At 37.8% G+C, this 144,179-nt stretch overlaps 3 protein-coding genes, 1 long non-coding RNA gene and 1 other non-coding gene across 11 annotated transcripts; 2 read left to right on the top strand and 3 right to left on the bottom strand.

Moving 5' to 3' along the window:
- Positions 1–11,509: 11,509 nt before the first annotated feature.
- Positions 11,510–15,288, bottom strand: LOC145789438 (uncharacterized). Its single transcript, XR_014327353.1, has 3 exons — positions 14,897–15,288; positions 13,933–14,395; positions 11,510–11,628 (listed from the first exon to the last, which is right to left on the bottom strand). It is a non-coding gene; the product is annotated as an uncharacterized LOC145789438 (long non-coding RNA).
- Positions 15,289–47,173: 31,885 nt separating this feature from the next.
- Positions 47,174–47,257, bottom strand: TRNAL-CAA (transfer RNA leucine (anticodon CAA)). Its single transcript has one exon. It is a non-coding gene; the product is annotated as a tRNA-Leu (tRNA).
- Positions 47,258–49,109: 1,852 nt separating this feature from the next.
- LOC114308640 (transcription repressor OFP14-like) lies at positions 49,110–50,350 on the top strand. The gene has a single exon (XM_028254267.2). It carries the CDS (start codon positions 49,348–49,350, stop codon positions 50,182–50,184), a length of 837 nt encoding a protein of 278 aa, XP_028110068.2. The 5' UTR covers positions 49,110–49,347; the 3' UTR covers positions 50,185–50,350.
- LOC114308641 (regulator of telomere elongation helicase 1 homolog) lies at positions 50,202–87,269 on the bottom strand. Of its 7 annotated transcripts, none has more exons than XM_082865962.1 (24): positions 86,883–87,269; positions 83,738–83,997; positions 81,326–81,474; positions 80,643–80,724; positions 80,407–80,554; positions 80,058–80,214; positions 79,641–79,817; positions 79,221–79,348; positions 79,055–79,100; positions 78,427–78,568; positions 78,168–78,322; positions 77,734–77,825; positions 77,547–77,654; positions 77,380–77,448; positions 65,288–65,374; positions 61,298–61,357; positions 61,027–61,142; positions 59,517–59,574; positions 59,338–59,443; positions 58,154–58,224; positions 57,435–58,040; positions 56,814–56,959; positions 55,546–55,628; positions 50,202–50,982 (listed from the first exon to the last, which is right to left on the bottom strand). In XM_082865962.1, exons 1-23 carry the CDS (start codon positions 86,982–86,984, stop codon positions 55,547–55,549), a joined length of 3,147 nt encoding a protein of 1,048 aa, XP_082722088.1. In that variant the 5' UTR covers positions 86,985–87,269; the 3' UTR covers positions 50,202–50,982; position 55,546. The 7 variants fall into 7 exon arrangements, with proteins under 7 accessions (XP_082722088.1, XP_082722089.1, XP_082722087.1 ...); XM_082865963.1 differs by having other exon boundaries at positions 57,435–57,986; positions 61,027–61,148; XM_082865961.1 differs by having other exon boundaries at positions 61,027–61,148.
- LOC145789439 (mediator of RNA polymerase II transcription subunit 21-like) lies at positions 53,867–55,121 on the top strand. Its single transcript, XM_082865969.1, has one exon. It carries the CDS (start codon positions 54,288–54,290, stop codon positions 54,699–54,701), a length of 414 nt encoding a protein of 137 aa, XP_082722095.1. The 5' UTR covers positions 53,867–54,287; the 3' UTR covers positions 54,702–55,121.
- Positions 87,270–144,179: the final 56,910 nt, after the last annotated feature.

Below are 144,179 nucleotides of genomic sequence, written 5' to 3' on the forward strand. Positions count from 1 at the left end.
TCGATGCCTAGGTTTAGCATCACTAGTCATGCAATTGAGAGGATAAGGACGGTGGAAGAAGATCGATGATGGTAAAGGTAGAGCCTTACACAACCACCTCTACCGTCGCTGATTTAAACTTTATCATCTTTGATCTACACTTTATTGTCTTTGATCCACAGACACCGTTACCATTGTTGATCCGTCACCACCGCCCTTATCCTATCATTTGCATGACTAATGATGCTAAACCTAGGCTTCGATGGACAGCTGAACTACATGCACGCTTTGTTGATGATATCAATCAGTTAGGAGGACTATGTCACCCTCTAATATTCTTGATCATTTTTAATATTTTTGATGTTCTTGTTGGCTTTACTACTAGTTCTTTTAGTTATATCATTGTGTGGGTGTGTGTCTTTTAAGGGTATGGTTTAATGTGTGCAAGATCTCATTGTTGTTATATTGGGTATGTAATTCAATGTGAGTATGTAACTATATATAAATGGTAAGAGAGAGAGAGAAACAAAGGAGTGTGACTTAAGTAATTAACTTGATTATCTAGAGTTTTATCAGCATCACTTGTTTTATGCTAGCTAGCATAATTTGCTTTAAAATCTGGAAGCATCTCCTTCTCTCCCAACTTGTATTTCTTTTGCCCAGAATTCCTACAAAAGTTTTGTAATTATCTTCAGCTCATGTACATAAAAAAAATTCTTAATAAACATAAGACAACTAAGAGTTTATGTGATTCACCAAATCAAAATTATAGAAATAAAAATGGATTCTTACCAATATTGAGTTCTTCTTCTTCCCTTTTCTCCATTCTATATGTTTCTCTCTTCTTTCTCTTTTATGTTTTTCTTTTTCTTTCTTCCTTCCTAAATTATACTGAAACACATACACATACATATACCAAAAATGCAAGCGGTGGGGGGTGCAATGTTGGACATCTGGCTGCCAGATGTCTCATTTTTATTAAAGTGGCAATGCTTTTACAAATATATATATATATATATATATATGTGCGCGGGGAGCAAATATTCCGGCAAGCCCGTACTCCTTTCTTCCGAGCTCCGTTTATGTCCGATCACCTGCGCGCAAATAATGGTGAGCTACCCGGCGGTGTGTGGCCGGAAAAACCCTCCGACGATCAAGTTAGCACACACCTTAGGATAGAGAGAAAGAGGGAGAGAGGTATTTGAGTGTAAGAAATTCCTTACAAAGTGTTCATCTGTCGCGTATGGGGGGCGCAGACATGCTTATATACCCTCTGCGCCCCATATCCACTCCCAGTCATCTCCTGACACGTGGCTCCGCTATCCCATCTGTCAGCATAAACCTTGCCGATCATCACCTAATCTCAACTGCCTGCCTACTCAGCAGGAGCTCGGCAGCCGGGCTGCTCTATCCACGGCCGTGCTATGCTTCATACCCAAGCACCTCACTGGATAAACCCAAGGAGGACCGGGCTAGGCGGCATCTCGGCAGAGCCCAGCCCGGGCACCTCCTGTGGTCGGCCTCCCTGCCAATCAAACGGTCTCCTCGATTGACCACGCCTTTCTGGGCGCCGGTCAGCTTGTCTGGCTTCAGCCATCTCCTGATCAAGCAGCTCGGTCCAACCAAGCACTTCCTTGCCGAGCTTCTTTTCGGTCCGGGACGGCTCACACTTGACCCAATTCCTACCCGGGCCAAGTTCTGGCAGCCCATCTCTGGGCGGATAGTCGATCATCTCGGCCCCATGCACGGTTGGGCTCTCTTCCTGCTCGGCCGTTGCCTCGGCCCAATTCCAAATCATAAATCACCCTCTCAATTGCCCCTTAATTCCGTCCGCGAAAGCGTGACTGGGATTACTCACTTCGACCGAGATAACATTTCTTCGGCCTTCAAGATGCCAAAGCTCGACCGGGCTAGTTAACATAACTGTCTGCAAACTTGCCTGGTTATATTCCTCGGCTGACATCCTTTTTCTCGAAAGTAGCTCGGTTGGCTCTTCGACTTTTCAACCCGTCGCTTTAGTCCTGACGTCGCCATAAATGGGGACACGTGGCGGGCTTCCATTGGTCATCGAGCAGCCAACCCACCGTTTTTGCCAGAATTTTGAATTTGGGCGGCCTCTCTCGTCTATACATACAGGACCTCCCAAACTTCACCTCCCCCTACTGCCATTCTGTTATACGACCTCAGAGCTCTTGCATCCTTGCCTTGGCCTCGTCTAGCATTCTTTGTGTTCGAGGGAATATATCCTGCCCTTCACTGGTGAGTTCTTCTACCCCTATTTTGTTGCTATTCTCTTTCATATTACATACATTAGGGCACAAAAATGTAGCTCTTAGGGCATAGGCCATAGAATCCGTCCCAAACCTCCCACTGTTCTTGGTGTTCTTCATCTTCATGAAGAACACTGAAGAACTGGGGCGAACCGGGCTCCTGGTCCTCTTTTGATCCAAAAAACCAGTCTAACCGAGCAAATAACAAGTTCGTCTCAACCCCAGCAAAAATCGAGATAATAAAAGGGCTTGGTCGCTCAACCGGGCTAACATCTGGTCTGCTTGGGCGACCGTGCTCCTTAGTTAGAATAGACAACCGAGGTGGTTTGGCACTCTTAATGACCGAGCTACAGTCCAGCTCCTTTTGCGCGACCGCGCTCACACTTACACTTGCCATCCTTTTCCTGCAGAGTCCAAGGGGACCACTGTTATTCCTGAGGCTCTCAGGACCGAGCAGCAACCAATTACCACAGTGCCAAACCCCTCAGCCGGGCTGTACCAAGCCGGCCACAAATGGGGAAATTCCGCTTCCTAGTGGATACTCCGGCCGCGCTGGCTGCGTTCAGGGAGGAGTACGGCGTCCCGGCCGATGTCCACCTGGAGCTCGCAGAAGAAGAGACCACACCTTGGGGTAGAACAGAACAATGCCCTTTCACCGTCCTGTCGGTCGTCGAAGGAGGGCTCCTCTTTCCTCTGAACCCACTCATCACCGAGTTCCTACGCCGAACCGGGCTAGCACCCACCCAAGTGTCTACCAACACTTACCCGATAATAAACGGCGTGCACGAGCTAAACAACCGGTTAGGCATTAACCTAGGTTTAGCCAAGATCCTACGCCAATACACCCTAGGCCACACCGGCGACGGTCTTGCCTATTATCTCAAGATTAGACTGGGCAGAAAGAAAATCGTGACCGGCACACCAGACAAGGATCTTCACGACGATGATTTCTTCTGGGTGTCTGGCAATTATGAGACAGCCGAGGTACCGGGCTGGATGATTAGCAAAAACTTTGGCAGCACATGTAAGCCGCGCAAATTACCTCGGTTAATACACTTTCTTAATGTTTCTGTACCTTAATCATTCTCTTCCTTGTTTCTTTTGCAGCCATCCAAGCCTTGCAAGCCAACTATAACTTCCCCAACGTAAAGGCAATCAGGACCGCGCTTCGCTACCGCGACCGAGATTGCAACCAATTGCTCGGCTACAATCCCACATACAGATACTCCGCTCCCCGCCGGAGTAAAGTTACTGATTTCCTCCGAGCTCCAACACCTCCACCAGATCCAACTCTGCCAGACGTTCCCCTCATTCGCCTGACAGAGGAACAAGAAATGGCCAAGCGCAGCAGAATCAAGAACCTGCTCACCGCCACATCCGCCGAGCTGCCGAGCGTTGTAACTCGCTCGCCGGCCGCCGGTCAATCCAGTGGCGCTGTGGTCGCCCTTGCCTCTCAAGCGACCGGGCAATCCAGCCGAGAACCCTCTGCACGACGTGTCGGTAAAAGAGCTCGAGCAGACCCATCCGCCGAGCTAGTCGCCGAGCTCACTACCGAGCATCCATTTAACGCCCCCGTCCCAATGCCGGCCTGGCGTCCACAGTTGAAGCACCGGGGTCAAGACATCCCGGCAACGGCTTCGATCAAGGCTGACAAAGAGCATCTGCTCGCCTTCGATCTGTCCAAAGCTCTTCTACTACCGAGCGACGTGGTCGGCAGCGACCACGTCCCTGACACTCGGTTGGTCAAATCATCAGTGAAGTCTATGGCTAGGGTAAGTCAATGTTCCTCTGAAAATTTCGCAAGTGTTTGCCCGGTTCCTTTTCTAATCAACTTTGCTTTTTGCAGGCCATTCAAAAACAACACCTGGTTTTGGAACGCATCCACAAACTTCGGCAAAAGGCCAATGACACAGCCAGCCAGGTCGAGAGCCTCTAAGCCGAGCTCGGCCGGGCTAAGTCTTCGCTTGAGATGGCCAATTCCGATAACAACAGACTGCTCGGTCAGCTGGATGCGGCCGAGAAAAAACGGGATGAGCTCCAGACCGAGGTAAACGAGCTCAAAAAGTCGAAGAAGAAAGCTTGCCGGGCTGCTAATAACGCCGGCTTTAACGAAGCCGAGCAGAGCTACAAGAAGCAAGTCTTTGCAACACAAGACATCTACTTCAAGGCTGGCTGGAAGTCCGCCTGCGAACACCTCGGCCAGGGCTCTGACACCGACGTATTTGCCAACCCTCCTCCAACTTCACTACCGGTCTACCTCATGCCTTATGCAAATGACGTCTTCAGCGCTTTGCAAGCTGAGGCCGAGGAAGGACTTGAAGAGGGAGACGGTGAGACAGATTCTGAGGTAGAGGAGGCCGAGGTGCAAGAGCAGCCCGGCAATGATGAGCCCGGTGCCCAAGACGCAAGTCCAACCATCAACATTGATGCTGGCGAGGACGAGTTTACCAATCTCTCCCCCCTAGTTTAGTTTTGTTTTTTGTATTTTTGCTTTCAACGCTTCTGATGTAACCGGGCTCTGTCCCCACCTTTTGTATTGATTTTCTTGTCAATGAAAAATTCAAATTTTGCAAAGTGTTTGCACGACAGTCATCAATTCCATCTTCGGCAAAATATCTCGGTATAAATCATTGTTTGAACAAAACACCTCGTCAACCGGAATTCATAACTCGGTTGAAGTACTTAAGCAGAACAACACAACAAATTTATAAACCGAAATAACCATCTCGGTTGGTAATAACAAGGTTGAACAAATCATCAACACTTCCAACCGGATTAGATCATCTCGGTTGGGAATCCGGAGTTGGCCGAAACACCAACTCTTCCAACCGGAGTACATCATCTCGGTTGGGAATCCGAAGTTGGACAAAACACCAACTCTTCCAACCGGAGTACATCATCTCGGTTGGGAATCCGAAGTTGGACAAAACACCAACTCTTCCAACCGGAGTACATCATCTCGGTTGGGGATCCGAAGTTGGACAAAACACCAACTCTTCCAACCGGAGTAAATCATCTCAGTTGGGGATCCGAAGTTGGACAAAACACCAACTCTTCCAACCGGAGTACATCATCTCGGTCCTTAACATTAAAACAACAGTCCAAGTGCTAAAGCAAAATTACTTCTATAAATTGACAAAAAGAATTACATGTTGTAGTGCAAGCCAAAAAATTTCTTTGCACAGGAAAAGAAAGCAAAAGCTTAAAAATAATACAGTTTCAAGTTGGCCGCATTCCATGGTCGGGGTATTGCTCTTCCCTCTAAATCCTCCAAGTGGTAAGCCCCCTTGCCCGCCAGACCGGTGATCTTGTAGGGTCCTTCCCAATTTGCCCCTAGTTTGCCTTCTCCTGGCACCAGGGTGTTGCCCATAATCTTCCTCAAAACCCAATCACCAACCTTGAATGGTCTGGGGTGCACCGTCTTGTTGTATTTCTTGGAGAGCTCTTGCTGGTAGGTGGCCACATGGATGAGGGCCTTCTCCCGACGCTCGTCCACTAGGTTCAACTCCAAGGCAATAGCCTCGGCATTCAGTTCGGGCTCGAAACTCTTGCTTCTTAGGGTGGGCATGCCAACTTCCAGGGGTATGACCGCCTCCATGCCATAAGCCAAAGCATATGGAGTTTCCCCGATAGATCGTCGCGGGGTTGTTCGGTATGCCCAAAGGACGCTGGGTAATTCCTCAGCCCATTTTCTCTTTGCCTTCTCCAGCCGTTTCTTCAACCCATCCAGTATAGTCTTGTTTGATGCCTCGGCTTGACCATTGGACTGCGGGTAAGCCGGGGTGGAGTTGTGAAATTCTATCTTCAAATCTTCGCAAAATCCTCTAAATAGGCGACCGTCAAACTGGGTGCCGTTGTCAGAGATCAAGATCTTGGGGACGCCAAACCGCGTGACCACGTTCTGCCAGACAAACCGCTTTACGTCTTTCTCTTTGATGGTTGCCAAGGGCTCAGCTTCAACCCATTTCGTGAAGTAATCTGTGGCTGCGATGAAGAATTTCCGGTTGCCCGGTGCTGTTGGCAGTGGTCCCACTATATCTAGCCCCCACATGGCGAAGGGCCAAGGACTGGTGAGGGGAAGAAGTTCCCTAGCGGGCTGATGGATCTGATGGGCGAATTTCTGGCATTTTTCGCACCTGCGGACGTACTTTTGTGCGTCTGCCTGCATGCATGGCCACCAGTATCCCTGCGAGATAGCTCGGTAGGCCAAGGACCTGCCCCCTATGTGACTGCCACAAATGCCTTCGTGAATTTCGTACAAGAAGGCCTCCACACTATTCGGGTGCACGCACTTAAGATAAGGACCAGTGAAGGACTTCTTATACAACGCGCCAGATGGAGAGAGCCAAAATCGCTCTAACTTCACCCGGATTTTGTGTGCTTCTTTCTTGTCAGTTGGAAGAGTCCGGTCTCTGAGGAACAAGATCAAGGGGTCCATCCAGGAAGGACCGAGCGCGGCGCAGAGTACATCCGTCTGTCCGGCGTCTTCTATGCTTGGCCGCGGAAGAAAGTCAATTAACAGGGGGTTTGGAGACGTACAATCTACCATGGAAGCGAGACCGGCCAGTTCATCAGTGTGGCTGTTTTCTTCCCGGCCAATCTGTTGGACTCTGATCGCCTCAAACTGCTTGATATGTTCCCTGACCAGAGCTTGGTACTTCGCCATCCTGTCGTCCTTTACTTCATAAATCCCAGAGACTTGGTTAACCACAAGCTGGGAATCACTGTACACCAGGAGCTCGGCAGCCTTCATTTGAATTGCGCTCTTGAGCCCGGCGAGAAGTGCCTTGTACTCAGCCTCGTTGTTAGATGCAGGGAAGCCAAGCATGATAGAGTGTTCAATGGTTAGGCCATCCGGGGAGATAAGAACGATACCTAGGCCGGCACCATGACGGTTGGACGCCCCATCAACAAAAAGCTTCCACATTTCCCCCACAAAAAGCTTCCAGCAGTCTGATGGGTCCTGAGAGTTGCGAAGGGCAGTGGGATCACCACTGCTCGGCTGTGCGGTTTCAAGGTCTGTGTTGACCGGTTCCAATTCAGTCCCCCTTGGTGATTCGGCAGTGGACTTAGCAAGTTGTTCTATAATGCTCAAGTCCGTGGGCGAATCATCAGGTGGCGGTGTTAAGCCGGCCGCAGGTTCTGAACTGTGTGGTTCAATTTCTTCCCCCCTTGATGATGCGGGACCGGACAGAGTAGATGGGTCGGTGATACTCAACTCCGTCATCGCATCACCAGGTGGTATAACCATGCAAACTGAAGGTGCTTCACTGGTGCGCGCAAACTCCGCGTTGCTACTCCCACCAACTCGTTGTATCTCGGATGGTCTTGCGTGCACCTCATCATCTGCCACGGTAATATCGACCGGGCACACCGGATGAGTGCCAGGTGAGAACTCGGCGACGAAGTCGGCCAAAGTCTGAGCTTTGATTGCAATGCGCGGCTGGAACTTTACATCAAACTGGCCCAACTCGACCGCCTACTTAAGAATCCGACCGGAGAAGTCTGCCCGTTCGAATAAGGCTTTGAGGGGGAACTCGGTCAAGACGATAACGGTATGGCCGTGAAAATAATGCGCCAACTTCCTTGAAGCCATCATCAATGCCAACGCAAGCTTTTCCAGCAGCAAATATCTCATCTCAGCCGGCAGCAAGGTCTTGCTGACATAAAAAATTGGGAAGTGCTTGATTCCATCAGCGCGGACTAGCACCGCACTGACCGCGTGCTGGGAGACGACAAGGTAAAGGTAAAGTTCCTCTCCCGGCTTTGGTGTAACCAACAGTGGCGGAGTAGACAGATATTCCTTGAGCTCGGCCAAAGCTCGGTCACACTCTGCGTCCCACGAGAACTTTAACTTCAATGCTTGAAAGAAAGGGCGGCAACGATCTGATGACCGGTTTATAAACCGATTAAGCGCGGTGGCCATCCCGGCCAGATGCTGCACGTCCTTAGCCGAGCTGGGCTGCTTCAATTCTTGCACGGCTCTGATCTGAGTAGGGTCTGCTTCGATGCCTCGGTTCGTGACTAAGAATCCCAAAAAATTTTCGGATCCCACGCCAAAGGCACACTTGGACGCATTCAAGCGCAGCTTGTGCTTCTTTAGAATGGCAAACATCTCGGCTAAGTCGGACAAATGGTTTGCTTCATGCCGGCTCTTTACCACCATATCATCGATGTAAGCCTCCATTTTCCAGCCGAGCAGTGGAGCAAACATTTTGGTTACCATCATTTGAAAGGTTGCCCCGGCGTTCTTCAAACCAAAAGGCATGACTCGGTAGCAGAAGAGTCCCCTTGGAGTCGTGAAAGAGGTGATCTCCCGGTCAGGCCCGTGCATGGCAATCTGATGGTAGCCACGGTAGGCATCCAAGAAACTGAGCCTGTTGTGTCCAGCCGTCAAGTCCACTAGCTGGTCAATGCGCGGCAAAGGGAAGCTGTCTTTGGGACAAGCTCGGTTGACTGTTTTATAGTCGACACAAACTCGCCACTTTCCATTCTTCTTCGACACCACTACTCACTACAGGAAATGCCACTTTTGGCGACCAAAATATTGGTCGCCAAAAGCCCCATTTTTGGTCGCCGAAACAATTAGCGACTAAAATATTTTGTCGCCAAACTAGTCGCCTATACGCTGTCGGCGATAGTATTGGCGACTAAACTATTTTTGGTCGCTGAAAGTGAACGTTTTGGCTACTAAACTCTGGTTAGTCGGCAAAGGTTATCTTTTGGCGACTAAAATATTAGTCGCCAAAATTGAACATTCGGCTACCAAACTCTGAGTAGTCGGGAAAGGGTATGTTTTGGCGACTAAATATTTAGTCGCCAAAAGTGTTGAAATAAAATAAATTAAATTTTCAGCGACTAAAATTTTTTGTCGGGAATAAGTTTTAGTGACACCATTACTACATTTAGGGACTAAAGAATTTAGTCGCCAAAAATATTATTTTTCATTTTATTAAACTTTTGGCTACTAACCATTTAGTCACTAAAAGTTCTACCTTAGGCGTGGTGACTTTTGCCGACTAAAACTGTTCGTAGCCAAAAACCTATTAAGATTCATTTCTTTACTTTTTGCCACCAAAAGTTTTAGTCGCCAAATGATACCATTTTTTCCGTGACTAAAAAATTTAGTAGCCAATAGTTTATTTCTCTAATTCTCAAATTTTTTAGCTACTAATTATTTGGTGGCAAAAACGTTTTGGGTTATGTTTTTGCTACTAAATTATTAGTAGCCAAAACTTTTGATTACCTATTTGGCTACCAAAACATTTGGTGGCCAAATAATTTTCTGTTTTTTTTTTTTTAAAAAAAAAAAAATTTGTAAACAACCTGTATTCATTTATATTACATGTACCCTGTATAAACAATATAATCCATCAACACTAAAATATATTATCAACCATTAAAGCATTCAACATAATACATGAATAACCATGATTTAAATCACATACATAATACATGAATAACCAACGTCAATAATTTAAATTACAACCTGTACCCTGTATAAACAATATAATCCATCAATACTAAAATATATTAGGGTCAATAATCCATACATAATCCATACAAATTTCATACACTCCAAGTCTAATCCAACGTCAATAATTTAAATCCATACATAATACATGAATAACCAAATTAATTTGTTCGAACCACTATATATACAAATAGAGGTATAAAAACAATGCCCTCCCGTAATTGTCAAAAGATTATATATCCACATTTGTATGTCCAAAATCATCTGAAAAAAAAAATAAAATTCATTAGTTGGGTGCCTATAAAATGTTAAGAAGGGTTAAAAGCTTTCCCTGTTAATGACATAGATATTCTTACATATAACACTTCTATGTTGAGATATCAGTTCCACAAATTAACTCTACATTTTAGTTAAAATAAGGAGAGAGAAACAATTTATAAAATTAAATGTCTCAGAGAAACAATAGAAAAATAATGATATTCACACAACACTTTTAGAAAAGGGCCACCACATATGTGACCACACTCAAATGTCTACCAACTTCCTTTATTAAATAATCAAATATAGGATATATTATGGCAGAATGATCTATAATCACCGAGAGCTTCAAATTCTTACCATAACACAACACAATAATCTGCTACCCTCTCAATCAAGAAAGCAAAAGGATTTAATTACTTATGACAAATAGATTTTACGTGGAGCCTTCTACTGGAATTGGTAATTCTATATACCCAAAGTGACCTGAAAGGTAAAAAAATGAACAAAACTTTAGCAATACTTCAATGTGTCCAGATTGGGCCAAACCTAGAGTGGCATATATTTCCTTAGTTTCCCTTAATCATCATTAGGTAAATCACACATTTTGATCTTCAAATTCCTTTTAACATGAATCCCAACCCTCCATTTTATGGCTCCCAAAAGAAAAAAATGACCATTAAAACATTATGAATAAAACATTAAAACATGACCATTCTTCTTTTTCTTCTTCTTTCCTGACAAAGTAAAAAATTAATTCTTGTAAGAAAAACGATGACATACTCCAATGCATAAGGACCAACTTGTTTCTCTCCATAATGACATACTCCAATGAGTCTACCCCTCGCACAACAATAGGTAAAACCAACAAAGCTAAAAGTGGACAAAAAATCTAAGCAGCACAAAACTCATTAATGAAGTGGTCCCAAGCAACTGCCAATTCATTATCAACATCTGCTGCATCAATGTTTACTAAGTAACAAGGAATAATATACATATACAAATAGAAAAAGTACAGAGTGGAAAGAATTGATTTTTGATTTACTAATGGACATGTAGGGCAGCTCCACTAAGATCCACACTTGCCACAAATTTTAATTCAGTGACAGTGTTATCGGTAACCCAAATATGCAATCAATCACCAAGTGTAGAGGCCTAATAAAGTATGAAATATATACATGCACAGCTCAAGACTTCATAGTCTCCTTAGAAGCCCAAATTTGCCTCTCTGACATAATTTCACTGTAGGAACTGGATACATGCTTCTAATATTTTTTTTCTTCTACAAATAATATTGATAAAAACTCTCCAACAATAATCAATTTCGTCAAAAAAAATTAATGAGCAACATTTAAATATTCTACATGAAATAACAGTCCTCATCATTAAAAATGTAAAGCCATTGCCATGCCATCAACATAATCATCAAAAAGCACCAACCCAACACCCTACACTAAATTGATGAACTCAAAATGGAAGAACTATACCTGTTATCTCACAAGCAATTATCAATTGTGGAAGGCTGCGTCAAGAGTTCTTCTGCCTGCACAAATTCAGCATTCCAAAGTGCTGCTGGGTACTTTGGAATGCAAGCTTGCACAGTATACACCTGAACTGAGTAATTGCCATTAAATTCTTGTTTGGATTCTGCAAATAACTCAAGACAAGACAAATCCAAATTAACATTTCTTCCCTGCTGTTGGCAACAGGATTATCCATAACTAAGAACTACAGAAACTCATTAAGAAAAACTTCATCTTTCACATTTCTCAGAAGAAAAGAAATACATTTGGATTTCTACCAGGCAGATATTAGAGAATGATAATTGTTAGTTTCAGTACATGGTAGCCTCAATTAAATGACAAAAGACAACCTAGTAAAACAGGAACAATTTATATTACCCAAATTTCATACTAACTAACTAAAGAGCAGCAACATTTTAGTCCATATCTAATATCTTCAAACTGCATGTAACTAAAAATTTTAAAGGCTTATATCTTCAAATGTGTACAATATTTGAATTATTCTAAGGGCATCCACACCGATGGAAGTGATGAGTGATGTAGTGGTTCTAATTGAAAGCACCAGATTAACAATATGAACATTTGCATACATGCATACTATAAAGCATGAACACCTTGACAGGCCAAAACTTCCAAGCATTCAAGATAGCATAGCAGGGGACAAAGCAGACTCTGTGCATGTAAAAAAATGTATGGTGTTTCTCGAACAACTTGATGTTAGAAACTATATTAAAAGAGCTTATTTAACAAATTAAAAAGAAAAAAGAGAGATGGTTCAATAAGTAGTTAGAAATTAGGAATAAGGATTTTTCATAGCATTAACAATGAATATAGCTATCATTATTACAAATAGAATGAGTTTTTTTTTTTTTCATAGCATTAACAATGCATATATATATAGCTATCATTATGCAAATACAAGGGGTTATAAAATTATAAATTGGAAAAGGTCTTCTTTAGAAGAAAAAAAAAAGAATTAAAAATAACGTCATCAAATACTAGTGTATAAGTGAGAGGAGGGAATGGAAGGTTATGTTATTTTGTGTGATATGTGGTGTGTTGAGAGAGAGAGAGATCTTTTTGAGGGGAAGGAGCTTCAGATTTCTAGCCCAAAGGGATGCCCCATGGCTCTTGAAAGTCTATTTGTGTGGCTTAAGGAATCATTCCCTATTAATTAACTAGGTGTAACCTAGTTGGCCACTACGACTTTCCTAAGGGCTTGGTCTCTAGGGGGAGGTCATGGGTTCAACTCTCTCTAGGGGGTGCTTTACAATGGGTGGGGAGACCAACTCCTGTAGGTACTAATCTAACAACTAACAACTAACTTTCACCGATCAAAAAAAAAAAAAAAAGTAATCATTCCCTGTTTATTTTTATTCTTTGAACCTTTTGGGTGTGGTACCTTATTCAAGATATAAAGGGGGAAAAGGGGGATTCACTTTTATACTTTGCACGTGAAGAGTTTGTTCTCTTTTTTTTTTCTTTTTTGCTGCCATAATAATTGAAGTTCATTTATTTATTCCCAAGACGTAAAAAAAATCAATTTAAATATCGTTCTTTTTTAACTTGGTTACATGAACTTCTTACATCAAATTCATTGACATGTAATCATGCACCAGGCCTTGTAATGTCTTTTATCAAGGCAGAAAGCATATCTATTTTTGTAATAAACAATAAAGCATTCATTTAACCTACTACATGAATATTTCCTTTCCTCTGTATGGAAGTATTCAATTTTATTATTTTATTTAAAAACATATATTATAAATAAACAAAACAAAAAAAAAAAATCTTAGAACATACCCTTCAACAACTGTTGCAAGCATATTACTGAATATTGTTTCACATATACCTGTCCCTGTCATGTCCCAATTTCTCTTTTTTAAGATGTGACTTAATATGTGCCTATGTCCTATCAAATTCATGTACAGCATCATGCCCACACCTCGCAGATGACTTTAATGCGATCTAATTTACATCCACTTTGCTCCCCAATAATTTCTAGGACTCAAACAGATCCTACACAACAAATCTTAAAGAAAGTTTGTTTCATAAAATCCGAAGAATAATTTTGGTATGCACAAAAGGGGTAAGAGGTATAGATGAATAACAGTAGACATTGAACATATATGAAATTTAAAGGTCTTATTCATCTCCATGATTAGTAAATGGCTAGCTGATTCTTTGAAGTATCAAGGTGGTTATAGAGTTTTTAGTTTTCTTAAAAAACAGAAAATAAAACTAACATAACAAACAAGGAATCTTCAGATATAATATAACATGTCAAATTAAATAAATATCAAAACTACTTAATTGAAGAATAAGAACACAAATAAAGCATTTCTATGTTTAGAGATATCAAATCAATATTAACTTAAAATCAAGAGACCATGAATCTCTGTAAGAAAGCCAATTAGAATGAACTTACAAAATTTTGAGATCAGACAATTCACCAATGTAATCTGGGATTGGGCCAGTAATTAAGCAATTTCTCAGTATCCTATGTAACAAAAATAAAATAAACAAATCGGTTAGGTAACCACACCACAAAGTAATGACACAAGATTGCACTCTTCCCATGAATTACATCTGGATTCAACTTACAGTGTGTTCACCCTTCTGTTTTAATAATCATATAGCCATGATCAGCTGACTAAAAGCATCACTGAAATTTACAGATTAAATAGGCAGCTGATAGTGCAGCTGAAAATATGACAAGACTACTTTAAATATAACATGGTTTCATTGATCAACAAGTATGCAAGTAATTTAAAACCAAAATACATCTGAAGAATAATGGTGACAAGAGGATGACCTGAATAAGTGAGTATTGTGGCTGACCTTTGCTCTGTCTTGCAGCTTAAACTCAAGCCACTTATTTGGATTGAGGGCTGGGGAAATCAAACCCATGTGATATTGAGATTAGAAAATTACCAAATTCCAATGTCAATTTCCATAATAACTATAGCATTATTCAGAATATCCAAAAGTCTAATTTCCAAATGCAATTACACTCAAATTCCATATTGCCATAAGCCTTTAACTGATGATTATACACATGTTCACATCCAAATGTACCAACATAATTCAAACTACGCACTTCAATCAGGTAAATTCGAACACTTTTAATACCCCTAATACATAATTCTTAAATTCTATATACATACTCAGGTTTGATGACTTATGATGAATATTTTTTCAATATTAACACTACCAAAAAACCCAAGTCCACAATCATCAACATATTTCAATCCACATACTTTGAGCAAAACCCAACATTCAAAGCCCTCAATACAAACATCTAATTGCAAAGAATTCATTTTCAGAAAACGACACACTTCATTTCCATAAAGTTAAAATCAAACCCAAATGAAATTGAGATTAGAAATTACCAAATTCGGTGAAGAAAAGTAGTAGTAATACGAGATTCCACCAGAAATCGCAGTAATTGCTCCGAAGGGAACTCGAAAACTGGGGAAACTCGATTTGGGTTGGTCACGAAATGCGTGACTGAATGCGATCGATATATATTTATTTATTTGGGGCAGATATATAGGAAGGACAATTGGGGACATATAAAACCCTAGCAAGTGTGAGAAATGAAAAAATAGAGAGAGAGAGAGACCGAGAGTGACAGAAAGCGAGAGAAAAATCTGTGAATTTTTCAGATTGGGTATTTTGGTTCAAGAGATGGGGAGGGGGGAAGCCGAGCGGGAATGGAAAAAAGGGGGTGGAAAATCGAGCGGGAAATTTTTTTTGTTTTTTTGGTAATATTTAAACAGCAAAATGATTCTTTTTTAAAAAAAAAAATTTATTTTTTGTTAAAATAATTTTTTTTTTATAGTTAATGAATTTATTTTTTTTGCTTCTTTATTTTTTCCAGTTATAAATGTTGAAAATTTATTTGTTTCATTTTTATTTTAATGAATAAAAAATTATTCTTATTTTTTTACTTTGGTAGAAGTAGGAGTAATATTTTAATGAAAAATAATTTCCATAAATTTTATAAATTGGTTTTTGTTTATTTTTAGAAAAATATAAATTACAAACGCGTTTGGTTTGAACAAAATGTTTAAAAAAATTAAAAACATAAACTAAAAAGCATGTTTGTTTAGGCCTAAAATATTTATATTTATTTTTTGTATTATTTATGACGATGGAATTATACACATTATAATTGAAAAAAAATATTTGAAAAAATATATATTTGAAAAGAGATGAGAGAGATAGAGAAGAGAAATGAGTAAGAGAGATGAGTGAAAGAGAGAGAAGAGAAACGAGTAAGAGACATAGAGAGTAAGAGACAGAGAGAAAGAGAGACCCATTTCATTTTTTGACTTTTTCCTCTTTCAATAATAATGGGCTCAGAGAAAGAGATGAGTGTGATTGAGAGAAATGAACGATTGAGAGAGAAGAGAAATGAGTGAGAGAGAGAGAGAGACAGAGAGAAAGACAAAAAGAGAAAGATAAACAAGATGAGCGAGAGATAGACAAAGAGAGAGAGAGAGAGAAAGACAGCAAAAAGAGATGAACAAGAGATATAGAGAGAGTGAGAGGGAGAATAAAGATAAGCAAGAGAGATAGAGAGAGCCAGCGAGAAGAGTGATAAATGACAGAGAGAGAGAAAAAAAAGAGAGAGAGAAACAAGATGAGCGAGAGATAGACACAGAGAAAGAGAGATAGAGAGAGAAAGACAACAAAAAGAAATGAACAAGAGATAGAGAAAGAGACATAGAGAGAGAGAGAAGAAAGATGAACAAGAGAGATAAAAAGCGGAGAGATATGAGAGAGCCAGAGACAGAGAGAGAGTGTGTGTGAACACAACAACACCCATCTCTTTCTTTCTCTGTACTACAACACATTGACCGAGATCCACCAACGTGAGAGAGAACGTGGAGAGATAGAGTTCTAAGAGACGTGTTTGGCAGACGTGGGCGAGAGAGAGGGTAGAGAGTGTTTGGGCGGGAAAAAATTTAATCTGCACCCTTAGATATTGATTAGGAATCATCCCAACCATTCAAATGAAATGTATCTCTTATACATTTTAACATATTTTCAAAAACCTTCCTCCCTTATTATATAGATATATATATATATATATATATATAATAAGAAAGAAAAGAAAGAAAGAAAATTAAAAAAAAAAGAAGGAAAATTTTTTCTCCAAAAAATTATGAGCCAACTCAACCCTTGTTTTTTTTTTTTTGGGACTCCTGCATGACTAACTAGGCACTAATCAATATTTTATAATTTTAGAACATGCAATATGTATATTTTCTCATAGATAAAGACAGATGAAGAAATCATGTGTCAAGTGGATTTAATTAATTTATTATTCAGTTGTAACTAGCAGTCAAAATCATTTTCTCAAGCATATCTTAGCAGTCAAAATCATTAACGTACAACTAAAAAATATATACACACAGCCCCAGCTTAGGCCTTTAGTTCAATTAGCATTAAATCGTCAATTACTTTTATAAATCCCTCAAATTGAAAAAATATATATATCTAAATTAAGTGAATCTAAAAAATAATTAAGTGAATCTAAAAAATAAACAAATTTGCTTTAAATATTTTAAAAAGTTGAAAAAATTAATTATTAAAAAATTAAGAAAAATTTTAAAATCTGAAATAATATCAATAAGTCTTACAAATATGTATTATTTACTCATAAGCCATGATGAGTGAATTTTTTTTATACACTTAGCCCTCGCAAAAAGTGTGAATTTTTTTTACACACTTAGCCCTCGCGAAAGAGATTAGTGGTGAAGTTGTGGTAGTGGTAGTGTAAATGGAGTGGCAGGGGTGAAAGAGAGGTAATGGTAGTAGTGGTGGTAGTGGAGTGGTGGTGATGATAGTAGTAATAGTAGTCGTAGAGGTGAAGTGGCGATAGTGGAAGTAGTGGTGGGGGTGGAATGGCGTTTGTAGTAGTGGTGAAGGTGGTACTAGAGATGGATGGTGAGAGACAGAAATGAGTGAGAGACAGATAGAGGAGAGAGAAAGAGAGAGAGAGAGAGAGAAAGAAAGAGATAAAGAGTGAGAGTGAGAGACAGAAAAGAGACATAGAGAGAAGAGAGATGGACGAGAGAGACAGAGAGACAGAGAGAAGAGAGATGGACGAGAGAGACAGAGAGACAGAGAGAAGAGAGATGAGCGAGAGAGACATAAAGAGAAGAGAGATGAACGACAAACAGCCAATAACAAGTTTACTGGTAATAATATTGAAAAATTTATTAAAATGATAAATAATTGGGATATTTTGTCTTTTATTTGTGAATTTTGATTTATTCTTAATTTATTAGTGTTATTGAAATATGATGATGTAAAAAGTATAAATAGTTTAATTGTACTTTTTAAAAATAATAAATTTATTATTAAAAATTAAATTCATCAGACTGACCTGTAACTATGCCTTTAAATTTTTGCAATGTAAAACTATCGACAAACAGCCAATAACAAGTTGCCCATTTTAGCATACCTTTCGCGTGAGGGCCCAATTATTACAAGATGTGTTCAACCATCAAATGAAAGCCGACTACTTCTTCCATCTAAAAATAATAATCTATTTTCAGAATTTAATTTCTTTTTATAATACAATTATTACATTTTAAAAATATTAATTTTTCAAAATTACCGTTTGATAGTATATTTTTTTAGACATATCAATTGTCATAATTGTACTTTTTGTATTATTAATGTATTTAAAAAAAGGACAAAATCAGAAATTCATATTATTTTAATAATTAATTTTTAAAAAAATTAATATTTTGAGATAATAAAAAAAAATAAGATATTAATATTTTTGGATGGTGGGTGTACAACCTCTTAATAAAAATAAAAATAAAAATAATTAATTTTCTTATTTTCATTCGGCTACCAAACAATTAGTAGCCAAAAGTAGGTATACAGCGACTAAAAAAAAGTTTGTCGCCGAAACATGGCATTTGGCGACCAAAAGTTTGGTCGGGAAAGATTAAAAATTAATTTTTTTATTTTCATTCGGCTACCAAACAATTTAGTAGCCGAAAGTAGGTATACAGCGACTAAAAAAAATTTTGTCGCCGAAACATGGCATTTGGCGACCAAATGTTTGGTCGGGAAAGATTAAAAATTAATTTTTTTATTTTCATTCGGCTACCAAACAATTTAGTAGCGGAAAGTAGGTATACAGCGACTAAAAAAAATTTTGTCGCCGAAACATGGTATTTGGCGACCAAATGTTTGGTCGGGAAAGATTAAAAATTAATTTTTTTATTTTCATTTGGCTACCAAACAATTTAGTAGCCGAAAGTAGGTATACAGCGACTAAAAAAAATTTTGTCGCCGAAACATGGCATTTGGCGACCAAATGTTTGGTCGGGAAAGATTAAAAATTAATTTTTTTATTTTCATTCGGCTACCAAATAATTTAGTAGCTAAAGGTACCTCTACGGCTACTAAATTTTTATTTAGTCGCCAATTGTCATATGTTTAGCTACTAAAAATTGTTTTAGTCGCCAATTGTAATATCTTTAGCTACTAAATTTTTTTTAGTAGCCAATAATCAACATTCCCCTACTAAAAAAAATTAGTAGCTAAAAAGTTGACTTTTGCCGACTAATATTATTTTTGGTAGCCAATTCCGTGACTTTTGGCGACTAAATTCGTTTTGGTAGCTAAAAGTGGTCGGCAAAAATGCTTTTTCTTGTAGTGACTGTGTTGGAAATCCAGCAAGGGTAGTGCACCTCCTGAATTGCTCGTGCCTCAAGCAAGTTTTTCACCTCCTCTGCAACTACCTCGGCGTGGTGCAGTGCCAATCTCCTTGTTCGCTGGATGACTGGCTTTGCTCCAGGGAAGACATTGAGGTGATGGCACATAAAACTTGGGTCGAGGCCGGGCATGTCGTAAGGCGACCACGCGAAGACCTCGATGTTGGCCATCAGAAACTCAACCATCTCGGTCCTCTCTACGGCCGTGAGACTTGAACTGAGCAAGAAGAACTTGTCTGGTTGTTCTGTATCAATTCGCACCTCAACCAATTCCTCAACTGCCTTGTCTTCGGCCTTGGTACCCACGTCGTCCAAGACACCGTAGCCCTCCGGTCCCTCAATCATTTGAACGAATCCTTTGGCAGCCCGGCTCCCGTTGACCGCCACGAAGCACTGCTTGGACATGACCTGATCGCCCCAAATCTCCTCGATTGCCCCCATAGCTGAGGGGAATCCCATCACCTGGTGGTAGGTCGACGCTATGGCTTGCATAGCGTGAAGCCATCCTCTTCCAAGGATAAGGTTGTACGTCGAAGACACTTGCAGCACCCAAAACTCCACTTGCTTGACCACGGATCCCGCTTTGACCGGCAGGATAATCTTTCCCAAGGGCCACTCTGGTTGTGAGTTAAATCCAACCAGGGGCGAAGTCGCCGGAGCCAAGTCTGTTTCCCGGAGTTTGAGCTGCTTGAACGCATCATAATACATGATTTCGACCGAGCTTCCCTGATCGATCAAGATCCGTCTAACATCGAATTCTTTGACGCGTAGTGTTACTACTGGGGCATCGTTGTGCGGCATCTGGATACGCTCTAGATCCCCTGAGGTGAAACTAATCACGTCTTTTTCTTCAGTCTTGCCCCTTTTGATAGCAGGCTGTACCGACAAAACTTCCCTCATATGCTCTGCCGTTTTTATCATGCCCCAGAGTTCACAAACACGCTCCGGTTCCACGATGTCGTGGATGACATTAATAACTCCCTGTGGTGGTGCGTCTCGGTCATCCTGTCCCCTGGGATCAACCGGAGCCTGATTCGGCTTCACGCCGCCATCAATGTAAAGATCTAGATGCCCGGCCACAACCAGCTCTTCTAAGTGTTGCCTCAAAGGCAGACAATCCTCAGTCCGGTGGCCTCTCTCCCGGTGGAATGTGCAATGATACGGCGGATTGTAGCCCTTTTGTCCATCACCCAACTTAGCAGGAAACCGGACATACTCCTCGTCTCAGATTTCACTAAGTATGCGATAGATTGGAATCTTGAAGACCGTGGTTATGCCAGTCCTGGCCTTCATCCTTCTGTTTGCGTCCGCTACGTCATCTCGGGGGTAGTCATCCCGGTCATTCCGACGTCCTCTTCCCCGGTTTTTACGAGTCGAACCACGGTCCGATTCCTCTGCTCGGTCACTTGTGCGGCTAGACTCTTGCCCAACTGCGTACACTTTGCCTGCTGTCTTCTTGTCTGTTGCTACCGGAGTGGCCTTCACGGTAGAAGCTGACGCGTCATCCTCAACTCGGATGTGCTCATTGATGCGCTGCATGAGCTGGCCCATGGAGGTCGGCTGGTGCATGGTAAGCGAGTCCCGCAGTCTATGTCCGACCAGGAGGCCACGCTTGTATTGCGTGATTGCAAGGTTGACCGGGCAGTCCAAGATCTCGTTGAAGGTTTCCCAGTACCTTGAGTTGTATACCTTCAGTGTGTCGCTCGGTTCCATCTTGACACTTAGCAAATGATCGACTTCCTTTGGTGTCTTTGTGTTGGTTTTAAAGCGCGTAACAAACGCCTCAGCCAACTGATGCCACCTTTGTATGCTCCCTTCCGGCAACCTCTCGAACCACTTTAAGCCCAGCTCACCTAAACTTGACGGGAAGATTAGGCACATAAGTCCGTCATTGTGCCTATGTCCGGCCATAACCTGTCGGAAGTGGTTCACATGCATGTATGGATCGGTCTTTCCGTCGTAAAGCGTGAACTTAGGCTGGTGGAAGCCTGCCGGAAGCGGTGTTGTTTCTATATCCATGGAAAAAGGGGTGGCACTCAGCCTAGCCAAGTCCGTATCTTCAAAGAGTGGCACTGCTTGGCGGGGTGGAGGCATTCCGACCTCCTCGCTGGCGTGAACCTCGTAGGATAGCCGCTGGAAAGCAAGTATTCTCTGGGCTTCGCGTCGATGAGCCCGCTCCTTTAAGACCGCCTGTGAATCCTCTAACTGAGCAGAGTAAGAGTATCTCGACGTCGTCGCCGGACCTGAGGGTTTGTAGGTGCTGTCTTGCGCGCTAGACTTTTCTGCATGCGCATCGGAATCACCAACCTGGTAACTTCTGGTAATAGATATGGACTGAGTACGTCGCTGACTCTGGCCGCTTGAACGACGGGATGGGGTGCGCTCACTGTGGTCTCCCACTCCAGCTACACCCTTCCCTTTGACATGCCGCTTCAGATCCTCCATCTCTGCCGCCATTCGCCGGATGACAGCATCTTGGTCTCTCAACATACTTTCCAGTCGCCTGGCGTGTGAGTCTCTCCTCCGCCGGTGACCGTCTGGACTCCGCGAATGACCATGACTTCTTCCGCGCTTATCCCGCGCGTCTACTGACTGTCCTCCTGTGGGCGTCCCCAAGCCCGCCATTGGATGGATGGCGGGAGGACCTTCTCTCCTTCGGGTGAACTCCGGGGTAGCTCCGTCTATGGCGGACAACGGAAACTCGTCGTTGTTCGCCATGGACGGCGATCAGATGAACCTGGAAGACAAGGTTTTGTCTGTCAAGCTTCCCACAGACGGTGCCAATTGTGCGGGGAGCAAATATTCCGGCAAGCCCGTACTCCTTTCTTCTGAGCTCCGTTTATGTCCGATCACCTGCGCGCAAATAATGGTGAGCTACCCGGCGGTGTGTGGCCGGAAAAACCCTCCGACGATCAAGTTAGCACACACCTTAGGATAGAGGGAAAGAGGGAGAGAGGTATTTGAGTGTAAGAAATTCCTTACAAAGTGTTCATCTGTCGCGTATGGGGGGCGCAGACATGCTTATATACCCTCTGCGCCCCATATCCACTCTCAGTCATCTCCTGACACGTGGCTCCGCTATCCCATCTGTCAGCATAAACCTTGCCGATCATCACCTAATCTCAACTGCCTGCCTACTCAGCAGGAGCTCGGCAGCCGGGCTGCTTTATCCACGGTCGTGCTATGCTTCATACCCAAGCACCTCACTGGATAAACCCAAGGAGGACCGGGCTAGGCGGCATCTTGGCAGAGCCTAGCCCGGGCACCTCCTGTGGTTGGCCTCCCTGCCGATCAAACGGTCTCCTCGGTTGACCATGCCTTTCCGGGCGCCGGTCAGCTTGTCTGGCTTCAGCCATCCCCTGATCAAGCAGCTCGGTCCAACCGAGCACTTCCTTGCCGAGCTTCTTTTCGGTCCGGGGCGGCTCACACTTGGCCCAATTCCTACCCGGGCCAAGTTCTGGCAGCCCATCTCCGGGCGGATAGTCGATCATCTCGGCCCCATGCACGGTTGGGCTCTCTTCCTGCTCGGCCGTTGCCTCGGCCCAATTCCAGATCATAAATCACCCTCTCAATATATATATTTTTACACTTTCACACTTATCCATATATATATACCTTACATGTTGTCCCTTACGTTCTAAAACCTAAAACATTGTTACATTTTACATCAAATTTTACTGTACGGGAAAGAAATAAACCTTCTCGTATAATCCTGTTGATCAAGTCTGCGCTCCTCTGTACGTCATCGCTTTATCACCTGAAAGCACAAATGTGAGCTAGCCGGCGGGTGTGTGCCGGAAACCTCTCCGATGCCTAAGTCAGTAGGCTTGACAAATAGACAAAAGCTCTGTGTATTCAGAAAGTAAAGTTGTGTGTTACCTCTCCAAAGATGATGTTTGTGAGCTTTTATAGGTTTCGTGTGGCACAATCCTAGTAGGACTTCTATTCCTCTATGCAGAGTCCTCCTAGGATTTAACCTCCTGAAGGATAATCCTTATCCTCCAACACCCCCCTCACTGCTTAAACCAAGTGAGATGGTTATTACCATGGCCGAACTCCAAACATGACCGAAGTAATCATAGCTATCCTGAGCCGCAGAGTAGGCCGAACTATCCTTAGTTCGGCTCTTCCTTCTACTCCTCCTTATCCCGGTGCTCTCATGCACAAACCATGGTATGTTTAAACCGAGCTACGGAGTAGCAAGGTTCTGACCGTTCTAAACACAATACGTCATGACCGGACTAACTCTGAGACTGGCCTAACTTCAAGTCGCTTCCGGACCGGAGTAACTTTACATTTCTCTCGGGCCGGAGTAATCTTTTACCTCTCTTGGACCGGAGTAATTTTACGGCCTTTTTACCCAGCCCTTCGTACTTTGGGCCATAATGACCATCTCATAGCTCGACCCAATTTTCACCAAAATTACCCTCTCAATTGCCCCTTAATTCCATCTGCACAGCATGATTGGGATTACCTATCTGTCAGCCAAGCTGAAGTTTTAAAGCCTTTCCAGCCGAGCTAAAGAACCCTTTAGCCTTTCCAGCCGAGCTAAAACTCTTAAGCCTTTCAGCCGAGCTAATTTTACACCGGGCTCTGCTTGTCCGATCAAAACGTCTCCTCAATCACAGCAACTGAATCGTTTCTCCTTCCTGGGACACGTGGCACGCACTGATTGATTAAGGACGGCTGTCACGCCGTCTTCGTACTTCGTAAAATTTGAACAGTCCCGCCTTTTTTCCCTTTACCTAAAACAAGTCTCATCATTTCAACACACTTTACAACTTCTCTCTCACAGCCTCCATTGCCTGTTCATTTTCTGAGCTTGTGTTTTGCTGCTTTTTGCTTTCATCTTCAGTTTCTTGCTTCTTCTTCTGGTTAGTATTGCATCTTTACTTTGTTTTCATATGTTGCTTTCTGTGTTCTGTTTTCTGTGTTTTTGCAAAACATTTTCTTCCATTTTGCTTTGCTCTGTACTCTTATGGAAAAAACTTAACCATAGAACATATGACTATATGAAATATCCTGTAGAAAACTGGTTTTTGATCCAAAATCATGATGCAACCGAACTAGGATACTGTTTTAAGCTAGGTAAAAGTCTAGTCAGCGTACCACCGGACTAACACTTCATGTTTACACCAGTGGCTTTGAATAAGTCAAACCACTTCTTGCTAGACCTTAGCCGAGGTAACTAACCGAACTAGGTTTGCACTTAGCATACCAAGATACCTGAACTCCAACCGATCTAGGCCTTTGGGGCTAAACCAGCTTTCTTAGTTTTTTAGATGGAACTCAGAAAGCAGCCCCTAGGCAATCAACCGGTCAAACAGAACCGTTTCCTCAATTGAGATATCTAGACGCTTGCCGAGTCCGAACTAGCAAAGCCCTGCCCAAACCAAGCTACAAATCACCTTGCAGAAACCGAGTTAGAACCTGTAGCATCCACATAGCCGAAGTAGGGCTCCTATTTTTTGTACTTTTATTTTGTAGCACGGTCCGATGATCTGTGCTTAACCCCTTTGTTTTCTACTTTGCAGACTTAGGTTGCCCAGGCACTCCTCTGCGCGCTCAACCGAGCTACTGAGAACAATTTTTGGACCGAACTTAATTTATTCGTAAATTATACAATAAATGGGGAAGTATAGGTATCTAGTAGACACTTCGGGCGGCCTAGCCGAATTCAGAAAAGACTACAATATACCCGATGACATCCACCTGATTTTAGCCGAAAAAGATGTCATTCCTTGGGGCAATGAAGGCTTTGTCCCCTTCACCCTCTTATCCATAATTGAAACCGGACTACGATTTCCAGTCCAACCTTTAATTTGCGAGTTTCTCAAGCAAACTAGACTATGCCCTACCCAATTATCCACCAATTCATACCGCATAATAATGGGAATAGCCGAACTAAACCGGCAAGCCGGTCTCAACCTTGGTCTGGCCGAAATCTTTCACCAATACTCCATTGGTTCGAAGGAAGACGGCTGGGTATACTATCTCAGAATACGCTGCCGTCGTGAGAAAATAATAAAAAACACACCAGATAAAGACTTAAACGACGACGATTTTTTCTGGGTGTCTGGGAAAAAAGGAGAACCTGATAAATTTACTTCGGTTTTCTTGCGTGTTATTTTACATTTCGGTTTGTCAATCTTTCAGCCGAACTAACAGTTGTCTTCTTTCGCAGATTCTGCCCACCTCCATTCTTTATACAGCTACCCCAATCTAGCGACTTTGTGCGCCACACTACGGTATCCAGAACGTAGTTGGGCTAAGCTACTAAAGTTCGAGCCGACCTACAGATACAGCGGCTGCCGAAAAGCGAGAGTGACCGACTTTCTGCTAGAGGAGGCCCCAGAACCGGACCCAACCTTGCCAGAAATCAGACTAATCCCCCTAACTGCTGAAGAAGAAATGGCTAAGAGGAACAGAGTAAGGGCACTTTTTACCGAAACTAACAGACCCGAGGTACCACAAACCAGTCAAACGACTGAGACCGTAGTAGCCCTTCCATCCCAGCAGCCATCCTCATCACGGGCGAACAAGCGTGCCCGGACTAGCCAAACCGAGCAGCGACTTGTTGACGAAGACGAGTCTACCCTTCCACCAAGTCCTCAACCCATCCTTCAACCGGAGCAATCTGACCAAGCTGACTCCTCCAAATGGGCTCCAATTCTCACATTTCAAGACCGAAATATCCAGGAGATTGACTCGGTCGTTGCTGAGAAGGATCACTTGATGGATTTCAATCTAGCAAAGAGTGTTTGCCTTCCGAAAGATATGGAGCACCACAACAAGCAACTAAACACCGAGCTGAAGGCCATCCGGTCTTCAACAAAATCAATGATCCTGGTAAGTGGCTCTCCCTTTTCTTTGTCTAACTTTTCCCAACTGTCAATCCGGCTAAAGAGAGTTACTACTCTTTTGCAGGCCATTCAGAAGAACAACATTGCACATAAAAAAGTGTTGGAGCTCCGCAAGACAACCAGGCAAGTCATGGCAGATGCCGAGGCAAAGGCAGCCGAGCTTGAGCACGCCAAGAAGCAGATAGACGAGCTACAGTTCGAGAACAGTCGCTTGACTGGACTTCTTAGCTCGACTGAAGCTGAAAAACAAAAAATTGCAGTAACGGTGAAGGATAAATACTTGCGCGAGTTGGCCAAACTCGAAGGCAAAAAAGACGCCGAAATAGCCGATCTGAAGAAGAAGGTCGGTGATGCCAACGCCCAAGGTTTCAAAGAGGCAGAGGGCCTCTATATTTCGCAGTGCGAGGGGGCGAAGGACTTATTCTTTAAGTGTGGCTGGAGGAGTTCTGTGGAACAGCTCGGCTGTGGACCCGAAACCGAGGTCTACAATGCTCCATAGTACTTCATTCCAGCCTCACTAGCGGAACATGCTGCTTCGGTCCAAGAACAATTTTTGCAGGATTCAGATGATGAAGACGATGAGAACGAACAAACTGTTACTCCGGTAGTCAACGATCAAGTCAATGATCAATCAGCTCGGTTGGAGGCAACGGTTGAAGACCTGACTGTTGAGCCATCGATTGATATCGTTCTGCCAGTTGCTACTGAGACTGATCTTCCATCTGCAACCGGTGTTCAAGTTGATATTGACGCTGAAATTGAAGACCTTTTCAGTTGATTTTGTACTTTTCTTCTTTGTTACTTTTTGTTTCATGTAACCGGGCTATGGCCCCTCCTTTGTATTTCCTTTTTGATGAATGAAAATTTTCTTTAACTCTTACTTCGGTTGATCTGTATGTTTGTACTTGTAATGATTTTTCCATGATCTTTTTACTTGCAACTGTTATCTCGGTTTTAGCTGGTCAAACTATGCTTACTAGCCAACCACTCTTTAGCCGACATAATTACTTCGACTGAGGAGTACACAGAGTTGGTTTAATCCAGCCAACCACTCTTCAGCCATACCCTTACTTCGGCTGAAGAGTACAAAGAGTTGGTTTAATCCAGCCAACCATTCTTCAGCCATACCCATACTTCGGCTGAAGAGTACAAAAAGTTGGTTTAATCCAGCCAACCACTCTTCAGCCATACCCTTACTTCGGCTGAGGAGTACAAAGAGTTGGTTTAATCCAGCCAACCACTCTTCAGCCATACCCTTACTTCGGCTGAGGAGTACAAAGAGTTGGTTTAATCCAGCCAACCTCTAAGTTAGTTTTTCCAGCCAACTTAGAATAATGTTTGGTTATTCTGACCAAACGTCCTGCAGCCTGGATCCTTATCCTGGGCTTAGGAAGGGTGTTGGTTTAATCCAGCCAACCTCTAAGTTAGTTTTTTCCAGCTAACTTAGAATAAAATGTTTGCAATATTCCTAACTTTACTAAAGCTAACTTTTATAGAGAACAACTTATGCTGAAAAGAATCGATTTGTTTTATTGAGGAAAGAAAAAATTACACGTGTTTGAAAGAGGAAAGCTAAAAATAAAATAACTTGAGATTGGCTGTGTTCCATGGTCTAGGGATTGCTTTGTCGTCCTTGTCTTCGAGGTGGTATGTCCCTTTGCCTGCTAACCCAACCACTTTGTAAGGACCTTCCCAATTAGGCCCTAGCTTGCCATCTCTTGGTATTAAGGTGTTTCCCATCACTTTGCGCAGTACCTAATCTCCGATCTTGAATTGTCTTGGATGTACCGTTTTGTTGTATTTCCTGGATAACTCTTGTTGGTATGAGGCAATGTGAACCAGTGCTCTTTCTCTTCTTTCTTCCGCAAGGTCGAGCTCTAATGTTATGGCTTCTTCATTCAAGTCGAGATCAAAATTTTCGCTTCGAATTGTGGGGAGGCCAACTTCTAGTGGGATTACTGCTTCCATTTCGTAAGCTAAGGAGAATGGTGTCTCTCCTGTTGATCGACGAGGTGTGGTGCGGTAAGCCCATAAAACATGAGGAAGTTCATCCGCCCACTTGCCTTTTGCTTCTCTAACCTTTTCTTCAGTCCATCCAAGACGACTTTATTTGATGCTTCTGCTTGGCCATTTGCTTGAGGATATGCCGGTGTAGAATTATAGAACTCTATCTTGTACTCTTCACAAAAGCCTCTGAAGATTCTGTCGTCGAACTGAGTGCCATTGTCTGAAATTAGGGCTTTTGGTATGCCAAACCGAGTGATGATGTTTTTCCAGATGAACTTCTTCACATCTTTTTCCTTGATTGATGCCAATGCTTCTGCTTCCACCCACTTTGTGAAGTAGTCTGTTGCTGCGAGAAAGAACTTCCTGTTGCCGGGTGCTGTTGGAAGTGGGCCTACTATGTCCAAGCCCCACATTGCGAAAGGCCATGGGCTAGTCAATGGTAAGAGTTCTCTAGCTGGTTGATGTATTTGGTGTGCGAATTTCTGGCATTTCTCGCACTTCTTCACATATTTCTCCGAGTCTGCCTGCATGTATGGCCACCAGTATCCTTGTGAAATGGCCCTGTAAGCTAGCGATCTTCCACCTTGATGGCTTCCGCACACTCCTTCGTGTATTTCGAATAAGAATGCTTCCACTTTGCTGGGATGAACACACTTTAGGTAAGGTCCTAAGAATGACTTTTTGTATAATACCAAGGATGGGGAGAGCCAAAATCGCTGTGACTTCGCTCTTATTCTATTGGCTTCTTTTTTCTCTTCTGGTAAGATGCCGTCTTTTAAGAACAGGATGATGGGATCCATCCAAGAGGGGTCTAGCTCTGCGCAACATACCTCTTCTGCTTCGGGGTCTTCAATGCTTGGTCTAGGTAGGTAGTCGATCAGTAGTGGATGAGGTATGGAGGTGTCTGCCATTGAGGCGAAGCCTGCTAGTTCGTCTGCTTTGCTGTTTTCCTCCCTGCCGATTTGTTCTATCCTTACTACTTCAAATTTCTTGAACTCTGTTCTGACCAATTCTTGGTATTTGGCCATCCTATCATCCTTAGCTTCATAGTCGCCAGAGATTTGGTTTACCACTAGCTGTGAGTCGTTGTAGACCATTAATTCAGTAGCCTTCATGTAGTATGCTGATTTGAGTCCTGCAAGAAGCGCTTCATACTCCGTTTCATTGTTGGATGCTGGGAAGCCAAGGTTGATTGCTTGCTCTACAACCAGGCCATCTGGTGAGATGAGGACTATGCCAAGTCCTGTACCATGCCGGTTGGATGCTCCATCCACAAAGAGCTTCCACATCTCACCAACGAACAACTTCTAGCAAGTAGAGGGGTCGGATGATGTCGTGGGGTCAAAAATGTTGCTGGGGTTTTCTTCAAGGTCCAAGCTTACTGTCTGCCCCTTGCTATCTGATTAAACCAAGTTTTTATTTGTTGGTGAGTCTTGGTTTAGTGTAGCTTGGCTTGCTTCTTCCTTGCTGTCTTTAGTTTGGTCTGCCTTGGAGTCTGACTGAGTGCCTTCTGCTAGGGGTTGCGCTATTCCGGCGTCAACTTCCATCCCTAGTTCGGTTGTGTCAGTTTGGTCGACTGGGCAGATATGATGACTTCCAAGAGTAAACTCTGCGATGAAGTCTGCCAAAGATTGGGCTTTTACTGCGGTTCTAGGTTGGAACTTGACGTCGAATTGTCCCAGCTCAACTGCCCACTTCAAAATTCGCCCAGAAAAGTTTGCCCTCTCAAACAAAGCTTTTAGTGGAAAAGCTGTGAGGACAACTATGGTGTGGGCATGAAAGTAGTGTGCCAATTTCCTGGAGGCCATCATTAAGGCCAATGCAAGTTTTTCCAATGGCAAGTACCTTGTTTCGGCTCCCAGCAATGTCTTGCTGACATAATAGATGGGCAAATGTTGAATTCCTTCTGCGCGGACCAATACTGCCCTAATTGCGTGCTGAGAGACTGCAAGGTATAGGAAGAGTTCTTCTCCTGGTATTGGGGTGACCAGCAATGGTGGAGAAGACATGTATTCTTTCAGGCTTTCTAGTGCTTGGTTGCATTCTTCGTCTCATTCGAACTTGGCGTTTAAAGCTTGAAAGAATGGTCGTAGTCTGTCTGACGATCGGCTTATGAACCGATTGAGCGTGGCCGCCATGCCGGTGAGATGGTGTACTTCTTTTACTGAGTTTGGTCTCTCTAAATCTTGAATTGCTTTGATCTGGGAGGGGTCCGCTTATATACCCCGGTTGGTTACAAGGAAGCCCAGGAATTTGCCAGATCCTACTCCGAACGCACACTTTGATGCGTTGAGGCGCAACTTGTGTTTTTTCAGAATTTCAAACATCTCTCCTAGGTCCTTGAGATGGTCATTCTCATCCTTGCTTTTGACCACCATGTCGTCGATGTAAGCCTCCATTGTTCTTCCTAACAATGGTTCAAACATCTTGGTGACCATTCGCTGGAATGTTGCCCCTGCGTTCTTTAGGCCAAAGGGCATGACCTTGTAGCAGTATAGTCCTCTTGGCGTTGTAAAGGATGTGACCTCCTGGTCTGGTTCATGCATGGCGATTTGGTGGTAGCCTCTGTATGCATCCAGAAAGCTAAGTCGATTGTGCCCCACCGTTAGGTCTACCAGTTGGTCTATCCGTGGTAGAGGAAAACTGTCTTTTGGGCACGCCTTGTTGACTGTTTTGTAGTCGACGCAGACACGCCATTTGCCATTCTTCTTTGGCACTACGACCGTGTTGGAGATCCATTTTGGGTAGTGCACTTCTCTGATTGCTCCTGCCTCCAGCAAGTTACCTACTTCTTCCGCCACTATTTCGGCATGGTGAAGTGCCGATCTGGGAGTGCGTTGAATGATTGGTCTGGCGGATGGGTGGATATTGAGTTGGTGACAGATGAAGTTCGGATCAATGCCTCGCATGTCGTACGGTGTCCAGGCGAACACTTCGATATTAGAGGTTAAGAATTCCAAGACCTCTAATCTCTCAGTGCTGGACAGCGACGAACCGAGCAAAAAGAACTTATCCGGGTTTTTTTCATCTATTTTTACCTCTATCAAGTCCTCCACTGCTTTCTGATCCGCTGCTTTGCCGATATCTGCGAATAGCTCATTACTCTCAGGTTCTTCCACCGAATGAACGTATCCATTGGCAGCACGGCTGCCATTTACCATAACGAAGCATTGCTTTGACATGATCTAATCTCCATAGACTTCTTCAATTACACCGGTGTCGTTGGGGAATCGCATTACTTGGTGGTAGGATGACGCCACCGATCGCATGGCATGCAGCCATGTTCTGCCCAAGATGATGTTGTAAGTGGAGGGGACCTTCAATACCTAGAACTCCACTTGTTTCGTCACGCTTCCTGCTCTAACTGGAAGAATTATTTTGCCGACGGGCCATTCTGGCATAGAGTTTAATCCAATTAGGGGTGATACAGCAGGCGCCAAGTCTTTGTCTTGTAGCTTTAATTGCTTAAATGTTTCGTAGTACATGATTTCACATGAACTACCCTGGTCAATCAGAATCCGCTTGACGTCCAAATCCTTGACTCGGAGAGTAACGGCCAGGGCATCATTGTGAGGGCAATATATCCGTTCTAAGTCTTTATCCGAAAAAGACATGACGTTTGTTGCCTCTATCTTCCCCTTCTTAGTGGCAGGTTGGGCACTTAGCACCTCTCTTAAGTGTTCATCCTTTTTGATTGATCCTCTGAGCTCGCATACACGCTCAGGTTCAGAGACTCCATGTATCACATTGATAACGCCTTGAGGTGGGCCGTCGACTGGCATCCCGTTGGGGTTATTGTGATCTTGGGGGGCTAGTTGCGTCCCTCCTTCAATGTACTTATCCAAGTGCCCTGCTGCCACCAATTCCTCCAGGTGTTGTCTCAATGGCATGCAATTCTCAGTGCGGTGTCCCTTTTCTTTATGGAAGGTGCACCGTGATCTTTCGTCATAGTCCTTCTGCGCTTCCCCTAGTTTGGCTGGCCATCTGACGAAAGGTTCGTCTCTTATTTCACTTAGAATTCGGTAGATCGGTTTCTTGAATACCGTGGTTATGGCTGTGCGGACCCTCAACCATCTTTTATCTAGGTCCTCTCCGTTGTCTCGCCTGCCACGTCCGTTTCTATTCTGTCGGTCTACTGCATTGACCTTCGCTGAGGTCTTCTTTTCTGGTACTGTGGTCACCCCAAATTTTACTTTGGCACGTGCGTCATCCTCTTCTACCTTGATGTGCTGATGCACTCTTTCCATCAAGGCTTCCATGGTGAGGGGCGGCGTCATGGTGATTGAGTCCCTTAGTCTGTTCCCGACTGGAAGGCCTCTTTTATATTGTGCAATGTCGAGATTGGTGGGGCAGTCCCCAATTTGATTGAATGTCTCCCAGTAGCGACTATTGTAGGATCTTAGGGTTTCTTTATCGCCCCTGTCGATGGAGAGCAATTGGTCAATCTCCACCGGGGTTTTAGTGTTCGTTCGGAACCTTGTTACGAAGGCCTCTGCCAATTGTGCCCAAGAGGCTATGCTGCCTTCTGGAAGTTTCTCGAACCAAGTTAAGCCTAGGTCGCCAAGGCTAGATGGGAAGAGTATGCACATTAGGGCCTCGTTTCGCCTGTATACAGCCATGACCTGGCTCAAGTGGCTCAAGTGTGAGTAGGGGTCCGTCTTCCCTTCATATGTAGTGAATTTGGGCTGAAGGAAGCCTGATGGTAGGGGCGCGTTTTCAATCGCCGGAACAAACGGCGAAGTCTGCAGCCTTGCTAATGCTTTGTCCGTTGGTTCGTAGGCAGGGCGCGGTATTGGCATTCCAACCTCGACGTTTCCATGTGTCCGAGGAGCCAACCGCTGTAAGGCAGAAACTCTGTGTGGATCCCGTGCCCTGGCATCCTCCTTACATCGTGCTTTTTCTTCGAGCACGGTTCGTAAGTCGGATGATCTGAGTAACTCCGTCTGTCTAGATCTGGTTTGGTGCGTATGTGAGGGCCAATACGTGCTTCCTTCAGTGTATGATCTTTCAGATCTCGTCCTCTCAGACCTGGAGTGACGAGTTCTGGAAGACCAGGATTGAGTATCGCCTGTCCTGAGGCTTCTACTCTCTCCTTGCGAGGGTGTGGTATTCCTACTACGATTTTCTGAGTGGCGAGGGGGTGTCTTGTTTTTGCGCCCCTCTCCTGTCGCCACTTCTTTTTTCTTTATCTGGCGCTTCAAGGCTTCTATGTCGGCCGCCATCTTCCATATTAATTCGTCTTGCTCCTTCACGCGGTCCTCTAGAACTTGAGGATCAATCCTCCGTCTTTGCCTGTCAGGACTTTATGAACGAGAGCGATGGGGGCTGTGTGTCCGTCTTCCCCTAGTATCCCTCCTGGTGTTATGTCGTTGGGGCTCCAAATTTGCCATGGGAGGGATAGAAGGTAGTCCTTCACGCCTAGCCCCCCCATCTGGTGTTTGCCCGTCGATGGCGAACTGTGGTAATTCTTCATTGTGCGCCATTGTTCTTCAAGAGGTAAAGTTTGATCAAGAGGTTTTGTCCTATCTGTTTTTCCCACAGACGGCGCCAATTGTACGGGAAAGAAATAAACCTTCTTGTATAATCCTGTTGATCAAGTCTGCGCTCCTCTGTACGTCGTCACTTTATCACCTGAAAACACAAACGTGAGCTAGCCGGCGGGTGTGTGCCGGAAACCTCTCCGATGCCTAAGTCAGTAAGCTTGACAAATAGACAAAAGCTCTGTGTATTCAGAAAGCAAAGTTGTGTGTTACCTCTCCAAAGGTGATGTTTGTGAGCTTTTATAGGTTTCGTGTGGCACAATCCTAGTAGGACTTCTATTCCTCTATGCAGAGTCCTCCTAGGATTTAACCTCCTGAAGGATAATCCTTATCCTCCAACACCCCCCTCACTGCTTAAACCAAGTGAGATGGTTATTACCATGGCCGAACTCCAAACATGACCGAAGTAATCATAGCTATCCTGAGCCGCAGAGTAGGCCGAACTATCCTTAGTTCGGCTCTTCCTTCTACTCCTCCTTATCCTGGTGCTCTCATGCACAAACCATGGTATGTTTAAACCGAGCTACGGAGTAGCAAGGTTCTGACCATTCTAAACACAATACGTCATGACCGGACTAACTCTGAGACTGGCCTAACTTCAAGTCGCTTCCGGACCGGAGCAACTTTACATTTCTCTTGGGCCGGAGTAATCTTTTACCTCTCTTGGACCGGAGTAATTTTACGGCCTTTTTACCCAGCCCTTCGTACTTTGGGCCATAATGACCATCTCATAGCTTGGCCCAATTTTCACCAAAATTACCCTCTCACTTACTTTAGTCCCGACACATGAAATTGTGACAGTCAATCCCTACATTTCTAATCAAATGTCAATGTTCTTTTTCTGTTACTCCATTGTTTAAGTCTTTAACGAAATCCAATCATGTGACAAGTATGTAACTACAAAATGGGAGTAAGAGAGAAAAATCATCCCTATTTTTCACTAATACACACTTTGCCCCATGTGATAAGTGTGTGAGAGTTATATAATACAATATGGACATCTATGTTAATAAGCTAAAAGTAGGGATGAAGATGTAGGAAAATAGAATTTTTGAAATAAAAAATCCAGTAGAGAAATCGAAGAGAAATAAAGAATAATAGACAGAAAATTATGTTATTGCGAAAAATACAACTTCATAATTTCAATTTCTACAAAATCCTAGTTTATCTCTTTAATCATTCACAATCTCTATTTTGTTTTAGTCGAATACAGTCATAATTTGATATAAATTTTATGACGAAATGTGTATAGGCGGGAAATGAGAGTGATTTTCCTCCTTCGTCCTAATTTCGTAGTCATATGTTTATCACATGATTGGATTTTATTAAAAACTTAAGTAATGGAGTAAAAGAATGAGAACAATGACACTTGACCAGAAATGTAAGAGATTAACTACTACAATTTTATGTGTAGAGATCAAAGTGAAATTTGATACAAAATACAGGAGTGCAAAATATAATTTATCCTATATATATATATATATATATATATATTAGGTACCAAAAAGGCTAACGGTGGGGAGTCCAATGTTGGACATCCGGCTGCCAGTTGTCTCATTTTTATTTAAGTGGCAATTCTTTTACAGTTTTTGCACTTTCACCCTTATACATCTACATACCTTACATTAAACACACATAGTTTTGAAATTGCTTCCAACCTTCTTCTAATTGTGATTAATTATTACTAATATGGAGTTAAAGGGTGATTAAATATTTAGGTTGTACCAAATGGTATGTTAAGTTGAATTTGTGGACTCTCTTTGCGAGACATACTTGTTTTTCTTGCATTTCATTTGTATGCATTGAGTTTTGAGTATATTTTCTTGTTTTCTATTTTTATTTTTATTTATTTATTTCTGTGATTTCGAGAGGATTTGCAATTGCATAAGCATATTTTTCCAGGACAATTTGGCAGGCTAGATCAAAACTTTTTTTTTAATATTATCCATCGTCGCAAGAAGTGTATTCAACTTGTTTTGATTGATTTTTTCAAAATTAGGGTGTGTTTGGTAACGTTTACGTTTTCAGTTTATATTTACAAAAATTTTATAAACTAGTTTTTGTTTATTTTTTGTTTATTTTTAGAAAAACATAAACTATAAACGCGTTTGGTAATTAACAAAATGTTTAAAAAATTTTAAAAATATAAAAAATAGTGAGAAATGGCAAGTGGCGGCGAAAGACGGTGGTGGCAAGTGGTGACGGTGGGTGGTGGGTAGCTGGTGGTGGCGGATGGTGGCGGGTGGGTAGTGGTGGTGGGTGGGTGACGGTGGCGGGTGGTGGGTGGTAGCGAGTGGGTGGTGGTGGGTGGCGGATGGCGGGTGGTGGTGGGTGGTGGAGGGTAGGTGGTGGTGGCGGGTGGGTGGGTGACGGTGGCGGGTGGTGGGTGGTAAGTGGTAGCGAGTGGGTGGTGGTGGCGGGTGGTGGGTGGTGGTGGTGGCAGATGGGTGGCGGATGACGGGTGGTGGTGGGTGGTGGGCAGTGGCGGGTGGGTAGTGGGTGGTGGGTGGTGATGGTAGGTGGGTAGGTGACGGTGGCGGGTGGTGGGTGGTAGCGAGTGGGTGGTGGTGGTGGTGGCTGGTGGTGGGTGGTGATGGTAGGTGGGCGGCGGATGACGGGTGGTGGTTGGTGAGTGGGTGGGTGGGTGGGTGGGTGACGGTGATGGGTGGTAGGTGGTAGCGAGTGGGTGGTGGTGGTGGTGACAGGTGGGTGGTGGATGGCGGATGGCGAGTGGTGGTGGGTGGTGGCGGGTAGATGGCGAGTGGTGGTGGGTGGTGGCGGGTAGATGGCGAGTGGTGGTGGTGGTGGGTGAGTGAGTGACGGTGGCGGGTGGTAGATGGTAGCGAGTGGGTGGTGGTAGTGGTGGTGGTGGGTGGTGGGTGATGATGGTGGTGGTGGTGGTGGTGGCAAGTAGATGGCAGGTGGTGGTGGCGGGCGGTGGATGGTAGTGGCGGGTGGCGGGTGGTGGTAGGTGGATGGTAGGTGGGTTGCGGGTGGTGGTGGTGGTGGCGGCGGCGAGGGGTGGGTGGTGGTGGCTAGTGGGTAGCAGGTGGGTGGTGTCTGGTGGGTGGCTGGTGGGTAGTGGTGGGAGGTAGGTGGTGAGTGGTGGTGGTAGGTGGTAGTGGGAGGTGAGTGGTGGCTAGTGTTGGGTGGTAAAAAAAAAAAAAAAAATTGAAAACTCAAAATGAAAACACATTTTTTGTGTTTTCATTTTTTGGCCAAATTTATAAACTGAGACCACTGATTTATAAATCAAAAATTTTACCAAACAAGTTTTTATTTGAGTTTTTAAAATTTTTGTAAATATAAACAGAAAACTGAAAACGTAAGTGTTACCAAGTGTTTTTTATTTTATTTTATTTTTTTTTAGTGAATTTTTTTTTAATATTTCAAGTAAATTTTATACTTTCTAGATTTACGTTACTTAGTTGAACTTAAAAAAGCAAAATATTCGTGAAACAATATTTAAAAAATTCAATCAATATGAAAATATACTAAATTTTTATATTTTTCTTATTATATTTTTTTGTTTTTGATGATTTTTAAAAAAAATCAAAAATATTATATTTCTTAAGTATATTTAGGTTAGGTGTGCCTAAAAAATAAAAAATAAAAATATTAAAAATTATGACTAAAAATTAAGAAAGGGTTAACAAAAACTTCAATTTTTTAAAAGCTTAGCTCAGTTTTCGGAAACCAAACGAGGTGATTAGATTTCTACGGTTGCTTAACTTAAAAATATTTGGGTAAACTATCAATAGGTCCTAATAGTTGGACTTAATTTTCATCAAGTCCTATTGAAAATAAGTCTTTATAAAATTGTCGCTAAAAATAATTTTTTATGACGATTTTTTACATATGTCGCTAAAAATTAACAATTAGTGACTTTTTTTGTTACAGTTTTTATAAATTGTCTCTAAAACTTACAATTAATGACTTTTTTTGTGACAAATTTTTCAAAATGTCACTAAAAGGTGAAAATTAATGACGATTCTTTTAAATTCTCGCTAAAATTTATAATTAGTGACAATTTTGTGACAAAATTTTTAAATTGTCACTGAAAATCAATAATTAGTGACTTTTTTGTAGTAGTGTTTGGTAAAAATACCATTAATTATCATAAGACTTATTGGATAATAAGTTCACCTATTAAGACCTATGTTGGTAAAAGTAAAAAAATTTAGCTATCAATTTTTTTATTAGTCAGCAAAAATTATTTTTTTTTGCGACCAAAATTTTTTTAGACGGCAAAAGTGTAATTTCTTGTAGTATACACGTAAATCTCCGAAATATTTTTCACTAAATTTTTAATATCTCTCTCTCTCTCACACACACAAACAAGATATGTTGCAAACTAAGGTCTAATTTGTTACCCAAAAGACAACTTAAGAGGGGAGGTGAATTAGGTTTTTACAATTAAAATTAATAATATCCTAATAAAAATTATGACTAGCACAATAGATAAATATAATCAATGAAATAAAACTAATTAAAACAAGTGTCTTAACAACTATGTTAGTTAATGATTTTAACACAGTAAAAATGTGAAATATAGCTATGACAATTTAAAATAAAATAAAGAGATAAGGGAGAGAGAAGCAAACAAATTTATAGTGGTTCGGCTTCAACTTGGCCTACATCCACTCCTCAAGTTTCACTTGAGATTTTTCACTATCTTCTAGCTTCACAGGAGTGCTAGCAACCTCTTTACAAATGGAGCAATCCTCCACGGATTTTACACAGACTTCACAAGCTCAAGCCATTGCAAATCTTAGGTGATTCACAATCACTCTAAAGATTTCAAGAACACAATGTTTGCAATACTTTTACAAGATGAAATGATTTTTTTGCTTTCAAAGAAAGCTTACAATAAATATCTCTCAAAGATAGATATATAAAATGAAGTTTTGATTTTTCTATAAATCTCATACAAGAAAGATGAGCTTAATGTTATAAGGCTCAGTGCATAATTTTTTAGAATAGATGTGAGTGATTATAGATCAAAGAATATTTTCAGATTTTTATAACTTATTTACATTAGAGGCTTTGGTATATATAATGAAAACTATAGCCATTTATAACCGTTTATAACTGTTGTATTCATTTGAATTTATAACCGTTTATAGCCGTTGTAGTCATTTGAATTTATAGCTGTTTATAGCCGTTGTACTTTCATCATTGTCAATTTGAATATTTTCCACTCCATCATTACAAATTTGAATATCTTCCAGTTGAACCTTTTGGTCTTTTGAACATTTATAGTCGTTTATACCCATTGTATTTCCATCATTATTAATTTGAATATCTTCCACTTGAACCTTTTGGCCTGCTGCTGTGCTAGGCTGTTTGAACCTTTGTTTTGGACTATTTGAACTCCTGATTTAATCAAATATTAAATACATTCTAACAATATTTAGGATAAAGGTTTAGGCGAGAAATAATGGGACAAAATAAATTTTGATTCTATTTTTCTCTTTCAAATAAATCATCAAAATAAATTTTGATTCTATTTTTCTCTTTCAAATAAATCATCAAAATAAATTTTGATTAAAATATAATTAAATAAATCATCAAAATAAATTTTGAATTCTATTTTTCTCTTTCAAATAAATTGAAACATAATTAAATAAATTATCAAAATAAATAAGTCTAACAATCTCCCCCTTTTTCATGATGGCACACAATGATATTTTGATTTAATTTGGGAGTAACAAGGGATCCCCCTCAAGTCGTGTTTCCTAAATTCATTTCTAAATACATAGGTTAGCACATGTGTAATAAATAAGCTTTAATTAGTAACATGATATGAGACTAAGATATCAAACTATAAATACATAATCATCAAATTCGTTTTCAAATAATACCATAATTTGAAAATAATATCATAATACATAACATCATAACAAAATAATACTATAATACATAACATCATATAATTTCTCCCCTTGTGACATTATCAAAAGGAAATCATGGATCAGAATTTGGAGCTGGAGGAGGAGGAGGAAAATGATAGTGATAAATGGCATCAAAAATATATATATAGCAAAAGTATATATATATATATCAATCAACGGTCAATCAACAAATATATATATATATATATACATATACATATATGCATACACATACAACTCTCCCGCGTCTCTCTCTTTTTTCGCAAAATGCGGTTGCCACGCGGCCTGGCTTTTGCTTCATTGGCCGACAAAAGCAGCTCTCCTCGATTGCTGCTCGCTTCGGCTATCTCGCCCTCCTTGTCTTCTTCTCTTTAGCCTCTTCTCTTCAGCCTTCTTCTAAATCACACACTCTTCCATTTTCTTATACACCATTCTCTTCTATCTCTTCTTCACCACTCTCGTCTGTTTCTTCTTCCTCATCGAGAGAAAAAAAAAAAAAAAAAAAAAACTGAACGGAGAAGGCCAAACCTTAGTCTGTTCTCTCATATTTCTCTGCAACTCATTTCGTTTACAGCTCTCACCTCTAAACCATGGCTTCCTCATCCCGTCCCCTCACTCTATTTCTGGACCTGAACGATCCCATAAGCTCTGCTGGACCGAGTGCCCCTACTCCTATTCTTCCTGTCATTCCTCTGTCTAACATTCCTATCATGTCGACTGAGCAAATCATGGCAGCTCAATCAGACATTAAAGCCAATCATTTCACACTGACGTCCTGTATGGAGACGGTGACTGCAGTCACAAAATTGGCTCATCGATTGCAGAACAGGATGAGTGAGCTCCATCAGGTCAACGCCCAACTCTCTCTGCTTCAGCGTATGTAAAAGGATGCGCAGACAGAAATAGGCGCACTGAAGGCCAAAAATAAAGAGCTTAAACGGAAGACTATCTCCATGGCCCGATTTGGAGCAACGTCGTTCTTGGCCTTTGATAGTCAGCGGGGAGTCGTCGCTCTCGACAAAAGCACAGGGGCAGGGGCGTCAAGGGTCGCCCAAGGTGATAAAAAGAAGAAAAAAACGGTAAAAGAGGCGAGTAAGAGAGGTCGGCGTATGGCCGAAAAAAAAGAAGAGTTGTTTTGTTTTTTGTTTTTGAAATATGTTTAGTTTGATCGGCGTATGGCCGTAAAAAAAATGAAGGGTATTTTTTTTATGTAAATATTTGTATTTTGATTTTTTTTTATTTTTATGTTTAATTACTGAAAAATAAAATTAAAAAGCAGAAAAAAAATAAAAAAATTAAGCCCAAACAAAAAAATAATAATGAAAAAAATAAAAATAAAAGAAATGAAGCCTAATAGAAAAATAAAAAAGTAAAAATAAAGTAAAATAAAATAAAATAATACCAGCAGAAATTAAACATAATGGGACGTTGGGGTTGCTGGAATGGTAATGCAAAAAAAAATACCATGAGGATTTAAAAAAAATCAATGTATGCAAAGTTAATTTTATCTCAAGATGCAGAACTCAAAAAAAATTGCACAGTTTAAAACTAATCAAGTTTAAATTCTTCCCCTTGTTTCATTTGGTAAAATCAATAGGAGATATGAACAATGAAAGCTCATAACTGAAATGTTCTCCTCAATAATATCAAATAGGATGCCAAATGTTACCAATAAGGATGCCAAAATGATACCAACATGCAATCTACCTAGGATACCAATATGCAATTTAGAAGATTTAACAATCATAGCTCAAGCATTATGTAGAATACCAAATATTGTTCATAATAGGTTAAACTCAATATAATCTCATGCATCTAATGTAAATCCAAAAAATGAAGCATGTTCAAGGTATAGCAATCCATATGCCAAGAAAAACCATGAATTTCAATATATAGCACACATTTTAAGCATATGCATGATTTTTAGGCAAGAGCATCATCAAAAAGTATACATTGCAAATCATATAAAGCATAATCAATCTTTTTCATATCAAAGTAATAACAGTATTAGCTCAAAGGATAAAAGATAGAATTTTTACCTCAAAAGCTTAAGAGAGTATATGAGGCATACGTTAGATTTAAGAGATGGAAGCTTTTCAATCTTCAATTTTCTTTCATGAGGAGTTCATCTCAAAAGGGTTTAACAAGTATGTTAGCAAAATGATTTCTCCCCCTAAGTTGATGCTACCCTTTTCTAATGTGATTTGTGTAAATATAGCATTCATAAAACAAACACTATTACTCAATAAAAATGCAATACAAATCACTTATTATCACAAACTCAAAAAGTGAAAAATAATTCAATAATCAAACAAGAGTTTGGAATGCTATGTTTTAGAATTTTCAAGTTGTAGCACATAGCATAATATGCATAAGAAAATAGTGTTATGCTCTTTGTTTTATTAAAAAATGATGCAACAATGTCATTTAATCACATAACATCATCAAGAGGCATTTTCATCAATTCAATCCACATACTCAAGTGTGATAAAACATTTTACTTAATGTGAAACACAACATGAATGTTATAAACAATTAATTCAACAATTTATCAATCAAAAGCATTTCATGAGATCTATACCAATATAATCCATATTCAAAAGATATTCAATAGGATAGATGCAATGTCTCTACAAACGTGTGATACTTCTTTTCATTTAGACATTGTTGATGGATCATAATCAACGAATTTTATAACTCATTCAAATATTCCAATGTAAAGCATATAAGAATAAAATTTTCATATTGAGCATATTCTTGAGATCATAAATGTACAATTCAAAATATAGATAGTATACATCTCAAAAATATGCTATGACATCAAAATTGATTCTACAAAGATATGACTCAAAAAGGAATTAACTTATTAGTAATAAGAAAACCTTTTTTATTTTGAATTCTACGATAGAGTTTTGTGAAAGAAGAAAATGTTTCATCTTTGTGTGCTAAAAACATAACACATTTGAATCTTGAATAATCATCAACAATAACAAGACAATAACGTTTACCACCTAGATTAGATGTCCTTGAGGGACCAAAGAAATCCATATGCAATAGTTGTAAAGGTCTAGTTGTGGAAATATGAGATTTTGATTTAAATGATATTTTAGTTTGTTTTCCTTGTTGACAAGTACTTCAAAGATGATCTTTTTCAAATTTAATTTTTGGAAGTCCAATGACCAAATCCTTTCTCAAAAGTTTAGCAATTAAATCTATATGAGTATGACCAAGTCTTCTATGCCATAACCAACTATTTTCATTATTAACATATAAACATTTAACATCACTGGCATAGAGATCATTAAGATGAAAAACATAACCATTATCATGGCGATTGCCAACGAATAAAGCTTTATGATCATTTGTGCTTTCAATTGTGCAATGTGATTTATCAAAAATAACTCGATTACTTTTATCACTTAATTGACTAATACTAAGTAGGTTATGCTTAAGTCCATCAATAAGTAAAACCTTTTCAATAGAAAGGTTAGGAGAAATACCGATGCTACCAATATCGATGATTTTTCCTTTCTTATTGTCTCCAAAAGTAACAAATCCTCCATCTTTCAATGATAGTTTAGTAAAGAATGATTTATCTTCGGTCATGTGTGTAGAACATCCACTATCAAGGTACCACTTCCCTTCTTTAGCTTTGGACTTAAAGCAAACCTACAAGATGACGATCAAGTGTTGGTTTTTGGTACCCATAGTTTCTTGGGTCCTTCTTGGTTCGTTTTATTAGATCCCTTAATAATCCAAATCTTTTTAATTCTCATGTTCATATTCTTTTTGAATGGACAATAAGATATATAATGGCATTTCTTTCTACAATAATGACAAGTAATATGAGGGTGTGTCATGAAATGTGTCTTTTTAAAAATTGTATTGAGATTCTTTTGTTTCTTAATAGGGTCATATCCAATACTCGTTTTATCAAAAACACATCTTTGATTTCCAAGGAGCATGTTGAGATTATCTCTACCTTTTACAAAATTTTCAAGTGTTTTTGTTAAATCATCAACATTGTTTTTTTAAGTAGTTTTCTCATTAGAGATAGTATCAAAATCATTTTTCAAAATAATTTTTTCTTTCTTTAATTCTTCTACATTAATAGATAAAGATGCAACAAATTTCTTCAACACATTATTTTTGGCACAAACTTTTTTAAATTCATTTGATAGTTCATGGAATGCACTTTCAAGTTCTTCATAAAGAGCAATTACCTCATCTTGAGTAGAGTCTTCATCTTCAAGAGCCATGAGACATAAGTTGGCTACTTCATTTTTAATTTCATCACTTGAGTTTTCATCTTCACTTTCTCCCCAAGCTGCTACCATGTCCTTTTTGTTTCTTTTATAGTCTTTTCCATGATTCTTCAATTTTAGAAAATCCATCTTCATATGTCCAGGATTTTTGCACTCATAGCAAATAATAGGCTCTTTATTGTTATCTTTGTTGTACTCTTTCTTGAAATGTCTTCTTCCTCCATAATTGTTTTTCTTGAAGTGCTTTTTGAGATTTCTACTAAACATGGCATAGCTTTCATCCTCACTGGAGTTTTCATATTCTTCTTCATTTTATGAGGCTTTGAATGCAATTTCACTTTTCTTTTTGTTTTCAACATCCTCATGTCTTTTCATGGTGATCTCGTGAGTCATAAGGGAACCCATAAGCTCATCTAATCTAAGTGTGGAGAGATCTTTGGCTTTTATAATGGCAGTGACCTTTGCTTCCCAATTCTTTGGTAAACACCTAAGAATTTTTTTTACCAACTCACTGTTAGTATAAGTTTTGCCAAGAGATTTCAAAGAGTTTACAATTTTAGTAACTCTAGTAAACATACTTGAAATAGATTCATCAGAGTTCATTTTAAACAATTCATAACTATGAACAAGCATATCAATATGAGATTCCTTTACTGGGTTTGTACCTTCATAAGTTACTTTAAGTTTGTCCCAAATTTCTTTTGCCGAATCACAATTTGAAATTCTATTATACTCTTTAGAATCTAATCCACAAACAAGGGTGAGTTTGGCTTTAGCATTGGCTTGCAATAATTTGTGATCCCTCTCATCACATTCATCTTCAGTTTTAGGTACACTAATATTGTCTACTAATTTGGTAGGAATTTTTGAACCTTTGGTGACAATAATCCACATAACATAATCAGTGGCTTGTAGGTATAGGGTCATCTTATCTTTCCAATGACTATAGTTGTTTCTGTAAAATAATGGTGGCCTATTAGTGGCTTGCCCTTCAGTAGTGCTAGTGCTAGCTAAGGTTGCCATGGATTGAAACTCTTAGATGCTTAAATCTAAAGTAAGAGTCTAAGTTCTGATACCAATTGTTACCCAAAAGACAACCTAAGAGGAGGTGAATTAGGTTTTTACAATTAAAATTAATAATACCCTAATAAAAATTATGACTAGCACAATAGATAAATATAATTAATGAAATAAAACTAATTAAAACAAGTGTCTTAATAACTATGTCAGTTAATGATTTTAGCACAGTAAAAATGTAAAATATTGTTATGGTAATTTAAAATAAATTAAAGAGATAAGGGAGAGAGAGACAAACAAATTTATAATGGTTCGGCTTCAACTTGGCCTACGTCTACTCCTCAAGTTTCACTTGAGATTTTCCATTATCTTCTAGCTTCACAGGGGTACTAGCAACCTCTTTACAAATGGAGCAATTCTCCACGGATTTTACACAGACTTTACAAGCCCAAACCCTTGCAAATCTTAGGTGATTCACAATCAATCTCAAGATTTCAAGAACACAATGTTTACAACACTTTTACAAGATGAAATAGTATTTTTGCTTTTAAAGAAAGCTTACAATAAATATCTCTCAAAGATAGATATATAAAATGAAATTTTGATTTTTCTGTAAATCTCACACAAGAAAGATGAATTTAATGCTATAATGCTCAGTGTATAATTTTTTAGAATAGATGTGAGTGATTATAGATTAAAGAATATTTTCAGATTTTTGTAACTTGTTTACATTAAAGGCTTTGGTATATATAATGAAAATTATAGCCATTTTTAACCGTTTATAACTGTTGTATTCATTTGAATTTATAACCGTTTATAGCCGTTGTAGTCATTTGAATTTATAGCCGTTTATAGCCGTTGTACTTCCATCATTACCAATTTAAATATCTTCTACTCCATCATTACAAATTTGAATATCTTCCAGTCGAACCTTTTGAACATTTTGGTCTTTTGAACCTTTATAATCGTTTATAACCGTTGTACTTCCATCATTACTAATTTGAATATCTTACACTTGAACTTTTTGAACCTTTTGGCCTGCTACTGCGCTAGGCTGTTTGAACCTTTGTTTTAGACTATTTGAACTCTTGATTTAATCAAATATTAAATATATTCTAATAATATTTAGGATAAAGGTTTAGGTGAGAAATAATGGAACAAAATAAATTTTGATTCTATTTTTCTCTTTCAAATAAATCATCAAAATAAATTTTGATTAAAATATAATTAAATAAATCATTAAAATAAATTTTGGATTCTATTTTTCTCTTTCAAATAAATTAAAACATAATTAAACAAATCATCAAAATAAATAAGTCTAACATAATTTATTTATCAGTGATAAATTTATCTATTGTTTTTTTACTATGCATAGGGGTTCTTGTGAATGAATGTGAGTACGAGTGAGTGAGTGTGTAAACTAAATTTTTCATTGGTATTTCCGATAAATTTATCAGTCCAAACTATGTTGCTCCCTTTGAGTGTATTTGTGGGGGTTATGTTGAGTGAATATGTAAATAAGTGAATGATAATATGTGAGTATGTGATGTGTGTGTAAATGCGAGTGACGAGTGTATGTGAATGAGTGACTTACTGGTCTCTCTCTCTCTCTCTCGCTTCCTTCTCCTTCCTCTTCAGCTTCCTCTTTCTTTTCTCTTGTCGCCACCTTAATCTAAGAAGAATTTTCTTGATCTAAAAAAAAAATATTCCCTTCATTTCAAAATAATGGCCTTTTTTGAAAAATTTAACTCTTTTTTTTAATAGTACAATTATTATATTATAAAAATATTAATTTTTTAAAATTACCTTTCGATAGTACATTTTTTTGAGAATATCAATGGTCATAATTATGCTTTTTATATTATTAATGAATTTAAAAAAAAGGCAAAATAGTAAATTTATATTATTTTATTTCTTAATTTTTGAAAATGGACGAATATTTTGAGACAATAAAAAATAAAATAAAAAACTAATATTTTGAGACAGATGAAGTAATATAGATAGATTTGAACCTTATCTAAGACTTTGTTTCGGAACTTAACTTTTAATTTCTAAAAATGTTTAAAAATTAAAAGTCTATAAAATCAAGTCATACATACCAATCATTTACATTTATGTATACAATAAAATAAATAAATAAATAAAAAGTTATTTCTAAACACATTAACTTTTTTCCTTTGTTAAAAAAAAAAAAAAGCTAACTGCAAAAATGAAAAAGCAAAAAACTAAAGACCTAATTTAAAAAGTCAAAAAAAAAAAAAAAACTAAAGACCTAATTGCAAAAAGGACAAAGCAAACAACCAAAGACCTAACTAATTGCAAAAGGAAAAAGACATGTCAGAAGTGGGATTTGAACCCACGCTCTCTCACGAGAACCAGAACTTGAGTCTGGCGCCTTAGACCACTCGGCCATCCTGACTGTATGGTGAGTTTGAACCGTAATTTATATTTTAAATAATACTATTTTCAATAAGAAAGTAGACCTATTCAACTTACCTAACCAAATTTTAATGGCCCACAGCCCTCTCTATAAAGTCAAAAAAAATTTCCTTTTGATTGTTAAAAGTTATAAAGCACTTATACTAAAATAAAAGCTAAAAAATCATACAGAATAAAAACGAAAACAAGAAAGGACCAAATAAGAAAACTTATTGAAACTGCAACAACAAAATAACAAAATTCGCCAAAAAATCAGCAGTTATAAGAGAAAGCCACTAATCTACTCATAGATGTGATTTGAAAAATAAGATTTACAAATAAAAATAACTTAGTCCCGCAGTCGCCAATTTTGTGTAGCTAGTGTTTATATGTCTATGATATATTATCAATAGAAAATTGGTTTTTTTTTTTTTTTTTTTGGTATCTGGCATTAGGTCCAATGATTGTTTTGTTTTGGTAATAAGAACATAATTATAAAAAATAAAAAAAAAATTGGTAAAAAAAATAAATTATTGTTTTCAAAGTTTTTTTTTTTTTGCATTTTTTCCCCAATACCATCCAGTCGCCGAAATGTCTCCAGAGGTGGTTAGTGTCAATGGCGGGTGGTGGCTGATGGCGGCGATTGGTGGCGGTGGAGATATGGATAGATAAATAGATTAGGTAGACAAATAGAAAAATGACATATTAACAGATAATTGGACAAATAAATGACATAGAAAAAGTAGGTGAACAGTGAGCAGGTAGAATGACAAATATGGTTCATATGATCTTTTAAATTGTTATTTCCCATTTGGCCTCAAAATAATAGAATTTGAAATTACTACCTCAAAAATTTGAAAATTGGACTCATGATCTGATTATCCTATCAGTAAAGGCCAGTTGATACCACAGTTTTAAAGTGACATGAATCATACATACTAAAATTATATTTTGTTTGATTGTATTTTTATTTTTTCATTTTCATTTTCATGTTACACGTTTTTAATAATTCTATTTTTTTTAAAATCTACTATTTTAATATAAATATATATTTGTGTGAGAATAACTTTTGGTAGCTTTAATAAGTTCATTGTCTTTTTGTTTTGTTTATTTAAAAATCACCAAAACAATTCATCAAACAAATTTTTTGTTTTTTGTTTTTTATTTTTGAAAAATGAAACCAAAAAGTGACTATGAAAACACAACCAAAACATTTGACACCATTCAACTCAAAATTTAGCTCAATATTTAATGGCAATCCCAGATTGAATTTTCCAGTTTATACAAGGAAGGAAGATGCTATTAGACATTATTTTGTATATATATATATATGAATAATGCTTGGGACCCCCTTTTGGGGTCACCCCCTCACCCCCCTTTGCCACGTGGCGGGTGGTGATTGGAGGAGCAGGAAAAAAAAGAAAAAGAAAAAGAAAATGTAACCAATGAGAGAGAGAGGGGGTCAGAGGGGTTGGCGGAAAAAGAGAGGATGAATCATTGTTGTATATATATATAATAAAATAACACTTTCCAAATGAAGAGGGTTTAATTGGAAACTAAAAACAGCAACTTTCCCCTACTTAATCCAAATTTAGCATTGAACATTAATAGGTTGCCTAAAATTATACTACACATCATCAGTCAATCTAATAATACCATTGTTGCATTCACCATTAATAACAAGTCAATATATTTGCAGTCCAAAAATCATTAAATGGCCTCACACATACCGAATAATTACCGGAAAAATGCTCTAGAGGTGATCCATTGTAAGGGAATTAAACATTTTATAAAATTTAAATTTATTTACCAACTTACCTAAACAAAATCCAAAAACATCATCTCACTAAATCTAAATTTGGCAAGAAAGGTTAAAATGTTGGAACATTAAATACCCATTAAATACCCATCAAGCTTAATGCTTTTAAGAAACGTTTTTCCATAAACATTCATATTTTATGTTACTTTTTCAAATAGGCAGAGGTTCTCTCCTTCACATTATGCTTATAAATTTGTATAAAACCCCACCCATCATCCCATGGTTTTCACCATTCACATTCACAAGTAAACAAGCAAACAAACCCTCAAAAAATGCCCAAACCCCTTCAAAAATCTCTTCAAGACTACCTCTCCAAGATCAAAAAACCAACACCACATATCCCAACTCATATCTCATCTTCTACTAGTTGGATCCTAAGAGGTTGCAAGCACACCAAGACACTATCTATCTCTGTTGATCCTCATCTCAACAATGCTAATAATGATGCAGCAACACTAGCTGACATCGATCGGTTCCTGTTTGAGAACTTCAAGTCACTATATATGAACGACGATGATGATGATGAAGGCAAGCAGAAGAACAAGAAAGGTGATGACGGTGGTGAAGAAAAAACAGGTGGGTTTTTGTTTGAATCGCCTAGGCTTATCGATCCACCACCGGATCTTTGTGCCTCTCACCGGTTTTTTGTGGCAACCGACTCATCGAGTTCACTGATGGAGGAAGCTAGGATAAGTGCAACCACATCTGAGAACACAGGCTCGAGCTCCACCACCACAACCACTACCGCCGCAGCCACCGCCACTACTGGTACTAACGAGTACTCAACAACCAGAGTCAATGACAATGCTAATAAGCAGGTGATGGGTCCTGATGACTTTATAGCCGTGTTCACATACTCGCCTAGTCCATGCGATGATTTCAGGCATTCAATGCAGGAGATGATCGAAGCAAGGCGGCAATACTATGGAAAGGTGGATTGGGAATTCATGGAAGAGCTTTTGTTTTGTTACTTGAATTTGAATGACAAGAAAACATACAAGCACATACTGAGTGCCTTTGTCGACCTGATCAGCACTTTACGTGAGAATTGTGGCAAAGTTACGGCAAGATCACAGCAGATTCGGTCTGCAGGCAACAGGAAGAAGTGAAAGGAAAAACTCTGTTCTTACATAAAAAGTTATAGAAACTCACTCTGAGGTGACCGTGACATTCTTAAAATTAAAATTATGCTGCTGATCAATAATTGCCTTTTCTGGGTGATCATACATGACAAAGTTACCAAAAATTAATAACATTTTCATTTGCAGGACAAAAGATACAAGATTTGCAAATGACAACTGTTGATTTACATTTTCCTCTGCAAAAATAATAAAACAGACACTTCACCCAATCCAACCATCATACATATTTATGAATAAAAAAACATAAAATAAAAACCATCATATATATATAGTACCAAGCACAGCCTCCTAAAGACGCTATCTAATCTTACCTCCCATTACCTTCCCTTGTTGAACTCTGCGCAATAATCTTCGGTATCTATTACTGTAAATTTCTTGTCTTCATCCAAGTTCTGGTCATTCAAAACTCTCTTAATCCACGAAAGCTGTGAAAGCTACAATCAAGGACTATCTTCATGTCTAATCGTCCAACAAATTTTCCAGGATTTGCTCTATCCCACTTATTGGCAGATGCAGCGTCAGTTTTAAGCTGAAGTTCTGGTTCATTAAGCTTCAGAATTTGTATAATGGACCACCAGATTGTTGTTTCTCAAAATCTGGAAAGCAGCGACCCATAGCATGATCGAGGAAATGTTTCCTGAACTTTCTTGGCAGTAGTTACACCAAAAGAGTCATTCAGATTGAGATTGTTTTGCTTCCTTTTTCCCCCCACTTATTCATCTCTCACAATCACAAGTTGATTATTTATTTGTGCCCTAAAGTATTCTGCATATTAAAAAATTAGATATAAGTGTCCGTGTCAAGTCGCAAATTCAAATTAGCAAATCTGTTAAGGGATGAACACAAGTAGACCACAACAGAAAGTTTTCTTTGGCCCACCAAGCAAATTTTATCATTCGGTTGTTGAGTATTTTTTAAATTAATAATTCCACTCTCAAAGGGTTTCTCATCTCACATCAAAATAAATGTTCAAAATGTATTAAGAAAAAAATATTTGGGCAAACTACACCAATAGTACATGCATTTTGCCTCATGTCAATTTGGTCCTTACACTTTTAATTAGCTCAATTTTGACTCTTATTTTTGGATTTTATGTCAATTTGGTCCAATTGATAAAGCCGACTAAGGTTTTTGATGAAAAACAGTCATATAAGTTTGTTGAGGTTAACTCATTGAGTTGAGTAAGTTTACAATTTTGCCTCTAAAAAAAATGACGAGTGCCGCTCACGTGCACATTTTCCATAAAAGAATGCTACTATGCATAATTAGATAGACTAACTTGAGACAAAATCATAAATCTAAGATCAAAATTGAGCCAATTGAAATTATGACACAAGGGTCAAAGTATAGAGACTACAGAAGTAATTTGCCCAAAATATTTTAATTTTTTTCCTGTATCTAAAACTACTTACAGTCAAATAGCAAAAGGATGCATTGACTTTTTAACCTTTTCGACTAGAAAATCCCAAAAAGTTGGGAATTAAGATATCTGCCAAAGGACATAATCCCATTACTTATGCCTCTACTCTAGTTTCACCTAGGTATGATAATGTAAAAAGTCAATGTATAAAGAGAAAAATACAGAGAGAATAAATGTATCTGATGATCTTATTATTGATTGATGTATTACAAGATTGATTGATTACAATTCCTATACAATCTATATATAGAAGAAAATGTGGTAGTAGGTGTAGTGGAGGTGATAGTGGGTTAGGTGAAGTGGAGTGTGTGGTGAAGTGGAGGTAGGTGAAGTGGAGTGTGTAGTGGAGTAGGTGAAGGTAAAGATGGGAAATTCTAACAGCCCCCGCAAACTCAAGGAGGAGAGAAACTAACCAACTTGAGTTTGGAGAGAGTAACAAAACAAGAAAATACATAAAAATAAAAAAGGATAGGAGACACTGTATGGTCGTGTCAGACCGTTGGTGAAGACACTGTATGGGGTGTCATAACGTTGTATAGGACACTGTATGGTGGTGTCAGACCGATGTAGAAGACAGTTTATGGGGTCATGGCGGACCGTTGTAGAAGACAGTTTATGGGGTCATGTCGGACCGTTGTAGAAGACAGTTTATGGGGTCATGTCGGACCGTGGTAGAAGACAGTTTATGGGGTCATGTCGGACCGTTGTAGAAGACAGTTTATGGGGTCATGTCGGACCGTTGTAGAAGACAATGTTGTGACAGTTTACGGAGTCTTGCTGGACCCTTGTAGAAACTAACCGGAATCAATGTCGGGACAGTTTACAGAGTCTTGTCGGACCCTTGTAGAAACTAACCGGAATCTATGTCGGGACAGTTTACAGAGTCTTGTCGGACCCATAAAGGAGCTAACCGGAATCAATGTCGGGACAGTTTACAGAGTCTTGTCGGACCCATAAAGGAGCTAACCGGAATCAATGTCGGGACAGTTTACAGAGTCTTGTCGGACCCCTGAAAAAGTTGCACCCTCAAAAGGTGTGCCCAAAGTTGTCAAAAAGTGTGCCATCAAAAGGCGTGTCCATTTTATCAAAAGATGTGCCATGAAAAGGCGTGCCAGTGTGTCGGGCGGCAAGAGGCGCGCGATGCGCGTGGCTGCCTCGGCTATTTAACCATGACAGAGCCTGAGGCCGAGGCAGAAGCAAAAAAAACGGCGAAATCCTCTGTAAAACTCTTCGTTGTGCTGAGAGAGAGAGGTTGTAACACTGTTGTGCTGAGAGAGAAACTCTGTAATACGCTGTAACACTCTGTTGCCCAGAAAAATGGCCTCGTCCTCGTCTTCCCGTGGACTGCTCACCCTCTTTCCCGACCTCAACGAGTCAACGAGAGAGAGAACTGGTGCGGTGGCACTGGAACCTCAACCAAACACCGCTGGGTATACTCCGTTGAACTTTCCGATGCGGTCTGTGGAGCAAAGAATGGCAGTGCTGTCGGATGTGGAGGCCAATCAGTATACTTTGAAGGTATGTGTGGAAAGCATGACGGCGGTCACAAACCTGTCGAACCGGCTGCAGAGTAGGACAAATGAGGTGCAGCAGTTAAACTCCCAACTGGCTCTGCTCCAACGCATGTATAAGGATGCACGAGCAGAGATAAGTGTGCTGAAGGCGGAAAATAAGGAACTGAAGCGGAAGGCCACCGTGATGTTCCGATTTGGAGGGCCGCCATATGCTGCAGTGGAAGAGTATGGGGGAGTGAACGTGCTCGGTGGCGTAGGAAACACGGAGGCAACACCAGCAAGGACCGCCCAGGACGGAGGCAAGAAGAAAAGACCGACAGCAGAGTAGAGAAGGGATAAGGAAAAAAAGTCCCGCCTGTGGGTGATGTTTTTTTTTTGTTGTTGTTTTTTTTTTTTTTTTTTTTTTTTTTTTTTTTTTTTGTGTGTGTGTGTGTAAAATTGTGATCGGGGTTGATCCCGGTGATGAATAAAATATGGGTGTTGTGCAAATTGGTAAAATGTTTTGTTTTTTTTTTTTTTTTTTTTTTTTTTTTTTTTTTTTAAATTGAGCATGGGGATGATGAATATATAATGATGAATAAAAATAATAAAGGTGGGTGTGGGGAACAGACTGTTAATAGGTTCTGAAACGGTGGGATGAAAGAGAAAAAAAAATATATATATATATATATATATATAAAAAAAATAATAATAATAAAAAGAATGGGTCAAATTGTGAGTGTGTGGAGAATTATTATTTTATAGGATGGTGTATGATCAGCATGATGATTGTGGCCATCTTTTATATATGTATTTATATATATATATATATATATATATCAATAGGACCAAGTGATGTATGCTGCAAAACCGAAGAGGAGTTGTAAGTGGGTCATGTGGGTTGATTTTGCTAGCATATTGTAATATGATAATGGCCATACATGTGCTGCAAGTGGGTGGAATAAAGTAAGGCAAAAGAAGGATATGATTAAAGGGAGTATGGGGGAGAGAAAAAGGGACCAGAGAGAGAGAGGGAGTGGGTGGATTAAATGTTTTCATCATAAAGTGCATGTGTATCTGTGCTAACACCCCAAACCCGAGAGAGAGAGAGACAGCTAAAACTACAGTTGGTTTTCTTGGGGAGGGAATTTTGCACAATGGACATAATCTCCCAACTACAAGAACAAGCCAACACAATAGCAGCTCTTGCTTTCAATGCCTTCGGGACACTACAAAGGGATGCCCCACCTGTACGTCTCTCTCCAAATTACCCAGAACCTCCTGCTAATCTTACCGAAGATGCTGCAACTGTTGCAGAGCAACCTAAGCTCATGAGTGCTTCTCTGGTAAAGGCTGCTAAGCAGTTCGATGCATTGGTTGCAGCACTTCCTTTGTCTGAGGGAGGTGAAGAGGCTCAACTAAAAAGAATTGTAGAGCTTCAGGCTGAAAATGATGCTGTAGGCCAGGAACTTCAGAGGCAACTGGAAGCTGCAGAAAAGGAATTGAAGCAAGTCCATGACTTGTTCGGCCAAGCAGCAGATAATTGCTTGAACTTGAAGAAACCAGATTGAATAGGTGAGAGTGATGGTTCATGGCAGCAAGAAATGTGGCAGCCGAGTGAAGGTATGTGTAGGGAATTTTAGCGGACTAGGTTGAGGTCCGGCGGGCGGCCAAGGCGAGGTTGCCGCCCGCCGGTGAAGCGAAAAATACTAAATTCTTAACCTTGCTCTGATACCATGTAAAAAGTCAATGTATAAAGAGAAAAATACAGAGAGAATAAATGTATCTGATGATCTTATTATTTATTGATGTATTACAAGATTGATTGATTACAATTCCTATACAATCTATATATAGAAGAAAATGTGGTAGTAGGTGTAGTGGAGGTGATAGTGGGTTAGGTGAAGTGGAGTGTGTGGTGAAGTGGAGGTAGGTGAAGTGGAGTGTGTAGTGGAGTAGGTGAAGGTAAAGATGGGAAATTCTAACAGATAAACAATGGACCGGGGCTAGCCCAGTTGACCAAAACCCCAGCACTTCACTAGAAGGTCAAGGGTTTTAAGTCTTGCCACCAGCAAAACTATCCCCTTCCTTAGGCCCCCTCTCTCCAGGCTACAGCCTCCAATGTATCAAAAAGGCACAAAAAAGCTATAATTTCAACTTTTAATATGTGCCTACCATGATTCAATATTTAATACTAGTGTTTATTCTCTTTATAGCATGGATACTAATGGCTCCATCAAATATGTATATTTTAATCCTGTTAAAAATGTCTCTCTTTGATACTCATTCATTTCACAATACCCACCAGATTACCTCTGTTTGGATGTTTACTTATGCTGTCTCCAGGATACTGAAAGTGCAACATCAAGAAATATATCCAATTTATAAGCACTTCACAAGGGAATAATTTCTTACTTCATATGTCAACTTCGTCATCACTTCTTCTAAGGTACTGCTCATATAAGGAACGATACTTTGCAGGGATATAATCCTTGAATCTGTCAAAAATGGCAACAAAAAGATTGAGATCTTAGGATGCTAAGATAAGCAGATAAAAGAATTTCTACAAATATAGTTACTGACTATGAAAGGAAATTCATAGATAAGAGACAATGGAAATATAGGGAAGAGAAAAACTCAAACTGCAGAATAATTTGTAACAGGAAAGAAATAATAGAGCTCCTACTGTTTTATTTTGTTTTTAAAGCGAGCTCAAACGGAACTAATTGTCACAGATTCAGGTGCTGCATCCAAAATAATGAAGACAAAACCTTGCTGAATTAAGATGAACAGAAAGTTATATCAATTTAATATACAGGAATGCTAGAGACCCACAATTTAAATCCCAAAATTCACCCACAATAACATAGCAAGGGAGTTGGGCCTTGCATAATTGAGTTTGTGACAAATCAAAAGTTGACATGTAACTTGCCATCTCATTGTGGGTAAAATTATGGGTGATCTTTTCAGGGGTCACACATTTTCCTTCAATATAACAGGAAGAAGAGTAGGCATTGGTAATTGTGATGCCTTTGGTGTATCAACTGCCAACTACTGACTGAAATTACAAAGGAGGGGGGCAAAGAGTGCAAGTGCAACTACAAACACATGCAAACAATGCATTTAACTTCTTTTTTTTTTAAGTAACGACGAAAAATAGTGAGAATACGTCCAAAAAGAAGCGAACTAAAATTTGAAAACTCCTTATTTATTGAATCAGCATAAGCAACATGCTTCTAACAGTACCCCCAACAAAATCTAAACAAAAGAAAATAATTACCCAGCAACAGAAACCCTAAGGTAGATAAGTAGATCTTGCAACAAACAAAAGCTGTGGGATGTATTGTGTGTTTATACTTACGCATCTATTGAGTTTTATCACATATCAATTTTATTTAGTGAAGGGCTTAGTCATTCTGCTGATCATATGATAAAGTACAAACAAAATGAAAAAATCAAACTTGTGCATCCGATACACCAACTAAAAATGCTCCAATTACAGGGATCTGATAGCACAGGACAGAAGAGTTGGGATGTTGCAACCGAAGATTGCAGCAGATGCAGCAGCAGATATTTTTCATACTAATTTCTCAGGAACCCAATGCAAGAAATGGATAAGTTACATATAAAGATTGATTTTTAAACATTATAGAACTGTTACTCAATATGCATAGCACTCTTACCTTTGAAGAAGAGGGATTCTATCTGGAAAAGAGAATAATCCCACAATGCATTGCAAAACTTGACCTATCTGCATGGCTTTAGACTTGAGTGCCTTCATGAAACCCACAAATTCTTTATACTCTACATCGTTAAGCTTCTCTTTAACCTGTAAGGCTCATAGTTTAAACAAATCCATCAAAAACTGTTCTTTGACATCCAAAGGAATATTGAATATAGAAAGAAAACATCAAAGTACATATTGAACTATTTGTCTAACAATATTCCAGATCAGAGACAAAACTAAAAGTTTTAATATCGATGGTCAAGCACCATTGATGAAGAGAGAAAGAAAACAAATTGCTTTATTTCCATGTCAGCAACCAACACAACAATATCAGATAATTTTTCCCACCAACACCTGCAAAAAAATTCATCTTATTTCAAGGGTACCAAGTAGGACAACTCAGAACTATCTGAGAGGAAAATGTTATTAGACTACCTATTGGCCACACTCATTCATCTACAATGTGAGAAACCAAGGCTGCCATAGCATGATAAACAGAAATCAAGATATCAAACGAACAGCGTAGATGTAAGGTTCAAATCTCATTATTGACCAAAAGATAGTTGGAAGACTTAACCTGTATCAAAAAATCAGATCCCCTTCTTTCTTCATCACAAGGTGCAGGACTCAGCAGAACAACCTTGTTTTTCTGATTCAGAAATTCCGTTCTCTTTCTTTGTTCAATCATCTCATTTCCAAGCAGCACTGCTGAACCAACTTGAGTATTTTCGAAGCTTCCGTAATCATTAACATGTGATTTCTCATGTTTCACCGAATCGTTTATGGTAGGTGCATTGCTCAGTTGTGCGTCACTGACAATGTATGAAGGTTCATCAGAATTCCCAATATGTTGCAGTGGATCAAGCTCTATTCTAGGCTTCTTCGAAGAACATGGCACGATCAGTTCTCTACTTGTTTCTTCATCCGCTGAAGAATTGCAAGTCAAATCTATTAAATGATTTATGTTACGTTTACTTTTCCTCCCAGGAATTAACAATTTTTTCTCATTGCAAAGCAGATCACTTGAATGTTTCCAGGTTAAACTCTGAATTTGCTTGTTGGAAGTTAGTGATGAACGATTAGCAGGAAGAATTCCTCCCCAATTGCTAAAACTTTTCCCTCCTTTAACCTGAGATATAGAAGATGATAACTTAACAGAGCAATCTGAATCCACTGGTGTGGTCTGCATACAAATCCACCAGCACAAAAGACGTTAACAGTGTGAATTGAGAAAAAACACAGATAAGTTTTATTACCGTGAATTATGAGTTTGCACTAAAAAAATCAAATAATTACCAATGGAGCAAGAAAGTTTTCTAAGTGAAGTTTGTCCATAGACTGGGGAGTTTTCATTGTGTTCACATTTCCTGGAACAGAACATAAACAAATCATTAGCCATGACATTTTAACCAATAAATATCTGAAAGACTCACACTTGAAATACAAATTGCAGGACATTTGGGTTTGGCCCCAAAAATAATTCAGATTATTGTAGCAAAAAATAGCCTTTAGGTCACCATACAAGCATACATAAAACACAAACTTTCAGTTGCTGAATTAAGTTGTTTCAAGATCTCAACAAACAAAACATAGCAAAGCTCACCTTGTTTGGTTTAACTCATTTTTCGGAAAATTGAGCTTTTGTTTTCCGTATTGTTTTGTTTCTAATGAATTTTTTTAATATTTTAAGAAAAATTTTTATTACTTGACCTAGATACATTTAAAAAATATAATATTTATGGGAAAAAAAAATTAATTCACCAAATACAAAAATTCAATATATTTTCATATTTCTGTGTATTTATTGAATTTTTTAATTATTTTTCCACAAATATTTTAATTTTTATTTAGGTTAAGTGCATCTAAAAAATAAAATAAAATTTGTGTAAATATTAAAAAAATCAGTAAAAACACGAAAAACAAAAAACTCAATTTTCAAAAAATCAACCAAAACCAAAGCCCATTTCCAAATAGTATTCACCATATCCAGGAAGAAAAAGTAGTATAACTGTTGGAGTCATTTTTGCTGGGCCTTTATTCCTTTAAAATGTTAACTTTAAATCTTATTAGAACTGGACTCAAGAAGTTGATCCATTTGATACTATTCTGTAAATTATTTTGAATCAGGATTTGGAACCATGTTTTACTCTTGGATTTATTGACCAAATTCAACTTGTTGGGAGGGGTCAAAGAATGCTTTTAAAGCCACTAAACTACTTTTGTATGGAGAAAAAAAAAAACATAGAATTCATATTCTATTAGTGGAGGTGAATTCCTTCATATTACAATTTCATTTGGAAACTAACATATTTAAAAAAATCTCGGAAACTAATGTATTTCCCAGAACAATTTGAAATATACTGACCCACAAGGAATGCTGATCTCAATACAAAATGTCATGAACAAAAACTAGAAGAAAATTGAAATGAATTGTAAAAAGAATGAAACCATTATTATGTTTTAGCTAAAAGATACTTAACCGTGGTCTTCACTTCGTGTCAGTTCCAGCTTTGTAGGACCACGAGTTACTCCATCTCGGAAAAAACGTGTCAATGTGAAAACTACATCCCCAAATTTGGAGTAACACTGCATGGATAACACTGTGTAAGTGCGAGAGGTTCTCGGACCACAAAACTCAATTTGACCCCACAAAATGTACCTTGATATGAGGCTGTATCCAAAGTGATATCTGCGACTGACGACTTGGATGTGCAAACCTATTTACAACACAGAAGGTGAAGAAAAAACTAGATTACTTTAACGCACAACACTTGTTAGCAACCAAGAGAATTATTGTCATATAAAAGGAAACCATCCAAATGATCACACATTTTACTAATTTTCTGTAGTCCTTATTGCAGATAACTGAATTAAAACTTTAAAGATTTCATGCCTTTGCAGATCTTTTGCAGAAGTTTGACATTTCAATAGGAACCACTGAAAATGTGTAGATATGTGATCTGCACTGCCCCTTTCCAGTAGAACCGTAAGCAAGCCAAACCAATCTGAGCCAAATTGACCTTTGGCATGTTCAAGCTTAGCTTGCTAAACATTAGTTGAGCTCGAGTCAAGCTCAAGTTGAGACTATATAATCGAGCTCCAGCTCCAGCTCAAGCTCGGAAAAAAGCATCAACCTAAATTAACATGCACTAATGCAAATCAAGAAGAAAGAGGGGGCAAAAAAATGAGCAAAATATAAAAGAAAGCTCATATTATTAATAAGTTCATCAATCAATTATGTAAGACAAAAAAATAATAATAATAATAATTATAATAGAAATAATTGATTTATTTAAAATAAGAAAATAATTTATATATTCTTGTATTCACAAGCTTATTCTAGCCGAGCTTGGTTCTACTAAAGCTCAGAATGATTACTAAATGAGCCTACAAATTTGACTCAAGCCGAACTCAAGCTGCTCATGAGCAGCTCAGTTCATTAGCAGTCCTACTTGCAGACTGCAGGAGTCAAGCACCTTATTGTGTTTTGACATATCCTAACCACCTTACTGCGTTTTGAGATATCATGACGAAACCCCTAAATATCTGGAAAATTGGTGACTGTCTCATGACCAACCTTCCATTAATAGAAGTAAGAACTCCCTTGCATCACAAACTTTACAAAGCATCACCAGGTCTTCCTTAGAGCTATAGTACTCCACTGCCCCTCTCTCTCTCTCTCTCTCTCTCTCTCTCTCTCTCCCTCTCTTAACTGGACTGCTCCATCTCTCTCCCAGTCATCTCCTTGTCTTTGATACCTCTGACATGTTTTCCAGTCTCTGGCAAACCTTGTACCTCAGATCAGTCCCTTCCACTCTCTTGAAGTTTATGGAAGTTTAAGTCCATGATTTCAAAGCAGGTGGATAGTGGCTAACAAAAGTTAAAGCTGATACAAGGTGTACAGTGTACTCAAATACAAGATACTTCAAAATTTTCCAAACAAGGTTGTTCTGATAATATATGCATGATTCCAACAAATTACGATAATAAAGATCAACAAAAATAATAAATTTTAGGTGCTATAAACTAGTCAGAGGGGAGGGGACACAAATAAGTGGCTGCATTTTAATGCATTAGCCTTTTGTTTGTTTTCTTTCTTTTTTGCTATTAACTTAGCATATGCATGCATTTTGGTGAAAGTTCCAGCATTACGTTTACCCAAAACCAACCTTTCATCACAAAAAATAATTGCTCCATAATCATGGCGATGACGAATGACACGACCAACAGCCTGATTCACAGCCCGTAAGGTCTGTTGACCGTACCACTCCTCTCCAGTCAGAACCTGCAACTTTTATGTGTAGTTTAAGTACGCTTTCAAATAAATTATAAATGAAAAAAATAAAAGCGTAGTTGAAGTAGTAGAAATTTTGTATTATAAATGTGACAGATTACTGAAGGCTAGAATTCTGGCCTCTGTCTGGTGGTCAAAAAAACTACCTTGCATCCCATCAGTTGTGACTGTGTGTGTTGATCCAAGTACTCCCGTTTTAAACGAACCTGACACACATTACATCAAACATATAAAATTCAGATAATAGAATGGTAACTGTTAAAATCCACCTACTCTCCACCTACTTCACCCACTTAAACCTACTCCACTAAACCTAACCCACTACACCACTACCACCTCACCTACTCCACTAAACCTAACCCACTACACCACTACCACCTCCACTTCACCTACTCCTTACCTACTACACACTCACCCTCTTCTATATGTAGGAATCATGAATCATTGTAATAGATATCAATAAACATCAATCAATAATACATAAATTCTTACATGGTATCAGAGCAAGGTTAAGACCTTAGTATTTCTCGCTTCACCGGCGGGCGGCAACCTCGCCTTGGCCGCCCGCCGGACCTCAACCTATTCCGCTTATTTTCTACACATACCTTGACTTCTTCAACATTTTCTTACACCCCTCCTCCGCTATGTCGGCGGCGGCACCCGCATCATCGTCTAGCCTCTATCGCCGTTCACCTTGCCTCTCACATATCCGTGGTTGTACTCTTACTCGTCGTCGTCGTTGGCGTTTCTGGCGCTGCTTTTCTGCTCGTCACTGCTGTTTTTTTTCCCGATTTGCTCTCTCTCTCTTAGCCATGTATTTGGGTGTGGGGTGTAGAGCTGTGGCTCTGTTGTTGGTAGCCATGTTTGCTGGCTTGAAGGTTTCAATGGCAGCAGTGTACAAGGTTGGGGACTCCGCTGGTTGAACCATCATTGGGAATATTGATTACAAGGCCTGGGCTGCTTCCAAGACGTTTCATGTTGGAGATGTCATCATTTTCGAATACAATTTTCAATGTCACGTGTTGCAAGTGCCCCACAAAGAATACCAAGCCTGCAGAAGTGTACGACAGTAACATGCATCTTCACATACAGCTTGGGTAATGTGTAACTATCAAAAGCACAAGCTTCTTGGACATCCCTCTCTCTCTCTCTCCATGGACCCAACATCATCATCATGCACCCACTCTATCTCCCTCTCTCTCATCTTTTCCCACTTTCAAACCCACTTTAATCATATCTCTCCTTTCTCTTAATTTATTCCATCCACAAATATTTTTCTCTATTTTCTTTATCCATTATTTTCTTTTATTTTATTTTTCTTATTAAACAAAACAACACCACAAAATAACACCAACAACATTCCACAACCTTGTCATTTTATTCATATCAGGGGATCAACCCCGATCACACTTTTACATAAAAAAAAAAAAAAAGAAAAAAAAAAAAAAGAAAACCCACACAAACAAAAACAAAACCACCACAGCCACAGTGGGATTTTTCTTCTCTACTCAGCCGCCGGTCTTTTCTTCTTGCCTCCGTCCTGGGTGGTCCTTGCCGGTGTTGCCTCCGTGCTTCCTAGACCACCAAGCAAGTTGTCTCCTCCCTGCTCCTCCACTACAGCATACGGTGGACCTCCAAATCGGAACATCACGGTGGCCTTCCGCTTCAGCTCCTTATTTTCCGCCTTTAGCACACTTAACTCTGCTCGCGCATCCTTATACATGCGTTGGAGCAGAGCCAGTTGGGCGTTTAACTGCTGCACCTCATTTGTCCTACTCTGCAGCCGGTTCGACAAATTTGTAACCGCAGTCATGGTTTCCACACATGACTTCAATGTATACTGATTGGCCTCCACATCCGACTGCACTGCCATTCTTTGCTCCACCGACCGCATCGGAAAGTTCAACGGAGCAAAACCAGAGGTGTTTGGTTGAGGTTCACGGGCCTCCGCACCAGTTATCTCTCTTGTTGACTCGTTGAGGTCGGGAAAGAGAGTGAGTAGACCACGACATGAAGAGGCCATATTCTGGGTAGCTGAACGGGAAGAAGAGGCCATGTTTTTTAGGTTGCTGAATGTTTCAGCGAAATAGCAATTTGAGACTGATAATGTTCGGAAGGGGAGTGTTTCAAGATTTGCAGCTCTTAGAGGCAATCTCTCAGAAAAACGAATATCTCTCTCAGAAAATGAAGAGTTTTTCAGAAGTTTTTCCCAGGTTTTTTTGTCTTCGCTTCTGCCTCAAGCACAGCCTCCGCATTGGTTTATATCGACACTGACGACGCGGCCGACACGCCACTCTGTCGCTCACGTGCCTCGCCGCGTCTCCGGCTCACCTTTTGATGGCTCGACGCTTTCTGTCGGGCACGACTTTTGATGAAGTGGGCGCGCCTTTTGAGGGCGCAACTTTTGATGGCACGTCTTTTTATGGATTGGGTCCGCATTTTGATGGCACGTCTTTTTATGGATTGGGCATGCCTTTTGATGGCACGCCTTTTGAAAGATTGGGCACACCTTTTGAGGGTGCGACTTTTTAGGGGTCCGACAAGACTCTGTAAACTGTCCCGACATTGATTCCGGTTAGTTCCTTCATGGGTCCGACAAAACTCTGTAAACTGTCTCAACATTGATTCCGGTTAGCTCCTTTATGGGTCCGACAAGACTCTGTAAACTGTCCCGACATTAATTCCGGTTAGCTCCTTTATGGGTCCGACAAGACTCTGTAAACTGTCCCGACATTGATTCCGGTTAGCTCCTTTATGGGTCCGACAAGACTCTGTAAACTGTCCCGACATTGATTCCGGTTAGTTTCTACAAGGGTCCAGCAAGACTCTGTAAACTGTCACAACAACTGTCACAACATTGTCTGCTACAACGGTCCGACATGACCCCGTAAACTGTCTTCTACATCGGTCCGACATGACCCCATAAACTGTCTTTTACATCGGTCTGACACGACCATACAGTGTCTGCTACAACGGTCCGACATGACCCCATAAACTGTCTTCTACATCGGTCTGACACCGCCATCCAGTGTCCTCTACACCGTTATGACACCACCATACAGTGTCCTCTACATGGTTATGACACCCCATACAGTGTCCTCTACAACGTTATGACACCACCATCCAGTGTCTTCACCAATGGTCTGACACGACCATACAGTGTCTCTTATCCTCTTTTATTTTTATGTATTTTCTTGTTTTGTTACTCTCTCCAAATTCAAGTTGGTTAGTTCCTATCCCCCTTGAGTTTGCGGGGGCTGTTAAAATCCACCTACTCTCCACCTACTTCACCCACTTAAACCTACTCCACTAAACCTAACCTACTGCACCACTACCACCTCACCTACTCCACTAAACCTAACCCACTACACCACTACCACCTCCACTTCACCTACTCCTTACCTACTACACACTCACCCTCTTCTATATATAGGAATCATGAATCATTGTAATAGATATCAATAAACATCAATCAATAATACATAAATTCTTACAGTAACGCATGACAGAAAATTGCACTTCAATATGAAGAAAAAACACAGCTATTAGAATAAAACTTACATAACAAATTAAAATTGGATAGTTTACATCCATATCTTTCAAATCAACAAAAAACTATCACATATCACAATGAGGAGGTAAAACCAATACAATGTCATATTTCTGAACTTATTGCTCGAAATAAGGATTGAATGCAGTATCATATTTGCGTAAAATAATTTGATTAATATGGACTTTAGTTACCAAGGTAACTACTTTGACTCTGAAGGTAAAAACAATCCACACTACTAAGGAATTCACAAGCATTACTAGGTATTAAAAGGTTGACAACGCAAATTAAGGCCACAATAAGATAACCAAACCCTGGCACAGAACAGAAACTTAAAAGATAAATAAAATAATCGTACTTATATCTTTGAACATCAACAATTTCACCTAAAAGGAACTGCAACTAAAAAAGTTGGGATTATGGTTTCCACTATGATATAACAAAATTAAGATGCTTTTATACAATAACAGTAGCTTCCAAAGTAAGTTTCTTTTACTAATGATACAAATATCTCAGGACACTGATACAATTCAAATTCACACAGATGACAATAATCAAGAAAAAACAGGCAGCAAGACAATCAAACCTTTGGATCAGTCATCGTGGCATATGGCATTCCAGTGATAACCACAGCTCTTCCAGCATGGTCTGCAAAATCTAACCCTTCACTTACCTAATAAAATAAAGGCAATTAGCCATGGTAAAAAAATGGAACTGAAAGATTGAGGCAACAGCAGGCATAAGAATATACAACTTTGCAGCAAACTTCAGCTTTCAAAAGTATCAAAACAAATATCCATTAAATGGGTAAGCATCTTTAAAAAAATAAAAAACAAGAAGGTACTAGGTTTTCAGAAATATTACAAAAAATTTGAAAGATCCCAAACTTGTCATCATCAATAAATACACCCTTAACATGCGTGACATGACTTCAGCTTTCAGTGGTACCTTAGATTTGCGGAAGCCAGCATTTCTTACTGATGACTAAGCAGCATCAACTGCATATATTTGGGTATACTGAAACCCAAGGAATTAAAGAACATTGATATATCAGAAAGAAAAACCAAGCAATTGACACAAGTTATAGCACCTATGTGCAGGACATAACTCCCAAGGAGAACTATTTTCATGCTGTTCCCAGCGTGATGAGTTGACCTCAGGGCAACCCTGCGCAGGGACAGACCCAGAAAATTATTTTAAGAGAGTCAATATAAATTTAAGAAAAATATTCAGCGCACAAAATTAGATTTCTTATAGTGAAGGGATTTTTCTATTAATGTTTCGGCAGAAGTTGTGTTGAAATTTTGATATTTCTACTTGTAAGTTGCAAAATTTTACTGTGTTTCCGTAGTAATACTGTTTGTGAAAGTCCAGTCATATCAAATAATTTTTTAAGAACAATTAAAAATAACTTCCATGCAACATGTACGTACATAGGTCCAACAACGTTGCCACGTCACCACATCAATGACTTCTCTAACAAGAGCATCACATATCAGCCTCAAGGAGTGGCAGGTGGACTAATTGTGCATTTCCAATACTCCCCTTGGGGAGTAAAGATCAATCAGTCAAGACTCAACAACGATCAAGGACACTTGGCCTTGCCCCTAGATCAGCCAGGAATTCTCCACTAGGCACTCCCACTCAGGCAAGCCTAACACCCACTCGGTCTACTTGGATCACCAGCAGTCCCATCAAGCAGTACCTAGACAGAGAGCAGGGCCTAAGTACGCCTCACTCAGGATCACCAGAGGGCTTATGAATTGAAGGTTAGAGTTTAAGGATTCACCAGGGCAGCTTGGCACCTCCTACTCGAGGCAGGGCATGGTCAGACAAGTCTAGAAAGAGAGAGACCTTGACCAAGACATTTGATACCTCAAAGGCTAAATCATACCTAACACTGAGTTGCTCTAACATATCCCAAAATGGGTGTATCATACCTACCCAGTGTTAATACATCATATGCTCCCCAAGACTTATGCCTAGGGTGGACAGTTGACTGAAGCTACTACCACTTTGTCTAACCAAGAGGGTGGAGCCACCTATCCCAAGCCGAGTTGCACCTCATAGCTCGACCACCCTATATAAGGAGGCCTCTCATGCATGCAGCAGAACCAACAATCACCACCTTCTCCTACTCCCCCAATGATACACAGAGCTCTCCATTACCACCAACTCTCCCTCTCCTAAACCTGCGTTGGCTCTCTCCTCCTCTGCCTCTGGTGACGCCAGCCAAGTGAAAGCCTACCATCTTCTCAGAGGGCTTCCCTCTACCACCTCACGAACCATCACGCACATAACAGCGCAAGAATTGGAGTAGGAACATGAAAAACCATTAGAAATGTAACTATAAATGATGCTAAAAGGACCCTAATGTCTTCATAACTTCTCAACTCCCATGTTTGTGTAATAGCATCAAGGATGAGAATAGTGCTGGCTGAGTTCGTTCCAATATGTAGTTTCTGTTTAACAAATCTTGTGATTTATGTAATGAAGGCTTCCAAAGGCCTTTTTACAGTCATAAGATTTTAAAATGCTTCTAAAGCAACTAAACATAACCTTATAGTCATGGTTGTTAGAATTGTACAATTCACGATTCAATATGAGTTTCAACAAAAATTGTTCGAATTGTGCTATTGAATTGGAAATTGAGTGAATCGTACGATTCATTGCAATTCACTACAATTCACTGCGATTCAATTCTATTTCTATTTGTGATGATGCATGAAATAACATCACTTTCGCCAAACTATGACAATATATAGAAGAAAATAATTAGTTATATTACTATATGTGATTTTATATGCATATATATAATTTAGTCGTATTGTTAATTTACTTATTTTTTTATGTATATAAATATATAGAATTATATATCATATTAAATAGAATGAATGGAGACAATGAAGAGGTACAAAGATCGTGTGCTGGATCTGAAGATTGAGCAAAAGATAATCATTGTTCAGGTTGATGAGAGATCTCACCGGGAGGTAGTGGAAATCATTGAAAGGAATAGGCATAGAAGTTTCACATTGAAAATTGATCTAGGAGGGGTCTTCTGGGTATCGCAGGTCCTTCAGGATGTTGGAACTACGAGTGCGGTGGGGCAGTTCTTCAGAAAGTATACGAACAGTTCTGCTGTCTTCTTTCTTCAGAGTTATTCTAATAGGAGAGGTGAATTTGTGGAGTTATCCAAGTGGGTTGCTAGGATAAGAAGATCAAGCATTATCATTCCAGCAGGGGTCAATCGACAAGGGTGGAAGGATGTGGCTGGGTTACTTGATACAATCTTATTTGGAACAAGGCGGAAGAACCACGTTAGAGGTACTGAAGACAAGGATGCAGGAAAACAGGTAAGACATATGGCCATGGCAAATGATCTTGGGGATGATGTCCAGCAAAATGGGGCAAATAAGGAGGTACATACAGAGGACTTGAGTCCTCAAGTGAAAACAGGGGTAAACAGAGGTAGGTCGTATGCGGAGGTTCTTAAGCTTCAATCACCATTTTCAGTATCAAATGATTCTTCGTTAGTTCTCCATCAGGCGGTGGTGTGTGAGAGAACAGATTTTTTCATATGTTGGGAGCAAATTGAGAAGGAATTATGTAAGTCTTACAAGTTATCTATCAAGCTTGGTCCCTTTCAGTTGAATCGAGCTTTGTTCTTCACCAAAACCAAGGAGATGGCCGTGTTCTATGGGGATAAATGTTTGCAATTTTTTGATAAAGGTATTGCAGTAATATTGGAGAGGTGGTCCGATGAGAAGCATAGGAAATCTAATGTTATTGCCTCATATGGAGGATGGATTGCTATTTGTGACTTGCCGTTTAATTTATGGAATATAAGGATTTTTGAGCAAATTGGTGCGAAATGCGGAGGGCTATTAGCAGTGGACAAAAGAACCAAGACTTTTGAAAATCTTTTTGAGGCAAGACTGAAGGTGAAAGGATCGACTTCTGGGTTTTTACCATCAACCGTGGAGATTATGATGGATTAAGGAGCAATCACAGTGCGTGTGAAGTCGCTTTCGAAAGCTGTCAAACGCAGAGAGGGTCTTCGGCAATGGAGTTTCCGGCATGGGTTTTCATCGGAGCTTGGCGCCGGAGGTAGGGAAGATGATAAGGTTGAGGTAACAGTTGGGACACGTGGCTGTCTAGTTCCCAAGAAAGTTGGGGTTCATGAAGAGGCTCATATTTTTGACTCAAGGAATGTCAACGATGAGGGGAGGTCAAGGGGTGATACAGTTTGTATTGAACATGGGCTAGTTTTTCAGGGCCACTGATCAGGAGAGGATTTTTTAGGTGGAGATGGGCTGATGGGTGATCTTGGGCCTAGGCCAGATTTGGGCCTCTCTCATGCATCAAACAAAAAACAGATTGGTGGTGATGAGGGTATTAACATGGGCTTAAATTGCACCAATAATTTGGGCCAAGATTTTAGCCAAGTGGGAGATGGTCCATCGGGCCATAAAAGTCTTGATCATAACCTGAGGTATGAAGGGCCTAACCCAGATCACTCGGGTATTTCTGTCCCAGGTTCGAAACAAGGGCTTTGTCGGGTTAGGCAGACGATGGGTATCTCCGATGGTGAGGACGACAGGACCCAAACAACAAACTAGAGGGGAGATGGGTCTTATGGTAGCGACAGGCGGAAACAGCAGGGTGTGGAGTTTGCGACTCATGACATCAGTATGGAGCATGGGATTGATAAACGAGTTCCGAATCACTTGGATGGGTTAAACCCAAATGAAATTCATTTGGGTTTGGCAGATATGGTTGATTGATCGACAGGGCAATTTCTCCAGATTGGGCGGCCCATTGTAGTTGATGGTGTAGATGAAGCTGATAATGATGCGCTTGAAGTTTTTCCTGGTGTTGATCGAATGATTAACGAAGTGGATGTGGGCATTTGCGATCCACAAGGAGTGCTCCAAGCATTGAAAGGATATGGTTCTCATGAAAGCTCTAATGAATCTCTGGGTCCCAACGAGGTAGTTGAGGAGAAGGTTGATGATTTTGATCCGAATCTCAATCGGCTTTTCCATGAAGAGGAGGTTCCATTTTCCTCTTGTAATCAGCACACTGTGGGGACTAAGGGTGAGGTAGTCTTTGACTCTGGTGAAAAGGTTTGTGATTCTTTTGAAAGGGACGACATGAATTCTTCACCTCCTCATATTCAGGGTATTCATTCTGTGTTTGTTAGGGGAAGGGTGGTGGGGGAGTCATCATTGGGTATAATGGTTTCTAACAAGAATGATAATTGGCCTCTGTTACATACAAATAGGAACTCTACCAACGGTAGTTTGAACCCATAGGCAAGTAATATGGATACTCATAGGACTGATCTTTTGATGGAGGAATCTCCTAGTCATAGGCTTCAGAGGAACAATGTTTGTGGTCACGATGGTGATGAGTCTGAAAAGTGGCTGAGGAAAATGAGTAAGCATGTGTCTTTCCCTTTGAAGGAGGATGATGTGCCTCACTTTGCACAATTACTTGACACTCTTGGGCTGGCACTAGTCAGTAAAGGTGGGAAGAAGTTTCGGTCTAGGAGGGAGGGGTTTACATTTAAGGGGGGTGGTAGTCATAGAGATTCGGGGTGAAAGAAAGGGTTGAGGGAATTAAGAAACCTTGAAAGTAGCATCAATTATGAGGGTCAGGGGAATAAGACAAGGGGTGATGATGGTTCTCGATGAAGATCTTTAGTTGGAATATTAGAGGACTAGGGTCTCGTAGGAAAAGGGACGTAGTTAAAGAGGTTTTGAAAATGCAACAACCAGACATGGTGATGTTTCAAGAGACAAAGTGTGAGGAGTGTGATAGGGTTTTTATTAGGAGTGTTTGGGAGACTCGATTTAGGAGATGGGCTACCTTGCCTTCTACAAGGAGATCCGGGGGAATTTTGATTATGTGGGATGATAGAGTTGTATTGGAGTGTGAGGTAGTTGTTAGGGTATTTTCATTGTCTATTAGATTTAGAAATAGGGATAACAAGGAATGGTGGCTGACAGGGGTTTATGGTCCTAATAAACCCAGGAGTTGGCAGGATTATTTGGGCTTTGTTCCCCTAATTGGTGTGTGGGTGGAGATTTCAATGTGGTTAGGCTCGCTTCGGAAAAACTGAATGGGGTTTCCACCAGTAAGAGTATGCGGGACTTCGATTCTTTTATAAGGGAGTGTGAGTTGATTGATCTTCCCTTGAGTAATGCACGGTTCACCTGGTCTAACCTTCAGGAAAATCGGGTGTGTTGTAGGTTGGATAGGTTTCTTCATACTTTAGGGTGGGAGGAGTTATTTCCGGACATAAGGCAAGAGGTAGGGCCAAGAGTTGTGTCAGATCATTGTCCTGTGATTCTTGAGAGTTGTCCCTTTAAATAGGGTCCCACCCCATTTAGGTTCGAGAATATGTGGTTGGAAAATCGATCTTTTAAGGAGTTCTTTAGGGATTGGTGGGAAAATGGTAGAGTCCATGGGTGGGAAGGGTTTAAGTTTATGCGAAAGTTGAGAGGAGTCAAGGATAATTTAAAAGTTTGGAAACGTGAAGTTTTTGGGGATATAGGTGCGGTGAAAGTGGGTTTAGTTCGGGATATTGAGGAATTAGATGTGAAGGAGGCCGGGGAGGGTTTATCTGTAGCGTTAAGGGATAGGCAATCAATGCTTAGAATGAAGCTGGAAGAGATCGTTTTTAGGGAGCAGATTTTTTGGGGTCAAAGAGCTAAGTTGAAATGGGCTAGAGAGGGGGATACCAACTCTAGATTTTATCATAGAGTTGCATCGAGAAAGAGGAAGAAGAGTTTTATAAAAAACTTGGTAGTGGGTCAGAATGAGGTTGTGTGTAAGGAGGAACTTATTGTCTAGGAGGTTTTTAATTTTTATTCAAATTTATATTCTGATATCGTCCAGGGATTGTTGGCATTAATTGGGCTCCAGTGGAGTTAGTGACGGCTAGTTGGCTTGAAAGGCCCTTTGAGGAGGATGAGATAAGACAGGCTGTATTTGAGTGTGAGAGAAATAAGGCTCCAAATCCGGATGGTTTTTCAATGGCCGTATTTCAAGATTGTTGGGATATTGTAAAAAGTGATCTCTTGAGAGTGTTTGGTGAGTTCTTTGGGAGTGGGAAGGTTAATTTGTGTACCAACGCATCCTTTATTTGTCTAATTCCCAAGAAGGAGAGGTCGGTCAAGATTGGAGATTTTAGACCCATTAGCTTGGTTACATCTCTATATAAGATTTTAGCAAAGGTGCTTTCTAGGAGACTTAGAGTTGTCCTTAGGGAAACTATTTCCTTGGCACAAGGTGCGTTCGTGCAAGGTCGGCAGATATTGGATGTAGTCTTAGTGGCTAACGAGGTTGTGGAGGAGTCTAGGGGGCTACGTAAGGAAGGTGTTGTATTTAAGGTAGACTTCGAGAAGGCGTATGACCATGTTGATTGGGGTTTGTGGATTTTGTTTTGGAAAGGAAGGGGTTTGGAGTTAGGTGGAGAATATGGATTTGGGGGTGCTTGTCGTCATGCAATATGTCGGTCATTGTGAACGGTAAAGCTGGGGGTTCTTTTCAAGCATCTAAGGGTCTAAGGCAAGGTAATCCTTTATCACCATTTTTGTTTATTTTAGTTGCTGATGTGTTGGGTAGGATTATTGATTTAGCTAAGGATAAAGGTGTCATCGAGGGGTTTGTGGTGGGAAGGGATAGGATTGGAGTTACTCATTTACAATTTGCGGACGATACTATATTCTTCTCATCAAAGGACGAAAATAAAGTGGGGAGTTTGCTACAGATTCTGAAAATTTTTGAAATTGTGTCAGGCCTCAAGGTCAATCTGAACAAGAGCAGTGTTGTGGGTATTAATTTGGATGATAGCTATGTGCATAGGGTAGCGGATATGTTGGGATGTTCCACTGCTTCCTTTCCTATCAAATACTTAGGGCTTCCATTGGGAGGAGATCCTAGATTGGCGTCCTTTTAAGAACCTGTTCTTGTCAAAATTGGGAAAAGATTGGAGGGATGGAAGCGAGCTTTGTTGTCTAAGGGGGGGAGATATACTTTGGTACAATCCGTATTAGGATCTGTTCCTATTTATTTCCTATCCATTTTCAAAATCCCGGTTAGCATTGCGAGGAAAATTGAGAAATTGATGAGAGATTTTCTTTGGGAAGGGTGTGAACAGGGCAAAAGGGTTCATTTGGTTAGGTGGGATACGGTTTCTCTTCCTAAGGAAAAAGGTGGATTAGCTATTGGAAACATCGTTGCTAGGAATATTGCTCTTTTGGGCAAGTGGTTGTAGAGATTTTCTATTAAAAGTGATTCGCTATGGTGTTCAGTTGTTAAAAGCAAGTATGGAGTTCAACCCAATAGTAGAGATTCTAATGTGATTAATAGAGGCAATTGTTGTTCACCGTGGAAATCCATTTCTTGTTTGTATCCCCTTGTGTCTAACTACTTTTCGTTGAGAGTGGCGAATGGGGTGAACATCCGTTTTTGGGAGGATGTTTGGTTAGGCAATATCTCGTTTGATAGATCTTTTCCTCTTCTTTACCGGTTGGTTCGTTCTTCAAATGTTTCAATAGCATCAGTGGCTTGCTCTTCTATGGCACCTATCTCTTGGAACTTTGATTTCATTAGAAACTTGAATGATAGGGAGGCGGGGGAGCTGGCATCTTTGTTGGTAGTGCTTGAGGGGGTCTCTCTTTCTTCATCTTGTGATATTAGGGTGTGGAATCTAAGCTCTTCAGGAGTCTTTTCATGTAAATCCTTTTTTAATAAGCTCGTTGATAATCCCTCTATTCCCTTGTTTTCTTTTCATAAGAAAATTTGGAAAGCAGATGTCCCTCATAAAGTGAAGTTTTTCATGTGGTCTTTGGCTCAAAAGGATGTAACAACTAATGATGTTTTCCAAAGGAGAAGGCCTAATCACTCTCTTTGCCCTCAATGGTGTGTGATGTGCAAGAGGAACTTGGAGGAAGCGGATCATCTATTTCTTCATTGCCCAGTGGCTTGTATATTATGACAGCGGCTGTTCAGCTTATGTGATGAGCAGTGGGTTGCTTCGCGGGACTGTATTCAAATGCTTCTTATTCGGTTTATAGGGTTTGGGAGAACCAAGAGAGCCAAAACAATGTGGACAAGCATTGTTTTTGCTATTTTTTGGGCCATATGGTTGGAGAGAAATGCTAGAATCTTTGATGGCAAGGAAGCAAGTGTAGAGGCTTTGTGGGATAGGGTGGATGTTAAAATTCAATGTATAAAGAGAATTGTATTATTGATTGATATATATTGATTGTTGTTGATATATTGATATTACAAGGATTCCTATTATATAGGAGAGGATTTGGGTAGTAGGTGAGGAGTAGGTGAGGGTACATTGGTGGTAGGTGTAGTAGGTGTGGTAGTAGGTGGTGGTAGGTGTAGGTACATTTTAACAGCCCCCCGCAAACTCAAGGAGGATAGGAACTAACCAACTTGAGTTTGGAGAGAGTTACAAAACAAGAAAATACATAAAAATAAAAAAGGATAGGAGACACTGTATGGTCGTGTCAGACCATTGGTGAAGACACTGGATGGTGGTGTCATAACGTTGTAGAGGACACTGTATGGTGGTGTCATAACGGTGTAGAGGACACTGGATGATGTGCCATAACGGTGTAGAGGACACTGAAGGGGGTGTCATAACGATGTAGAGGACACTGAAGGGGGTGTCATAACGGTGTAGAGGACACTGTATGGTGGTGTCATAACGTTGTAGAGGACACTGTATGCTAACCGGAATCAATGTCGGGACAGTTTATGGGGTCTTGTCGGACCGTTGTAAAAGTTGCACCCTCAAAAGGTATGCCCAATCTGTCAAAAGGCGTGCCATCAAAAGGCGTGCCCAATTCATCAAAAGGTGTGCCGGACATGATGGCGAGGCACGTGGGCGCCTTGGCTTGCGCGCCCGTTTTGTCGTCTGGTGGCAAGAGGCGCGCGATGCGCGTGGCTGCCTCGGCTATTTAACCAAGACGGAGGCTGAGGCTGAGGCAGACAAAAAACTTCTGAAAATTCTCTGAAACAAACTCTTTCTTTGCTGAGAAACTCTGTAATACTCTGTAACCAACCCGTCTCTGAAACACTCAACAACATGGCCTCTTCTTCCCGTCCAGCTACCCAGAACATGGCCTCCTCTTCCCGTGGTCTGCTCACGCTCTTTCCAGAACTGAACGAGTCCACAAGAGAAATAACTGGTGCGATGGCCAGTGAACCTCAACCAAACACCTCTGGTTTTGCTCCATTGAACTTTCCGATGCGGTCGGTGGAGCAAAAAATGGCGGTGCAAACTGATATTGAGGCCAATCAGTATACTCTGAAGTCATGTGTGGAAACCATGACGGCGGTCACAAACTTGTCGCACCGGCTGCAGAGCAGGACAAATGAGGTGCAACAGTTAAACTCCCAGCTGGCTCTGCTCCAACGTATGTATAAGGATGCGCGAGCAGAGATAAGTGTGTTAAAGATAGAAAATAAGGAGCTGAAGCGGAAGGCCACCGTGATGTTCCGATTTGGAAGTCCTCCATATGCTGCAGTGGAGGAGTATGGGGGAGTGAACGTGCTCGGTGGACAAGCAAACACGGAGGCAACACCGGCAAGGGCCGTCCAAGACGGAGGCAAGAAGAAGAGACCTACAGCAGAGTAGAGAAGAAAAATCCCACTGTGCCGATTTGTGTTGGTTTGGTGCTGTTGTTTTTTTTTTTTTTTTTTTTTTTTTTTTTGTGTGTGTAAAATTGTGATCGGGGTTGATCCCTGAGATGAATAAAATATGGTTTGGTGTGCAAAGCGATATGGTATGAATGGAATGGGAAAAAAATTAAAAATAATGTGAAAGAAAAATAAAGAAAGAAATAATAAGAATAAAGTTGAAAGCAAAACGAAAGATGGGTTTTTTTTTTTTGTTTTTTTTTTTTTTAATAATAATAATAATAAAAATATATATGTATAGATAGAAAAGAAAGGAAAAGAGAAAAAAGAAAAGAAATTGAAGTCAATGTATATATATATGTATATGTTTACATATTAAAATATAGATAGAAGATAGGATGATGAGGTTGTGGGTGGGAAAAATGATAAAGTATTTTAAGAGATAGTGGGTGGTTCATGTGAGGAGTCTCGTGGGTGATATATAAAAAAAAGAAAAGAAAAGAAAGTGGAAGAGAGTGGGAACATATTGATGATGAAAAATGGGAACCAACCCATGTGGGTAGAGGTGGTATGTAGGGTATTTAAACACTTAATTAAAAGGAAGAGAGAGAGTAGATGTGCCAAGAGAGAGCCAGCCTCCTCTCATGCATGTGTATCTCTATGTCTTATCCCTTAAAGTGTAATCTTTCCAAACCCGAATATTCCCATCAGCAATGCTGAGAAACTGCAATCTGACGAGGACGGAATAGAACTAACAAGCTGCTCTTTATCCAGGTCCCATACCATAATTGATGAAATTTCACTAGAAGCATACAGATTTCCAGACTGCTGCTGCCAATCCACAACAGCATTCACACTGCGTACACCAGGTCTATGACCTTGGATTGAACACGTTGTTGTCTTCGCTGGAGAAGAAAGATGAGTGCTTCGAGGTTCATCAAGTGCGTCACCGTTGGCGATGGAGCTGTTGGCAAGACTTGCATGCTTATCTCCTATACCAACAACACCTTTCCCACTGATTATGTGCCGGCTGATTGGAGCTGAAAAAGCTGAAGGGAGCTGCGGCTTACATTGAATGCAGTTTGTTCCTGATGTCAATCATCATTTTTCGATCAAAGGTGGTCACAGATCTGAGATAGGCTGTGGCCACAAATGATAGAGAATCACATACGTCAACTAGGTGTCAAACCTTAGTTGAAAAAGAGGATCTACTCCATCTGATGGTGGAGGATGAAGGCAACACAGATCTGAAATCGAAAGCGACGCGACAACAGAATGATTGCTGAAGCTGCTGCCATGGTGAGGAAGGTGGTGGCACCGGCACGGAGCTCCGTTGTGAAGGTGGTGAAGAAGATTCTAGCGGACTAGGTTGAGGTCCGGCGGGCGGCCAAGGCGAGGTTGCCGCCCGCCGGTGAAGCGAAAAATACTAAGTTCTTAACCTTGCTCTGATACCATGTTAAAATTCAATGTATAAAGAGAATTGTATTATTGATTGATATATATTGATTGTTGTTGATATATTGATATTACAAGGATTCTTATTATATAGGAGAGGATTTGGATAGTAGGTGAGGAGTAGGTGAGGGTACATTGGTGGTAGGTGTAGTAGGTGTGGTAGTAGGTGGTGGTAGGTGTAGGTACATTTTAACATATTATTTGGCGTCATTTTGGGCATTTGTATCCCCTCCTTTTAAAGGAGTTCCCTTGTTCTTGATCTCTAGGGATTGGGCTGCTGTTTGCCTTCCCTAGGGCTATGAGTTTTATGTTTTTGTTTCGCTCTTTATCTTTCTCTCTTTGTATGAGGACTCCTTGTCCTCTTTCACACTTTTTTTAATAAAATTTTGTTGTTGCTCTTAAAAAAAAAAAGAACAAATCTAACAATTCACTATTAACTATTTTAGCAACATGATTCGCGATTTGACAACAATGTTTATAGCGCAACAGAAAAATGAAAATGTTTTCCACAACACAGCAAGAAAGTGTTGCTTAAATTTCATGACGAAATCACACCTTGCCACGACAAACTGCGAAAAATACTGCACCAGAAGTTGAGGAGTCCTTCAACTTAGTCATATAGTCCTGCCCAAAAATTAATGCAGTTGAAATATATGACGTGATGACAGTATATAAGGAAAAGTTGAAGAGTGTTGAATAAGTATGTAGATTCAGCTACTCACGTCAATTGACAAAGGGAAAAGTGATGATTGTCTAGGTTCAATGACAGGTAGCTTATGTTTGCAGATTCTCTCCCAGATTGTGCTGGAATTTGTTGAGTTTGTATGATTCTAGAGAATAAAGAGGATAGTTCATCAAAAAGAAAATGCAAACTGATCACAATTCTTCATTACTTGTGGTAAGCCTTACCATATTCTTCCAGCACCCAATACATTGGTCCAGAAGGTAGTAAGATGGAAAAAATACTAGCAGTCCATCCGGTACGATTCGAGCAAAATTGACTGCAAAATTTAAGGAACAAATAATTTATGAAGTAGTTATTATGGCAATGAGGCTACTGATATCAAATAGAAGACTAATTTAATCTAAGGTTCATTTGTAATTTTCCTAGCTAAGAATGTTAATGACATCTTCATCCAGTGCACTGAAAAGCCAAAATTTCCCTGTGTCAGGAAAACATGATCAGATCTAAAAAAGCTCACATTCTGGTAAACCAAGGGGGGTCAAAGAATTTATCACCCCCTGTAACTATCATTGTGCATGGTATGCAAATCATTGACCCACTGATAGTACTTGTGATACCCAACACCTAAAACCATCATTATCAGTACCTAATTACGTACCAATAGCATTACCAAGCTCCAGCTTGTATTCTATGGAATCACGACTCCGATATGAAGAGTTGAAAGAGCAACCAGATGGACCAGCCGGTACAACTCCAGCCCATATCTGATTTGTTGATATAACATGAGGGTTCTCCAATCGAACAGGAAATTCTCTGACATGGAAAACAAAGAAAAAATAAATATTTTTTTATCAACTTTGAAAGTCATGACGCAACCAAGTGATATAGCTAAGAATAATCCATGTAAAGCGACTCACAACTTAAATTCCTGAGCAAACGAATCCAATGGAGATAATGTGCCAGATGTCAAAATGATAGATCCAACACCCAACTTGGAGAATTCTTCCATGGCAATTCCTGGATTAAAACACCACCAGCTGAGTGTTCTAGATGCCCTACCTGCACCATGAAAATCAAAGATATAATCAAAATCCATTAGGTAATCTCACAACTCACTAAGTACAACATATTAAGACAAACTCCTAGAGACAAAACGTTTATTTGCAATTGTGAGTTTGGCGATGGGAAAGTGGAAATACTTGTCAATACAAGATGATAAAACTGGAGGACAAGCAACGTGCTTAAACAAAAATAAAAGAAAATAAAAATTGGGACCTTGTAGAAAGCATCTAGGAAAAAAATATATAATTAAAGACTTTCAGAGAAGGAATGTATATCTCACCAGTGTAATCAAAGTATAAATCTAAGATTTTGACTTAAATCTTAGATTCATACAAGTTAATTCTTTAAAAACTTGATAGACAGACAATTCACAAGAAAGGAGGGAAAAAAATTGTATGCATCACAGAAAAGAAGAATTTTAAATACACATCAAGCATAGCAAATGAAGTTCAGATAGTGGAAAAAAAAAAACATCCCTATCACCTTTAAAAGCAGCTGTAGCACTTGCTTCAACTTCCTGAACATGAAACTTGAAAACACAACAAAAGAAATCAACTCAGCAATTAACTCAATACCACACAACAAAGGTGAAATATGGAGAAAACTCCAGCTCTGACGTAACAATGCATAGACTAATTCCCAATCTTACACGATAATATTCAGCATGAGCTCTGCCCCCATCTCTGAAAATTATTCCAAGAATGTCACCCATGCTTTCCAGTCTGCATACGGTTCCTTTCACCTTGTGTGGCCCTCCACTATCAGTGGCATTTGCATCTGTAGAAAGGAAAAAGGAATCTAGGTGTAAAGCACCCAAAAAGATATAATACGATAGATAACACCAGCAAGGCTAACCACCATTCATATTCTGTAATATGAATTTGTCCATGTCCAAACATTGATAAAACCAACCAAAGAAATATGAAAAAGAATGACTAATTTTTTTTTATTCTATTTGCTTAAAATATATATATATATATGTTCCCATACAAAAAAACCGCATTCAGAACAATTAACATGGATAGTGATGAAACCCTGAATGTCCAGGCAATAACTGCTTGCAGCTTACCTTCCTCAAGAAGCAAAGTCGCTTCTTCAATTATATTAATCAGCTTTGTGGAAGTTTTATGTGTGACATTCAGATCAGCAAGTAGTTCATAAATGTAAGGCCCAGGCTTGGTAAAACCCAATTCTTTGGATTCAATAGGTATTTCAGCAATTCGCTTCTCAAGTTTTAACAGAAGCGCTGCAAGAAATGCAAGATTAACTCATGAGAAGTAGCAAAGTGACAAAAAATATAACTAAATCCAGGGAAAAAATCAAATTTTGCATAGGAATGAGAACCTCATATTCTATAATCATTTTGACACAAGCTGACTTCAGATCAGCCAAAATAGAAATATTATCAGAACAGTAAACATACACAGGATCAACGTACTGACAAGAAGGGAAACTTTTATTCACTCATTCAACCAATTACATTTACCTCTAAGAATAGCAAAATTATCTGGATTACATGATTTGTCATTTGAGATTTCCCTCCTTGCAATAGAAAGGTCAATGCAATTTTTTGCTTCAGAAATGCAAGTTGTCAGAATTCCTGAGGGCAGGTCAAAAGATGCAGCATCTGCACATAAGCTTTCCTGCATTTTATCGGAGATTTTTCTTCCATCACTAGCCAAGATCATGAAGCATTAAATATACAAAAATGCAAGATTTACAGCAAATGGTTTTTTCACTTGTTACATTACATGTGATATATTAAAGAAATTATATGGTATCCACAAAGTAACTCACAAGACCAGGATATCACAAAAGCAAGCATCTCTACTTACCAAGTTGTGAGCTTCATCAAATATCAGTATGCTGTTGTTCCACCTAATCGAAAGAGATTTTCTGTTCCCACGATCAATAAGATAGTTATAAGGTGCAAATACGATATCAGCAACCTTGTGGAGCTCTCGTGACATATAATAAGGGCACCTTCAAAAAAGTGTTTATGTTAAAAAAATACAAGGATTTATTATTCACTTTTTTGTCATAAAGTGAAAAGAATACGTAGAAAACCTACGCTCCACAGCTTTTTCCAATATTGACCAAATCCTCTATATCAATAGGTTGATCTCCAATACTGGGATTTTCCTTCATGAATTCTACAGGGAAAAAAAATGAAATGTATAATGTTTTCAGAACAATTGATGCACTGAAAAAATAGAAGGAAGCAAAAGTAACTTTGGAGTGGTACATATCATAAAGAGCCTTCGGACTGACAAGAAATAGTTCATAAATTTCAATCCATTAGCTTCAAAAAGATTAAATCAACACCACTGTAATCAACAGAAAATTATGTTATTTGATTCAGCTAAACAAGCCCATTACCTGTTCCAGCCTATCCTAAGGCCTTGTTTGGCAAAGGCTAAAATTCGGCTTTTTAGGCTAAAATTCACAAAAAGACAAAAGGCTAAAATAGCTAATAAGACAAAATGTCACATCAAACTCATAATCATTTCACTTTTTCTCTCATAAACATCACATCTAACTACAAAAAAATCCAACCATCTTCCCAAACACAAAAATTTTAGCCTACTAAAGTAGTGAAAAACTAAAATAGCCTACTAAAATAGCCAACTTCCCAAACAAGGCCTAATACTCATATTTACTTTGAAAGCACATAAATCAGGATTTGAAGCTAAATAGACAAATCAAACAATATACATCGTTACAAGAAACCACGTGAAACTCTTACAAAATTACCTGTAACACGAGGAAAATGGCGGCAATATCGCTTTTTGCGCTTTCTACAAAGGGAATGACAGGCATTTGTCTGGGTTCTTCCATGGAGCAAACTCACTTCCTCATGAATGCATAATTGCTCACGAGATCCTAATACTACCATTTTGGGCCTGCATTTTTTCCTTAAGAAGTAAGTGAAATTGATATAGAAAAGGTGCCAAGGGGGCACCGCCCAAGTACATTAAAAAAAAAAAAAGATTTAGAGGCTAACAATAGCTAAATCACCACTCTCATTCCGAAAATTATAATTGATGGACGAATGAAGCCTTTTGAGTTCTCTCTCCTTCCTATTAGATGGAGTTCCCTTTCCCTATTTGCCCCTTACATTTTGGGCCTCTTGCTGCCACCTTTTATCAATGTCTCCCATAAGTTGCATACCCTCGGGCTTGAAACCCTGAACGAAACACACAAAAGATCACACATACACTCATATTTTGCTTCATCCACTCGGCCCTTTCTATCTCATATGCCTCCAAAGTTACATCAGTTATGTTCCTTTTGTCTATATTCCCTCGGTTATGTTCACTTTGTCTATCTCATGCTCCCAAAACCATTAGTTGGGTGAAAAATTCTCTATATATTCAGTTAAAGAATCACACTGAATCTTTTTGTTAGAACATCTATAAGTTCATCATGATAAATATGGTCTCTAAAGTTTTTACAATGTCCTTCCAATTCCACCAAGAACTAGGTCAAGTAAATAATGCATTCATGTGTAGTGTTGATATCATATCAATAAGAGCATATATATACACCTGCAGTAAAATTTTTGAAAAAAATAAACTGGTCCAGGTTTGTAACAAGCACGATAAATTTTCTGCATAAGAAGTCCAAGGTACCTTACTGGTACTGGATCATATGTGATCAAACAATTTACTGTTACAATAGATTTGTTCACAGTTCAAGCTCCCAAAAGGTTAAAACTCTGTTTTGCAAGATCAACCAGATTCTATATCGTCAAGCACATAATATAGCCAAGTTCAGCAATGAAATCAGGTAAGTATCACATTGTTAAAATACACATAATACACAAACCTCTCCAAATATTATAAATGTTTATGTGTATATAATGAAGATAATAATAATTGTAGACCATTTAATGCACCTATAAGGAAGGCCTGGCAGAACATGGGTTGGGGCAATAAGAAAGAACATGGTTACTTTAACTTAATTGAGGATATGACTTTGGACATAACAAACACGATAAAATGGAGTATGTGTGTATAATGTTACAAAGATATTTCATTTCCATGTCCATTTGCAGAAATGCAATCTGATGGCAAATGCACAAGGATGTGTAGATTCGAAATCAATCAAACAATACTGTTGTAATTTCAAATGGAGAACCACGCAAAGAATAAAACAAGGCAAATAATTGGATGCACTGGGAAAGACTTATAACGGGGAAACACATACACACACAAAATAATATATAATAACAGAAATAATTTAAAATACAACTCAAACACAAAACCCTCCAACTGTCTAGTTTCAAATTTGAAACATATAATGGCAAACCAAAGTACAGTTATCAATGTCATTGATTGTCATACAACAAATAAGTTGATAAACTATATACCTAAGAAGCACGGACACTTCTAAAAAGGTGGTGTGTCCATGTCCGTGACGTGTCCATGTCGGACACCAACACTCATCAGACACGGACATGACACTCATCAGACACTCTCCCTACACGTGTCCAACACTCATCCAAACGTGTCCTAATTTTTTATAAAGAATTTAGGACTCAAACACTCTTTGGACACTTGGAGGACACACTTGTCTAGTGACTAGACACACAAAACTAAATATAAGTTTGAACAAAATAACATAGGATAAGATGATAAAAGAAAAATAATGTCAATTTATAGAAATTAGTGTTATATTTTAGTTATTTATTGTCTTAGAATGACATGTTCATATATCTGACATATAATAAATATATAAAATTATATTTATCAAAAAATAAATAAATAAATAAATATATAAACTTATATATTCCATGCATGTCCCCCACGTGCCGTATCCTGCATTTTTTGAAAATTTCCGTGTCTGCGTGTCCGTGTCATATTCATGTCGTGTCATGTGTCCATGTCCATGTCCATGTCCATGCTTCTTTGCTATATACACGGAAACCAAAAAAAACAAACGCAACCTAGCATACAAGACTCCCACCATTGTGCGGGCTAGGAAGGGTAAAATGTAAGCAAAATCTTACCCCCCCCCCCCCCCCCCCAACCTGCGGAGAAGTTTTTTTTGTTGTTTGAATAGCCTTTCCATGTATAAACAACATACAGAAAACATGTTACTAAATGTCAGGGGTCCATTATAACTGCATAAATTTCATTACTAAGGATCATTATTAACTCTAACCTGTAATTGGTTCTTTTCAACTCTTGAATAACTTGCCGAAGCTGGCTGTGAGTACGTGATGTGTATATTATTGGGGGTATATTTGACGATTCAGACTGCGACAATGGTTCATTGGAAAGTTCAACTCCCGCATTATGACCTCTTCTCTCACTTGCACGGGTTGAGAAGTCTCCCAAATTCTTCCTCCAAGCCAATGTAGCGCAAAGAAGACACAAAGTTTTCCCAGTTCCAGTAGGGCTCTCCAATAATGCACTAGATCTCTGCCATTTTATGCATGCAAAGAGTAATCAGAGAAAAATATTGATGTTAATTACAATGACATAGAAAAATGAACAACAAAAAAATTCTTGATATAAAGCTCAGATATTCATGCTCTTTAAAAAACAAAATGAATGCTACACCCATAAGGTTACTGACACGAATATCAACACGGTTCAAAATATAGGGTATATTCATTGATATATACCAACAAGAAGTTAAGACTTCCAATTCCAACACAGGAAGGTACCTTCCAAGCAATTTCATTATGGATGTTGTAAGGATGGGCTCAAATCGAATCCCAACCCATATCAAAACAACAATTAAATTTTCTCAATAACAAGCAATTGATTTTTACAATAAACATACTTTGAAGATTCTAAAATGCATATGTGTGTGTGCATTGAACACATTGCATAGTGCAAAACAAATAAATTTGAATCCCGAAATCTCATCAATATGGTCAATACAAACCAAAAAAACAACTGGTCTGTGCAAAACGTGTGGCTTACACAAGTTCATTGAATAATTTCTGATGCACCCTTTCTGCATGTGTTTATATGTATCAAAACAAAATTATGCAGAAACAACATTCATTTAATTGAGAACAATACAGTTCAAAATAGGGATGACAATGGAGCGGGGTAGGGTGGGTTTGTAGTGGACCATCCCCTGCTCATAATCATATTGAGGGAAGGGAAAATCGGGGCGGTAGCCGGGGTTAATTTTGTAACCTTAGTAATGGTGGTACTAATAAAAATGAACACTAATATGACATATAAGGATGATGATTTATAAATTATGAGACTTCAAAATATGTAAAATAATAAATAAATAGTGAAAATGAGTATTAAGTGTAATATCTCCGTTTGGTTCAATTTTCAAATCAATTTTTCAAAACCCAAAATTTGTTTGGTTTACGGTTTTTGAAAATTCATTCCAAAACCCAAAACTTGTTCGGTTTAGGGTTTTTGAAAACTCACTTCAAAACCCAAAACCTGTTTGGTTTAGGATTTTCACAAAATCGATTTCTTTTGGTTTTCACAAATTGGCCAAATAATTTTTTATGTTTTAGATTTATATGATCTAAATAGACTTAAATAGTAAACAAAATGTAAAGAACGCAAAAAAAAAAAAAAAAAATACATAAAACATTAAAATTGTATTGATTTTTAAACCGGATCAATTTTTATTTTCATTTTTTTTTTTTGTATATTTTTCATTATTCAATAATTTTATAAAAAGTTACATTTAAATATGAAACGTTTTAAATGTTTATAGATTGAGTGGATATAAAACCAAAAAAGAAGTGTTAAAATGTTTAAAACATTCATAAAAAATAAAACATATGGAGTGAAACTTTGCCCTATAAATTAGATTAGATGTGTCTAAGAAGTAAATTTAGATTTAAGTATATGCAAGAAGTAAACAAATTTGACTATAATATTGCAAAAAATTTCGACTCAAAAAAAAAAAAAAGACCTAAAAAACCTCAAAAACCAATTTTGAAAACTCATAACTAAACAAGTTTTGAATTCAATTTTCTAAAAACTATTTTCAAAACTCATAACCAAACAAGTTTTCAATTTTCAAAACTCTTTTCAAAAATCAAAATCCAAAATTGATTTCAAAACTGATTTCAAAACTAAACCAAATGCAAAGTTAGTGTTTAAGTCTTATTATATTTTTAAAAAGTAAATTATATATCTATTATATATAAATATATTTAATAAATATAATCAGGCAGGGAGGGTAGAGGAAAATTCGTCCCACCCCACTTCCTCATCGGAGTGGACCAGGATAAATTGTCATACCCACAAGCTTTGCGATCATATCCCCATCTAAAGATGAAGTTCAATGTCATTCTACAATACACATATGCAAGTTATGACAATTGTGGTATTCAAATCACAAATGTAATAACTAAAAAAAACACAGTGGGCCATAACCAAACACCATTTTAGGTGTAACCAAAGACATTTTCGATCATAATCACAATAGGTAATAACCAACGTCACAACAAGTCATAACCAAGGGTCTAAGAAGCACAGACACTTCTAATAAGGTAACGTATCCGTGTTGTGTCCATGTCGGACACAGACACTCTTTGGACACTCTTAGGACACGTGCCCGACACTCTTAAAAACATGTCTTATCTTTTAAAAAAATTTTAAAGGCCCAGAATCTTTGGACATTTGGAGGACACACATGTCAATGGCTTAAACACATGTGTCTATTGATTATACACACGTGAAACTAATTATAAGTTTGAACAAAACCATTTAAGATACAATAATAAAACAAAAACCATATAAACTTATAGAAATTAGTATCATATTGCATTTTTTATTATCTTTGAATAATAGATTCATATATATAACATATAACAAATATATAAAATTATATATTTCATGCGTGTCCTCCATGGGTCATATCCTGCATTTTTTAAAGATTAATGAGTCGGCGTGTCCGTGTCCGTGTCCATGCTTCTTAGCCAAGAGTTATAACCAAACACCACTTGAGGCATAACCAAAGGCCCCTTCTTCAGTCATAACCAAAATAAAAGTCACAAAAAATCATAACTAAGTCATAACTAATATCACAATAAGTCATAACCAAGTCATAACAAACACGACAATGAATCACAATCAAAGGCACATGTCATAAATGGGCATATGGAACACACCTTTTCTAAGGTGCGTATTATACAATTTCACACTAAATAGTGAGTGTGGTGATGACAATTAACAATATATATGAATAAAGACACACCAAATAGGTTCCCTATTACAAGTCCACAAGATTAACAAAATATGCAAACACAAATTGAGATAGTATAGAAGAAATCAAAATTATTTTTTTAATGGAAAACAAAGATAGTGCATACGTCTTGAAGAGATTGGATCACTTTTTCCATGTAAACAAGCTGGCAATCGTAAGCTTCGTATGGGAAATCCACATTGACTCCTCTGATCTTGTACGTTGGCATCTTATTTAACCTCTCGAATCAAGTTCTACAATCTCTCTCTCTCTCTCTCTAATGGTTTCGAATCGTGAGTTACAGAATTTCTTCACAGAAAACATGGACAATGAACGAACGTTCGTTCTTTCTTGCAAACCCTAGAAAATTAGGTCCTTTTGCAGATTTTCCCGCCATACCCTGGTTGTTTTCAGACTCGGCCAACTGAACGATGACGTTTACAGTAAAACCCGATTCAATCACGGTCACGGGCCTTTGATTTCCGTTTCATGTTAGCAACAGTTTTTGAATTTTTGGGTTTTTTTAAGTGAGCTTTTTTCATAATTTATAAATTTATTTATTTTCTATTTTTGAGATGCATCTAGCGTTTGGTAGAATTTTGTAAGTGTGATTTGAGAGTATGAGTTGTATTTTAATTTTGTGAGTTGTGAAATTATGATTTGAGTGTAAAAAATTTGTTTGGTTATGATTTTTAAATAGAGTGTTGAAATGTGTTTTGAAGATGTATTTTGAATTAAGTTTTAAAAGTTTGATGTGACATGTGAAATAAGAAAATTTGTTTGGTGATGTATTTTAAAAATAGTTTTCAAAACTTAATTCAATCAATAATTTATAATTAAACACACAACTCATATATCGATATTCGTATTTTTTATCAATAGTAATAACCAAACTATTTTTAAAATACTGAAATTAAAAATTGATTTTTTTTTCAAGTAATTTTTTTTTAGTAATTTTTTTGAATAATTTTTTTTTCAAATTATTTTTTCATTTTAAAATAAATCTATGTCAATTATTTTGTATCAATTAATTTTTCTATCAATGCATTTTGTACGCATGTACAAACATCTTGTACAATACCTTTTTTAATTTTTTCTAAAATTTTGTTAAAGTCAACAACTTTTGAGAATACATATTAATAAAAATTAACATAAATATACTAAGTTTAATATTTTAAAATGCAAATCATAAGGTAAACCTTACAAAATATTATCAATTTTTTTTCTCATTTATTACACGTTATTAATTTTGTAATAAAGTCGTAACGGATTGACCATGCATTATTGTACTTCCATAATCAGCACCTGTGAAGCTCATATAATTGGGGTGAAGTGGCGTGCAAAATGACTATTTTGTCCCTCTTGATTTAAATGAGAAGTTGTTACATAAGAACAAAATAAAAAAGGGTAATATAGTAATTTCACTTATCTACTACCTACCACCTATTGTATCATAGCTGTGCGTTCAGCACTGGGCTAAAGAAAAAGGGACACCATGCAGACAATGCATCTGTGTGTTCAGTATACAGATGTAGTATTATTAAAAAATTAATAATATTATAAATAAAAAAATAGATAAGAAATAAAAAGTAAAAAAAAAAAATTAACAACCTGAACCTTCTAAACCTCAGCCTTTCTATAAAATCTGAATCCTCATTCCTTTAACCACACCATCTTCACCATCTCAGCTCCATCATAGAAGAACACCATCTTCACTATCTCAACTCCATCACAGAAGAACATTAATTAAATTCAGTGTATCCGTGTGAAGGAAGAAAGAAGATTTCAATTACAGGCTAGTTTCATCCAGTTCATATTAGCTTCACATTTCATATTTTATTCGGAGTAGCTTCAGATAGTCGAAGAACAGTTAGCCAGACCAGGACAACCGGCCGATCATCCCATCTCACACCAATTCGCACTCAGTTCCTATCTGTTGCCAATCAGTTTCCTTTCTGTTGCCGATTTGTTCCTTTTTTTCATATCTGTTCCATTTTTTCACACCAACATCATATTGTTTTTAATATATTTTCCATACATTTTTCTTAACTCATACGTTTTAATATACATTTTTCTTTCACTATTGCAGTCATCATGCCAAGAACAAAATGAACCAGACCTGAACGTGGTGAATCCTCAAACCCTATACAACATCAACCACAGCAACAACATCATGACAATCCAAATAATGATTTTTTAACGTATCATCATGAACAAGCCTATTCACATTTTATTAATCGACCAATTGTTACGGGAAGAAATGTAAAACTACCTTCTAAATATGATTCGCTCTTACTTGGTAAATTAGATACAATGTGATGGTTACCTTTAACTAATTTACCAAATAAGGTATATCCCCATCTTATACAATTATTTTATGTTCACTTGACACCTGGTGACCAACAAAATGAACCGTTCAGTCTGACTTCTTATGTGAAGGGGAAAAGAATCACACTCAGTCTCCGTGCTTTCGCACAAATTATTGGAGTTAAAACAGGAGATTTACAATGCTATTTTCAAAATGAGTCAGCCTTAGAAAAAATTGTTGATGATGTCACTCAGATTTATACCACAATTTGTGACAACCGATTGAGCGGCACTAATTTACTGGCCAAGCATTTAAAACCCCACATTCGTATTCTTCATCGATGGATAGTTGAAAATGTCACTCCCAAAAAAGGCCATTATGATACTATTTCATGTTTTAATGTTTATTTGTTATATTGTTTTGAAATTGGACAAAAATTAGATTTATGCTTCATATTACTCAAAGAAATGATGGTTGCAAAATTAGATACTTTGAGTGGCCGGTCACTACCTTTTGGAGCTTTGTTAACCATAATTTTCAAAGCGCATGATATCAACCTTGAAGGTGAAGGATATGTGAGAATCAGTTCACCAATTTCTAAGTACACACTAACCCGAGCTGGTGGTGCTGACACCTTGATGGGCTCTATTAATATTGAAAATGAATCAATACCTGATGAGGAAGAACCCAATGACAATACCATGCCATAAAATGAACAACACCATTACTAGACTGATTATTTAGCCTTGGAACAAGAATGGTACAATCAACGCCTACAATGGGAACAACAAATGGCTAATCAGCTCAATACATTGGGTACTCGGTTCGATGAATTTGGTACTCGGTTCAATGAATTTGCCACCGCTCAGAACTCACTAATTCAACAATTTGGTGAGTTTTGTGTAGACTTAAAGAGACATGATGAAGTGACAAACCGCATTGATCATATTGACCATCAAGTCACTCAGCTGTACCATCAGTATTTCCCTCCATCCAACACCACCTGACAATGATGCTTAACTTGTTCAAAAATTAGTTTAAATGGTTCATAGATGTAGTGGTTACATTTTTTTTTCTTTTTTTGTTTTGGTTATTTGTTTCCTTATTTTGTTGTGATTGTTTTACTTTTGTTATTTTGTTATAAACTTTTCTATTCACGTAATGAATAACAAATAGTGTTTTTTTTTTTTTTTTTGAAGCATTGTAAAACAAGTTACAATGTTATAACAATCTGTACAAAAATATTATGCATTGAAAAAATTATTTGTACAAAAATTAATAATTTAGTGCTTAATAAATGTCTAACAAATCCTTCATTTCAATAAAATGAATAAAAATTAAACAATTACAAAATAATTTGTCTGTATCAATTAATACAAAAAAATAAATTAATGTTCTGGAATGAAATAAAACAAGTTACAAATTAATAATAAACATGTGTACCAAAAAAAAAATTAATAATAAACATTCTTTTTTTTAAATAAAAAGGAAAAAAAAAAGTTAATATAAACTTGTGTACAGAAAGTTAAAAAGAATTTTTTTTTAAAATAATGACACATTGCTTACATAACTTCGCCCACCACCCACCCACCTTAAAATAATAATAATAATAATAATAATAATAATAATAGTGTGTAAATTTTGGTGAAATAATTGGAAACACATTAAAAATTAAAAATCCATACTTCAAGATGTACCCCAGCGATTTTTTAGACATTCTTGATGTAAAATAATATTTTGCTATAAAATCTGGTGATATAAAACAATAAAATTTAATTTAATTTTTTATTTTATTTTATTTTATTTATTATTATTATTATGCTTTAGTTTTTATTTGTTTTATTTTTTATTTTGTAGTTAATTTTTAATTTTTATTTTTTACACTTTTAAATGGTGAACTTATCATGCAGCCAAGATCATTCTAACAAATTTCTTATAATCAATTAAACCATCACCATCCAAGTTACCATCCATCTGCTCCACCTCTTCATCTGTGTTTGGGAATATATTTTTTTAATAATTTTTTGACCTTTTATAAAAAGATGTGTAAAATAATAAATTAATGTTCTGACAGGAAATAAAATAAGTTACAAATTAATAATATTTACACTTTTTTTTTAATGAAAAGGCAAAAAAAAAAGTTAATATAAACAAAATTTACATAAAGTTAAAAAGAAAAAGTCAAAAACACGGATATGTCATGTACAAATATTTTTTCACGAAATATAAATTAATAAGGTGTAATTATTTTACTAATTTTAGACCACCCACCTGCCACCACCACCCACCTGCCACCACCACCCACCACCACCCCCCCACCTGCCGCCACCACCCACCACCCACCTACCACCACCCAGCACCACCCACTACCCACCACCCATTTGCCACCACCACCCATCTGCCACCACCCATATGCCACCACCACATTTAATTTAATAACAACATATTTAATTGTGAAAGTTACTAAGAAACACATTGCATATTAATAACAACATATTTAATTGTCTTTGCTAGACTATACATAAAATTGCATATTACACATTGCATGAACAACATATTTAATTGTCTTCGTTACTAAGAAAACCATTATCTTCATTGCCCATGTGATGATCTTTGTGTTTTCTTTCGTTTCATTGCCATTTAGCCCAATCGTTGTCCTCAGTATTAGTTATCCTACAAGAAGATAAAAGAAGTCAGTAAATCACAGTTACATAAAGTGAGCGAAGTTATGTAGTAACGGTGTCATAATGACTGAAATTAATAAAATAATTACACATTTAAAACCAGTAGTCAGTACGATATTTACTTGCCTTGTTGACATCCCTTTTCTATTCATGGCCAACATGATTTTGCCACATAGCAGTAGCAATTGCATCCCTAACGTTCAATTGGTACGTTAACCCATGTTGTGACATGTCAACATAGTCAGCTTGGTCTCCAACAAGCTCGTCTGCTTCTGCTTTAGCGGCCATTTCATTATCAGCTTCCATAAAGCATGGGTCCATAGCTGCATGCAAACGGATCCAATTGTGCACTACACAACATGCAATCACGAGAGGCCCTTGTCTTGTAGACTTATAATTTGGCATGGACCGCAATATTGGAAAGCGCTTCTTCAGAACACGAAATGTTCTTTCTATGACATTGCGTAACGACGAATGTCAATGGTTAAACAATTCCTTAGGTCCTGCATAACGACGGCCACGAAACTCTTGCAAGTGATACCGTTGAGACCGAAATGGGGCAAGAAATCCAGGCATGTTCGTGAAACCAGCATCAACTAAATAGTACGTACCTACATGTAAATAATGAATACACAGTTCTGTCAATTGATATGTACAAGAAAAGACAAGAAAAAAAATGTATTGTATGTTATTTAGGGGCAGTCACCATTGAGTGGATGTGGGAACTGTAGATCAGCTCGTGTAATAGAGTCAACCAAAATAGCGTTGTCATGAGCGTTACCTTCCCATCCAGAATTAATAAATGTGAACAACATATCAAAGTCGCAAGTTGCGAGTACATTTTGCGATACCGTTGCTTTCTGACAGCAGAATGTATTTTGTCTTGAAGCAGGGACCCATGCATCCACCAATGTGCCATCGATAGCACCGACACAATCCTAATTGACAGATATTTGTTTGACATTAAAATCGAAACAAACTTGGATATTACTTTTATAATTAAAAAAAATATTTATTAACCCTTATTGATATGTACAACTTACAGGACAATCATATTGTTCGTACCTTGAACCAAGGAAAAAACCTCCTGTCATTTAAAATTTTTGCCGGTATGTCATCTTGGTTACGTGGTTTGATAACCGATAATGCAAGTTTGCACAACGCCCGCATAACAATTTTTATGTACCGACAAATTGTTTCCGTGGAGTGTTGAAATCTATCTGCCATTATTCGATGGCGATCATTTTGTGCAAAAGTGTATAAAAAAATTCCAAACGATTCCTCCACACTGATTTGCATATGTTCAGTATCGATAAAGCCATTATGGAGTAAAGTGTCTTTCAATAAAATGAATGTTTGTGCATCCATTCGCATAACGTTCATCATTGTTTCTGGATGGCCATTTAATAGGCCAAAGATGTAATCACCACCTTTGAATGGACACGTTCGCTGCGGTCGACAACTACTTGACGCGTTGATATGGTCATGCATGAAAACAATCATCAAAAAATCCATAAAATCATCAATAACGTCATTCTCCTCTGATGAGATCTCCATTGTATTGTTTTCTCTGTCGAATGACATATGTTTTTGTCTACATCACAGTAAAAGCATAATTATAAAATATGTTATTCATGTTGTAACAGTTAGCATTATTGGTGAAACAGAATTAAAAAGTTAGTACATAAATAGTCGACCGTAGTCATTTATCAACGTACAGTAAAATTCATAGGAGAACAAAATTTATTTAATACGTGGTGATATTGTAAAACACAACATAGTTTTAATATAACAGAAAATACTTAAAAGTTCAAAAAAAAAAACATACGAAGATAGAAAAGGAAAGAAGATATCATGGAATGAAAAAAAATAATAATAACCAAATCAGGAATAATGAAATCATCAAACAGTTCAGGCAAGGAGATTTGCTAACACAAGCAAAACAGAACTTCTCAGTTCACTGCAAAGCGAGGATCATGGCTAGGCGCAAATGGGTAGGAGTGCGCATAAAAAGCCTTCGTCATTCCTTATCCTTGAACAGTGTTAGTGCCCTAACGTACTGTAATAGTGGTATGTCCCCAAGCTCTAGCAATGCATCAAGGGAATAATCATCACCACCTGCACTTACAGCCTCTGTCTCATTTTCTCGTGCACGTGAATGTCCTGTTTTTGCTTGTACATAAGATGTGAAAGTTGCACACACATCATCAAACCCACTTGACCGTGACTTTTTGGAATGACCACTGTCAGTCTGGCTGGTTGCAGGGCCCCTCTTGTGACTTTTTCCCTTTGCTGGATTCATGTACTCATCCCCGAATAAGTCAACAGGAATGGCCTCAGCAGCATTACTCCCACCAACATCAGGGTTCCAAAATTTATTTAACATGTCATCTTCTTCTTTTGAGTCAAGGGCTCCTTGTATGGATGCACGAGACAAGGCCCCCGTGGCACAACAATTTTCAACAATTTCTGTCATTTCTTGAAAATATTCAAACCCTTTTGTCCTAAACTTCTTCACATTTCTGCTAGCCTACAACAATTACAATTAAAGAATTAAGCACTATATATATCATGAAATGTTTAAAATAAAATTTCAAAATAGTATAGATTAATGAAAAACCTTATCCCAAAATTCATCGGGTGCAATAACAATGCCTATAATGGGATCCCATCCCAGACTAGTCTGTGCCTGGAGTTTCTTAAATGTCTGGTAATCAGCTTTCAGTCGCTGATATTTTTGGCGCACCTGCTTTCCCGTATACTGAAATCCATACATGTTGTGCAACAGATTTGCATAATGATTCCAATGCCTAATTGTCCACGAAGTAGTACGGCCCGTTGTTTGATTGTTTCTAACCTCATCTCTCAACATATTTATTAATTTCGTTTCAATTCTGGGCGTCCACATTTTTGTATTGTCATCGGAATTATTCCCATCCATCTATAACACATACAAATTATATTTAAACTAGTCTAGAGTGGATATACAAGAATAACAGAGCATTCTAAACTAGTCTGGGGGTGGATATACAAGAATAACAGAGCAAAATGGTATGAAGGAGAACACAGATAAGGAAAAAAAAGCAGATGATTTTATTTCGAGGAAAAAAATACGTAACAGATTAGTTGAATTTACATAGCAGAAATATAACCACAAACAAACAAAAAAATCAGGTAACATTGTCTTTAAATAGTAGAAAAAAAAACCAGTAAAAGAAGAAGTAAGGAAGAAATAAAGAAAGAAAAGGAAAAACAGAAGAGGCTGTACGCAAAGGGGAGGACGGGTGGGTTGATCGGCCAGTCGACCTGCCGGATGACCTGGGGGACGACCGGCCGGGTGTCCCAGGTATTGCCGGTTTAGTTTCTCTTCGTGCAAAGGTTCAAACAGTTCAGAATTTAAAAAGCTTTTCAGATTTGAAATGAAAAATACTCGTCTACAAATTCTCAGAAATCATTTGGGAACTGATTTCCACTTCTCTGAAATCATTTATACATAACAGATGAAGATTTATTTACCAGATTAGTGGCTATTCTTCTTGGTAAAAGGTTGAAACAGTTCAGGAAAATCAGAAAACATCTGAAACTAAAAAAATAGTCGGCTACACTTCTCACAAAAGATTTGAGAACTGATTTCGACTCGTCTGAAATCATTTTCATATAACAGATGAAGGATTTATTTACTAGATTAGTGGGAGTTGAATAGTTATTGCCGGTGATGGAATGTGTATATTGACTGAATGTGCCACTCTTTGCTCGTCCGATTCGACAGTAGATTTGATAAATTTGACCTGGAAAAAAAAAATTTAAATTAGGGATGAATTTTTCAAATCATTTCCCTATAACAAAATTCAATTAATAAATTTGTGAGTTATTTCACCTCGCACTTGTCGTTGTTTGGTTGCCCGTAATAAGAATCTTCCGCAACGCACAAATTGTAAGTTAGTCAATTTGATACCAGTAGGGAGCGGGTTTGGTGGATTCATTATTTATAAAATGAGTGAAGCCTAACCGTGACGAATGTTAAGTACTGATGTCTGATACAGAGAGTGACGAATGTTAAGTACTGATGTCTGATACAAAGAAAGATAAGGTTCACGTGAAATTTTCAAAGACGATGGAGAAAGACATGGAAGCTTTTCAGATCAAAAGAGAAAGAAAGATGAGGTTCACGTGAAATTTTCAGAGACGATAGAGAAGGACATGGGAGCTTTTCAGATCAAAAGAGGAAGAAGGCAGAAACGTTGAAAGTGAAGCACTGAAGTACAAGCTGCCAAACGGGTTTTCAAACTGTAATTTGAATTAACACGCGGAATTGTATTTTGAACGTCCTATCCAAACATGAAGCGGGAGTTCACGTGTTGAAACGTAATTTGAAAACACAAACAAACAAAGCCAAAATATCTATAAATAATTTTTTTTAAGATTAATAAATATAAACATATATGAAAATATACTAAATTTTTATTTTTTTTATTCAATGAATTTTAAATATTTTATTTTTTATGTACATTTAAGTTAGGTGTATTTAAAAAATAAAAAAATTAATTAAAATATTAAAAAATTCACTAAAGACACAAAATATGAAAAATGAAAAATATAAAAACTCAAAAACTATTATTTCAAAACTCAAAACTAAAGATCACCACCTACCCTTGTCTGTCCCAACCCTTTCCCTACCTCGCTTTTGTCCTTGTCAAGCCCTCTCCAACCTTCATTCAACCACCTCATCCCCTTCCTCACCAATCACGACCACTTCAACCCCCTCTCAACTATAGGTTGTCAACCATGGTGAAGGTGTGCGACAAGGTTCTGAAAAGCAGTTGCAGTCGCCATAATGGTGGCCGTGGCACAATTGCGGTTACGGGATGTAAAGGCCATAGCGTAATGGCTACGGTATCTGGAACTGTGAATTTTTTTATTTTTCGCATAATTTGAAAAAAATTTATCGATATGCATATTTTTTTTTAGAATCATGTTTATTGGGTTTTAAAATAAACTTTGATAAATTCTTAATAATTTTTAGGTATGATCCAATATATTTCATATTTTTAAATCACTTATATAATGAGTTTTTTTTACATTTTATTTCAATAATGAATGACTTTATATGTCATAAATCCGTGTTACACGTGTGGCAAAAATTTCTTTTATTGGACTTAGATGTATAAAATTATTTTTAATTATTATACTTGTGGAAGCATATGCAGATTTTAACTTAAATAGTTAAAAAAAGTATACATCCTTAATGGAAGAAACCTAACAAAGTACATAATATCATAGCACAATTCACAAATAACAGAGATTACATTTTACATAATGTTACTACTAAAATTACATAATGTCACCACCAAAATAAGTGACGTGGTGCATCTTGGGATTCAAATTGTTAAGCTTGATTGCTGCTGCTACCTTCACCCCATCCAGTGGGAAATATATAAGTAAATGTTGTCATCATGTCATCCCTTTCTGTTTGGTGCACTAGGGGAGAAAATGGATACCTTGGTTGGAAAGGATCAACATACTCTTCTTGGGCTTGTAGATAATTTGGCAAAGCTTATCCTAGAGGATCATGTTGCTGAGCGGGCCAAGGATAATTTTGTTGAGGTGGGTAAGGATAGCTCTGGCTATCACTGTTATGGGATGGGTAAGAGTGATATGGATAACTTTGACTACTATCAGATGAATCAAACCGTTGTTCTTTGCTTTTTATTCTTCTTTTATCTCTACGTGTATCACTACCACGAAACCTTCTAAGTAGTTGGGGTAAAGGTGCAACAGGACATCATAATGTTCTCCAACATCGCATAATCCAAATCCTCCAATAAAATCTTCACTTCTTGCACCAAAACTAGTATCGTTACCACCATTGTCACCACTACCATCACCGTAAGAAATGCCCCTACCGTCACCATCATCACTTCCTCCATCAGATAGTGTTAAACCACCACTATTGTCACTTTGAGTTGGAATAGCAATTGAGCTTTGAGAAGTGCGTCAAGCTTGATATCTATGGGTGCCACTACCATCGTTTCCATCGCTGCCATCGCCATTGCTATTGTTGCCGCCATCACCACCACCACCACCACCATCATCTGAGACCAAATCCAGCCATTTAGAATTATCCATACCATCTAGTAAAGGATTTTCCCTTTCTTCTATCCATGAACTTATTGGATCATCTTCTTTAAATATGTAATCCAAGTTAATAGGATTAAAACTCCTATCAATCTTTTCTTGGTTTCTTCTTCTAACGTGTCTCAATTTTAATCTCATGTTATAGGTGATGAAGACTAATCTTTGGATTTTCTTATATTTCAATCTATTTCTCGTCTTCATATGGATGAGACTAAAAGTACTCCAATTACGTTGACAGTGAGATGATGTGGTGGTTTGACTTAATACTTTCACAACTATTTTTTGAAGTTCAAGAGCACAACTACCATGAATAATCCACCACTCAGCTGCACAAAATTACATTACATTAGACATAAATCAAAATAAGATAGAAAATTATTTAAGTATTCATATATTGTAATTTTGTAATTTTGAAAATAAAACCTGGATTTGATTGTTTCCATGCTTTTTGTGCTAAAGGAGTGCCAAAAGTTTTTTGTTTATCTCCAAACCGCAACAACTACAATTTGGACAATCATTACAAGTAACATTTGCAAAAGTTGATTTTTACTATTAAAATTTAAATAATTGGTATGTATTTGATTTGTTGCTTTCACTTGAGCATCCATATTAGGCTCCAATCTGGTAATTATTTTTTTAAGTCCATCCATCACTTCCCTTATTATTTCATTGGATGAGATAACACCATATTGGAATTAAGGATTTAAAAAATATCCTTCAAAAATAAAAGACAATTAATAATTGAAAGTAAATATACATGTCATAATTGAAATCGTAACACTTACCAGCCGCATACAAATCTTGATGTGATTGAAAAGGCCATCGAGTATCAATAATTTTCCAATACTCGGTGTAGTAGCAACAATCTCTTTTAATTGCCAACTTTGCTCTATCTATAGCTTCATATATGAAATCCGTTGTTGCCTTCTTATGCCCATCAACCAACCTCAGTATTTTAACTAGTGGCTCATGAACTTTACAAAGCTCTGTTGTTTTCTGCCAAAACTCCTTTCCAAAATAATTTGTTTTCACCTTGTAAGACTGCCCAGTCTTTGCTTTCCCCCCATCTAGAATTCTTTCACTCATCACTATCAAACATAGCTCTCAATTATTGTTTATATCTAATAATACTCTCAATGGCAATAAAATTTGTAGCAAATCAAGTGATGGCAGGTCGAATTAATTCTCTATTTCCAGTGAATTTTCTTATTAAATCAAACACCCATTCACTATTATAAATGGAATTCGTGATGGTTTTACCATCTTCAATCACCTTTGCTACACTTTTCTTATTGGCTATGCCTTTTAGCATGAGACCGATACAATGCGTCGAACAAGCTATCCAATATAAATGTTACCTTTTTCACATTAACATTTTGCCAACAGCTTTCAGTGCAGGTTCGTTATTAGTCACCACTTGAACAACATATTGCTCTCCAATTTCATCAACAACTTTATCTAACAACCCAAAATAATATTATTAGAGGCATCAATTGATTTGTGAAATATAGTACCCCTATTGCAGTACACTAATAAGTTGATGATGTGTTGTCGGGTTAGATTGCTCGAACCATCACACAAGATGGATACACCTCTCTTTGCCCAAATTCCCTTTAATGATCCTATCTATTCCGTGATTTCATCATGCTCTATACCCAAATATACTTCAGAAACTTCATAACCACTAGGACCCTTTACTTCTGACCCTACTTCAACAGCAACATCAAGCATGGGTTGTGTATACTCTGAATCAACTGCATTGAATGGAATACGATTATAGAGTATAAACTTGGACACTGGCTGTCCCAATCTCTCCCTTAATAAATTCATTGTAGAGATTTTTTGCTGCTTTGTACTCTTACTCTTTTGGGGTTCTACATCCATTGCTCTCAACCTTGCTTTAGGAGCATAGGGCTTAATCCAATTACGTCCACTCCCACCAGTTTCACGCATGGATTGTGATCAATGAAAAACATTATCAATGCCTGACCCTTTTGGCATTCTTTGACCACTACCCCCTGCACCAACTACCACCTGCATCATATTGTGATCCATGACCTGCAACACCTCGTCTAAATTTTTTCCTTTCCTCCCATTGTTGTTGTGAACAAATACTTGCTTATCTAGCCCTGGTCATCTTTGGATCAGAGTTAGAGTCATCATCTCGAAGATCTACAAAATCTCCTTCTTCATTCTCATCATAAAGATCATCTCTCCTAATATGTGTTTCCAATTCAGCTTTTCTCTTTTGTTTGTCTGCTTTACTCATTTTCTTGTCTTGTAAATGTTTTATCATTGCTTGCATTACGTCTCTACTAACATTTGGACAATAATGTACTTGCCCCGTTTGATGTACTAAGTGTTGTTTGAAACGCGTAATCCTACCTTTAATGAGACGTCCACAAAACTTGCAAATAATATGATGCCTAGTGCCTTCAACTGGAGTTCCAAATTTTCAACCAATATCATCACTTGGGGGTTCATCATTGGCACCCTTTTGTCGTGACATTTTTGAATTTGAATTATGCATCATTGATACATTTTGTAATTTTTTAAAAATGTTTATAAATTATTTTTGAGCAAAACTTGAACTAACTAAATAAACAATATTTACAATTATTAAATGAAATGATTGTAAAAAAAATGCAACCACTATTTATACATTTGGATTTTACATACTAACGTAATCATATAAATATTAATAAGTAAATTATAAAGAATTTTTTTTGAACTATTTTTTTTAAAAAGAAAAAAAAAGATATTAAAAAAAAAAAGAAAATTTTTCCATAAAAATTGTTGTCACAACACATTACAATAAAAAAATAAAAAATATTTATAATTAAATATTAAATGAAATGAGTATAAAAAAAAATACAACCACTATTTATACATTTGGATTTTACATGCTAATGGAATCATACAAAAAGACATTTTTGATGGCATTTTTTGAGCTATTGTCTTTTTATTTTTTTATTTTATAGAAAAGACATTTTTTAAAAAAAAAAAAACATTGTGCCATCAAAATTGTTGTCACAACACATTACAATAACAAAATAAGAAATATTTACAATTAAATATTAAATGAAATGATTATAAAAAACATGCAACCACTATGTATACATTTGGATTTTGCATACTAATGTAATCATATAAAAATTTTAAAATAAATTATAAATAAAAAAAATCATACATAATTGTTTTTTGGGCTTCAATCACTTGAATATTTGTTATTTTTTTTGAATAACTTGCAAAAAAAAAAAACAAAAAAATAAATAAACAACAACTGACATATATAAAATGTATTAATATAATTATAGGTGTTATGATTTTTAGATATTACAAAAAAAAAAAAAAATCAATCACTAATTATTATATATAAAACGCTAAGTAAGTTTTTAGCTATATATATTTTAAATTAAAATAGCTAAATATATCACCATAATTTTTTATTTTTTGTTTACAAACCAGCTGGAGATCATTGTTCAAAAATAAATAAATAAATAAAAAAGAAAAAGAAAAGAAGAAGAGAGGCCAGTTGAAGACTTCACAAACAAAAACAAAACAAAACAATATTACACCTTCCAAAGGCAGCTAAGAAGCCGGAGATCAAAGTTCCAGAGCCAACCAAGCAAAACAAATAATATTAATATCTTCTTGAGGTAGTTGGAGACCATTGTTCAAAAAAAAGGCAGCCGAACAAAACTTTCACTTACAGAGTCACAGGTTTAACGTAGGTTCTTCATTTCCTTACAGAGGCATCCAATATTATTCATCTTCTTCTTCATCTTCAGCACAAGTTCTTCATCTCTTCCCTCTTCTCTCTCTCTCTCTCTCTCTCTCTCTCTCTCACTCCTCTGTATTTCCTCTTCTCTCTGTATTCTTCTTCCCATGAACCACATTTCATTATTTTTTTATCAGAATCTCAGTTGAAGATGGTTGAAAATTTGTGAATCTGAAGATCTAAATCTCAATTGGGGAGTTTCTAAAGACTAAGGGTTGTGGATCTATTCTGAATATTATGGAATCTTACTTCAAAGTGGTTCACTGGCTGAAAAGAACTCAAGACAAAATCTATTCAACCATAAAAGTATGTACAAAATCTATTGAGCATCCATAGTTTTTCATATTTTTCTTTTGTTTTTTTTTTTTTTGAAAAGAACAGCTCAAACCAATGCGTAACAGTGCGTAACGGGTCTTTATGACCATTACGGCATCGTTACGGCCGCTACGACAGTCGCTACGGCCGACACACCTATGAATCTCAATCACACTGCAAAAGCGAGGGTAACATGTGGTGCCTACCATTGCAACCGTTACATAACAGCCGCAACCGTTACATAACAACGCATTTTGAAACATTGGTTTGTGATTAAAAAAAATGACTTGGATGGTTGGGATAGTCCAGTCCAGCCCATTGTATGCTCATTTTAAGTCTGTCTCGACGATATAAACCATTCAATGTGTAGGATGCATTGAGTCCTTCATCCTTGTAAAAAATCATGCTGATCAAATATCAATAGTCACTTAATCAAATCACATTTGTGTGAATAATTTAATTTTATAATCATAATTATTGTTGACAAAAATTTGATCTAATCATGCAAACCTGATAAAAGGAAAAGAAAAAAAGAAGACGAAATAGTAATTCCTAGAATAAGATGAAACAATCAAACAAACCTGTGAACATGTTATTGAAGAGTTTGTGGAACAGTAAAAAGTTAATTGAACCTGCAAATATTTGAATTTTTGATTTTGGAATTGCTTATAATTTGGAACTACGGTGAATAGAGGGCAAAAGATGTAGGGAGTGGGGAATTTTTTATTTTACTTTTCTTTCCTTTAATAATTGACAGAAAAAATGTATTATGAGACACATTGCTTCATTATAATAAAAAATAAAAAAGCTTCGAGTTGTAGAAAGGGAGGAAAAAAACAACAGAAACTTTTCAATTGAATTAGCTAATAGTAAAATGAAACAAACAATTTGTAGAAGTGTGAGAAAAAAAAAATTACTTGCATATTGGAATCAATGAATGACTGAAACTGGGAAGTGAATCCTCTCCTGCACTCTCCCTCCAACCATTCATCCAGCACTCTTTCTCACATGCTTGCATCTCATCTACTAATGTTGTGTTTGGTTGGAGAATTTACGAAGGAATTTGGACAGAAAAAGGGAACATGTGTGTGAAACTATGTGAAATCTAAGTATATTTTATTCACATTTCATTTACTTTTTCCCTTTTCATTTCTAAATCTCTTCCTAAATCCCTCAACCAAACGCAGCGTAATTGAATCCAAGGGTCCTAATTGATCATAGTTATATAAATTGCATCACAAGCCTTTTTAGAAAATTTCTTCACTTATTTTCTTCTTACCAGCACTAATTATTATACTATTAACTAAACTTAATATTATAACTAAAAAACTAAAAATAAAAATTTAGGTTCCTAATTAATAATTATATGCTTTTAATTATCTCACTTAGAGCTCAAAACAATAATAGCTTAGAATATACTTATGAATTAGAAAACGAGACAGATAAATTAAATTTGCTTTTGTCTATTACTTGAGGATAGTCTTTAATAAATTATAACTTGAGAATTGAAAGTATTAAAGAAAAATATTCTTAGAAAGAGCAAGTGTAGACTACCAACGAAAGTTTTTGCAAGATTTAATACTAAACTAGTTTGCATTTAAAATTAGTATTAGAACCTGATTTTTCGGCCTTGCCAATAACATTTGCATCAGTATCAAATATGGTGAAGAAGTAGAATCTAATAACTTAAATAATAATACCTCCTTAAAAATAATAGAGCAAAAATAAGCGAAAATCTATATACCCTTTAATTAGGCTATTAAAAGAAATAAGCGAAAATCTTAGAAATAATAAACGAAATTAAACATTCAATACAAGATTCAGAAAAAAAAAAGAAGCTATTTCAGAAAGAAAAAAAGAAGAAGATATATACCCTTACCCATATAAGGGAAATAGTCCAAAAGAACCTTTCGAGTTAGTTTCACCTGAAAATCAAAAAAATAAAAAAATAAAAAAAATATATAAAAAAAAAAAAAAAATTAATAATAATAATAATGGAGTTAAGTATATATAATCTTGAACAGTTAGAAGAAATGACTAGAAAAAAAAAACGATAGTGAAATAAAATATAAAATAATATTAGAAATAGTTGAACAACTAGACAAAATAGATGAAGAAATAAATCATAATATAATAGAATTAGAAGAAGATATATATTAACAATTAGAATTAATTAGTTTGGGAGAAATGGAACACATTCCCCATGAAGACTTAGAACAAATAATGGGAGGTAGTGAAGTAGAAAAAGAAAAAAAAATAATGTCCTAGAAGATTTCGAAGAAACAAATAACGCTAATGATACTGAAATGGCATTGGTAAAATAAGAAGAAAGTAGTTCATCTTCCCCAACCAATCCGAATATCCAGACTTTATAAACTTTACCAAACAACAACTGGAAAATAATACTATAAATTATGAATATAGGAGAAGAATGAGACACTGTAGTTTTAAATAGAGGATTATATGCTAGGGGGACCCTAATTATGCGAACTTTACCTCTAGAAAGAAAGTATTTTTTTAAGAAAAGTACCACTAAAACTAATAAGTAATACAATATATTTATTAGATATCAAATACAAGTGAGGTAATAAAACAATGGAAGAGAGGTATGCACAATATTTTAAATATCCATAGTAGCGGTTGGAGCGTACAAAGTTTTCTAAATTGTATTGAACATAGTTTTGCGGGCATAGTAGCGGGCTGATATCAATGATAAAGAAAAATTTGCAGTAGAAACTACTCCAGAAGGTATGTTAAATTTATTTGTAAAATTTATTGAAAATGAATTCGTAAGAAAAAGAGTGAGAAGAGGATAAAATGAAAAGAGAATGAGCCAAAAAACTAAGTAATATAGAAATATGTAATATGAAATATATAGAAAATTATATATGTAAATATGCTTATTGCTATTATCAAATAGGTAAAAATAAAATTCATTTAACTATGTTTTCTCATAAATTACCATATACCATAAATGTTAATAGAAGAGACATATGAAAATTGGTTAAAAGAATTAGGAGAAGCCACAAGCAACACATTGTGACATAGAATTAGATATCTAAGAGAATGGATAGAACAAGAAGGCATGAAAATGAAACAAAGAAGAAGATGAAAAAATAATATTTATATTACTGGTAAACCTCTACACCTTCAAAAAGAAAAATATACAACAAGAAAAACAAAACATTTTATAAATGAAAATGTTTTAATAAACAAAGAAGAGAAAAATATTATAAAAAGTCCAACAATTTCAATAAAAAGAGAAGAATTTTTAGAAAAAATAATTATTTTCCAGAAGGAAAAAAAAATTTGTAAATGTTAAGCATGTGGAGAAATAGGTTTCTTTACAAATCGATGAAGAAATAAAAGAATAATAAAATAATAAAAAAAACTTAGGAAGTCTGGATTATGTAGAGTTAGAAGGCCCTGCTCTAGGATTTACAGGGTTTCTAAGAGAGATTTATCCCCTTTGGCCATCAAAAGAGGTGCACTAGGGTGACAGAGATGTAGCATAATGCATTGCTCGTCTCTTTAGTTATTTATTTTATTTCTTCAATTGACTAATTTCCCCACTGAGTCTCTTGATACATGCACTAAAATTAAGAAAGTTAAGCCCTCAACTGATACACTTCATTTGTTCTACTTGGTAATTGGCGAGGCAGGTTGGACACCCCAGTCATGGCCTCTACACACATTTTCAATGAGTGGGCATTAGCATCAATGTCAAATTTGGCTGCCAACAGTTGGTCGAGTGACACTACTGGATCGAGAGCAGGATTGTGGGTACTCTGAGGAAGATCTAAGGAAGTAGTATCATGTACCCCTTCTAGAGATTCGTTGAGATAGGGGAAAAGGGTGAGAGCACGAGAGGTTTCTATATCAATAGAAGAAAGTTTGGTTTGTAATTTGTTAATCTTTGCAGTTTTGTTTTTCTTTTGATTTCTCTCATTTGCTACCTCAAATATAAAGAGGATGGAAATGACAAGACAGACTGGGAAAGATAGTCAAGAGGAGAAGATCAAGGCCATTTGTATCAACGGCGCCGTAGTCGTTGAATTTTGTGGAAATAGACACAATACTCGTTGTTTCGGCAAAGAAAAGGCCAAGGCAAAAGGAGATAAGATAAGAATGAGATGAATTCAGAAGAAGAAGAAGAAGAAGAAGAAGAGCCCAACTGGCCTCAGCCGACATAAAATAAATATATATATATATAAATTAATAACAATAATAAAATAACATAAAAACAAAACAAATAATTAATAATTGTTAATATCAGAGTGTGAAGTGGAAGCATGTTATTTAAGAAGTTAGTTGTTGCTAAATATTAGAGTATAGGAGATTATTTTGAGGAAGAAATTTGTTTAAAGAGGATAAATTGTAACGCTGCAGATTTTTGAAGAAGGAAAAGGCATATGGAGAGCATAGTATTAAAATTTAATTTTAAAAATGGTAGTTTTAGGGTGAATATTTATGGTATATCTGTATTTATCCTTAACCATTTATTTTGTCACCTCATTATTATTTTAATTTTAGTGGTGAATTATTTTTGGTGAAAACCAAGTACTTTTTCTAATAATGATGTATTTATTTTACTTTTGTTTTTCCACTATCCTTATTCTTTAAAATAATTATAATAATAAAGAGGAAATAATAATAATAATAATAATAATAATAACAACAACAATAATAACAAATGGTGGAAGACACCAACTCACCCCATATCATCCCACCATCGTATATTATCAACTTATTTCCACTTCAACAACCACATGTCTTATCTCCTTCCTAACATATCAATCATACTTACCCCTTCATCTTGTACTTCTTTTGATGCCAATCCAGTATTATCCATGTTATTCCTTCACATTCATCATAATTATCCGTCATCACCCATGATATTCCCTTCATTTTCAACTCATCAATCATAATTACCCTTTTCATTTTCTCTTCCTAAATATACTAGCCTAATTAAAGAAAGAATTCACATTTTTCTTTTTCTTCCACATTCTACTTCTTTGTCTTCACAAAAAATTTAGAATTAGAATTAGGGGTGAGTTAGTTATTCTATCAAAAGGAGGAGCTTCCATCCTTAGTCGGATTTATGCGCAAGTTTAAGGTAGGATTTTACAACTATTACCCTCTTTAAATATGTGTTTAATTTTGTCTATGATATATATGCTATATGTGAAATTAAGTCTTATTATTTGCTATGATATTTCAAGTAAAGAAAAGATGATGAAACTAAATGGTGATTCTCAGCACGATTTTAATTTTTGATCCGTTTGTAAAAGCTTTAATAAATTTTAGAAAGCTTTAATAAATTTTAGAAATTTATTGTGTAAAATTTGAAAATATAGGAGCTTATTTAGCATGTCTTTTACATCTCTGAATTTTTGTAAAACCATCAAAAAGTATTTTACATCCGAAATAATTATTTTTCTAAACTATCGCAAACAACCTTGTAGAGACAGTTATTTCAAATGAATGCTATTTTCTCTACAAAATTTACTTTCGTGCAAGACTACTTGGGAAAGTTGGGTTTTTCAGTTATCTTTCATTTGCCAATGATTTCACTGAAAGCTAATGAGTATCGGATGAGTAATTTTAGTTTTGCCAAAGCGTTACAGTTTCTGTCCATTTTTTTGAGAAAACTATTTTCTCCGTGTTAAATAGACTTTCAGCTTTCAAGTGCTTTTGAAAAAGTATTTCTAACTTGAGTATCTAGCAAACATATAAATCTTACTTCTGTTTGATGTCATTTGAAGCCTCTTTTCATTTTCCAAACTTGAACTCTCTATTTTAAAGTTGCTAGAATACCCTATTTGAAAATACCAATTTTCTTTAAAAAATAAAAATTCTCTAACTTATTTTAACCTTCAATCCCATTTAATAAAATTTTCCTATCCCGTTTATCTATATGTAGAATCTAGAATTAACTGTTTTTCACACCATTTGGTATTTCTTTTGATTTTACAAACCTAGATCACCTGTGTTGAAATTTGCTGAAAATAATTTAGAAGATTATTAAGGGGTTGTTTTGAAAAGTTTGTTTATTTATTATTATTATTATTATTATTATTATTATTATTATATTTTTTTTGTGTATTTTTTTATTTGGCAGTGGTGCATGTCTCTCACAGTCATATTAAATTTTTTTTTTTTCTTTTGTTCCCACGATGTCTAGTGAGCCTATGCCTATGCCTAGTGAACCTATTTTTCCCGCCTTTGGCTTTTGTGAATAATGTTAACTTTTTTGCTTTTTTAGTAATTTTTTGGCTTTTTATCTTTCGTAAAACAAGCACTAAGTGATGTGTGTTTTTTTTATCCATCTTCATTTTGTCCATTATTTGGTATATTATTCATTATAGATTTGTTTTATGTGGCTTAAATTTATAAATAATATTGTTCACATTATGCATGGATATTAATATTTTGAAAGTTGAAATCTGGACTAACTGAGTGGTTGGGTTATTGTGCGATATGAGATTATGAAATTGAGAAATGATGTGAATAATTTGAGAAATGATGTACATTGTTTAACAAAGTGAGCTTTGATTTGAAAATCTTGCGCAAGTATGATGTGTTACCCTAAGATGGAATGGGGCATATTCTGACTCTTACAGATTGGTCGAGGAATAAGGGTGGCAATGAGAGTCTCACTGTAACGCCCTCAAAATAAACCCATAAATCATGTATTCACGACATCCATAAATGTAAGAGAAATAAACATATTTCTATTCATCAGAGTGTTTAATCCAAAAGTATTACATGTTGACAACAAAAGTAAAATGCCCCACGGGCTTACAACTTTCCAAGCCAACACTTGGTTACAAAAGAAAGAGTACTAACTCTACACAAATAAGCCCTTGGCTTGATATACATGTAATACACAAAAAATAAACAAAAGAGTCTTCAACTCCCACCACCATCCAAGCTATGACCTCGGAGGCGGCATACTACCTGAACCTGAAAATGATGTCCCATATAGGGTGAGCCAACACCTAGTAGAGATATGCCAAACATAATATGAGCAATAACTAAAACATTAGCATTTGATAAATGTTTAACTCACATAATCAATTCATGACCCATTTCAATTACATGATAAATATGTCCATGTTTCATTTCACTTTCCATTTCTTATCCAATTTCTCAATTCATGACTATGGCTCAGAACCTGGCCAAGCAATTTAAATGAGATTACATCTCATATCAACAGTACTTCCATTTCAATTGAGATAACAACTCAAATTAAACACTTCCTACTTCACAATAGATACACATAATTGTTGTATCAATCTCAAACAAAACACTTCCGTACTTCGTATATGATACACAGATTTACTGTATCAATACTTCAATAGATACACATATTTGCTGTATTGATGGAGTCCTGTAGCTCGGCTTTTCGCGCTCCTTTTCGGAAGAATGAAATAGCCCTTACAGTTCGAACTCCACTTGTGTTGGTTCTGATTCTGATTTCACAAGTGCAATGTGAAACAATAGAAACACAAAAAGAGTCCAAATCCGGCAATTTCTTTTTGAAAATCGATGTTTGAATCAAATGCCAAATATGGATTGCTTTGCCAGATTTCAGAGTCACTACCTAAATATTTATTTTTGGGAAATTTAGGAAACCCATGACTCGTGCCAAAGGCCATTAGTCCGTCGCCACCAAAGTGTCTTGGTTCGGGAACTTAGGTATGAGAGGGGAAGGTCAATAATTGAACACCCCACTCACCCGATCAAAGATCGGCCTCTACTAATCATGATGTGATTTTTATGTACAGTATATGCTCTTGTTCTATATGTAACATACAAGTATAGACTAATTTCACGAAAAGTTGGAACGTTTGACATCATGTTTGTTTTGAAAAAAAAAATGTTTTGAATATGTATCACTGAAAATGGTGATCTCATATTTACATGAATCAAAGTATCCCAATTCAAGTGATTAGCCTTCATCCACAGGCATTCAAACAGGTATATCAAATAAGCAGTTAGCCTCATGGTCGTATGTTTTGATATGACAGCATTCACACTTATGCAATATGCTAAAGCAAAAATGCTTACCTTAATGTCCGAAGGCGAGTCCAAAAAGAAAGCAATAGTTAGAAGAAAAAAAAATGCATGATCCTAATTTAATGACTAATGCAACACATGCAACGTGCAATTAAGGTTCGGTTACTAGTATAGCATGTGAGTTAATTTAAGGCATGTGATAGCGCATGTATGCAAGTAAGGAGTTTGAATTTGACATTTGAATAATATGATGAACCGAACTTTTATGCATGTAAACGAATGGATGCAAATTATGAAAAATGCTAATTAAACATGGTGTCCCTAACCTAACCATCATAAGCAATGAAATAAAAGAGAGAAAGAATGGGGGTTGGAAGACATACAACTTATTACATATTTGTCCTCGCGAAGGAGGGTCCGAATGTCAAAATGTCTGAATAAATAATTATTACAAAGCCGAATGAATAATAAATGAAAGGGGTTGTCTAATTTATTACAATAATAATATGCAAAGATTGTTCAATGCTCCTTAGGAATTATTCTGTCTACCTTGCTGGGATTTGTTCTGTTTCACCCCTAGTTACTGCTTTCGACCAAAAGTGTATTGTTTTGCAATTTATTGGAGCCTTGCCGACCCCAAAACGCGATTCAGTCGAGCCCCAAATAAATCCAATACTTTGTTTTCTTGGGGAAATTCGTTTTTTGTACCTGAGGTGAAACAGTACAGACAGGGTATTCCTAGCCATGTTTGTCTTTTTTTTTACCCTTCTCTATCATAAAAATACTCAAGAGAGGGTTGGAATCATCTCCAAAACCATCAATTAGCAAGTTGATTACTTGATGATCTCGGATACAATTTGGACAATGATCAATAAATGCAATGAATAAACAACCACCCCTCCCTCCTATCATGAAGTGAATTCAAGAAGGGAAGTAGAGACACTTCAAGATTCATCAAATTATCATGAATTGATGTAAGATAAGCCTTGACACAAAAACCTTGGTATAACGTCTGACCGAATTCAATTAATCATATTGGTTTTTTATGTTGGTTGTAATTCAATTTTAACCAATTTTATTAGTCTTTTTTATTACCTTTCCATTTCTTTATCTTTTCTCCTATTTGTGCAAAAGTGATATTTACGTCCACTAAGTCCAAAACGCAATAAAGAGAAACAAGCATCAACTTAACCCGAGAAACAAATCTTATTATCTTCGGGGGAAATTACAAAGGAAGAGTCAAACTTATTTACAAGCGATAATAGATTCCAAGTCAAACTCAAGATGTGCAACAAGGACTAGTCAAACTCAAAAGAGTGATAATGACTTAGAAAAACCCAAACTTGAGTGATAATGACTTGAAATCCAAACTTGATAATTAGTGATAATGACACTTTCCTTGGTGATTTCCAAGGGTCAATTAGTCATTTAAAAGTAAACACACTGATGAATAAAGAGAAATGAAAAATAAAAGATTGTGCTTTAGTATAAGAACATGTATACATTTGAGGTAGTGAACCTCCAAAGAATTTAAACCGTTAAGTATAGAACGTTTTATGCCTTTGGTAGCAAATTCTGTAAGAGATTAAATCAGTAACCATAGAGCGTTGTATACTTTTGGTAATGAACCTCCTAAGCATGAAACATTTTATGCCTTTCGTAGTGAATCTACAAAGAGATTAAACCATTAAGCATAGAACGTTTTATACCTTTGGTAATGAACCTCCTAAGCATGAAACATTTTATGCCTTTGGTAGTGAATCTCCAAAGAGATTAAACCATTAAGCATAGAACGTTTTGTATCTTTGGTAATGAACCTCCTAAGCATAAAATGTTTTATGCCTTTGGTAGTGAATCTCCAAAGAGATTAAACCATTAAGTATAGAGCATTTTATACCTTTGGTAATGAACCTCTGAAGAGATTAAACCATTAAGCATGGAAGAGTTCCATTCTTATACTTGAACCACAATCTTAATTTTTCACAACTTTTTAATTGAAATAAGCAAAGAATGGAGGAAGGTTGCAGAGATGATTATGCGAAGTTGATTAATTGGTTAGTACAAACAAACTTGATATTTAAAACATAAATCGTTGAAATAAATTAAACAGCCCCTAAATAGCATACAATAGTGCTGAAATTAAGCTATAGAAAGCGAGCAAAATTAAATAGGATCAAGTTAGTAAACAAGTAGAAGGAAGGGTGGCTAAGCCCTCCACTTTTACAGTTTCAAATCACATAGTTTAGATGTTGAAAAACAGCCCCAAAAGAATTTGAGAGAAACCTACCACTTTTACTATTCACCGCTGGAGTTACTATTCATCGTCGGGGTTACTAGTCACCGCCGGAGGTTACTATTCATCCGGTGGGGTAAATTATTTAAAGTAATAAATTACAACAGTTTATATACAATATTTAAATTACAGTAGATATGTGAGTGGTGCAGCCTTCCTATTAAAGCGATAAAAAAAACAGTTATGAAAATATGTAAATAAAGTATTTAAACAAATTATATAACATTTTTAAATTAAATGAAAATTTACGAAAACTCACCTTTTGGGGAAATGATGAATTTTCTGAGTCACAAACTTTTTTTGATTACTCTCAAGTCTGTGGAATGTGTTCTCAATTCTTAGTCCAAAATTTGGAATTACAGCTTTAGTGATTTGTTTTTGAATGGTGTATTGATGAAATGGAAATAAAAATATCAAATAAAATATTTTATTTTCCCCCTCTCTCTCTCTAAAAAAAACTAATTTTCTTTCTTTCTGATTTTTTTTCTCTCAAACTCTCTCGCACCACTTCATTTTTCTCTCCCTGATCCCCCCTTTCTTTTTCTTTTTCTTTTTTTTAGCCTCTCCCTTTGTTTCCTTATATGAGCAAATTATAATAATATAATAATATACTTATAGAATTATTATATAATATATGGTTATATGCATATAATATAATATATATACCCTATGTTTGATTTGGATGTCGGCAGCCAAAGGCTGACTGACATGAAAAGATTTTTTTATTATTTTCCTTTATAATATATATATATATATATATAATATAATATAATATATAAAATATATAATTTATACCAAAATACTAAACATATAATATAATAATATAACTTTTTATTATTTTATTATATATATATATAATATATATAATTTATGCCAATTTATATAAAAACACCAAAAATATGAATAAAATTATGCAAAATTACAAAAATACTAAACTAATGTAATATATAGTATTTTAAAACAATTATGCTATAATGGTGAAGCTTGAGATTAAAGTTCAAATTTCATCTCTTTTACTAAGGATTCTGTGAGAAACACATTTTACTTGTCATCATTGGGTAATCAAAAGAAAGCGCCCAAGTCTTAGGACCGGTCAAAATGGGGTGTCTACAGTTGCCCCTCTTTGACAGAGCTCGAAGTCATTTCATGACGTAAGTGAATGTCAAAGCCCGAAGACGACCCTTTTGACAAGGCCGTAAGACTTGGGCAAACAAACAAATGTGCAAATGCAAGTGGTTGAACTAGAAGGTTGCCTACGTATCCCGTTTGCAAGGAATCAAACCTGCGTAGTTCAGGGGCAAGATGTAGAATGATATGTAAAACATAACTTATGATCATGCAATGAAATGCAAAACATTACTTATGATCATGCAATGAAATGCAATCAAGACAATGATGTGACATTGAATGAAAGCATTAATGTTGGATGTAGTGAATGTGAGATCCAAACACTTCGTCTGCGAGAGGAGGAAAGTGAACTTGAGATCCAAATGTGTCTTACATGAGAGGAGTATGTGAACTTGAGATCCAAACGTGTCTTACGCGAGAGGAGTATGTGAACTTGAGATCCAAACGCGTCTTATGTGAGAGGAAGAAGATATGGTAGAATGACAAGGGGTAACCTCTACATGTAGAAGCCACTGATGCCACTTTTTTTTTTTTTTTTGATCATATTCACAACTTTCCCTATTCTCCAACGGGGTGACAGACTAGGTTGGTTCAGTATCCAGAATTGAGGCGCATACATGCTACCTCAACCTATGGGGCTGCCATACAGATTTCAAGCCGGGGATACACCCCTGGGTATTTAAACTAGACTTTAGTCTCGGAAATTCCAAACCTTTGCGTTCTAGGCATCGCCATTCGAACTCTAGTTTCCACCGTCGCAGTTGGTCTCCTAGGAACTCATTGCAAACATAGGCAGATGACTATACCAGACCACCTGAAGTCGTTCGGGCACGATAAACACCAAAGGAATTGCACCTCTAGAGGATTTAAGGTCTCCTAGACCTTGGGAGTGCATAAGGTAGTGCGATTGATTTGAGATGCACAAGACAGTGCGATGCTCAAGATAGCGCGATTGAATTTGAAATTTGCGCAAGATAGCACGATTGAATTTGAAATTGCACAAGACAGTGCAATGCACAAGATATCGCGATTGAATTGAAATTGTGCGTTATGTGCACGAAGTGAGATTATTGTGTGATAGATACACATAATGAAAGGAGGAATTGTAAGTTTGAACCAAATACCGTATACATATACCATATACAAACAAGATACATATAGATACGGACATAAACACAGACATGTACATACGGCATACATATATTCATATACAAACAAAATACACACAGATACGGACATACGGTATATGTATATACATATACAGACAAAATACACACAGATATGTACATACGGTATATCTATATAGATTCGAGGAATATTCTGTTTGTGGCCGTCAGTGGGAAGATCCCGTTACTGAACAGGCATGTTTTATTTGCTGACGTCAGTGCGCGTATGCAAAACACGTAAAAAGAAAGGAAAAACACAAAATGCATGGATAAAGGGGTTCGACCCTTTGATCTCAAGCTTAGTTTCCCAGTCCTCAACCACCGAGCCGAACCACTGAACCAAACCACTCTTGTGGAAAAATATTCAAATATATATATATATATATATAATACATAGGTATACGAGATATATATACATAAAACCAAAACCAAACAAAAGAAACACTCGTTGCTATAGAGGCTCGAACCTCTGACCTCAGGCTTAGCCTTTCAACTCTCAAACGCCGAATCAGACCACTTCACCAAGTCACTCTTGCGACAAAAATAGTCAAATAAATGTATATAATACATAAATATACAATACATATACACACACATATATATACAACTCTCCCGCCTCTGTCTCTGTTTTTGTCTCACTCTCTCTTCCTTCATCTTCTTCGAGCGTTGTGTCTGTCGCGCGATTTCAACAATCGCGGCGCCTGACCGATAGGCTATCCAATCCTGCCCCGATTGTCAATGATCATCTCGGCCTTTCTCCCTATTTGTCTTCTTCTTTGCTCTCTTCTTAAGTTGAGGCCTGCGAGAGAGAGAGAGGCAGAGCAAAAGCCTGTAAACTTTCTCTACCACCACTTTGCAACCTCTTTCTTTTGCATTACTCTCCTTTGCCATGGCTTCTTCACACGGTTCTCTCACTCTTTTTCCAGACCTGAACAAGTCCACAATAGAGATGATCGATTCTGACTCCCTTGAACCTCAACCACGGGCTCCTCATCTTTCCCCTGTTTTCAACTTTCCAGTGATGTCAGTTGAACAAATAATGGCGGCACAGTCTGACATCGAAGCAAACTCGTATACGCTGAGGTCATGTGTGGAGACCATGACTGCGGTCTCCAACTTGTCCCGTCGACTGCAGAACAGGACGTGTGAGGTATATTAGTTAAATGCACAACTCTCCCTCCTCTAACATATGTACAAAGACGCTCGAGTAAAAATTAGCACGCTGAAAAAGCAAAGCAAAGAGCTGAAATGACAAGCCACCTCTGTGGCTCGATTCGGAGTTTCTTCGCACAACCAATTTAATGGTCGGTGAGGAATAATCTCCTTCGGAAGCTCTGCCAAGGCCGAGGCAAAGTCTTCAAGAGTTCCGAAGGAGTAAAGATGAAGCGAGGCAACTGATTGTATAGTCGGGCAACGAAGTTGTGTACAAATAAAGCCGGTTGTAATCTTCGCCACCAGGCTGCTACCGGAGAAGAAAAAAGAAAAAGATCCCTCTCTCTCTCTTTGTTTTTGTTTTTGTTTTTTTTTCCCTTATTATTTTATTTATTTATTTTCATTTTCTGTTTTTCTTTTGCTTTTGTTGTTGTTTCTTTTTTTTTTCTTTCTGTATATATTTTGTACAAATGTGATCAGGGTTAATCCCCGAAATTAATAAAACAAGTTTGTTTGTGAATCCGAATGACAAATCAGAATGGTTTGAATATTTAGATGTTAGAAATGATTGTATTTCAAACCGGACAATTTGAGCCTATTACTGAAAACGTAAAAGAAAACTCAATGAACTGAAATTAGGCAAAACACACTTGCGAATAAAATGGACACAAAACGGACACAAAACCAATTTACGAAATTTTTATTTTATTTTATTTATCTTTTTTTGTTTTCTTTGAACAAAACAAAACAAAACAACAAAAACAAAATTTTGTTGTGACTTTAATACACACAAAATAAATTACGACCTATCGGGACAAAAGAAACGAAAACAAAACAAAAATAAAATGCTTTTTTTTTTCATTCATTTTTTTTTCAGATAAATAAAAACCCTTTCTTTTTTTTTCTTTTTTTTTATATTCAGATAAACTAAAACTCCAACCAAAACCCCCCTTTTTTTTTTTATTTTTAGATAAACTAAAACCCCAACCAAAAACCCCTTTTGTTTTTTTATTTTTGCTTTGTATAGACTCTTTTCTTTTTGAAAGACTTCTCTTTTGTTTTTTATTTTGTAAAACAATGATCGGGGTTGGACCTGCTAGTTTTATCAAGTGTTATTGTAGATGATCTCTTCTTGCAAATATCTTGTACTGTGTTTGCATATGATGACAGGATAACACTTGCATGATAATCTTTGAAGAACGCTTGCGCTTGAATTGGTTCATGAATCAGATAATAATATCAACCAGACAATATGAAAAAACTACAACTTGATAACAAAAGAAACATAATGAGAGCGACTTGAACATACTAAAACAAAAGACTTGGTAATAAAACAAGACTCAAAATACAACGACAACACAAGAGGACAAAGGGAATCTTCTGGGAGTGCACTCCACAACTACAACACAATGTTTGGCCCACCCACCACTAAAGGCTGTCATCATTACTCCATCTAAATTCTATAAATGGTACTCCCATAATGTTGTTTCTGGCAGAAGAGCAAGGTTTTACATTTTGCTCTCAAAATGGAGATGTTGCCCACCAATAGGCTCCAAGACTGGATAACCACTTTGGATGGCTCGGAAAAGATGAACTTTTGCGGTTTCGGCCTAAATGCTCTTTTTCCGTTGAGGCGTACTTCACTTTGCTTTCCATTTCTCCATGCCGCTGCTCGGTGCTGGAATCCAATCACACATATATTTCGTTTCGGTTCACAAGAAATGTGTCCGACACTCGAAGAATTTCAAGCATTGATGAAATCTCAACGTGATAAAGAAATCATGCTTCAACCCTGTTTTGGCCATGCTCAAGCTTTAAGACGAATGTGTGGGCTTACCTTACATGAAGCTTGATCCTTGGCTCACAATGGGGAACTAGATATTCCGGATTTGATTCGTCGGTTTTCCATCACCGGTGACAAAGAAGACTCCTTTAGCGAGGTTATCGTCAGCATGCCCTTTACTTATGCTTACGCGCACACTTTTTTCTTGCCCCTAGTCATGGTGGAGTTAGCATTAAACTGATTGAAGTAGCCCAATGCCTCAAGGAGGGTAAGAGTTGTATGGGCTTAGTGTTGGCCAAGACTTTGACGGGCTTAGATGCTATTCAAAGGGGAGAGACTACCCGATTTGCAGGGAGTCCATTACTTCTCCAGGTATTGTTTCCTACCATCCTTATTTATGATCCTTACATCACTCGGCATTCAATCTCTTTTTTTTTTTCCCCAAAACCCTTTGCTTACTTTTCTCTCAATGTACATCTCTCTATTCTTTTATCTCTCTTATTTTTTATCCCTTTCCCCAGATATGGTTGATGGATTAGCTGAAAGTGGTGGATCCTTGCCCCAAGTACTAGGCCAGGACTTACTTTCTTCGTCCACAGCTAGTGGAGTTCTCCTTTGAGGGAATGTGGTGTGACTGGATGCACAGCAGATCTGCGGCTGACATTGCTTGGCGTAGCCCCTGGCTTAACTTGGCTAAGATGAGTTACAGCATGTCCCGGCAACCAGGTATACAGTTGATTGGCCTTACACACTATGTATTCTATTTTCCATTCAGGTTCAGACACCAGTTTGGACATGATCAGATTTGTCCGGATGAAGGGATAAAGTACTCAACTTCATTTCCCGTTCGTGGTTTGTACTTGCCTCGGTACCTTAGTGCTTGGAATACGAGAGAATTTCTGGCCCCTGCCTTTACTTTCAGTTCCATCCTTCCTGATGAATAATTTGTTTGGCTCGAGGATGAGGAACAGATTAGGTCGACCTTGGTTACAGAAACTTTCACAGGCATGAAAAAGAGGCAGAGAACTGACACTTGACTCATCTATGCCCCTAGTTTATTGTTTTGTCTTTTCTTTTCAAGTTTTTATGGAAAATCAACTTTGGTTTGGAGAATGTACTTGTGATAAATCAATAAAATTAAAGTAAGTATTGAAAAGTTTCCTTTTGTGTTGTAAACGGTAAAGTTTTGAGAAGCAAAACAAAAAAAATTGAATTAAAACTTTTCAAAACATTTTTTTACTGTTTTCTTTTTTTTTTTTTGTTTTTCAAAAATGGTCACCACCGGATACATACGGAATTAATCCAAAGGCTGTATAGCCTCAAATCAGAAGATCATAACCAAGTCGTCAAACAGTGGAGAATGACGGATTGATTACACTAGATGAACAGGACAGTTGGGTTGAAAAATAGTGATGGCCGAACTTCGGGATGAAGTTGTGTACGTATCCCAAAGATGACAATCATGCTTTACGTAGTTCGGAGAGGGTTCACTCGAGTATTTATTCTCTCCTTTTGCGCTCTAACTTTTGTCAAGGTTGCCCTTTCGGGTTTTCGGCCTTGCGAACTCAGTTTTTCTTTATTTCTAATTAATTAATTAATTTTTTTATTTTTTATTTTTTATTTTTATGCTCTAACTTTTGTCTAGGTCGCCCTTTCGGGTTTTCGGCCTAGCGAGCCTCTCAGGGATAATATTTCTTCAACTTGTCCATGTTGATCGGTTGAGAAAACTCCAGGCCATCTAAATCCATAAGAATAATTGCTCCTTCGGACCAGATTGACTTGATGATATAAGGGCCAGTCCAATTGGGTTTGAACTTGCCCCTAGGGTCATGGATGGGGGCTCGGTTGTCTTTGAGCACCATGTTTCCTTCCTTGAGATTTATGGACTTGACTTTCTTGTTAAAAGCCCTCGCAATTCTACGTTGGTAACCTTGGATATGATACAATGTCTTCAACCTCCTCTCGTCAAACAACATCAATTCTTTAAATCTACTTTGTTGCCAGTCCACCTCCGCTATCTAACACTCAACTATAATTCTTAGTGACGGTACTTCAATCTTGATTGGCCGAATAGCTTTCATCCCATAAATAAGAGAATAAAGGGTTGCTCCTGTAGATGTTCGGATCGACATTCTGTAACCCCAGAGTGCGAATGGAAGTTTCTCCGGCCAGTCCCTGTAGGTTTCAACCATTTTCTGCAAAATTCTCTTGATGTTTTTGTTTGCACCCTCAACAGCTCCATTGGTCTGTGGCCTGTATGTTGATGACTTTCAGAAAGCCACGTTATATTTCTCAAGCAAGTCTATCATCTCTTTCTTGAAATGTGAGCCATTATCTAAAATGATCTCGTTGGGCACCCCATATTGACAGATGGTGTTGTTCTTGATGAATTTAGCCACATGTGATGCCTTTAGAACGGCATAGGATTGGGCCTCCATCCACTTTGTGAAGTAGTCGATTGCTACCAAAATGAACTCATGCTCGTTTGACCCCTTTGGCGTGACTGCACCGACAACGTTAATTCCCCAGACTGAGAAAGGCCATGGTGAAGTCATATTGTAGAGTTTCGACGGCGGAATGTTCATGCGATGGGCATGGGTATGACATTTGTGGCATCGCCGTACAAAGCCAATACAGTCCTCCTCTATGGTTGACCAGTAGTAGCCTTGTCTAAGGATTTTCCGAGATAGCATCACACCATTCATGTGAGCTCCGCACTCTTCTCTATGGATAGCTTCCCTAAGGCGCCTTGATTCTCCTTCCTCAACACACAACTTATGCATTCCCAGATGGCCTCTTTTGTACAACTTGTTTTAGCAGATGATGCATTAGATGGCCAGACGCCGTATTCCCTTTTTGTCCTTGGCACTTGCCCCTGGTGGGTACGCCTCTTTGTCCAGGAAATTCCAGATGTCGTAATACTAGGGGTTCATGTCTTGAACCTCATCTATCACGGTGATGGTCTCATACGCCGGCGTATACTTCTGTTCAATGATGATCAGGTGCATCTTTACTCCAAGCGGAATGTCCACCATGGAGGATAAAGTTGCCAATGCATCAGCAAATCGGTTGTTCTCTCTGAGCAAATGCGTGAATGTCAATTTCTCAAACCTCGAAGTTAACACATCCAGGGCCTAATGATAAACCTTCATTTTCTCTTCCTTAACCCGCTAATCTTCGTTAGCTTAAGACACAACCAAATTCGAATCTCCGATAACATCCAATCTTATTTCCCTTAGTTCTAGGGCAGCTTCCAAACCAGCAATACACGCTTCATATTCTGCTTCATTGTTGGATACTTTAAACCGGAGTTTGAAGGCTAGAGGTATGTGTGAATCATCGGGTGCTATGAGCAACACACCGATCCCATAACCATACTGATTAGACGCTCCCTCAAAGTACATTGTCAATGGTTCCTCTTCTATCTGCAGGATGTCTTCATCTGGGAATAGATACTCCACTGCTTCATCATTTCCTTCTACTGGGTGATCCGCCAGAAATTCCGCTACAGCTTTCCCTTTGACTGATTTGTGCGTGACATACTTGAGGTCAAACTCGGAGAGAAGAAGCAACCAATGAGCTAGCTTACCCGTAAGTGCTGGTTTCTCAAAGAGATATTTGATGGGATCTAGGCTCGAAACCAGAATTACAGAATGAGCTAACAGGTAGTGTCTAAACTTCATCGTTGCCCAAACCAAAGCTAAAGAAGCTTTCTCGAGAGGAGTGTAGCGAGTTTCATATTCTAGCATCCTCTTGCTTAGATAATAGATGGCCTTCTCTACCTTTGCTTTTGATTCTTGCACTAGCATGCACCCCATGGTTGAATTTGTTACTGATAAATACAAGATCAGTGGTTTCCCCGGTTCTGGTGGCGACAATACAAGAGGATTCTGAAGGTACTGCTTAACCTGCTCGAAGGCGAACTGACACTGATCATCCCATTGGAATTTCTTTCCTTTCTTCAACAGACCAAACAGTGGTTCACAAGTCAAGGTTAATTTTGTGATAAACCGTCTTATGAATTGCACCTTACCTAGAAAGCCGTACACCTCCTTTTCAGTCCTTGGTGGTGGCATTTCTACGATGGCCTTGATTTTGGAGGGATCTACTTCAATTTCCCTTTGTGTAATTAGAAATCCCAACATTTTTCCTGCAGTTACCTTGAAGGTGCTTTTCTGTGGGTTTAACCTCAGTTTATACTCCTTGATCTGCTCAAAGAATTTTTCCAGTGCGGTGTAGTGACATCCTCGCTCTTTAGACTTGACGATCATATCATCCACATACACTTCAACCTCCTTGTGGATCATGTCGTGCAAAATGGTGGTTGCAGCCTGTTGATATGTAGCCCCAGCATTTTTCAGTCCAAAAGGCATAACTCTATAATAGTAGGTACCCCACGGCGTGGTGAAAGCAGTTTTCTCTCTGTCTTCTGGTGCCATCCAAATCTGATTATACCCGAAAAACCCATCCATGAATGAAAGCAAAGCATGGCCAGCTGTGAAGTCTACCAGTTCATTGATGTGTGGCAATGGAAAATCATCTTTCGAACATGCTCTATTTAGATCCCAGAAGTCGACGCAGACCCTAATTCTGCCATTCTTCTTTGGAACCGGAACGATATTTGCCAACCAACTCAAGTATTCAGATACCATCAAGAAACCTACATTAATCTGTTTGCTAACCTCCTCTTTGATCTTTAATGCCCAATCTGGGCGAACTCTGCACAGTTTCTGTTTGACTGGTCGGGCCTCGGGATTAAGAGGGATCTGGTGCTGTACAATCTCAGGATCTATTCCAGGCATGTCTTTGTAAGACCACGCGAAAACATTTTTGAAATCTTTTAATAAAGCGATTACACGCTCACATTCCTCCGAAGACAACGTGGATCTGATCTAGACCAAACGGGGATCCTCCTTAGTACCCACATTAATTGCAGTGATTTCATCTGTGCAGGGCTTAACGCGCCTCTCCTCCTCTTGGTCAACCAAATTTTTCAAAGCCCAAGGAATTTCTTTCTCTTCGTTTAAGTCAAAATTTTCAAAATCAACATCAGTGTAACAAACTAAAGGCACAGAGAAGTAAGCAAACTCTACGACATTTCCATTAGTAAAGTCTGGGTCCTCAGTTACAGTTGACTCAAAAGAAAAACTAAAAGAAGACTTTGACAGGACTTTGGCATCCAGGTTACCACTCCCGGAAGTACCAGACTCAGAAGAACTCGAATCTGACTCTGACTCTACAGACTTGATGGAATCAGATTCAGATTTATTATCCGATTCAGAACTGCTGATGATGCCCTTTTCAAATTTCCAGATTAGGTGTGAAGCCTCAGATGCATCTATAGTAAGTTTAGAGAAATCCGCTTCTAGTTTATTCCCGATCATTGAGATAGTAAAACTATCCCCCAAGTTGTCAGACTCAGTTCCGATAGTAGAATTTACTAGTAGGTCAGTCAGTGTTTTTCTCAACAGCTCTTTTTCTTCAACGTTCACAGTTACAGTCCTGCCTTGACCTGTATTAGTACTCAGGTCCATCTGCTCATCTTGCTCTTCCGGTAACTGGTGCCCGAAGAAGATCTCGAACTCGAGATAGATTGTCTTCGTCTCCTGGTCAAACCAAGGCTCTGGAAATCCACGAAAGGGGAAATCTTCCCCTTGGCGAACAAAGCGTCCGTTCAAGGTTCCCCGTATTGGTTTGTGAACTAACTCATATTGTTTTCCATCATTCTATGCTTTAATATTTCCTCTCAACTTTTGCCCATTCTCAGCAGTAGGTTTGTATCCTAGCCCTAAAGCGCGAGGGTTGTGAATCAGCTCCTTGGTAACAACGCCTCCTTGCCTGTCACTCCTGCCTAGTCGTGATCCAAGCATATGCCCCTGTTTGTTCATCATGTAGATGGACTGAGCACTCATATAGATTCCGTCAGCTTCTGCCATGATAGATTGGACTACCCGTGCTTCTGTTAGTGAGAAGCTAGAGAGGAATACATCTTCTTCCTCGTGTATGATTTCCAACACTGGTGTGGTAGTTCCCTGGGGAGGGTGGATCGACGAATTACCGAACACCATAGCAATCCCACCTTTGAAGGGGTATTTCACCAACTAATAGACTGTTGATAACACAACTTTTATCTGATGCAGCCAAGGCCTTCCCAGCAGTAGATTGAAGGTAGCCAGAATATCCATTATACGAAATTCTACCTCATGTTCGAACGGGCCGATCAGGATATGGCTCTTGAATGTTTCCATGACATCCCGGCTTGTATTGTCATAAGCTCGGACGACTTGAGTTGTGGGTGTGAAGTCAACAAGCCTCAAACCTATGGCATAAGCAGTCCGTGCCGGACACACATTGATCGCCGATCCAGTATCTACTAACACTACCGGAATCCACTTCTTTCAGCTCTCTAGAGTTATATACAAGGGCCAATTGTGGTTGGCACCCTCAGGTGGCAGCTCTTTATCCGTGAAAGATATCACTGGCGTAATATCACCGGATGTGACTAACGACACTAGTTGATCAACGGTAGTGTCGACAGGCAGTTTGGTGCGTTTCATTGCCTCTAGCAATGCTTACCTATGCTCCCAGGATGCCATTATCAATCCCCAGATTGAGATATCTGCTTGAATCTTCTTAAGCTATTTCAAAACCAGGTTGTCTTCACAGTCCTTCTCTCTGGTGCTATCAACCTCATTGTTAGAGGATTCTGGTCGATCTACAGCCGCAGGTTTGAAGTACCGACCACTCTGGGTCATGTGATTGATTTCGTCCGTATACCACGTATCGTCGGGACTATTGGATTTCCACCATTCGTCCGTGTATGCATGACTTAGATCATTATCTTCCCACCACTCTCCAGCAGTCATGGCCAAGCTTTTATCAGACTCTACTTGGAGCATGTTCATATCACGCCCCTCAGCAACATACCTTTCCTTTCCAACTATGGTTTTGGTTTCTGGCAAGGCCATCTTCCTTTGAATTTCTTCCATTCTCTCCTGCTGGAATTGTTCCAGCACTTGTTCTGTGCTAGACGTGGTCTCGTCTTTTTCCTCTTTGACTCCTTTTGTCTGTTCCACCTCATCTAGCTCTTCATCACCAAACCAACCATTGTTTGTTTCCGGTTGACTTGAATCCAACCAGCCTATCTGGACACTGCTTGTTTCCTCTTCTTCAAAGAAGTAGAGGTTGGCTTGGTCTTCTTCTATCTGAACTAGATCCTCTTCCAGTTCGGCCAAGTCATTTAGGCCTTGTTCAGGCCAATCGTTCTGATGTTGCCCTAACTGGCCTTCCCCGATAGCATTGACACTGAGAACATCTAGCAATAGGACCATTGGTTTTGGTTGATCAATGGCCACAATGTATAAACTGGGGTTATACTCCTCTACTAGCAAAGCCCCCTTTTCTATGACACAGGTATCAGATAACCTTGTCTTTAATGCACTCTTTTCTTTCTCTGTTCCTGCCATAACCTTTTTGGGTTGGATTTGTAAGGTTAGATCCAACATGCACATATCTGTGCCTTTTGGAATAACCACCTCCGGTTTCGGTAGATGGGACGAGGTAATATATATTCTTGGGTTGAAGGCAGGTGGTAGTGTTTGGATGTGGTTAATATTTCTAGAGGGAGGAACTTGGTTATGCGTAGGAAGTGGGTTGGTTGTCACATTTGATTTAGGAGGGGTGATGACTTTGTTGTCAATGATATTCTGAATCTCATGACGTAGACGATAATATGAATCTGTATGATGGCCACGTTGTTGGTAAAAAGTACAGTATTGGGTTTGGTCGTGTCTAGCTGGCAGTGGGTCTAGGAGAGGGCGAAGATCAAGAGGCTTAATATGCCCCTTGTCCATCAACCCCTTGATGGCGCGGGTTGGACTCATATGGAGGGGGGTAAAAGATCTTCGGTTCCAAGGTTGACTATTTTGTGCGGTTTGTGAGTTTGTGGCAGTAGCAAAGGGATCGACCATCTTGGCCGATGATGTAGCAATGGTACTGACATCTGTAGGCCGCGGAATAGTGCTAGTACTTGCATTGGTACTCTGAGTGAATGGCTTTTCTGCAGGTTCACTTGTTCTGTGGATGATGCCCTTTTTGAAGGCGCTCTCAATTTGAACCACTAACCTGACTTGTTCTCTGCAACATGTCTGGCTCGAGGTTTTGGACCACGGTGGACAACGGTGCCACTATCATTCTCTACAACATGTCTGGCTCGAGGTTTTGGACCACTAACCTAACTTGTTCTCTTTCAGAAGGTCTACTCGTCATTCTGGCTGCCTTTGCCCTCTATCTTGCCACAAAATCAATGAAGGGTTCTTTAGGGTTGCTTCCAGCTCACTGATTGTTACTTATATCTGAGTATTGTATGAGTATTGGTTAACAAACCCCTCAGACAGTTCTTCCTAATTCTGCTTCGTTGAGTCCTCCAATTTGGCATACTAGATGACCGCTACATCTGATAGGGTCCTCCCAAATAATAAGAGTTTTTGTGCCCTAGATAAACCCATGGGCCTTAACACATCTGAAAATAGGCGGACATGCATAATCGGATCCCCGCTCCCATCAAATCTATTGATGTGAGGCGTTTTGAATTTTTCTAGCAACCTGACTGAGGCCTCAGTGTACCCGTCCTCAATGTCAGGAATTGAATTGAAACCTTGGGATTTCTTCAAGGCTTTCTCAAGCCTAGCAATTTTGATCATGGCCGGATCAACTTCATTCATATTGAAGGGAATGGTTCCCATAGGAGGTTGTACCGGAGGTTTGTAAGCTGAAGCTGTTGGAAACATCTTCTGAGGATCTAGGACCTGAGGAGTTTCCAGTGGTGGAGGGAGATCAGGATTTGGTTGGGCAGCCGGGACTGGATGTACAGTAGATGTCGATGCCCTAGATGGGCGTCACAGATCAGCGATGACTTCATCTTGTGCGGCCATCCGTTGGTTGACCGTATCCATGGTCCTTTGAACTGCTGCCATCATGGCATCAACTTCTTCTGTGTTTTGTGTTGGGTTCTGTGCCATTGTTGGACTAGATGAAATAGATGCTGGTGAGTGAACAGGAGTTTGCTGAGTGCTTGGTACTGATGCTAACTATCTATTCCTTCTTCGTCGAGTAATCGGCGGGAGAGAAACTAGCACTGGCTGACCGTCAACAAGATCTTGTATTTTACAAAGCCTACGAGAATGAGTCTAAACAACTTGGGGGATATCGAGTCTTTCTGAAGCTATGATGAAAAACTACCTAGCAAAAAGAAAGAAAGAAAACATATTTTAAAAAAATGGACAGCATTTCGGCCCCAATTCTCAATTAATCACAACACGCAGCTGAACTATGATCCCCACTGAACTTTGTTCTCAAATTGATTGTTCATTTGTACAACTGCTATGAACCACCCTGTAAATTTCACTGTAAAAGAACATACCACATAAAAAGAACCAAAACACCCCTATGAAGGGGTAGGGTTACCCTGTCCTAGATTATGACATGATTTAGGTTGCACTATTTCAAGCAAGTGGTTTCATAACATCCTATATGGGTAGCATCCTGTCCTAATTTGAAGTCACTAGAGCGTACTATATGCATTAAGTCAAATAGTCACAAAGGGTACCTCAGCAAGACTACCTAATATACCTCTCACACCTAACACCGAGAAGTGAAATGAGGATCAAGTGGTACTGTGGTAATCCAGATCCAAGGGTTGTGTTCCCAACTTGATAGAGCCCATGATCGGTCAGGCTTTTGGCAAGCTTTGTAGGCAAGCCTCCGGCAAACCGTCCAGGCATAACAGATGGCAAACATAGGGACTTAGGCGCACCAATGCAAATGCAATGCAAAAAACATATTTATGTAGATAAAATTTCACATCATGAAGTTTGAGTCAAGTTCTCTATTTCCCCAGCAGAGTCGCCAGAAACTGTAGCTCAATGTAGACACCCCATTTTTGACCGACCTTAAGACTCAGATGTCATCGATTAAGCGCTCGGTGATTGCGCATGTTGTGCTCGTTTCGAGGTTTCGGAGTTTTCGGCTGAGTGCCTTGCCTTCAGGCCTCTGAACTCTGTGTTTCAGCTCGGTTTGTGGACCAAGCCTTGTTTCCTTTCCCTGGAGAGAGGGAGAGGTCTCGTAGACCATCCTTTTGTGGTGGTAGACCACTTTTCGTGGTGGTAGACCACTTTTCCCGCTTGGAGATTAGTTTCTGGTTTTGGGAGCCTTCGGTCGCGCGCCTTGTCTCGAGACCGCTTAACGTTCTCCGTTTGGCTTGATTTTTGAACCATGCCTTGTTGCCTCTTCCTAGAGGGACACTGTGGTCCGGGAGACCACTTTTGTGGGTATAGACCACTTTTGATGCCTGTAGACTAGCTTTCGAGTCTCCCAGCCGCGCACCTTGCCTCCTGGACTTTCGTCTTGCATTCTTATTGGTTTGTTTTTGGTACAAACCTTGTTTGGAAGGTGGTCTAAGGGTGGGAGACCAGTTCTTTCACTTGGAGACCACTTTTCTTCCCGCTAGCCAGTTTTCTAGTCGGCCAACTGGTTTTCTTGGTCTTTGGGCCACCTTTTCTGGTCGGCCACCACACCACCACCTTGGTCTCATGTTGCAGACCACCTCTCCCCTATGGCCGACCACTTTTGACCTTGGCCGACCACTTCCACTGGTCGGCCGACCAGTGTAAGTAGCTGGCCGACCACTTCAAGTGGTCGACAGCTTTTCACCAGCTTTCTAGAGATATTTTCTCTCCAACTGTCACAGCTGGAGGGCACAAAAACCATCCTCTATACACGTGTATGGAGGGATGGCTTTGAGCCCTTAGTTTCCTCAACAAGCTTGAGGCTTGGTTCTCTATATAAGAGAACCTCCCCCCTCCTCCTCCAGGTTCAGAATTTTGTGGCTTGAGAGATAGATACACACTTGTCTCTATATTTCCTTGTTTGCTCTTATTTTGTGTCTTAAAGTGTCTATTTATTATACTTTAACACACAAACACACACTCAAACACCATCCTTTTGTTGCTGTGGCTTCTTGAGGTTTGTTTTGGAGTTTTTGGACTAGTTTGAGCTCAAAAAAGTTGCTGGAGTTGCAACTTTGAAGGTGTTCTTCAAGGGTGAGCTTCTAAGCTTTTAAACCCTTGTTTTGGTTTAAGCTTTTGGATCTATTTGCATGCTGATTTAAGCTTAACTTTCTATTGTAAAAAGTTCTGATTTTGCATGCTTGTGATGTTTGTTTAAGGTCACTTTTGTATTGGGGAGTGGTCTACCCCCTCTTAGGCCTTGTTTAGGCCTTGTTTTGTGCCATTTTTTTAAGCTATTGGGACCACCTTGTTTTGGCCTTCTCACCACTGAAACTCAGAGGAATTTCAGTGGTGAAAATGGTGTTTTAAGGTCCTAAATGGGAGAGGGTCATCCCCTCTCCTTGTGTTCTTGAATGCTTGTTTTGAATGCCTCATGTTTGAGCATGTTTGTTAAGCTTGTGTTGGCCACATCTCAGCTTATTTCAGCATGGCATACCACTATTTTGACTTGATTTTGTCATTCCTTGCATGCCTTATACACTTGTAGTGTATTTCTCACAAACTAGTCTTGTATGCTTCATGAAGTAGCATGTTTTTCTAGCTTGTTTTGGGTCCATCTCAGCATGTTCTTGATGTTGTTTTGCCATGATATACCTCTGTTAAGGTTTGGTTTAATAGCCCCTTGCATGCTCCATGCACTTGTAGTGCAATTCCATGAACTAACCTAATGTGTATCATGCTTTAGACCATCATTCTAACATGATTTTGGCTTAACTTCAAGAAGGTTTTGTCTATTTTTTAGCATGCTCTAGCTCTGGTTTGTGTTGTTTTGGTCATGCGTGCCATGCTTTGTATAACTATAATGTATTCTAGCTTGTTAGCTTTGTGTATCAAGTCCATTAGCATGCGTTACTTGGACTATTTTCATGATTTGGCATCATTTATTATGTGATTTCAGTCCATGTAGTGTGGTCATACACTTGCATCTTTCACTCTTTCAATGCGTTAAAGGGTTTGCCCTTTTATGCCTTAAACATGAGTCATTGCGTATGCCTTCATGCCTAAGCTTGCGAGCTATCATTTCAGTGTGTTTTTGAGGTTATTTTGCCATGATATAACTCTGATTTTTATTGGCGAAGCTATCCCATGCTTGGTCTTGGTAGGTGTAGTGTAACCCTCCCTTTTGGCCTTGCATATTCCATGCTTTATGCCCTTCATGCTAGCTTGTTTTGGCTTCCTTCCATGCATGTTTTAGACTCATTTTGGCATGTTCTAGGACTATTTTGAGTTGCCTTGGCCATATGCTTCATGTTTTGCATAGCTATAGTACAAATGCCTATGCTAGTTTCAAGCTTTGAGCTTCATAGCATGCTTCATTTGTAACATGTACTTGATTTGGCATCATTTAACATGACATTTCAGAGCATGTAGCATTGCCATGTTCCCATTTCCTTCACCCTTTGAGTGCCTCTAAGGGTTGTGCATTGTTGCTTAGCTCATGGACCAATATGTATGCATGCATGCTTAGGCCTTTGAGATCCCATCTCAGCATGTTTTGGTCCTTGTTTTGACCTATCTGAGGTCTGTCCATGTTTGGTTCATTCATTTATGCCATGTATTGCATGCCTCTTGTGTAGTCCTCTTTGGTAGGTTTATGCTTTAAGGACCCTAGCATGTCATGCTTGTGTTGATTGGATGATTCGGCATCATTTCATACCTGATTTAAGTGCATATAGTGTGACTACACTCTTTGTTTTGTCACTCCTTAAGCACTCTTGAGGGTTGTGCTCTTAGGCCTAGTTGATAGGCCAATGCATGTGCATGCTTGTATATGCTTTTATGCCTTCATTTCTTAGCATTATGGCCACTAATTTCGGCATGATTGAGGTCTATCCATTTTGGTTTAAGTCCATTGAGCATGTTTGCTTTCATGTTATTTGCATGCTTACATTGTCATGTTGTTGCATGCTTATGTTGCCTTGCTTTGTGTATGCATGCATTAGCCTTGACAGCATGCTCATGTTGCATTAGCATTGTTTGCATGTCATTAGCTTTGTTAAGTTGATCATGTCATATCGCATTGTGTATGCCATGTTACATTGCATTGTGTATGCTATATTGTTGTTCGCATTGTGCATGCCTTACATTGAATGTTTGCATGCTTGAGTTGCATTGCATTTATTTGGATTAGGTGTTAGTCCAAACACGAGAAACGAGGGACGTTTCATACTTGAAGTGATGAAACATGCCTCAATTCTCGGCCGCCGACGTTCTTGATCATACATGATAGAGTTCTAGGCTTTGTGCGTTTATTTGTGCATTCATTTTACATTGAATTGTGCAATTTGGCTTCTCGGCCATCATGCATCGAGATGCGTGATTAGTGGCCCGAGGGTCGAAAACCACACTCCCTTGAGCTTATGAAATGATAGGGAGGGTGGTTGTGCACACATATCTTGCAAATATATTGTCATGCCCTTTCTTGCTTTCTGTTGCAGCAAATTGGAGAAGTGCAGCAAAACTGGTCGGTCGACCAGAAAAACTAGCTGGTCGTCCACTTTTTCTGGTTTGCAGCAATAGAAAATGGTCGGCCAGTGGCTGGAAACACCCCTAGGTGGTCGGCCATGTTCCTACAGGTCCCCAAGGTGAGTTAGAAGCTTTCTGGAGCTTGGTGTAAGGTTCTGAGAACAATTGAAAACAGAGGCAAATTGGGGCATCGCGATGGATTTCCGAACGAAGCAACTGAGCATGCATATACTCCCCGCCTTGAGGCTCATGAGTTATTGCTTTACGTAGTTGATTTGATTAGCTAGTTAGCTATTTGGTTTGTACTTAATTAGTTAATGTGTTTAACTATTCAATTTGTGCTATAATAACTTAATTAGTTAGCTTGTTAGTTGGCTAGTTTTGAGATGTAATAATTAGTTTGATTAGCTTAGATTAGCTAGTTAGCTTCTTATTTGGACCCTCCGTTGAGAGGGCCAACGGTTGTAATAAGCGTGCGTGTGTGCGATGCATGTCTTCCAACCCCCATTTCTTTCTTTCTTTTGCTTAATCACTTACGATGGTTGGTTTTAGGGCATATTTCAATTAGCATACTTATGCTTTGCATGTGTGCATCCATTCATCTGTATTGCATGCACCGGGCTCGGCGCATCATACTAACTACATTGTACTTTCAATACATTTACTTGAATACGTGTTCAATAGCATGTTATCAAGTTGCATTTCACATGACATCTTGAATAGGCAAGCCTATCTGAGTTGCATTTTTGCATGTGTTGCAGTAGCCATCTTAACATGAACTAGGATCATGCATGATTTTTAACTAGTTCTTTGTTTTGGCTCGGAGTACACTGTGAGTGTTTACGCTTTAGCATACTGCATGTGTGTTAATGTTGCCATGAAAGCATGCTTGCTATGAGGCTAACTGCTTATTTGATTAACTATCTGAATGCCTGTGGGTGAAGGTTGGATTGCTTGAATTGGAATAATTCATTGAAATCCGCAACTTAGCCTACTTACGAGTAGTAAACTTCAAACCATTTTCAAACAAATGAACATGCAATGTTTTGTTCCAACTTAGGTGATCTAGTCTATACTTGTATGATGTGCACATCACATAGTAATTCTAGGTTAATAACTGGAATAAGAAACATGTGTTTTCAAAAATAAAATATCATACTTAGTACAGGCCGATCTTTGATCGGGCGAGCGGGGGTGCTCATTGCATGACCTTCCCCTCTCGTACCCAAGTTCCTGAGCGGAGGCAACTTTGATGATGACGAACGTGTGGCCTTAGGCACGAGTCAGGATTTCCTAAATTCCCACAAAATAAAATATTTAGGTGACAACTCTGTATCTGGCAAAGTAGTCTATGTTTGACACTTCTTTATTAAAATCAGTTTTCCAAAATGATTTGTCGGATTTGGACTCTTTGGTGATTTATCAATCTTGCATTGCACATTGCAAGATCAGATTAAGAACCGTGACATTGAGTCTGAACTGTAGTAGTTAGAGAACAAAACGAATTCGCGCCCTCGCAACGCGGAGCCGGGAGTTCTCGGGGTGGTCTACACTCGGCTTTTCACGTTCCCTTTCGGAAGAATGAAATAGCCCTTATAGTTCGGACTCCACTTGTGTTGGTTCTTATTTTGATTTCACAAGTGCAATGTGAAACAATGGAAACACAAAAGAGTCCAAATCCGGTAATTTCTTTTGGAAAATCGATGTTTGAATCAAATGCAAAAAATGGACTTCTTTGCCAGATTTCAGAGTCGCCACCTAAATATTTATTTTTGGGAAATTTAGGAAACCCATGACTCATGCCAAAGGCCATTAGTCCGTTGTCACCAAAGTGTTTTGGTTCGGGAACTTAGATATGAGAGAGGAAGGTTAATAATTGAACACCCCACTCATCCGATCAAAGATCGGCCTCTACTAATCATGATGTGATTTTTATGTACAGTATATGCTCTTGTTCTATATGTAACATACAAGTATAGACTAATATCACGAAAAGTTGGAATGTTTGATTTCATGTTTGTTTTGAATTTTTTTTTCTTGAATATGTATCACTGAAAATGGTGATCTCATATATACATGAATCAAAGTATCCCAATTCAAGTGATTAGCCTTCATCCACTATAGCGATCCCGGGTTTACCCTTGTTGTATAGTGATCCGGACATGTGTCCGTGGATGTTGGTAGTTGTTTATTATCTTGTTTACATCCTTTCTTACTTTGTATTTGAGTTATAGGATGTGTTGGGCGGGTTGGTTTCAGGTTGGTTGAGTTTAGAAACCAAAACTAGTTGCCCAGATTTTTGGCCTGTCCGCTCGAGCGGAGGTGTTGGCGCTCGAGCGGGGAATACATCCATCCAGTATCTTGTTGTGCAGTGTTGTGAGCTCGAGCGTAGGGTTGGGAGCTCGAGCGGAGGCCTGGTTCTGCAAAAGTGCTGGGCGAGTGCATTCTGCGCTCGAGCGGGAGGTTGGCCGCTCGAGCGGAAGTCTGTGAGTGGCCGCTCGAGCGGGGTGTTTTACGCTCGAGCGGAGACTGGGTTAAAGTCCCGAAATTATGACTTTTCAAATCACTTTTTGCTTTCTCTTCTCTCTCTTACTTTTCTAAAAATCACCATTGTTGAGCCTCTCACTCTAGACTCTACCTTCTCTCTAGGTTTTGATCTAGTAGGAGTGATTTGCTCATCTTTGGCCTTTACAAAAAAGTTGTTGATCGTCGAGGGCTTCCTTTTGATCAGAAAATTTCGAGGTTTGGAACATTTTGGTTTTGATCTTCATCTCCTTTGAGGCTCCGGGTTTGAGGTAGGGATAACCTACTCCTCTCTATGGGTTTTGTCTTTAAATTTTGGTATTTTGAGATGTTGGGCTTGGTTTGGTAATTTTGTGAAAGTTTGGGGCTTTTGTGTAATTTTACAAAAGTTGGGGTTTTATTCATAATAAACCTAGATGCATGTTTGGCATAGAAAAATGGAATGATTGTTGAATCATTGATGAAAATGGGACCTAAGGGTTGAAATGGTAATTATGGAAAATGGCCTAATTACATTGTTTAATTGATTGGGATAATTAATTGGTGAGAAATGAGGAAATGAAATGTTGATTGAATATCCATTTGTGCATTTATTTTCTGTTTTAGAAATAATTGCTTTGGGCTATCGGTGGAGGATAGTCGAGATTGTTGTAGACAATGCATGATGATTAGGTAAACGGAAACTAATCAATGGAATGTGTCATGGAACTTGACGGTTGATAGAATACATTAATTGTATGTATTGTGTGATTGTATATAGAACCAATGTGTTTATATACGTTATGTGTAGAGGAGGAGATAGGGGATGTACTCCGCGGTTTAGGGGAAGATAGGGGATGTACCTCTAAACCGGATAGGTATTGGGAGGAGATAGGGGATGAACTCCGTAGACAGAGCTCATATGCTTGTCTAGAGAAGTGAAGATAGAGCTCATATGCTTATCTTTGTGAAGTGAAGTGTGGATACAGCTTGTATGCTTATCTGTGGATATTGTTGATATACATATCTGTTGTAGAGTGTGGATACAGCTTGTATGCTTATCTGTGGATATTGTTGATATACATATCTGTTGAGAATGTGGATATAGCTTTTATGCTTATCTGAATGTGAGATATAGTTATTATACATACCTGTGGAAATGATGATAGAGCTAGCATGCTTATCTGTTGAAAAAAGGGAAAATGAAAAGTAATTGGGACTTGTAAGTCGTTGACATAAATATGTAATTTATGTGATTGAATCAGTGTTGACCAACTATCAATTGCTAATGTTTTAGTCATTGTCCATGGTTGGTTTAGTGTATTTCTACTGGGCTGTGGCTCACCCTATATGGGAATATCATTTTCAGGTGCAGGAAGCATGCCACCTCCAAGGACATAGCTGGGAGGCTAGTGGCGGACATAGTTTTGTCGTTTTACTGTTGATGTATTACATGTAATTTCAAGCCAAGGGCTTAATGTGTAAACGAGTTAGAAATCTTTGTTGTAACCAAGTGTTAACTTGGAAAGCTGTAAGCCCGTAGGGCATTTTGTTATGAGGTTAACATGTAATACTTATGTCTTGGAATTCTAATGAATGAAAGGAATGCAGTTAGTTTAAATGTAAATGCATGTCTTATCTGATGGGTTTATTGTTATTATTTTGAGGGCGTTACATCCACAGACATTCAAACAGGTATATCAAATAAGCAGTTAGCCTCATGGTAGTATGTTTTGATATGACAGCATTCACACTTATGCAATATGCTAAAGCAAGAATGCTTACCTTAATGTCCGAAGACGAGTCCAAAAAGAAAGCAAATAGTTAGAAAAAAAAAATGCTTGATCCTAATTTAATGCAACGTGCAATTAAGGTTCGGCTACTAGTATGGCATGTGAGTCAATTCAAGGCATGTGATAGTGCGTGTATGCAAATAAGGAGTTTGAATTTGACATTTGAATAATATGATGAGCTGAACTTTTATGCATGTAAACGAATGGATGCAAATCACGGAAAATGCTAATTAAACATGATGTCCCTAACCTAACCATCATAAGCAGTGAAATAAAAGGGAAAAAGAATGGGGATTGGAAGGCATACAACTTATTACATATTTGTCCTCGCGAAGGAGGGTCCGAATGTCAAAATGTCTAAATAAATAATTATTACAAAGCCGAATGAATAATAAATGAAAGGGGCTGTCTAATTTATTACAATAATAATATGCAATGATTGCTCAATGCTCCTCAGGAATTATTCTGTCTGCCTTGCTAGGATTTGTTCTGTTTCACCTCTAGTTACTGCTTTCGACCAAAAGTGTATTGTTTTGCAATTTATTGGAGCCTTGCCGACCCCAAAACGCGATTCAGTCGAGCCCCAAATAAATCCAATACTTTGTTTTCTTGTGGAAATCTGTTTTTTGTACCTGAGGTGAAACAGTACAGACAGGGTATTCCTAGCCATGTTTGTCTTTTTTTTTACCCTTCTCTATCATAAAAATACTCAAGAGAGGGTTGGAATCATCTCCAAAACCATCAATTAGCAAGTTGATTACTTGATGATCTCGGATACAATTTTGACAATGATCAATAAATGCAATGAATAAACAACCACCCCCTCCCTCCTATCATGAAGTGAATTCAAGAAGGGAAGTAGAGACACTTCAAGATTTATCAAATTATCATGAATTGATGTAAGACAAGCCTTGACATATAAAACTTGGTATAATGTTCGACCGAATTCAATTAATCATATTGGTTCTTTATGTTGGTTGTAATCCAATTTTAACTAATTTTATTAGCCTTTTTTTTATTACCTTTCCATTTCTTTATCTTTTCTCCTGTTTGTGCAAAAGTGATATTTACGTCCACTAAGTCCAAAACGCAATAAACAGAAACAAGCATCAATTTAACTCGAGAAACAAATCTTATTATCTTTGGGGAAAATTACAAAGGAAGAGTCAAACTTATTTACAAGCGATAACGGATTCCAAGTCAAACTCAAGATGTGCAACAAGGACTAGTCAAACTCAAAAGAGTGATAATGACTTAGAAAAATCCAAACTTGAGTGATAATGACTTGAAATCCAAACTTGATAATAAGTGATAATGACACTTTCCTTGGTGATTTTCAAGGGTCAATTAGTCCCTTAACAGTAAACACACTGATGAATAAAGAGAAATGAAAAATAAAAGATTGTTCTTTAGTATAAGAAAATGCATATTTTGGGGTAGTGAACCTCCAAAGAATTTAAACCGTTAAGTATAGAACGTTTTATGCCTTTGGTAGCAAATCCCCTAAGAGATTAAATCAGTAAGCATAGAGCGTTGTATACTTTTGGTAATGAACCTCCTAAGCATGAAACGTTTTATACCTTTGGTAGTGAATCTCTAAAGAGATTAAACCATTAAGCATAGAACGTTTTATATCTTTGGTAATGAACCTCCTAAGCATGAAACATTTTATGCCTTTGGTAGTGAATCTCCAAAGAGATTAAACTATTAAGCATAGAACGTTTTATATCTTTGGTAATGAACCTCCTAAGCATAAAATGTTTTATGCCTATGGTAGTGAATTTCCAAAGAGATTAAACCATTAAGTATAGAACATTTTATACCTTTGGTAATGAACCTTCGAAGAGATTAAACCATTAAGTATGGAAGAGTTCCTTTCTTATACTTGAACCACAATCTTAATTTTTCACAACTTTTTAATCGAAATAAGCAAATAATGGAGGAATGTTGTAGAGATGATTATGCGAAGTTGATTAATTGGTTAATACAAACAAACTTGATATTTAAAATATAAATCGTTGAAATAAATTAAACAACCCCCTAAATAGCATACAATAGTGCTGAAACTAAGCTATAGAAAGCGAGCAAAATTAAATAAGATCAAGTTAGTAAACAAGTAGAAGGAAGGGTGGCTAAGCCCTCCACTTTTACAATTTCAAATCACATGGTTTAGATGTAGAAAAATAGCCCCAAAAGAATTTGAGAGAAACCTACCACTTTTACTATTCACCGCTGGAGTTACTATTCATCGTCGGGGTTGCTATTCACCGCCGGAGGTTACTATTCATCCGATGGGATAAATTATTTAAAGTAATAAATTATAACAGTTTATATACAATATTTAAATTACAGTAGATATGTGGGTGGTGCAACCTTTCTATTAAAGCGATAAAAAAAACAGTTATGAAAAGAAGTAAATGAAGTATTTAAACAAATTATATAACATTTTTAAATTAAATGAAAACTTGCAAAAACTCACCTTCTGGGGAAATGATGAATTTTCTGAGTCACAAACTTTTTTTGATTACTCTCAAGTCTGTGGAATGTGTTCTTAATTCTCAGTCCAAAATTTGAAATTACAACTTTAGTGGTTGGTTTTTGAATGGTGTATTGATGAAATGGAAATAAAAATATCAAATAAAATATTTTATTTTCCCTCTCTCTCTCATAAAAAAAAACTAATTTTCTTTCTTTCTGATTCTTTTCTCTCAAACTCTCTCGCACCACTTCATTTTTCTCTCCCTAATCCCCCTCTTTCTTTTTTTTTTAGCCTCTCCATTTGTTTCCTTATACAAGCAAGTTATAATAATATAATAATATACTTATAGAATTATTATATAATATATGGTTATATGCATATAATATAATATATATATACTTTATGTTTGATTTGGATGTCAGCAACCGAAGGCTAACCGACATGAAAATATTTTTTTATTATTTTCCTTTATAATATATATATATAATATAAAATGTCTAAAATATATAATTTATACTAAAATACTAAACATATAATATAATAGTATAACTTTTTATTATTTTATTTTATATATATAAAATATATAATTTATATCAATTTATATAAAAACACCAAAAATATGAATAAAATTATGCAAAATTACAAAAATACTAAATTAATGAAATATTTAGTATTTTAAAATAATTTGGCTATAATGGTGAAGGTTGGGATTAAATTTCAAATTCCATCACTTTCATTGAGGATTCTGTGAGAAACACATTCTACTTGTCATCATCGGGTAATCAAAAGAAAGCGCCCAAATCTTAGGGTCGGTCAAAATGGGGTGTTTACACTCACACAGAGAGAGTATCTTTAGAAGGTCGTTTCCTTGGTGGGCCATTCATGTTGCAACTAAGGTATATAACACGAGGAGTAGGCATCCGTGGTGCTGATCCTGGTGTAGGACTAAGGGGGAGCCAGAATAGTTTCATGTCTACTGCTTAGTGGTTGGATAGAACGGCGCTCTACGGAGAGTTGCTTAAAATTATTGACTTGCTGACAGCTAATATGATTAATTATTATCTTTAAATGTTTTTGTTGTCCTGTACTCACTTATTTAATTCTATTGGTTATTGTTCTCTTCAATACTATGCATATAATTGTATTATCAAGATGGGTCGATTGTCGTGTTGTAGTATTTTATTGGGCTATCAAGCTCATGGCTTTCTTTGTATTGCCCTAGCGTTTTATGCTAGGTACCGAAGGGATTAAGAAGAGGAAGACAATGTAGTAGACGTAGCGGTGGTTGGATAGGAGTGCTAAGGGAATATTTTAGATAGGATTGTTGTATTAGAGGAGTTATTTAATTTCTTTTGGAGAGAGATGTATATTGCATTTTATTTATAGATAAATTATTGTAATTTCATGTTTATTTGGATTTTAAATGGACTTGAAATTTAGGGTCGGTACAAGCTTAGTAATCCGTTCCTAACACTCTCATATTAATTATTTGACTCCCTAATTATAGATTGATTGCTCAAAAATCATAATTTCTGATTTTCATCGTTTTCAATCGATTACTTGCCTTTTAATTCAAAACGACGTAGCACCAACCAAATTGTTTCCCCTAACCCTAATTTAATTAATTCCACACTTAAATTAGATATTATAATTCATAAATTTGAGCCCTAGTCCTCACACTTTAATTGAATTACACTTTGACCCTAAATCAAGTACCTTTACACTTATATATATATATATATAATTGTACCTTTACCTTGTTAAATCTCTTTATACACAAAATATCTAATATATATGAGAATTTGTACACTAGATAAATTGAAAAATTCCCTCAAATCCACCAACACCTGGCCGGCCATCAAGCCAGAATCATGAAAGAATTTTTACTATAGTACCAAGAATCAAAGAATCATGTTTGTACCCTAAATCAATCTAGTTCTACTTAAGCCTAACTTTAACTAGATCATGTTTTAACACATGATTATGCCACATAATCATCTCACATTCCATTACATTCAAATTAAATCCAAAACTTTTCCATTCCATTGGAACCAAGGACACTTTGGACTTTTCACACCAATTTTCCTATAAATACACCACCTCCCTCTTACATATTCTTCACAACTCAAACTCAACACACCAACACTACACACCCACGACTGAGATAGAGAGAGAGAAGAGCAAAGAGTGAGATTGAAGGGAGAGAAAATTTTGTCAAAATCTTAGCAAATCTAATAAACAAGAAAGCCACAACACAATCTATTCTTTTCTTTTCTCTTCCAAATACATGATATTAGATGCTTAAAATATTATTTTCAAATGTGTATGAATGTTGTTCTTGTGCTTGAATAAAAGAAGTTAAGTTCTGGTTTCTTCCCCACTTGTATTCTCTCATTGTTGGAACAAAGGCACCTATTTCTACCTATGTCTTACATTATTTTCAAAGCACATCTTCAAACTAAAAATATGAGTTATTAATATATTATTTGGCATGTTTTCATTATAAGAGAAGTGAAAAATTACACATGGTTGTCCCCTTTTTCTACTATTCTTTCCATTTTAAGTTTTGTACACTTATACCAGGTATTTTCAACCCACTTTCAAAAAATTTAGAAAAATACAGAAAAATCCCTTTGACCTAATTTTTAAACCAATACCTTCCTTTAAGTGTTAAATTTCCATTAAAATTGGTTTTTTTTAAAAAAGAGTGAATAGTTTGAGAAAAAATCTGATTTTCATAACAGTTGACAAATCTAGACAGCGCTGAAGTATTTCTTTAATAACAAAATCTACGAAAGCTATCCCATTTCTAAAAAATTATCTTTAAACTAGATAAAATTCTCTACAAATCCTAGGAATGTCAAGTTCTGAAAAATCTAAAACTGCTATTTGATAATAATCTTTAAAGTGAATTGAATCTGGAAAATTGTTTTGTTAATGGTTTCATGTTCTTAGTTACTTTATTATGCTCCTTATTGTTTTTTCAAATCTTAGTATGACATCTACATATGTTTATGGCTATATTCCTTTAAATTTATGTTGTGGAATGTTCAAACTTGTGTAAATTTTATTATTCAATAGCTTATTCTAACGTTAACTTAAAACACCTAACTCAATGGGAAACTTTAATGGGGTGGTAAATGGGTTTTCAATCACTTGAGTAACTTCATGAGATAATGCTTGTGTTACATTTGAATTGGTTGGCGGGATGTGTTCCCTATTGAAAGTAAAGTCTTGCACAAATGGTTATTTCAGAACTCTTGAATGGGTCGGTTGTATTCGGACCATAGGTGGTTCGGTGAGATAAGGTTGAAGGGTTGTGGGAAAGGTCCTTATTTTTACCTTCTCTTTTGAGGTCATCAGTTGGCGCTACGCGGTACATAACCATTATAGATATTTAGGGTAAGCTCTACAAAGCAGCAAAAGAGGGGCATACCGAATACTTCAAGCCCAATTCTTGTGCTTGGGAGGATGAAAACTCTCTAAGGGATTCCTAGATTACTAACATCTAACTTCGTAACTCGTTGCTTATTTAGTTGAATATCATGCTTCATTACCTGTTATAATTGTAATTGTGTATTGGACTAGGAAAAAAGAACGGGGTATGTGTGCATTTACTGTGCATTCCAAGCTCGTGGTGTTTCACTCTAGATATTGAAGACTGCTAGAAGGTCAAAGGCAAAGCTGAAGCATTTAAGGATTGTATACTAGTTTTGTTAAGTCCTTTTTGTAACCATGTTTGGGATTATAAGTGTTAAAACTCTTGATGTAATTAAGACATACCTTTTGTACTTATTATTTTGCTTATATAGCTACATATATCTTTTGTAATCTATCCTTATATTCCGTCAACTCATATAGACCTTATCTTAATACCTTGTTAAAATTTTGAGAATACCCATCTTTAAGCATTAAAAAATACATCAATCAAACCCAAATATACCCAAGTGCTAAGCTATCCAAATAACACATGACAAGGCTAAACAATTTGCAAATCATTAAAGAAATCACTACCTCAAAGTAAGAGGAAAAGAAGAACAATCCCCTAAAATTAACGAAGATGGAAACTCCAACTGTTCAGATTAAAACGACCTCTTCTTCAAGCTCAACTTTTAATCCCATAGCACGAAGATCGAGAAATTCATGGATCAAGGTAGATTAGAGAATTTATGCAAGGTTTTGAGAGAGACATGAGAGCAAATGTCACAACCCAACCCCGGTGCATAGGGCTGGATTCGCAACTAGTTAATTTTTAAAGTTACCAAAGATTAAATAAACAAATTAAATAATGTAGTAGGATAAAATAAAAACATGCACATAAAGAGTTTTATTTATTTAACATGAGCCAGACAATAGTTACAAATAAGAAAAAAAACACAATGTTTTTCTCAAGTCTTGGTCCATATTAATGGAGTAAAACGATTCCTCCTTAAGTTTCTTCACCTGAAAGGGTTTAATTGCAATAAGCACATGACAGAGTGAGGAATATTATAAATCACCATGGATAACTATTTAGGCTAAACAATGAATAGTTTGGTTTGAATAAATCATTTCAAAAGACAGAATCATAATGCCAAAATCATATAAGTAAAATAATCATAACCATTGTATAAAATAGAACAGAGGGTCAATGGATTAATGACAAACAGAGGATCACAAAGTGACTAATGAGAGGGCTATTCGTTATTTAAGTCTCCCAAGGCATGGGACCTATGTGGTGGTACTTAAATTGCTCAAAAACACATTTAATAAACAGTTATATTTTTGAGTTTCATTTTAAACAAATAGGGCTCATAAAATAAATAACATAGTTGAAATATTAATATAACTTATAAAGCATGATTTGCATATAACAATAAAACAATTTATGGTTACTTAAGGTATAATATAACTCACCTTCATATTGGCCCCTACTATTTTTTTTTTATTATTTCCTCCAAGCTCTTTATTCCCTCCAAGCTTCTCTTCTTTATTATTGTTTCATTTGCTCTCTCATTTGTGTTTCCTTGCCAATGCCTCAATTCCTAATATACAAGGCCATGGGTCCTGATTCATCTAACTTATGGAATGATTCATTTATCCATTCTTATAGGCTTCATTACTTGGGCCCCTTAGACCCCCCATGTGGTTAGCTTCAGCCATAGCCACCCGTTGCTCTAAGATAACTTAAGCTCCTAGTAGATAGCACACATATTAACTTAAGTTCATTTCCACTTTGGCCTATACAATTTACTAATTCCATGGTTATATTAATCACATTATTATGTTTTGGTAACAACAATGCTTCTAATTTTAAATTAAATTACATTTTAGCACGTATAACTATAAAATTAAATATTTTATTTATTTATTTATTTATATTAAATTAATTACACAATTGGGGTGTCACAACAGAAGAAAAAAAAGAAGAAATTTTGTAGAGAGAGATATCAAAAAGTGATTTTTCTCACAACTTTATTCAAACAGACTACTCGAGCGGTGAAACATGCGCTCAACCGTCAAACACAACATATCACTTAAGCTACCAAATCTAGGCTCGAGTGAAGAAACTTATAGCGTTCCTAGTTTAGACCCGACCCGGTGATGTTTTGAATTCGGGTTTCATTTGTCTTATTTATATATTCATACCATGTTTCTCTTTATTTCTCATTGAGTTTAAGTATTGGACTGTCTTAGTTGTGTTTGGAATAGGTTGCTGCTAGTTGGTTCAAATTGTTATTGTCTAGATTTTGGCTTTTCGCTCGAGCGAGCTTTGTGAGCTCCCAGTACTTTTGCAAGCCTGTAGAGATACTAAGGAGGTAGTGTTCTTCGCTCGAGCAAGACTTCTTGCGTTCGAGCGACGGTCTTCTGTCTATAAAACTTCTGAAAATGTGTATTCTGCGCTCGAGCGAAACAACTTATTGTGTCTGGTCGCTCAAGTGACAACTCTTGTGCTTGAACGAACTGTGCGTATATCAGTTCGTAAATAGGCCATTTTATATCACTTTTTCATCTCTCTCTCTCTAAAACATTTCAAAACCCTAAGTTGAGACCTTCTCTCTCTAAAACTTACTCTTTCTCTACAAATACACCAAGATCTACCCTTCTCCACCCTACTCCCTTTGTTAAAAAGGTAAAGCTCACCTAAAGCTTTGTTTTCATTCGAATAGAGTTGGATTTTGGCGTTGTTGAAGTGTTTTCTCTTTGTCCCTCATCTTCTAGCTTAGAGGTAGGGATTCTCTACACTCTTTTATGATTTTTAACTTAACTATTTGTTTTTATAAAACAATTTTGTGATTTTGGAGGATTTTGAACAAACCTAGGGTTTCGGTTTAAAATCAAAAGAGGGGTTTTCAAATGGATGTAGTGAAA

Source organism: Camellia sinensis, chromosome 4 (genome assembly GCF_055761805.1).
Source record: "Camellia sinensis isolate YWXY chromosome 4, ASM5576180v1, whole genome shotgun sequence".
NCBI lineage: Eukaryota > Viridiplantae > Streptophyta > Magnoliopsida > Ericales > Theaceae > Camellia > Camellia sinensis.

What these genes read in the sequence shown, in the direction of transcription:
- LOC114308640 (XM_028254267.2), top strand. Translation starts at nt 49,348, where the DNA reads ATGCCCAAACCCCTTCAAAAATCTCTTCAAGACTACCTCTCCAAGATC.
- LOC145789439 (XM_082865969.1), top strand. Translation starts at nt 54,288, where the DNA reads ATGGACATAATCTCCCAACTACAAGAACAAGCCAACACAATAGCAGCT.
- LOC114308641 (XM_082865961.1), bottom strand. Translation starts at nt 86,984, where the DNA reads ATGCCAACGTACAAGATCAGAGGAGTCAATGTGGATTTCCCATACGAA. An exon ending in CTCATGCTGAATATTATCGT is followed by an intron (nt 79,101 to 79,220) that starts GTAAGATTGGGA and finishes TGTGTTTTCAAG; the next exon opens with TTTCATGTTCAGGAAGTTGA. An exon ending in CACAACTGATGGGATGCAAG is followed by an intron (nt 61,149 to 61,297) that starts GTAGTTTTTTTG and finishes TACACATAAAAG; the next exon opens with TTGCAGGTTCTGACTGGAGA.